The sequence below is a fragment of the Leopardus geoffroyi genome, chromosome A1 (genome assembly GCF_018350155.1).
Source record: "Leopardus geoffroyi isolate Oge1 chromosome A1, O.geoffroyi_Oge1_pat1.0, whole genome shotgun sequence".
NCBI lineage: Eukaryota > Metazoa > Chordata > Mammalia > Carnivora > Felidae > Leopardus > Leopardus geoffroyi.
This window is the reverse complement of record NC_059326.1, coordinates 104,159,933-104,304,111: the sequence shown is the minus strand read 5'-3', so window position 1 is coordinate 104,304,111 and position 144,179 is coordinate 104,159,933. Positions and strand designations below refer to the sequence as shown.

Genomic DNA, 144,179 nt, shown 5'->3' with positions numbered 1-144,179 from the left:
AGCTGGCAAAACAGCCTATACAGAAGTTATCCGCACCTACCCCAGCATGGATGCAATACAGCCCTAATGTCACCCCAATGACCTGGTGGCACCACACTGGCACTGCTCTTTTCTTTCTGGGATGTGATAAAGCAGGCCTTGGTCCATCCAAAAGTGCTATACAGGACAGAGAAAGGGACACAGCATCCCCCCATAGTTGTCTCCCAGCTATGTCAATGAGCCCTTCCACATCCACACCTGCTGTAGCCCAAGTGTTTCTAGGTCTTTATATCGTCTTCTCAGATTCACCACCCATCCTCTTACTTCTTCAGCACTTCCAGGGTGGAGTGGGGGGAGGAGGGGAAAGAAGCCAACAGTCAGGGTAAGACTGCCCTACTTTCTACCATCAGCACTTCTGGAGGTGCTGTGGAGACAGGGCCTGGAAGGAGCCCCCCAGCCTTGGCTCTGGTGCCTCAACTCCAGTCAACTACTTGATGTCTGCTCTGTATAGTGGGGATCTGGGCTAGATTTCACTGGAAAGAAGAACGACAATGTTGAAATTAGGTCCTTTCTTGTTCTAAAACTCTGGGCAACCTCATCTGGCTCCCTGGCTCCTGGGGACCCTGAGTTTGCAAAGGGCAGTAAAGGATGGGGCCAAGTGGGCCTGTCCTGTATGAAGATGACTAACCATGCGCTACCCACTCCTCCTCCCTGTTCACAAGAGGAGGCAGCTGTGACTTTCAACCCAGCTGCAAATAAGAAACACTTAGCAGACATAAGAAGTGTGTTTTATTCTCAGACAAGGCTTAAAGGCTGCTGACGTTAGGATTTTTTTTTTAAGTCAATCTTGAGATTTGTGGGAGAAAATGTCTGGGAGATGCTGTGAGGGCACCTCTGCAGGGCACCCCTCACAGCCCAGGTGGTGCCATGGAGGCATGGGGATGCCCCGGTGATGGGCAAGGGGCACTACTTTTACAGTGTAACAACTAGAACTATGTTTTCTTGCCCTTTAAACAGAATGGAACAGTCTAGAAGTTCAGACTGGCTTTTGGGCAATTTGCAATTAACTTTGCTATCATATGAAAATCCATTTGGAGTTGAAAAATGTCACTGGGTTTTCTCCATCACTTACCTTCCTTTCACTCCCCTTGCCTAACAAATGCAGAGCCGGCTCTATTTGATGCCTCTGGTTCAGTAGCTGAGGGTGCCAGGCAGCTTGGTGAGGTTCACAAGACATCACTCAGAGCTCACCCTCTTCAGGGCCTCTCAGCAGCTAAGGGATCCTGGTGAGCTTGGCCCCAGACCATGGAGACAGATTAAGCAGAGTCCATGGTAAGCGGTCTCAGACTCTGTCATAAGGATCAACCTATTCTCCATCTATTCTGCAGTCCATCTGAAGGCATAGGACTCTTTGTAGGCAACATCTTATGACAAAATTAGTGGCCCTGAGTTAGGGGTCTGTGCATGAGACCCTCCCCCACCCCCAAGGCATGCACCATTCTGGAAGCAGTGGGGGGGGGGGGGGTCCTACCAGAGCAACCTCAGGAATCCTGCAGAACCCTCTCCAAGTCCTCAGCCTGAAACTCCACTTTCAGAAGCCTGTGCCAGCTACTAGGGCAAAGGGAAGATTTCCTCCACACTGGTGATAAGTCTCCTTCATGCCAGATAGGAAGGATGAGGAATGAGACTCAGGCAAGATCAGCCAGGATCAAGGAACTCTCAAGCACACACTATTTGAGAGGAAAGAGATGGGATGTATTCTGTTTCATGCACCTGGTAAAAATGCTGTGGCAGGTGATCACATCCACGTGCAAGACATGAATCCCTCCATGTACACCTGCATCTCTTACAGGTTTGTCAACACTTACACAAGGTCTTCAAAAACTGGGCAGCCCTGTTTATGGTTTCTACATACCATTGTCCTACTAAAAGGAAGAAGATCTCCTTGGAGAAAGGTCTGACTCTAGGTCAGGAAAGAAAATGTGTTAGAAGAATCTGAAACACCTTGTCATACCAGAAAGCAAAGAAAACTACAGTGGTTGTATCCAGCGGACAAAGGATACAACTTAAACAGGATCCCACCAACCTAAGATGGAACTATATGGGCATCAAAAAGGAATGACTTGGGGCACCTGAGTGCCTCAGTGGGTTAAGTATCTAACTCTTGGTTTCAGCTCAGGTCATGATCTCACAGTTCATGGGATCGAGCCCCATGCTGAGAGGGCAGAGCCTGCTTGGAATTCTCTCTCTCCCTCTCTCTCTACCCCTTCCCTGCTTGTACTCTCTCTCAAAATAAATAAACAAACATTTCGTTTCAAAAGGAACAACTCATGAATTGTTACACATATTCTCTGGTAAAATTCATGAGTTTACAATGATACTTATAATAAAAAAGCTCCCAAGTCACCTCTGGAGCACGCTAAAGAACCAAATCATTGTGCTGATAAGTGCTTTTTAAAAACTACTTTGTATATTCTGTACCTTGGGGTATAATTGATGAAGTACAGTTCTTTAGAGAAGACTTTCACCAAACAAATGTAGAAATAATGACAGAATCTAAATGAAATAATCAATCTGTCTAATGATCATTAACAGATGCTGAAACCACTGGCCGATAGGAAACTTTATAATGAAAAGGATCAGAGCCTCCACAAAACCCACAAATCAATCTTAATATCACAGAAAAGCAAAAGGCTGACATGACATACCTCCTGACATGATGCAATGGGAAGTACAGAAACACCCACAAGATATTCTTGTGAAACAACAGAACTTATATATGATCAAGCACTGTTATCTAACTGCTGGTTTACAGGAACAAGAGGGGCAAAAACATTGTCAAATTGCACCAGTCGCAGGGTTTCTCAACAGCAGCACTACTGACACTGTGAGCTTTGGAAGACTTACAACATCTATCAAAAAATGTAACATGTGGACTGGGTTTGGATCCTGATTCAGAAAACCAAAGGCAAAGAAAACATCATGAGACAGGGAAGTTTGAACACTACATATTTGATCATATTAAGAAATAATTGGGGCGTCTGGATGGCTCAGTTGGTTGAGTCTGGCTTCAACTCAGGTCATGATCTCACGGTTTGTGAGTTCAAGCCCTGCATTGGTCTCTGTGCTGACAGCTCGGAGCCTGGAGCCTGCTTCACGTTCTGTGTCTCCTGCTCTCTCTCTCTCTCTCTGCCCCTCCCTGGCTCATACTCTGTCTGTCTGTCTCTAAAAGAAATAAACATTAAAAAATATTTTAAGAAATGAAAAGAAATAATTTGTGGGGAGGGGGCCAAGATGGCGGAGGAGCATGGAAGTGATTTTTGCCTCTCTCTTTTCTGAAATGCAGCCAGAACAACACTAAACCATCTCGCACACCTAGGAAACTGATTTGAGGATTAACACAACAATCTGCACAACTTGAACCACAGAATTTGGCAGTTATGTGGTGTGGAGAGTTGAACTGGGGGAGAGAAGCTGCAGAGGGCAGGGAGCTGTTTTTGCTTGTGGAGAGAGGATGGAGAAAAGCACACCCCCCTCCCCCCCCCAATGAAAGCAGCTGGAGAGAAAAGGCAAGAGTGGAAACAGCTGCATGGGACAGAAGATAAAAGGGAGAAAGGAGAAAGCAAAGGATTTAAATTCCATTAAGACTCTAAAAACAGGGGGAGCAAAGAGTCTGAAACTCCACAGCTCAATATCTGGCAGTGCTCTGGTGGGAAGGGTGAATCCCCAGGAACAGAGAGCGAGGTCTGAGGGGTCTTATGGCCACATGGGGAGTGGCAGTTCCCCTGCTGGGAGGACATATGATAGAGGCTGTGAGACCTCCTACAGGCAAGGGACCCAGCAGATCTTGGAGATCAGCCACATTTTCTGGTGTCAGAAGAGGGACACTGGGGTGCAGCCTGGTGCAAGATGTGTGTTGTGGTTTGCCGTAGCCCCTGAAACACGCTGCTACATGACCACATGAACTTTTTCTGGGGTGGGCTGGTGCCCAGGCACAGTATCTGGACATCGGCAGCAGCACAGTTGCTTGAAGGTTCCTGGGGGCGGGTCGGCACTCAGCCATTGCTCAGTGAGACCCTCCCCCAGAGGGTCTGAGCAGGTCAAAGCTGCAGTCCCTCAGAAGTGAGGGGTTGAGAAACACAGCTGCATCTGAGATAAAACTCAGGAGGGAGGTGCTATCTGGCAGCCTGAAGGCTTGGTCACAGACAGTGTAGAAGTGGGGAGTGGATGGAAGCCAGAGACAAAGGAGGAGTGCTTGACTGCCTGTCAGGAGAGCACAGAGTTCTGAAACCAGAGACTGGGTAGCTGAGTGACACCATTTTCACCTTTGCATGTGCGTACACGCCTACATGTGCCACAACAATCTACCCCAGTAAGCTAAGCAATGCCACCCAGTGGAGAATGGAGACGTTAAACTAAGCCAACTGTGCCAACCACGCTCTTGAGGAACACAACAAGTCTCTCCGCCTCCTTAGTTTACAGAGTAGATAGTACTTCATAATTTGACTTCTAGGGAAAACTGGATGTAATTTCAATCATATTTCATTCTGTTCGCTGGTTCATCTATTCTATTTTTTTTTTCTTTCCTTTTCTTATTCTTGAATACAGAAAGAGAAAAAATTATTTTTATCTTCTGTTTTTATATAAAAAAGATTTTTTCTTTAATTTTCTTCTGTATTGTTTACTTTTTTGTAAATTTGTTAAATTCTAGGTTACTTTCATCATTTCATTTTACTGTATTCATTTTTTCAAATTTTCAAATGTTTTCCTTTTTTTTCTCCTTTTTTCTTTTCTCTATCCTATCAAACTTCTTTCAACAACCAGATCAAAACACACCAAGGATCTAACAACCTTTATTTGATTATTTTATGCTGTTTTTAATTTTTTAATTTCTATTTTTTTTACTTTATTAATTCCTTTTCTTCCTTCAAAATGACAAATTGAAGGAATTCACCCCAAAAGAAAGAAAAGGAAGAAATGACAACCATGGACTTAATCAACACAGATACAAGCAAGATGTCCAAACCAGAATTTAGAATCACAAAAATAAGAAAACTAGCTGGGGTTGAAAATAGATTAGAATCCCTTTCTGTGGAGATAAAAAGAAGTAAAACCTAGTTGGGATGAAATCTAAAATACTATAACTGAGCTGCAATCTCAAATGGATACCACGGCAGCAAAGATGGATGAAGCAGAGCAGTGAAGCAGAGATACAGAGGACAAACTTATAAAGAATAATGAAGTAGAAAAATAGAGACAGACTAAGGTAAAAGAGCACGATATAAGAATTGGAGAACTCAGTGACTCATTAAAAAGGAATAACATCAGAATCATAGAGGTCACAGAAGATGAAGAGAGAGAAAAAGGGGTAGAAGGTTTATGTGAGCAAATCACAGTGGAAAACTTTCCTAACCTGGGGAAAGACACAGACACCAAAATCCAGGAAGCACAAAGAACTCATATTAGATTCAACAAAAACTGACCATCAACAAGGCATATCAGGGGCACCTGGGTGGCTGAGTCAGTTGAGAGTCCAACTTTGACTCAGGTCATGATCTTGCGGTTCGTGAGTTCAAGCCCCACGTCGGTCTCTGTGCTGACAGCTCAGAGCCTGGAGCCTGCTTCAGATTCTGCGTCCCCCTCTCTCTCCACCATACCCCTGCTTGTGCTCTGTCTCTCTTTCAAAAATGAATAAATATTTTTTTAAAAATTTAACAAGGCATATCACAGTCAAATTCACAAAATACTCAAGCAAGGAAAGAATCATGAAAGCAGGAAAAGAAAAAACGTCTTTAGCCTACAAGAGAAGACAGATTGGGCTCGCCGAAGACCTATCCACAGAAACATGGCAGGCTAGAAAGGAGTGGCAGGATATATTCAATGTGCTGGATCAGAAAAATATGCCAAGAATTGTTCATCCAGGAAGACTGTCATTCACAATAGAAGGAGACATAAATAAAAAGTTTCCCAGACAAACAAAAACTAAAGGTGTTTGTGACCACTAAACCAGCCCTGCAAGAAATGTTAAGGGTGACTCTCTGAGGGGAGAAAAGATGAAAAACAAAAACAAAAACAAAAAGACCAAAAGCAACAAAGACTAGAAAAGACCAGAAAACACCACCAGAAACTCCAACTCCACAGACAACATACTGGCAATAAATTCATATCTTTCAGGACTCACTCTAAACGTCAATGGACTAAACACTCCAATCAAAAGACATAGGGTAATAGAATGGATAAGAAAACAATCTATATGCTGTTTCCAAGAGACCCATTTCAGACCTAAAGACACCTTCAGATTGAAAGTAAGGTGATGGAGAACAATCTGTCATGATAATGGTCACCGAAAGAAAGCTGGAGTAGCCATACTTTTTTCAGACAATCTAGATTTTAAAATAAAGGCTGTAACAAGAGATGAAGAAGGGCATTATATCATAATTAAGAGGTCTATCCACCAAGCAAAAACATTTATGCTCCAAATGAGGAAGGGCCTAAATATATAAATCAATTAATCACAAACATACAAAAACTCAATGATAATAATACCATGATAGTAGGGGACTTCAACACCCCACTTACAACAATGGACAGATCATCTAAACAAAAAATCAACAAAGAAACAATGGCTTTGAATGACACACTGGACCAGATGGACTTAACAGATATATTCAGAACATTTCATCCTAAAGCAGCAGAATACACACTCTCCTTGAGGGCACATGGAACATTCTCCAGAATAGATCACATACTGGAACATAAATCAGCCCTCAACAAGTACAAAAAGATCATACCATGCATATTTTCAGACCACAACACTATGAAACTCAAAATCAGCCACAAGAAAAACTTCGGAAAAAAAAGTCTCCAAAGACTAAAGAACATCCTACTGAACAATAAATGGGCTAACCAAGAAGTTAAAGAGGACATTAAAAAGTACATGGAAGCCAATGAAAATGATATCACCACGGCCCAAAACCTCTGGAACAGTCATAAGAGGAAAGTATCCAGGACTTCCTAAACAAGGAAGAAAGATCTCAGATTCACAACCTAACCTTACACCTTAAAGACCTGGAAAAAGAACAGCAAATAAACTCAAAACCAGTAGAAGACAGGAAATAATAAAGATTAGAGCAGAAATCATTGATACTGAAACTAAACAAAACAGAAACAGTAGAACAGATCAATGAAACCAGGAGCTGGTTCTTTGAAAGAATTAACAAAATTGATAAACCCCTAGCCAGTTTGATCAAAAAGAAAAGGAAAGGACCCAAATAAATAAAATCAAGAATGAAAGAGGAGAGATCACAACCAACACAGCAGAAAAACCAACAATAATAAAAGAATATTGTGAGCGATTATACACCAATAAAATGGGGAATGGGGGTGGCTGGGTAGCTCAGTTCATTGAGCATCTGACTTCAGCTCAGGTCATGATCTCACAGCTTGTGGGTTCAAGCCCCGCATCGGGCTCTGTGTTGACAGCTCAGAGCCTGGAGCCTCCTTTGGATTCTGTGTCTCCCTCTTTCTCTCTGCTCTTCCCCTGCTCATGCTCTGTCTCTGTCTCTCAAAAATAAACAAACATTTAAAAAAAAAATTTTAATGGGCAATCCAGAAGAAAGGAACAAATTCCTAGAAACATATGAACTACCAAAAGTGAAATAAGAAATAGACAAGTTGAAAAGACCCATAACCAGTAAAGAAATTAAATCAGTAATCAAAAATCTCCCAAAAAACAAGAGTCCAGGGCTTCATGGCTTTCCAGGGGAATTCTACCAAACATTTAAAGAAGAGTTACCACCTATTCTTTTGAAGCTGTTCCAAAAAATAGAAATGAAGAAAAACTTCCAAACTCGTTCTATGAAGACAGCATTACCTTGATTCCAAAACCAGACAAAGACCCCACTAAAAAGGAGAACTAGAGACCAGTTTCCCTAATGAACAAGGATGCAAAAATCCTCAACAAGATACTAGCCAACCAGATCCAATAATACATTAAAAGAATTATTCACCACAACCAAGTTTATACTTGGGATGCAGGGCACTGGTTCAATTTCCACAAAACAATCAATGTTATACATCACATAAATAAAAGAAAGGACAAGAACACCATGATCCTCTCAATAGATGCAGAGAAAGCATTTGACAAAATACAGCATCCTTTCTTGAAAAAAAAAACCCAAGAAAGTAGGGGTAGAAGGATCATACCTCGAGATCATAAAAGCCGTATATGAAAGACTCAGTGTTAATATCATCCTCAATGGGGAAAAACTAAGAGCTTTTCCCCTAAGGAACACAACAAGGATGTCCACTCTCACCACTATGATTCCACACAGTATTGGAAGACTTAGCCTCAGCAGTCAGACAACACAAAGGAGTAAAAGGCATCCAAATCAGCAAGAAGAAAGTCAAACTTTCAGTCTTTGAAAATGACATGATACTCTATATGGAAAGCCCAAAAGATTCCACCAAAAACCCGCTAGAGCTGATCCATGAATTCAGCAAAGTGGGAGGATATAAAATCAACGCACAGAAATTGGTTGCATTCCTATACACAAATAAAGAAGCGACAGAAAGAGAAATCAAGGAATCGATCCCATTTACAAGTGCACCAAAAACTATAAAATACCTAAGAATAAACCTAACCAAAGAGGTGAAAAATCTATACACGAAACTATAGAAAGCTTTATCAAAGAAATTGAGTAAGACACAAAAAAAAATGTAAAAGTATTCCATGCTCCTGGATTGAAGAACAAATATTGTTAAAATGTCAAAGCAATCTACATATTCAGTGCAATCCCTATCAAAATAACACCACCAATCTTCACAGAGCTAGAACAAACAATCCTAAAATTTGTATGGAACCAAAAAAGACCCCGAATAGCCAAAGCAATCCTGAAAAAGAAAAACAAAACTGGAGGCATCACACTCCCGGACTTGAAGCTGTATTACAAAGCTGTAATCACCAAGACAGTATGGTACTGGCACAAAAATAGACACATGGATCAATGGAACAGAATAGAGAATCCAGAAATGGACCCACAAACGTATGGCTAACTAATCTCTGACAAAGCGGGAAAGAATATCCAATGGAATAAGGGCAGTCTCTTCAGCAAATGGTGTTGGGAAAACTGGACAGCGACATGCAGAAGAATGAACCTGGACCACTTTCTTACACCATACACAAAACATAAACTCAAAACGGATGAAAGACCGAAACGTAAGACAGGAAGCCATCAAAATCCTCGAGGAGAAAGCAGGCAAAAACCTCTTTGACCTTGGCGGCAGCAACTTCTTACTCAACATGTCTCTGGAGGCAAAGGAAACAAAAGCAAAAATGAACTATTGGGACTTCATCAAAATAAAAAGCACAGTGAAGGAAACAAATCAGCAAAACTCAAAGGGAACTGACGGAATAGGAGAAGATATTTGAAAATGACATATCAGATAAAGGGTTAGTATCCAAAATCTATAAAGAACTTACCAAACTCAATACCCAAAAAACAAATAATCCAGTGAAGAAATGGGCAGAAGACACTAATAGGCACTTCTCCAAAGAAGACATCCAGATGGCCAACCGACACATGAAAAAATGCTCAACATCACTCATCATCAGGGAAATACAAATCAAATCCACAATGAGATACCATCTCACACCTGTCAGAATGGCTCACATCAACAACTTAAGCAACAGCAGATGTTGATGAGGATGCGGAGAAAGAGGATGTCTTCGGCACTGCTGGTGGGAATGCAAACTGGTATAGTCATTCTGGAAAACAGTATGGAGGTTCCTCAAAAAATTAAAAATAGAACTACCCTGCGACCCAGCAATTGCACTACTAGGTATTTATCCAAGGGATACAGGTGTGCTGTTTCGAAGGGACACAGGCACCCCCATGTTTATAGCAGCGCTATCAACAATAGCCAAAGTATGGAAAGAGCCCAAATTTCCATCGATGGATGACTGGATAAAGAAGATGTGGTATATATACATAATAGAGTATTACTCAGCAATCAAAAAAATGAAATCTTGTCATTTGCAACTACGTGGATGGAACTGGAGTGTATTATGCTAAGTGAAATTAGTCAGTCAGAGAAAGACAAAAATCATATGACTTCACTCGTATGAGGACTTTAAGACACAGAACAGATGAACACAAGGGAAGGGAAGCAAAAATAATATACAAACAGGGAGGGGGACAAAACAGAAGAGACCCTTAAATATAGAGAACAAACAGAGGTTTGCTGGAGGGTTTGTGGGATGGGAGTGGGCTAATGCGTAAGGGGCGTTATGGATGAGCACTGACCTCTACTCCTGAAATCATTGTTGCACTATATGCTAACTTGCATGTAAGTTAAAAAAATAAATAGGAAAAAGGAAAGGAGGAAAAACAATTTTTTTAAAGGGAATTATTTGTTTTAGGTATGATAATAGAACTATGGTTCTGTTTAGAAAAAGTCCCGGTCTCTTGGAGATACATTTTGAAGGAATATCTGCAGTTATGTAATATGTGGGATTTGCTTTAAAATAATCCAGTGGGGGGCACCTGACTTCAGCTGTGGTCATGATCTCACGGTTCTGCGTTGGAGCCCCACATCCAGCTGGCTGGTGTCAACACAGAGCCCACTTAGGATCTTCTCTCCCCCCCCGCCCCGTGCCTCTCCCCCATTCGTGCTGTCTCTCAAAAATAAATAAACATTAAAAAAAATAAAATAATCCACCAGATGGCAGAGCAGAGGGAGGGAGTAGGGAAGAAACCAGATTGACCACATATGGGCAACTGTTGAAGCTGGCTGATGGGCACACAGGGTTGACTCTTCTCTCCACATATACATATGCTTAAATTTTGCATTGTAAAAAGTAATTTAAAAAAACAGAACAAGTTGGTGGGACACCTGGGTGGCTCAGTCAGTTAAACTGACTCCTGATTTCAGCTCAGGCCATGATCTCACAGTTCATGGGATCGAGCCCCTGTGTCCAGCTCTGTGGTGACAGCTCGGAGCCTGCTTGGGATTCTGTCTCTCCTTTCCCTCCTTCTCTCTCACTGTCTCTGTCTCTCTTTCAAAATAAATAAATAAACTTAAATAAAATAAACAAATAAAAAATTAAAATAAAATAAAATAAAATAAATAAAATAAAATAAAATATAAAATAATAAAATATAATATAAAATAATAAAATAAAATAAAATATAAAATAAAATAAAATAAAATAAATTAAAATAAAATAAAATAAACAAAATAAAATAAATAAAAATAAAATAAGATAAGATAAAATATAAAATAAAGTAAAATAAAATAAATAAAATAAAATAAGATAAAATAAGATAAAATATAAAATAAAATAATAAAATAAAATAAAATAAAATAAAATAGAGCAAGTTGGGCCCAGCCTGACACCAGCGCTGTCCGAAAGCTGAGACCAGGAAGCTAAGGACAGCGTGGGCTGCAGCTAGCACAATCAGAGTCAGAGGCTTGCATGAACAGCATGCAACGGTGAGAAAGCAGCAGTGCATTTTAACTAGAGGCTATAGGCTCAAAGTTGGTGACTGTCCTTAGAGATGCTATACGTGGCCAAGGCTATTTTGGTGTTTGCCCTGCTGAAGAGAAACTACATCAGGTTCGACAGCACGGACGTGAACAGCCTGTGCACTGCCAGGAAGAAGGTCAGAGAAGGGGCCTCCAGGTCTGTGCCAGAATGATGCTTTTCTTCCCATCGTGGATAGAAGCCAACCAGCCTCAGAGCTCTTGACCTAAAAACCACATGACCTGGGCCACCCAGGCAACTCAGTCAGTTAAGAGGCCAGCTCTTGATTTCAGCTCAGCTCGTGATCTCACAGTTCGTGAGTTTGAGCCCCACACTGGGCTCTGTGCTAACAGCTCAGAATCTGCTTGGCATTTTCTCTCTCTCTCTCTCTCTCTCTCTCTCTCTGCCCCTTCCCTGCTTGTACTCTCTCTTTCAAATAAACTTAAAAAAAAAAAAAAAAACACCCCAAAGACACGTCCTGCTGAGATTGCACAGTGCTGGTGAGGCTGTCACTGACCAGACCAGTCCTGCTGAACTGAAGCCACCCACCACACTCTGGAAACAGAAATCGCCACAGGTTCCCCTGAAGCCCTGATTCTCCTCTAATAAAGCATGTGGGTGTGGGCGGAGGTTGGGGAACACTGAATTGTGAAATTTAAAGCAAGGCAACGGGGTGCTCTTGCCCGTTGCCTTGCTTTAAATCTGGGGATAGGCCACCTCCTTTCATTTATCAAAATCAAGGTGAAGTCTTCTGAAACCCCATCATCTCCTCTCCTCCCGTCCCACACTCCTAACGACAGCTCCATGTGGCCACAATGAGCATCACTCAAGGAAAAAGTGCCTGGAATCAGGTTGCGTGAGGAGGAAAAAGAATGAGGCAGCAAGTGTGAGAATCAACAGTGAATCCAGAGAGGATTCGGGGGAAGAAGGGGCCACAGGCACCTCGGGGGTCAGGGGATCGGAGATAAGGAGAGGATACATCTGTCTCCACAACCTCCTGGTGGCTCCTGTGAACATAACAGGGGTCACGCACCCCCTGATGGGGACAATCTGCCATATGAACAAGTCATTTAACGAGTAGCACGTATGTCCACATTTCCTGCTCCGCCCGTTGTTTCTTGGAAGTGAGCAAGCCCCTCACACAAAGCCTCCTGGAATCCTGTCGGCCTCCTGGCTTCCCCCACAGACACAGCATCAGTGAACTCATGTCTCTCCACTGAAACCATCCCAAGTCATTCAGCATTGGCTACCGAGCCTGTCGAAGGTAGCACGCTGACCAACAGATGGGTTCAGAATAGCCCGGCACCCTTTGGCCGCCCATTAAATGAGGTGTGCTCTCGTTCCTGTCACTTAGGATGCACGTGCCAAAGATGACAAGAGCACCCCGTCGCCTTGCCTTAAATTTCACAATTCAGTGTTTCCCAACCTCCACCAAGCATTTTGGCAAAGAGCTGCCAAAGAGCCACAGTTTCTTCTGGCCACCTGGGGGGTGTGGGGGTGTGGAGGGGAGAGGGCTATGCTGGTGGATCACCTGCTGCATTAGAACCCCCGAGGCTTCGCCCACGGACACATTGACCCCCTCTCCCAGCTGAAGGCTTAAACTATTCTTTACTTAAATGAAAACCTGAAATCCACCCACAGCCAACATCAAGCGAGACCCTGTCATCTCAGCCCCGTGGATCACGCACAGCAGGTTGGCAGGCAGCTTTTGTGCAGAGCGCAGACACGACTTTCCAGCAGCGCGCAGGCCCTGTGCGTCGGGAAAGCGCTGAGAGGGAAGGATGGCCAATTGGCACGAGCGAAAAGATTTTCTCAGCGTTTGGGTCTCAACGGAAAACTCAGAAGTGACTGCCAAACATGCTCCAGAAATCCTCTCCGTGGTCCCATTTGAGCCCTGAGCACAGGGGGCACCTGGACCGTCACTGTCCTCTTTGGTTTTAAGCAACAAAGGTGCCAGTGTGGCCAACCTGTCACAAGTGTTGACAGAGCTCCCAATGTCTTCTTCCGTAGAAATGGAGACGGATCTGACAGGGACGCCGCACCTCTGCACGGGGGAGGCGAGCCACAGGACTACATGTTTAAATGATTTGGAACAAATCGGTACAGTGGGGACCACGGCAGGGGAGAGCCGACATTTGTCTAAAACGGGAAACTCGGAGAGCACTTTCCAAAGCTTCTAACTGGGAAGTAGTCATCTAATATTCGCTTTTCAAAGAAAAAAGAAAAGCCCATGTTGCTATGCTATCCCTGATTTGATGTTGCTTTTACACACCTGTCTGCACCTGGCTGGGGGGGTGGCCATGTTGGGGGGTGGGGAACGATCCCCTTTCAGGTATGGGTTTCTCTACGTGAGTGACTCACAAAGCCCATCTTCGGGCAGCCTTCGATCCCCAAAACTCCCAATTTCCAGGTGCTTCGAGGTTCCAGCCCAAACCCCATCAGCGACAGAGGGCAGAGTCTAGTCTCGGAGAGCCCCAGGACGGTTCTGAACTCCTCTCAGGGGCTGGGTGAAGGACCTGACAGACGTGGGCACGTTCACCTCCCATGGTAACCATGATTGACCTACACCCTTGAATCGGTGCCTGTCAATTTCAGGTCCAAGAGCACCAGGGAGACGGGCGGAGACGCAGGCCGCGGCTGGTGCGGATACCCCCCTGGGGATCTGACCCCTCTTCACTGTTCCGCCTCCATCTGCACAAGGGAGCCCTGACTGGCAGTTGGACTGACCCAGGCTAGAGCGAAACGGCCCTTCGGGACCACCCGATGTCCCTTTAGCTAATGCTCTGCGAGGCGGCGGCCACCATTTCCAACAGGCTCCATTAACCCTACTACGCACGAAGCCAAAGAACTTGAACACAGTGAAAATCACGCCTGTCGTGGCTGTGAAGGTGTGCGCAGGGGAGCTCTTCCCAGGTGGCGAGAACCCGTGTTTGAAACCCGGCTTCCAACCGGACGCGTTCTCCCAATGGCCATCTCCCATGAGAGACCAGGTGACTCGAAGCCAGCTGTGTGGTGCCGTCCCACGGCTGTGCGGAGACGAATCTGTGCGATTGTTCCGCTGATGCCCTCCTGGAGCTGCAGCCCCATCGGCGTCAGGGCAAGATTTCTCTGCGCGCAACACTGCCTTCCCGGGGCCTAGGGCGCAGCTTGGCACTCTTCGAGCGCTCAGAGTCGTCTGTGGGGTTAACATCTATTCACCAAATGAGCGAAGGGTGGGATGCTTCCGGCATTCTCAGAGGCATTCCTTGCCTGAGCACTCAGCTGACCTGCACTGTTCTCACACAGAGACTTCCAGACACGAACAGCCGCGCGATGAGAACCTCACCCTACTTGCGGACACCCCTTGTCAAAAATTCTGAAGTAACCATTCGCTTTAAATGACTACCTATCAGGGGCACCTGGGGGGCTCATTCGGTTAAGTCTCCGACTCTCGGTTTCGGCTCAGGTCATGATCCCCTGGCTCGTTTGTTCGGGCCCAGCATTGGGCTCTGCCTAACGGTGTGGAGCCTGCTTGGAATTCTCTCTCCCTCTCTCTCTCTCTCTCTGCCCCGTTCATGCTCGCTCTCTCTCTCCAAATAAATAAATACACTTAAACAAATCACTATTTATTTATTTAGACCTACTGTCTTGGCGTGATCTTTCCTCGGGATCTAATACGCCCATCAACACTCTTTTTTGCGACAGGGCTTTTGGTCTCGGTTTGCGGATAAGCAAATTGAGAAGCAGGAATGTCAGCTTTCTCCAGACCACACTTTCTGGGACGGCGACTTCTTGTCACTAAGTGCTGCAGTCTCCAGGGGTTTCCATTCCCAAAGCTGGTTCAAAGGTGAAAAAATGCTGCCTTTTCTATTTACAGCCCGTCTGAGGAGAAGGCCCACCCATGTGGGGAAGTACAAACTTGGAACATAACCCAGGACCGCAGGGGCACGGTTTACACAATGGTTAATTCTCTATCATGTAACAAAAAAACAACACCACTATTTTTTTTTTTTCACCTCCTTACTAATCAGAGCTGAATCACCACCAGTTGCAATCATTCCCGTTACTCACAGGCCGTCCACCACCCGCTAGGAGGACTGGGGGTGCTTGTTCCCGCCCCGGGACACGTCCCACAGTTCCCAGATACATTAGTAACACGTTGCCTCACCGAGGCCCGGCCTGCTCTGCAGGACTTGTTGCGTCTCTACCACCTCTGTTTAGCTTACCTAATGGTGACTATCCCCCAGAGGTGACTTTTACATCACAACACTTCATTACCTCCCTGACGGCAGGAAAAATGCATCCTGCAGGGGAGGCAGCCCGCTCCGGCTCCCGGAAGGGCGGCGCGCGGGGAGCGCGCGCCCGCTGTGGCTCCGACCCCGGAGAACAGAACGAGGCGGAGGCCGGGGGGAGGAGCCAGGAAGGCACGGCAGGGGGAGGGGCGCGTCGTAGTGGGGGAGGGCCGGGGGGGAGGGGCGAGCGGGGGCGAGCCTCCTGGAGAGCAGTCAGCCCGCCTGTCCCGACCAAGCCACGGCTTTACAGGCTGAGAGGCACAATGAGGTCGAAATACATGCGTGAAAGCGCTTGCTAAACTGCACCACGCCAGTAACATTTATTACATTCGCCATTAATTTGAGCAACATTCGCAACAGAGATTTGAACTAGGGATGTGGGGATTATCTGACAGCTGGAATTGTTCCCGTTCATTCTGGACAACGAATAGCACGGTTTTCATTTGTAAACCGGCTGTGTAAATTATTTTCTGACAGCTGCCGGGGATAAAGTAGGCAGAGCTGTCGGATACAGGCCTGTGTGAACAGAACGAGTTTTTCAGAAAACCACTGGATCTCTCACCTCCGTATTCCAGAAGCCTTGTCTGGCAGTGGCCGCCAGGCAAACGCAAATTCCGCGGGGTATGGTTGCTGAAGGAATGAATGAGTGAATAAATGACTTCACCTCTAGGCAAGACAGCCAGTCCGCAAAGCAAGGATACCCCTTACCCAATGTGGTACAGCAAACTTTAAGTTAGGAAACCTTTAGGGGTGCCTGGATGGGTCAGTCGGTTAAGCGTTTGACTTCAGCTCAGGTCATGACTTCCAGGTCCAGGAGGTGGACCCCCACGGTGAGCCTCGCGCTGGGATCTGCACTGACAGCTCTGGGTCTGGAGCCTGCTTTGGATTCTGTGGCTCCCTCTCTCCGCCCCTCCCCTGCTTCTGCTCTCTCTCTCTCAAAAGTAACCGTCAAAAGGGGCACCTGGGTGGCTCAGTCGTTTAAGCATCCGATTTCAGCTCAGGTCATGATCTCACGGTTTGTGGGTTCGAGCCCCAAGTCGGGCTCTGTGCTGACAGAACACAGCCTGGAGCCTGCTTGGGATTTTGTGTCTCCCTCTCGCTCTCTCTCTCTCTGCCCCTCCCCCATTCGCAAAAATAAACAATAAAAATTTTTAATTAAAAAAAATAGGGGCCCCTGGGTGACTCAGGCGGTTGAGCATCCGCCTTCGGCTCAGGTCATGATCTCTCAGTCTGTGAGTTGGAGCCCCACGTCGGGCTCTGTGCTGACAGCTCGGAGCCTGGAGCCTGCTTCCGATTCTGTGTCTCCCTCTCTCTCTGCCCCTCCCCGCTCATGCTCTGTATCTCTGTCAAAAATAAGTATTTTTTTTTAATTAAAAAAAAACAAAAACATATATATATATTTTTTAAGTAAGGAAATCTTTGATGTGCCACACTGCATTTCCAGAACCCTGTCCCTGCTGTTTTCTCTTAGTTGCGTCCCTAGTCTCCCAGGTGCATGACACAGCCAGGGGCCCTGCTTCAGGCTCCTGTAGGAACTTCTGGCAGGAGGTCACCCTGAGGCTCCCAAACATGCCTCTCTGTGCCCAAACCTTTCCTTCCCCACCCAAGGACCCCTCCCATATTATAAACCTAAGCACTGTTCCTGGTGGCCCGCAGCTGCAGCTGAGTCCGGGCCAGACCCACCATCCCCTCTGTGCCAGTAGAGGGATGATTACACAACAGGCACTTAATCAAGACTTTTCAGCTCCTTTTTTCTAAGGTTCAAATTTCCAGTTTTTCTCTCAGCAGGACAAAGCCTTAAAAGAAAAGAGCAACTGAGAAAATGAATCATAGGAAAATTTTGGCTCCACATTTAGCCTGGGTTCAGTCCCCTCTTGACACTGGCTGGAAGGTAACAAAGGAGTGGGGGGGAGCTAGCAGCAAAGAGGAAGGAAGGCTGGGTGGTTTCACAATCCCAGGCTTGGGAAGACAATGTTCCAGTGGCTAACAGCTGGGCCACAAAGTAGCCTTTGGTGAAGGGTGGTGTGAGCTGGGACTCTCCCTGGCTCAAATGGAGAGCCTGGAGAAAAAGAAGGGAAAAGAAAAGAAGGGTTCTGGGATTCAGACTTCGGGGAAGTGAGACAATGAACAAGTCCTCTGAAGACCACGCTCAGCCACTAAACTAGAAAGCCAGGCTCTGCCAGATGAGACCAACTCAGCACAGGACACCCGTGTCCTTCTGGTGACACTGTGGACACTCTAGCTAACACTGGGAGCTTAAGGTAAGTCCTGGCACACAGGCCTATATGGAAACACTCCGATGGGGGCATCTGGGTGGCTCAGCTGGTTAATCGTCCGGCTTCAGCTCAAGTCATGAGCTTACAGTTCATGGGTTCGAGCCCTGTGTCGGGCTCTGTGCTGACAATTCAGAGCCTGGAGCCTGCTTTAGTTTCTCTGTCTCCCTCTCTCTGCCCCTCCCCTGCTCACATGCTTGGTCTCTCAATAAATAAATAAATAATAAACATTAAAATAAATTAAAAAAAAAAAAAGACTCTGGTGTATTCAACAAACTAGACCCTTTGAAAATAATTACACAGAGTGTATTACAAACAGTGAGGAAAAAGAAATACTAGTGTAGGTACCTCCACTCTATTACAGTTCCATGGGGAGATCTGCCCCCAATGCTGGATGTGTGGGGAAAGTGAAGCCTGGTGGATGTGACAGGGCCAAGAGGATTAGGACACCCACTCTGAGGGCTGAGTGCATCATGAAAGGAGGCTTAAAAGGCAAGTCGGGGCACATGGGTGGCTCAGTCAGTTGAACATCTGACTTTGATTTAGATCATGTTCTCATGGTTCGGGAGTTCAAGCCCCACATACATCAGGATGGCTGCTGTCAGCACGGAGGCTGCTTTGGATCTTCTGTCCCCCTCTCTCTGTCCCTCCCCTGCTTGCATTCTCTCTCTCAAAGATAGTAAACATTTTTAAGAAGGCAAGTGAGGATTTTCTTATTCTAAATCAAATAAACCAACAGCAATGTTTAAGAAAATGGTGTAAGAAATTTTCAGAGAAACCATTAGGCTTCTCTGGGCCTAATTTGAAGCACTACACCAGGGCCCATTTGAAGCACTACAAAGCCAAAGGAGGTATAAAAACTCCTGAAATGGAACAAGAGCTATGTTTCTCTGAGAGCAAACTTGGCTGACACTTAAACTGAGAATTCCAGTTCAGATTGGTGGAGGAAGCACTCACATAATAAATCTGGGTGGATATGTGCTTTATCGTTGTAACACTACTTAAGCTACTGAACCGGCTGTCTCCTTGAACTGAGAGGTGCATTTTAGCCTCTGGTGAAAAGTCAGCAAAAGACAGGACTTAGTGTGCTGTTAAAAGTGAAGGCAAATATGTAAGAGAAATGAGAGAAGGGGTGCGGGTTCGCACTCTAGGTCCGGTGCCGGTCTCCAGGGCCAGCTGGTGACTGGTCAGCCTCCACGATGATCCTCTGCCCTTCTCTTTGCATGACCCTCCAGATCAGCCAAGCTGCATCCATTCCCCACTGATTAACTATTCTTCCCGTTCAGCGTGCTCACATGAAGCTCCCTCCACAACACCTTGAAAACAACCTCTGTGAGCTTTACTTGTGTTTTGCCTAAATATTTTCCTCGCTGCCATCAGTTTAGTACTGAAAGTCTCCCTAGTAAGACAGACAAATGGCAGAAACACAGAATACTAAATATTACGTCCTTCTGTGCCTTTTTTTTCTTCTGGCAAGGGAGGGAAGGAGTGTTCCCAGTTTCAGAATTCTGGGCTTTCCTAGGTCACTACGTGGAAATACCAGAACATTGCTTCAAGGGGCCCAAGTCATTCTGTTCTCCATGTGATTTGGCCGGGAAAAGGGCAAATAAGTTTCTTCGTAATTTAAGATTCCATGAAAAGGATGGTGGGTGAGAAACTGAAACCAAAGGGAACATGATTTAGAATCAGCACCTCTCTTAAAATACGTACACATACACACAGGCAAATCAATGTGCACATGCTTGTATTGGTGTGTGATGAGGAAATAACTGACAAGGAGGGGCTCCTTCTATCACTATAAAATTGATAACCTGTAATTAAATCTTTGTTTTAATAGAGCCAAGCTTAAAATGAGAACCAAAAATGCCCAGGTGCCATAAAGGAACAAGAATTCAGAGTGTGAAATGGAAACTTTCAGGATGGAGGCTGGGGGGTGGGGGTAGGAAACAGGGCACGACTCTGTGCAAGGGCAGGACCTACCCAAAAGGGAGCTGGTTGCAAAAGGTTCAGAACCATAAAGTGCTCCCACACCTCCCATTACAGCAAGCCCAAAAACCCAGAGCAAAGGCAAACTTTTTTTTTTTTTGCTAGAGCGAAAACGTGTGCACGCATCGGTGAGGGGTGGCGGGGTGGGGAGAAAGAATCCCAAGCAGGCTTCACACTCTGCGCAGAGCAGACAAGGGTCTTAATCCCATGACCCTGGGATGGTGATCTGAGCCAAAATCAAGAGTCGCACACTCAACTGACTGAGCCACCCAGGCACCCCAATGGCAAACTTCTGATGCAGACCGAGGGGGAGCATGTGGAAGTTACCTGTGAGAAATAAAGAATACCCATGCACCAGCATCCAAGTGCATTTTTTTTCACTACCACCAGATGAGAAAACAGCAACAAAGGTCCAATCCACTATCATCATTGGGGAGCTGGAACAGAAAAGCACCAAACTACCCTGTATGTTAGGCACACAAACCACTCACAGAATAAACACCTGCTGAAGGGAAGTTCACAATCTAAAAACCCCATGAGGAAGCAAACCATTTTTGGCTCTCAAACCATTTTGGCAAACCAAATTAGGCTCTCCATAAGAACTCAGGAAAATATGTTAGAAACCATACAACAAGTATGCCTAAAATGACCTTTAAAAGAAGAAAAGAACTATAGTGAAGAGCTGCATTTGAAAAAAAATCAAATTCCAGAAATGAAAAGTATAGAAATTACAAACTCAATGAGCAGGATAAAAAATACAGAGATAAATAGAAAGAAATTACTGAGAATACAACAACACAGAGAAATCTACAAGATATGAAAGAGAATGGGTTTGATAAAAAAATCTAAAAGAAACCCCAGAAGGGAAGAACAGCAAACAGGAAAGAGATCATATTCAACAAAATAGGAGCATCCAGAATTTTCTTAGTGAAGAACAGAGAAGAGACCTACCCACAAGAGAAATTTAAAAAAAAAAAAAAAAGAATAAAGAAAAAAAAATCCCTGTCCAAACACAGGGGTGAGACCAGAAAACCAAAGAGAAAGCGGAAGGGAAACCTCATGCTGGGTGTAAAACAGGTCAGTAATCCAGAAATGTATCCCAAAGCTCTGTGGATGTGGAGACACAGAGCATACACAGGAGGCAGGTGCTCGGGCCCTCTGCCTCTCCTGCTCAGTGGGAACAGATACACGTGCAGCTCGTTTTCAGAGAACCTGTAGTTTCACCTTTGTCAGACTAAGTGAACGCCACCAGCTTCTGCTTGCAACACACCCAGGGCACCAAACCGCGTGGGTACAGGGTCCCGGATTTTCCCCCTACCTCACCAGACATGCATCTACGTCGCCAGAGTACCTACTACTCTTCCGTGTCACGGCCGTCGATTCTTAGTGCCCACCTACTAAAAAGGGTTGATTTCTAGAACCTGACTTACCCAGCAGGAAAGTACCCTGAGTGCATTTTGATGACAAGAACCCCATCTTGTGGCAAAATCTGTCAAAGCCGAGTCTGACTGCACACTGCAGTGCCACGCTCATTGTGAAGACAAATCTGTGCTGAGAAGTTATCATTTTATCTGCTTCACCTGACACCGTATCTTGCCCAGCATTTATCTTGTGTCTGTGATGGCACCAGCGTATGCAGTAAATCTGCAGAGCACAGTAATTCTGAGACTTTGTGAGTTATTTTCCAGTGAAAGCCGGGAGTCTTTGCGCAGTTTACTGCAGGAATATTTTAAGGGAAAACCAAACACTGACTCCGGGCTGGCTTCCGAAATTTATCATCTGTTCGTTCGATGGATGGTGCAGGCATTCCACTTCCCACAAGATGAACACACTTGGAGAAAGAATCGCAAGACAAAACCGGCCCAAACCCCTAACGAACGACACCCTAGATTACCACTATACATGACAAAGCCACCCCGTAAGCACATGGCCTCCCTGTCACATCGCTCATACCTTAATCCTCTAACAGGTACGGTTACGGATATCTTTTCTCTATTTTATACGTCGGTAAAACTAGATTCTAGAAGAGTATTCTCTCCCTCTTCTCCCTTTAAAAGGAGTATCTTCCTCAGTGTCTTCTGCCACTGTCCCTGTTCCCATTTGACTTTCCTATTAAAGGAGATTTTGAAAGGTCTAATTGTTAATAAGCTAAAAAATATAAAGCACTGAGCACGGTATCTGACCCCAAAACATAAGCTACTATTATTTTTTTTAATGTTTATTCATTTCTGAGAGAGAGAGAGTGAGCGCGAGAGAGCGCGTGCGAGAGAGCACGAGCGCACAGTGGGGGAGGGGCAGAGACAGAGAGGGAGACACAGAATCCCAAGCAGACTCTGAGCGGTCAGCATAGAGCCCGAAACGGGGCTCAAACTCAAGAACCATGAGATCACGACCTGAGTCGAAGTCGGAAGCTTAACCAACTGAGCCACCCAGGCGCCCCTATTATTACTTTTATTATTGTTATTACTGCTATTGATGAAGACAGAGTACTGAAAGGGGGAGGAGGGGTAAAGACATCAGAGTGGTTTGTGGTTTCCTCATTATCAAAGCTTAAAGAAACACCTAGTTTAATTAATTTTTATTTTAATTTTTTTTTTTTTGAGAGCGAGCGAGTGCGAGTGGAGGAGAGGCAGAGAGAGAGAGAGAAAGAGAGAGAACGCTCAGGATGGAGCCCAATTCGAGGCTCAGTCCCACGACCCTGGGATCATGACCTGAGCCGATATCAAGAGTCAGATGCTCAACCGACTGAGCCATCCAGGCACCCCAAGAAACATCTACGTTAAACAAGAAGCCAAATTATTTTTATGAAAAGCACAAGTAAAACAATACTTTTCTTCCCCCCAAATCAGGTTTTTAAAGTTAAAAGAGACCAATTAATATTAAAACAGCTTTTATTTGTTAATGTATCATAGGAAATTAAAGCAAGTTACACTATCTTTAAAAACACAGCTAATGCATTTTAAGAGAAACCCGTCCCTCCCACCCGCTATCCCCGCATGAATTAAGAATCTAAGAGAAGTAACCATAAAACAAAGTTTTGTGGAATCCTTCATCCAAGAGTGCTTACATGATGATTAGGTTAATATTGCCTTCTTACAAAATTTCTCTTTTCTATTAAAAAAATTTTTTGTAGCCTTGATTGTTTATTACAAAAAAATTCAGTACAAAAGTTTGATATCTTGAAAAATGCCCCCCCCCCCTCACAGCACCGTTATATATAGCAGAGAGTAATCAAGAGCAGATTGCTAATCTAGATGGAGCAATCTTCAAATTATACCCAGACACACAGTGGTTTATTTACCCTCCCGTCCCCTTCTTGTAAGAACTTAAAAAAACACACATACAAAAAAATGTCAAAAAATTTGAGGAACCCTTTCCAAACAGTACACAGTTAGTTCAGTGTCAATAATTCACATCTTGCAACAAAGTGTATGGATATGGTTTCTTTTACAAAACTTTTTCAGTGTCAAAAAAGGAAATTAAGGCCATCAGATTCGCAGCTTAAAAATTCACATAAAGGAAATATAAAAATATTCTGTGCTTCTGAGAAGGCTCTGCACTGCATGTTGGTAAGGATTACCGTATTTCTTTGTGTTGAGGAAGACCGTTGACTTGAGAAGTTTACATAATTGCACAGCTTCTATTGGATGCTCTTGGGGTTCCCTGACGAGGAAAAGCAGAAAAAAAATCATTGCTAAGAAAATGGAGGACAGCACTTTAAAATAAGGCAGAGATGGGACAAAACCGTATTACCTAACGTCAAATGAAACTTTATCATTTTCTCATTTTTAACCTCCTCTTATAAACTTCTTCCAACAAATTCCACAACAGTGACACTAAACTCCAGCTGCACATTCAGATCCTGAAGAGCTTCAAAAAAAAAAATTCTGATCTGGGTCTCTAGATAAGAATTTCTCATTTAAGTGGGGAAGTATATCTATTTATATATAATTTTAAAACTCCCTAAGTAATTAATGATATGCAGCTAAGGCTGAAAGTCACTATTCAATAAAGAACCTTCTTTTCTAACCGGAAACAGGAGGTCAGCAGGCTCCATTGTGAACAACCACATCAGGGAGCCCAGCCGGCTGGGTCCTCTGCTTGCACATCCCAAAGCACAGGCTCCGGCATCGTCCTCAGACGTGAAGTCAACATGGCTCTCTCTGTTCTTGTCTTTCACCACGCACTAATTCCTTAAAACCACACAGTCGGACCTGTCACTCACCACCAGACTGGGCTGAAATTGGTTTCTTGAAGGCCACCAAAAAAACCTTACCAATTCGAAAGGCCACTGGACCCATTCTCTAATGAAAATTCAAAATATCTACCCTTCCATCTTCCCTCTTTTAAAACTTGACATCATTATCTACTCTGATCACCAAAGCTAAACGCCTCACACATCTGCCTTCTTCTCCTTCTCTCCCCTCTCAAGTTCAGTCACTAGGTCTTAATGAACCTCCATTCACAGTCCCTCAGTGTCTCTCTAATCTCCCTTCTGGAGTCAACTGCAGATTAGTATTAGCATCTCCTTGGCTCCAACGTGTGCAGAAGCTCTCTGCCCAGGCAGCCCAGACTGCACACTTACCACCAAAGCTTCCCATTTCATCTATGTATGACGTGTATCCTACGATACAACTGGACAGATACACCTAACACTGACATCCTGACACGTCCTTTGTGGTGAACAGAAGATCACCGCAGGTTCTCTGCCTCACTCCTCCCCATCAGAGCTGAGGACTATTTGCCCTTGCCTACGGCTGAAGATGGCCTACAGACTCACTTTGTCTAAGAGAATATGGGCCTAGCCTTTAAGAGATCTGGTGCTCTCTTTCTCCCCCTTATGGAAGCCAGCTGCCATGTTATAAACAAGATTTCAGCTAAACTACCAAAAGATAAAACAACGTGGGGGCGCCTGGGTGGCTCAGTTGGTTAAGTGTCCGACTCTTGGTTTCAGCTCAGGTCATGCATGATCTCACGGTTTCGTGGGTTTAAGCCCCGCATCGGGCTCTGTGCTGACAATGTGGAGTCTGCTTGGGATTCTGTCTCCCGCTCTCTCTGCCCCTCCCCAACACACACTATCTCAGTCTCTCCCAAAATAAATAAATAAACTTAAAAAAAAAAAAAAAAGATAAAGCAACATGGAGAGAAACAAGGAGAACATTCCAGCCCCAGCCAAGATCCCAGCTGAATACAACTGTGTCATTAACTTTCTCTACATCACATGGAGCAAAAGACTTGCCCAGCTGAGCCCAGTCAAACCACAGAATCAAGGCAAGTAAGAAACACTTGTTCTAAGTCACTTATGTTTTGGGGTGTACGTTAATGCAGCCAACAGGTAATGCAAACACCACTGTGGGTCTTCTGATACCCAAATAACTGCCCAACTTTCATATTACTGGACAAGCATACTTCCCAGGGATCTTCTCAACAATTCTGGTGGCCTAGACAGTCTTCTCCAGCATGTGACCTGCTACAAATCATACTCTGAGCCACTTCTCTGCCACCTTGAGAGATCTCTTACATTGTTATTTTACTTCCACTCATTATAATGCTTCCCACTGGGGGCAGGAAATGGATCTTGTCCTGGTTTCTTGTGAAAGTTAAGGCTAAAGTAGCTGTTCTTGAACAGTCCTCCAAAATGTATTAGGAAGTAGCCCAAAGTTCTTTCTACCTCATACAACCCCCATCAAGGGGTTCTCAACCCTGGGGGTTAACCACCTAAGAGAATGTTTATTCGGAGTAGGACTGGGGCCAATGAAGCAAAATGAACTGACTTATAAAGCTGGAAACATAGAAACAAAGTCGTATAAGGATAAGGGTAGGAATTTTGATTAATCACCAGACTCAAGCAGCTTGAGACTATAAACTGAAGGCTTATTACTTATTAATAATTCCAATTTAATTAATTAAAATCAAATTTGGAGTTTATTTCAAGGGCTCTCAAAAGCCCAAGCATCAGCTAAAATCTATCTTATAATTAGATGATTTGGAATTTAATATAGTTTAACCGACTGAGCCATCCAGGCGCCCCTTGGAATTTAATATAGCAAGAATTTTTGTTTCCCACTGCAGTAGAATATTACTCTGGCTTTTTTAAGTTTATATGCAGATACTCTAATTAGTGATCTAAAATAAACCTCTATCACAGAACTCTCCAGTAAATAATTTTGAGCATACATTCCAACCCATATATACTTATTTATAAGTGATACACAACATGTCCTGCATATTATGTACATTATGAAACATGATAAAAACTGAAATTGGATATAAGGAGAAAAAAATGGTTTTAAAGAAGTGCTATCATTTTCTTCTAACACTCTCTAATGTACTATCTTGAATGTCCCCTCGGGAAAAACAAACCCCAGGTGGCAAATCACTCATCTGGTTCAAGTAATAGGGAAAAAGACCAAATCCACGGCTGATTTTGGTTTCTGTGTAATTCTTTCAATAAAATTTTAAATAAATATATTAAAGTGATACCTGCTGGTGGAAAATCTCTTCCTCAACAACCACTTCAGGTGCCGCTTCCTCCTCCTCCTCTTCTTCAGGTATGGTTGTTTTAAAGACTGTACTTCTTTGAGCAACCTCCTGAAAACAAGAGTAACTTTTAAGTCAACGTCATAACTATCGCAAAGGCAGTTGGGGAGAGGGAACTTATCTTTGCTTAACTTTTAGAAACAGCACCTTTCCTGCATCAGGGATTATTTCCTAAAAAAGAAGAAAGTGCTTCATCAATAGCTTTAGCTAGTGAACAGGATATTTTACACGACTAGTAGCAGTTGTTAGATTTTCAATATTCCCCACAGAGGAGCTACCGGTATCCAATTTGAAATACCGGCTGCAAAGATTCCAATGCTTCTGATCCCATTCGCTTACTAAGAACTCTGTGAACAATCTGGCACACGAGACTCTTTGTAACACTCAACATGAATGCAGCTTCAAGGTCCTGGCTCCTCGCAAAAAGAAGGCACTGAAGAAACTCTGAATTAAATGAAGCTGAAGGCCAAATGCTGTGATCGCAGGCAACATGGTGGCAACAGTCCACCTTCAACAACTTTCCTCTCAGGAAATGGAACCAAGACAGATGAGCACCATTTACTAATAACACACCAGTGAAGCTCCGATGTATTCTGCACAGAAAATAGTTTCATCATTCACCGCTTCCATTTTCTCCTGAAAGGCACAAGTACAGATGCCTCTCCTGTGGAGAACGCTGACTTGCACAGCACAGCAGTATTTGTGTGTAAGCAAGAGGCTGACCTGATGATCTGGCAGCAAGTAAATGAGTGTCCTACAGCCTGCTGCAGAGCATCTCATTTTATTCTGTACCAAGTCCTAAGGTCACTCAAGACGGATAACTCCACAGACAAAGATGCTAAAATTCCATCAGTAAAAGCTTATCTGGAATTTAACACACAACCAGCTCGTTTAAAACAGCAGAGAAAGAAAACCAAAGAAGGCTGTCTTACAAATCAGAGTTCAACTTTAAATTTATGTCCAGGGATATATCTCATAAATGAAGCAAGGTAGTACACTAGTGTTTTGTGGGGAATTTTGATTATGTTACATGGCCAAAGAAGACAGAGAGTGAGTCTCAGCTGGAAACTTCAACTCTGTGAGATCAGTCAGTGCTCAGGTACACGAACAGCCACTTCACAAACATCAGCGTGCTCTGACCAAATCAGCACTAACAAAAAAGCATGTGAGCCTTACATCAATTATAATTCTTTGAAGTCAGATATCAATTGGGGGATGGCGGCATACAAAATAGAAGAATTTTCAAAAAGTGCTCACAGTACCCAGCCTTCCACAATTCATCCTAAAACGAGGCAAGAAAAGTCAAAGAAACTCTGCTACAGAATTCTCACATTCCAGCTCAGGCAGCACATGACAAACATATACACCTCATCTTGCAAACATTCTTAAAGCATGTGACGTTATTTTCCTCAAATGTGAAACTCCATAAGCAGGAACTTGCCCAACTAAGTTAAGTTAATTCACCTGAACTACTTTTTATTTTTATTTTTTTTATTAAAAAAAATTTTTTTTAACATTTACTGATTTTTGAGACAGAGAGAGACAGAGCATGAACAGGGGTGGGTCAGAGACAGAGAGGGAGACACAGAATATGAAACAGGCTCCAGGCTCTGAGCTGTCAGCACAGAGCCTGATGCAGGGCTCGAACCCACAAACTGTGAGATCATGACATGAGCCGAAGTTGGACGCTTAACCGACTGAGCCACCCAGGCGCCCCTGAACTACTTTTTAAAAATGTTTATTTTTAGGGAGAGAATGAGAGAGGATGGGCATGAGCACATGTGGGAGAGGGGCCGAGAGAGAGGGAGAGACAGAATCCTAACCAGGCTCTGCACTCTCGGCACAGAGCTCAATGCGGGGCTCAATCTCACGAACCCATGAGATCATGACCTGAGCGGAAATCAAGAGCTGGACACTTAACTAACTGAGCCACCCAGGTGCCCCTCACATTAACTACTTTTTTTTTTTTTTTAATGTTTTATTATTTATTTTTGAGAGAGAGACAGAGCATGAGCAGGGGAGGGACAGAGAGAGGGAGACACAGAATCCAAAGCAGGCTCCAAGGCTCTGAGCTGTCACTGACACACGGCTCGACCCCACGAATTGTGAGATCATGACCTGAGTTGAAGTTGGACGCTTAACCAACTGAGACACCCAGGTGCCCCTTTAGTTATTTTTAATATAAGCCTGCTGTTAAGCACCTTTCACGTGATGACATTTAAAAACCAAATAATCCAATGCAGAAGGCCTGTATAGAAAATCAGTGTACTAAATAATGTCTAAAAATTGATAGAAAAATCATAAAACACATTTAGAACCAAAAATCGTTGGAAGGTTTGGGCCCAGGAAATTATTAGTCAAGGCGCTAATAAGTGTCTTTATCCAAAAAGTTCCTCTCATCCAACCCTATCAAGTGCCCTGAAAGACACATATAAATGGCCTCTCTATAAAATGTATTAGGAGTCTGTCCCTGTTAAGCCTTGCACACACAAAGGTACACTATTCAGGCATGCACTGAAGCCAGCCAGTACCAGCTGATGCGTTCACCTCTGCCAACTGTGCTCAGTCATGACATGCGGATATCCTGGAAACACTACAGTGACAGTATGGGATATCCACAGCACAGAAATCAGCAAATGTTACAGGGCTGTTTTTCGATGGAGGAGCTACTGAACTATGGTATCTCTGTACAGACAAGCAATCATTCACATATATAAAAGCTTCAGTTATGACTATATTCCAGAAGGTAGAGACTTTTTTATTTCTTATTTCCCTCACAGAAGAACATTTTAGCATGTCAACACTTGGTGTTTTTAATCATCTAGCACCTCCTTCCTCATTTCTCAGTGAGAGTCCCCAATTTCACCTGGGTACCCATCTCTCCCGTGGAGATGGGACAAATGAGTCACAAGGAGCAGAGGGGATCAAGCTGCTAGAGAGAGAATACTTAAGCTCTGTCCTCCTGACTCCAGGAACCGGGTGAGAAGGGAGCCTGTGAGCCATGCTGGTACGAGGAGAGTAAAGCCCAGGATGGGAATGTCACAGGGGAAGAGGCTCCTTCCCACAAAAAGCCAACCTGGAATGATGCCCTTCCAGGAACCCCAGGACCCATCCCACATCAACCACAGAGACACTCAGCAAACAGACAAAGAAGATCCTTGGTGACAGTGAGTGAACTCCTGGATCAAATCCACTACTGCTGGATTTCTGGGTGTGTGAGCCCAGATATTCCCAGGAGGGTTGGTTTAAGTGGGTTTTCTGACATTTCCAATGCCTCAGGCAAGAAGAAAATATATGTAAAAAAATAAACTGACTTATGCCAATTACCTACAAACTTACAGAAAAATGGTCTTTATGGTAGTGATTATGGATTGTTGCAAATATGGTCTGGAATTTACTAATAAACACGGTTTCAGAATTAACAAATAAATACCAAATTTACTTGGCTGGCAACCGCAAAAATAGAAACTGTATTCATCCTATTTTCCTCATTTGACAAAAGTCACTTTAAATAGAGCCTAGCAAGCAGAAGACAGAAGTTTGTTAAAAGAACAAAACCGACCAAGCAAATAATCTAATATTCAATGGTTTAAGTTCTGCAGAGAAACCAAAGCTTCAGTCAGCTTTATCGAAACGTCACTGTAATACCACCTTCAAGCCTGACCCCAGTCACGGGATCTGCTTTGTTCACATGTCACTCTATCTTGTGGGCTTTAAACTGCTACATTCCAAATACCTTCCCATAAGACCACGTCTAACTAGATAGGCTTTCACAGAGAAAAGAATGGTACACAGGTGGTGACTGGACTTCCATGGTTCACAAAAGCCCATCTCATCTGCCAGGGTCCCTTCTAACGGTGCTTTTCAACCTGAGCAAATCGCCACTTTCGGCAACACTGTGAGAGTGTCACGTGCGCTGCCCACGTCAGGTGTCGGGGAAATGCAGCACTTGGGTGGTGGCCCCAGCGACCCTGGGAAAGTTTCCAAAGTGCTGACGGCAAGAAGCCTCTTCTTTCTCCTGCGGAGAAGATCCAACACCTTGAAGACGGAGTGAGCAACAGCAAGTGTCAACTACGCCCCCACCGGAGAGGCTAGCCAAGGACCTGGAGGGGAATTCTTCACGCGTGCCCTGAAATCTCACACGACCATACTGAGGTCTACGGTGAATCAGAACCACTCTCAGTCTGAGATCAAGGGCACTCTTCATCCAGCAGACCGTGAATTCATGTGAAGAGCGGTCCCAACACCAGCGCATGTGTGCAGTGAGAGACAGACAGGAAGGTGGCACGGCACGTGGCTCCTGATGCAAACACCCCACACTGGCATCGCAAACGTGTTACTTTATTTCTCTGAACTCAAGGGAAGGCCCACGTTTAATTAAAATTTTTTTATCCAGTAAATTCTTACTGAAATATGTGCCAAGAAAATTCACCGTAGGTCCTCACCCTCAATGTGCTGTGCTGATTACTGTAATGAGACAGGCCAACCGGACAAGCCCCGTACAGGTGAGAGGTCTGCACTCAGCATTACAGCGGCGGAGAAGGAAGCCCTAAGGGGCTGCTGCGAGTTGGCCTGCAACCACTCCTTCATGCACGTGCACATATGGTAGGGGTGTCTTTACCTGACAGCACGGGTAGGTAAGGTTCTTTGATAAGAATCTAGGACATGTTAAAAATAGAAATATCAAGCAGATGTACACTCCACGGTCTTCAAACTCACAGTTTCACAAACACTCTGAGCTAGCAACAAGGTGAAAACATAAGCAGTCACCAGAGGCCAGATGCTGTTGCAAGCATTTCCCAACGATTATCTCATTTATATTGTATTCCTCCCATTAATACCATCACAATTATATTACTTGTCTTTATCATCTCCACTGTAAAATGAGAAGACTAAAGTAAAGGAACTTGCCGAAAGTCACAAAGCCAGTGGCAGTGGAGACAGAACTACTGTCCTGTATGTTCAGTGTCCACAATACATTCCTACTTCACTCCTAAAATCTGAAGTCAGCTTCACTTGGATTTACTGAGCGGCCTTGGTCTGGTGTAAGCAATCAACTACTTCCCATTTCAATGTGATTTCTGAAGAGAAATCATCTTGCACAATGAACTTTCAAGGGGAACATACACTGTGGTAGTGCTGACAAAATGGCCTTACCTCTCCCTGAGAATTTTTCAATATCACCTTCACATCTTCACCAGTGCCCCAAGAGTTCTGGTTCTTCCAGATGAGGTCAGTGGGAGGACTGGCTGTGACGCCAGCATTTGCAGCCCAAATCTAGAAAAGAGAAAGGACATCAGTCGATCCAGATCCCAGCTCTCCCACATCCCAACGACAGCAAAGTAACCAAGAGACTTGGATACTTTATAAGAGAACGGATTCTAACTCTCAGAAATGAGTCCCAGGTTCAGAGACCTGCTGTATGACTAGCTGTGCATCCAGGAGAACCTTTCTAGGCCTCGGCTTCCCCAACCGATAAATGTGAATGGTGATGCACAGGGATCTGAGGGGACGTTGTCCATATTCACCTCCTACCCCTCAACATGTCAGCTGAATGTGTGCAAGTGACCTTACTCTCATTAGGCATGAAACGACAGAAGTGAAACCTATAACGCATGGGATTACTCTACCCGCACAGAGGGGCTGGCTCACTCGGCAAGGCTCAGCTCTCACTGTCGCTACTGTTACTCTATGGGTTTTATGGGCCATTCTTCCGGGGTGGAGCCCTCTGACCAGCTCCAATAGTAGCCTCCAGCTGCCTAGAGCAGCAAGTGAAGAGATACCGCTAACTTTTCTCAAAACTTCTGCAGCAGACAGCCCACCTAGAATATTCTAATATAAACTAGTAGGTCTCCAACTAGGGGCTCTGTCACAATACGTCAGGAGTGTCTGATACTGAACTCCGAAAAGAAAACAGGAAAGGAACAAATCACCCATTACTCACTGATAAAAAGGAACGCTACTGAAATAGGCAAAACCAAAAAAATTACATTTCTCTCCTAATAAGCATGGAAATTCTGCCATATTTTTAATGTATTTTATACGCAAAAAAGTATTGGTAGAGTGGAGAAAATGTGAGTCAGAAACTCTGGCTCTGAGCCAGGGACAAATCACTCCAGCTCCACAACCTCCATCTGTAGGGACACCACCACCAATCTTGATGCTTCTGAGTGTATGAAAATAGAAAGGAAAGTCTTACACCCCATAAATTATTTTACAATATAAATGGCTACATGATGGCAAAATGAAGACTGGAGATCATACAGGCAGACATCTTTTTAAATGGGGAGGAAAATCTATGAATTACTAACTAGGAGGGAGCCCATCCTCTGTAGATGCTCACCTGAAGCTTCAAGATCTTTCGTCAGCATTATAGCTGGAAACGGACAAGGAGCATTTACTGGGGTAAAACAAAAAATGAACTGGAACTGGGCTGTCAGGTTTGTGGAATGTTAATGTTTTCCTCGTTTCAAGCAAGACATTTTCACTAGTCCATATGGAATCATATAGTTGGTTTAGTGTTGTTAATAATCACAAAATGCCAGTAACCTTACTGGGTAATTTAATCTAAATCTAAAATGTCCCAGAGTCTGGGGTGCCTGGGTGGCTCAGTCAGTCAGGTGTCCGACTTCAGCTCAGGTCATGATCTCATGGCTTGTGAGTTCGAGCCCCGTGTCGGGCTCTGTGCTGAAGGGCTCAGAACCTGGATCCTGCTTCAGATTCTGTGTCTCTCCCGTTCTCTGTCCCCCCCATGCTTATGTTCTGTCTCTGTCTCTCAATAATAAATAAAAGTTAAAAAAAAAAAAAATTAAACATCCCAGAGTCATCCTGTTCCATGTGCTAGCCATATGTGGTGTGTGAGCATTTGAAATGTGGCTGGTCAAAATGGAGATGTACTGTGAGGACAGCTGTAAGTCTGAACACATAGTTTAAAAAAAAAAAAAAAGGTAGGGGCGCCTGGGTGGCTCAGTCAGTTGAGCGTCCGACTTCAGCTCAGGTCATGATCTCGCGGTCCGTGAGTTCGAGCCCTGCGTCGGACCTCTGTGCTGACAGCTCAGAGCCTGGAGCCTATTTCAGGTTCTGTGTCTCCCTCTCTCTCTGCCCCTCCCCTGTTCATGCTCTCTCTCTGTCTCAACAATAAATAAACGTTAAAAAAAATAAAAAATAAAAAAATAAATTCTAAAAAAAAAAGGTAAAATATCTGACTTAATAATTTTTTATATTGATCACATGTTGAAAGAATAGTATTCTGGATATAGTGGATTAAATAAAATATAACACTGAAGTTAATTTCACATCTTTTTTACTTTAATGTGGCTGCAAGAAAATTTTAAATTAAGTACTTCTTTTTTTGTGTTCTAGAGCTTTAATCTTTGCTATTGTCCAGTACAATTTTACAGGAAGATTACTTATCACTACCATGTTCCAAAGAGCTTCTTATCATATTTAAGGCTAGCTACTTAAAAAAAAAAAAAAAAAAAAAAAAAAAAATCACATTATTTTATATGATAATTGAGCTCCACTAGACCTATAGTATATTTATCTATTTGGTCCCTGAGGAACTATATCTAATGGAAAAAGCCTATGATTGGCATAATGGTTTCACATTACTTTACAGAGACAGAGAGCACACTCAATTCTGAAATCTTCTGAATTAAAATGTCAGATTCTCTCCACCACATTATGCAACCTCCAAAAGACATGTAAGAGGACTGAACAATTTTCTCTCACTATAGTAATGACTAATGAGAAGAAAAGATAGTGTGGTTAGAATATTTGTTTCCATTTTTTACCCATTATTACAAAATTAGCATCTCATATTTTCCCAATGTGGTATCAAGCTCTAGGACACTTTTTAAAAGAAAAGTCCTAACTAGTTTGAGCCTCTGATCTTAAACACTAAATGTGTATCAATCATAAATTTAAAAATATGTGTTTAGTATTTTTTAAAAGAAATTGATAAAAGTTACTTCTATATCCTTCAAGAATGAAAATATGAACCATTTTCACATCTTTATCAAAGTTAACAATTTACAAAATCTACTAAGAAAAATAAAGAAATTTTGTGTTTGCTCAATGATGCTACTTCTATAGAAAGTATGCTAATGACATTTAGTAACTATTAAAGATGTGATGTTTCAGAGCACAGCCAACGGTCAGTGAACCACTTAGAACTCAAAATACAGAGTGACACAAAAAGCCCATCTCTCTGCAAATCTAGAAATCTAAACACTATGTATGTAAAAACCACGTTACCCTTGCTAAAATATTATGTTTAAAAAAGTGATTCTGGGGGCACCTAGGTGGCTCAGTCAGTTAAGCGTCTGACTCTTGGTTTCAGCTCAGGTCACGACCTCATAGTTTGCGAGCTCGAGCCCATGCTGGGCTCCGTGCTGACAGCGCAGAGCCTGTTTGGGATTCTCTGTCTCCCTCTGCCACTCACATGCATACACGCTCTTTTTCTCTCCCTCTCTCTAAGTAAATAAACTTCAAAAAAAAAAAGTGATTCTTTCTAGGATCTATCACTTAATGACTATTGTTCAAACCACAGGTCCCTAATCCAACACCAGAGATGGTGACTAAGGGTGAGGTGGGGCCTGGACACCAAAGCACTACCCAAATGATGCTGAAGGTCAGTTACCCAAGGCAGACAACTGTCATTTTAAGGCATACCTTAGCATTAAAAGATTATCCTAATAGTTCTTTATGCTAAGCAGTATCTCCTGAATCAGACTGGCTACAATAATGTCAAGAGACAGCTGTTTTATATCTACTGGAGTAGACAAAATAAAGATTATTCACAGGTCAATACTTTCACTTTTAATAGTCAATTACCACTCTCAATAAAATAGGATTTTAAAAATCTTTAATAGTACTTGTAATTCCCTAATAATGTCAAAGATGTTTTAATGCCCACTTTTAAAATGCTTCCCTTGAAGCCAAAAATTTTCTTGAATTACTTTAACTGTTAGTTAAGACACTGAAGTTAAATTAAATGATGATTAAATTCACTTACTGTAACAGTCTGGCCTGCCTTCAGCACATATCTTGAGGTATATTTATAACTGACTGATGTGTCTCCAATTTTTCTGATCATTTCCCAGCCTCCCATTGGCTGATCCTATTCACAAAAAGAGTAAAACAAGGTCACATGAAATATACAGAAAGCGATAGATAACCATATAAATGAACTTACACAGGCAGTTAAACTAAGAAGGCTCTAAGGGAGTCTTCCTAGGAATCTATTTTCCTACTATAAAAAGAAAACATGGTTTTGTCATTTAGCAGAGCAGTAACTTCAATAGTGCTACAGTTTTAATATTAAGGTACTTTATTTTAAAGAAGACAAAACTGGAATAAAAGGAATGTGAACGAAACTAAATGGTTCATAGTCACTGCTAGATCAGGTGGGTCTTTGAAATTTACAACACAATCTAGCGGTCATAATCACGATTATAAACATCTAATATTTGATTAATTTAAGCTTTAAAAAAATACAGACACATAAACTTAAAAACAGATGGAAGAAAATGTGTCCTTTATCTTTTGCACCTATACCACTTCTGCCCACATTTAACTCCCTTACCTCAAAGCATGAGGGGCTGAAAAAGGGTCAGTGATGCAATGAGCCAGTCCCAAGTGAGGTCTATCACCGCGGGCCCCCAAGCTACCCAGGGCTGCCTGACACCCGAGAAAAGGTATAGGGTATTAAAATCAATTAGCTGGACTGATCTATATCCATCTCTAACTCAAAGCCAGGAATAAACCAGGCTGAAAGCCAGCTGTAGAATAACTCAACACAGGGCTATTAGGCCTTTTGAAAAACAGCCAAACTACAATAATGGAGCAGCAGAGGCTACTCTTTTTCTTCAGGTTTTAAAGTCGTGACTAAGAGGGCATAGAGCCTGTTCTCTTTTAGTATGTGAACTACTAGCTTTCCTTTGCCCATCCAAATTATGTATTCATACACACACACACACACACACGGCAACTTCAATAGCTCTGGTGAGAAAAGGAGTGGTTTTCACAAACAACATTTGACAAATCCTGAACAATGCTTCAGGAAGTGACATTCATCCCACTGCACCCCCCCATGGAACCCCCAGGCCTGCCATCCAGCATCATCGCACACACCCCTGCATGGCCTCCAGCTCCATGATGCCTAGCCAGGAAGGAACTTCACTTCTGAGCTCTCAAAAACCCCAGCTCAAAACCTCACAATTCCCTGCTATGAATATTTTGTCTAACTTTTAAACAAATAATTTCAAGATAGGGCTCCATACAATTCTTCATATAAATTATATCATGAGATTTTATTCATTTATTCATTTAAAGAGCAAAATACCCCCTGCACATATCTGACTCTAGCCTCACATTTCCTTCCTTTTCTGATGTTAACGGCTGTGAAAAAATATCTCCCATTTTCACACTCCCACTCCAACTTTTCCACCAATCTGGCTAGGGAAGGGTGTAACAACAACTCATCCTTAGGAAGGCCACTGTGAGAGAATGGCCAAGTGTGAGAAAAAGCTGTGGCTCTGTACAGAAAGGCTAAGGAAGGACATCTTTAAATCACTAAGTGTACCCTCTCCTCTTCCTCCTCCTATTTCAATGTGTATTTTACTTTGTGAATTTAAGTCAAAAATAGAGGAGGGCAACTCTTATTCTGTGAAGACTATTGAATCCAAATAAAGGCTGAGGAATTATTAGCAATGCAAAATAGTCTACCAATCAGCAAAGCCTTCCTAGAAAAAAGGGGGAATCTGTTTTTCACCTGTTCAGAAGTGTTCTTCAAGCGGATAAATTTCCCATCAACATCGATCTCTTCAATGCAGACATTGCCAGTGGCCGAGGCGGAATGAGAGATGCTGACGCTACTGCTCGCCTCAGACTCTTCTACGTCGACTCTCTTCCGCTTCCCTCTGGTCGTGCGCACGCTCCTACTTGAGGATGCTCGGGACACTGTCACACGAGAAGAAGGGCTTGGAGAGAGCTTCAATCTACAGGGGAAAAGTAATCCATTTATGAGACAATTATGCACTTCCAACTTTAGTAAAAACAGTATTAATATCCTGCACATGCATTTCTAAAGCAAAATATCACTGAAGATCTGCTGAACAATGCTGATATACATCTTAACTAAGACAAAAGTCTTTGTGCTAGAGCGCCCACCATAATGTTCTTTAAAAAATAATATCGGAATGTTTTTCCCTAGGAACAGAATGTAATTGTTATGCAGGAAGTCTGGAAAACATGGGGAGAGGAACCAACCCACCTACTACAACGTATGTAACACTGAAACTAAATGGCTTCTCATTCCAAATTTTTTTTTTAACATTTATTTATTTTTGAGAGACAAAGCATGAGCAGGAGACGGGCAGAGAAAGATGGACACACAGAATCCAAAGCAGGCTCCAGGCTCTGAGCTGTCAGCGCAGAGCCCGACGCGGGGCCAGAAGTCACAATCTGTGAGACCATGACCTGGGCTGAAGTCGGATGTTTAACAGACTGAGCCACCCAGGCGCCCTGGCTTTTCATTCTAAATCAGACACTTATGCTTTGAAACTTTTTTCTAAGAACAGGTATCAAAGGATTTATACACTAGCCATATTTGAAAAATAAGCATAAAGGTCTCTTTCAGCAAATGTAGTATTTTACAACATATTAATCAAAATATTTAAAATCTCAAGAAAAAGACTCTGCATCTTGACACAGTCCAGCATTTAAAATAATAGTAACAGGGACATCTGGGTGGCTCAGTTGGTAAGCGTATCCAACTCCTGAGTTCAATTCAGGTCATGATCTCACAGTCACGAGATCCAGCCACATGTCAAGCTCCACACTGGGCATGGAGCCTGCTTAAGATTCTCTCTCCTTAACTGACATATTAATTAACTCTGGGGTGGGAATCTTTTCACAATGTATACATATACCAAATCATCATGCTGTACACTTTCAATATATTGCAATTCTACTTGTCAATTATATCTCAATAAAGCTAAAAAAAATTCCAAAAACAAAAAATCTATCCCCCTTCCTCTGGCCTCTCCCCCACTCGTGCTCGGTTTCTCAAACAACAAAATAAAATAGAATACGAAAGAATACAATAAAAAAGACTGCTTGAATATTTTTGTTGTTGAGAGATAGATGATCCATTTCTACTTATATCTATACTCCAGTGTTAAAATATGATAGAGAAAATATTTAAGGTTGCCTTAAATGTTAAAATAAAATTTTTGCAAAAGCTCAATCCTATTTACTACTCTTAAATAAAAAGGGGAAAGACAAAAAGTATGGGGCAGAGTGACACCAAAGTTACTTACCTCTCCTCTTCGCCCTCTAAGAGCTTCCTATAAGCACTGATTTCCATGTCCAGGGCTAACTTTACATCAAGAAGTTGTTCATAATCATTGAGCTGTTGCTGCATCTGATCCCTTATTTCCGCCATCTCTCGCTCTTTGTCAGACAGCATGCGTCTAGAGTTGTCTCTTTCTTTAGCGAGCAAGTCCTCCAACTCTTGAATCCTCTCCAAACATGCTCTAGACTTCAGAGTCAAGGGAACACAATTACTTTCTAGGAATGTTTCAACATTAGCACAAAGCACCTATCTTAAACCATTTCCTGGATGGGAAAACAAATAAAGCTAAAAATTTTCAAAAATAAATAAATAAATAAAAGATTCTCTCTATCCCTCTTCCTCTGCCCCTCCCCCACTCAGGCTGGCTCTCTCAACACATAAAATAAGAAGACTGCTTGAATATTTTTTGTTAAGATCGATAGATATATGATCTCCCTCTTTCTCAGTCCCTTCCCACTTACATTCTCTATCTCTCAAAATAAGTAAACTTAAAAAAAAATTAAAAACCAAAATCTCTCAAATACAATATACAGCCCTTGGTAAGTTTTGACTTGTAAAAGATTTTAAAAAGAGGTAAATTCTTCAAATGCAGTATGTCATAAACGTACATATAATTTTTCTGTATTTGGCCAAAATTTTAAAAGTTGTGGTTTTAGTAAAAGTCAAGTCTGGCTCCCCTACAAACCTTTTCACTCAAAAGTATAAATTAACAAAAGTAAAGAACAAAAAAGATAGGAAACTCAGTGGTAAAGAACGAAAAAAGTAGGAAACTGACAAAAGAAACCTAAGGGTGAAAGTATGCTTTGGAGAACTGCTGGAATTATGCAGAAACCACAGAAAGGGATTCTGGTAACTCCCAGGGACCGTGTCCCTTTAGGACTGCTGCGCTCTCATGATCAGGCAGCATACAAAGACTATACAATATAGTGTGGTTTGTAAGATACTATTTTAAGCATAAAACTTTGCATTTGGTATTTAAAAAAATGAGAAATCACACAGCCTAAGCCAGAAAGTTCATCTGAGAACCTTGTGGCTCACTAGGTTATTATTCTTCTGCATTTCTCCAAGACAATTCATCTCAGTAACCTCAAAAAATGACAAAGGTGATCAACTCAAAAAGCCTGATAGATAGTTCACACCCTTAGAATCACAAGTAGCTGCATCAGAGCAGAATCCAAAGGGCATGTATCGTGCAAAAATTAAACCTAGAAGGCTAAAAATCAAAAGAGGATCTACACTGTACAGAAACACTACCCTTTAATCGGTTTATGTGTTTCTCACAGGGGTATGGGTTAAAATTTTTGAAAGTGCTTTACATCTATACTTGGGTTGAACAAATAAGTAAACAGGATGGGAGAAACTAGGTTTTTTACTCTCAAAGAGAAAAGTTATAGACAAGCAAACAAGAAAGCCTAAAATGAACCCTGTGGGATGGGGTTAGTCAGAAACATCTATATTAACTTGGGTTTTGTTTAATATAAATACAAGTGGACAGAAATACATTATAGAAAGTGTGTAAACTCGGCTTAGCATAATACCTATGTCAGCTAGCTCCATCCACAAGAGGGCCTAGAAACAATGACACCCCCAGACCAGTGAGACACTCAGTGTCCAGATCATCATTTCTATATACTATTCTCTAATAAAAAGAACCAAGGCTCCATGGAGAAATGTCTGATTCTAGGGCTAGTGCAGGGAAAATACAAGATGAACCTGGAGTGTCTTACAGTACTAGAAAGTAAAAAAGTGCTTAAAAAGGGGGGGACATGATAGGCAATCTGACAGAACTCCTAATAGCCAAAGCTGGGACCATCTAAGCCAATAAAGGAATGCAGAATTGGATTAACCCAAAAGATAAAATAAATATCCATGAGTCCATACTAATATAAACAAACAAAATGAATGAGTAAAATATAAATAAACTTTAAAAAGAAGAGACACATCTTTACTAGGGAATTCCACTCAATAAATGTAGATACCCCTTCAGGATGGAGAGCTTATTTCCCATCCCTTAATCCTCAAGAGTGGGCTGGACTTAGTGGGTTGCTTTCTAAGAATAGAGTATAAAAAGAAAGAAATGGTAATGACAGTGGAGAAACCTGGCAAACACTACCTTAACCAGTGATGAAGGTTAATAGCACCAATGATGTCATGTGACCCCTGACATGATGAGACAAGAAACGCACTTAAAACCCAGAACCCCAGTCTAATAATGAGAAAAACACCACACAAACCCAGATTGGGAGACAGTATACACGGTAAGTGGCCAGTTCTTCTCAACACTCTCAAGGTCATAAAAAACAAGGAAAGCCTAAGAAACTGTCACAGGCCTGATGAGACTAGGGAGACAGGTGGTACCCCGGAGAAGGAAAACAAGTGCAATAGAAAATGTGATAAAATCCAAATAGTCTGCGGTCTAGTTAGTAGTACTGTACCAACAGCAGCGCTTTCATTTTGACAAATATACCATGATAATATAAGATGCTTACAATGGGGGAAAACTGGTTGAGGGAGACAGGGGAACTGCCTGTACTACCTTTCTAACTTTTCTGTAAATCCAGAATTATGCCAAAATAAAAAGGTTATTTAAAAAATAATTAATTAGGGGCGCCTGGGTGGCGCAGTTGGTTAAGCGTCCGACTTCAGCTCAGGTCACGATCTCACGGTCCGTGAGTTCGAGCCCCACGTCGGGCTCTGGGCTGATGGCTCAGAGTCTGGAGCCTGCTTCCGATTCTGTGTGTCTCTCTCTCTCTGCCCCTCCCCCATTCATGCTCTGTCTCTCTCTGTCTCAAAAATAAAAAAAAATAAAAAAAAGTTTAAAAAAAAATAAAATTAATTAAAATCCAGAGCAGCATCTGACAGTCCATATCAGAAGCAGGCATTCATCTTAAGAGTGATACTAAACATAATCTCTACCTCAAAAACTTGCATTTAAACTGCATTTGCAGGGGCGCCTGGGTGGCTCAACTGGTTAAGCATCCAATTCTTTGTTTTGGGTCTGGTCATGATCTCACGGTTTCTGGGTTTGAGCCCCGGGTTTGAGCCCCGTGTCAGGCTCTGTACTAACAGTGAGGAGCCTGCTTGGAACTCTATCTCTTTCCCTCCCCTGCCCAGGCTCTCTCTCATTCTCTTGCAAAATAAACAAACATTAAAGGAGTTGATGAAAGGCATGAAGTACCCAAGATTCAGAGGTAACCTCTGAGCCCAGATTTGTAAACCTAAAAATGTCTCTACTTTTCTGCCTCTGATATTACAGAGCTATATAAGTGGGGAAAAAACAAAATCAAGGTATAAAAAAGTTTTAAAGTTACTCTGAATCATTTAGAAATAAATTGTATATATTTTTTTTAATTTTAGAGAGAGAGAGAGAGCACAAGTGGAGTTGAGGGACAGAGGGAGAGAGACAGAGATAGAGAGTGAGAGAAACAAGAGAATCTCAAGGAAGTTCCAAGCTCAGCATGAAACATGATGCAGGGCTCGATCCCACAATCCCAGGATCATGATGTGAGCCAAAATCAAGAGTTGGATACTCAACCAAGCCACCCAGGCACCCCTAGAAATAAATGATATTTTAAATAGCTACACAACATCTGTCGTGTAGGCAAACACAAAGAATACAACATGAGAGACAGACCTAGATTCTTCTTGCAAGTCTGCCATTAAGTACCTTCGAAACTCTGGGCAAGCTGTAACTAACCTCACTAAACCAGTATCCACATTTGAAAAATGAAGAAGTCAAACTAGATTATCTACATGTATGATCCTACCCCTCACTCTAAAATACTTTATAGCTGACTTCTGCTGGTCTTTTGTTTGTTTGTTTTAATAGTATGTATGTAACATAATTGTACTAGTTTATTAGGGTCTAGCTACAATAGAAGCTTCCAGAGTCTGAATGTTAGAAAGGAAAAAAAAAAAAAAAACTTAGAGGTGCTTTCAAAGTGCTAATGGAGAGTCTTCTGCAAGCCAGACAGACTGTGATCAACCAATTAATTTGGCCATTAAAAAACTACAAAGAAATAAAAGAAATGCTGTAAGCAATATACAAAATTCCTAATTTCAAAACAGACTACTACTATCGTATCTATGTTATTTAAAATTTTTTTAAGTCAGCATTTTAAAGGCTATGTCAATTTTATTTTTTTAGTATTATTATTTTTTTATGTTTAAGCAATCTCTACACCCAACGTGGGCTCAAATTTCCAACCCTGAGATCAAAAGTCTCATGCTCTACCGCCTAAGCCAGCCAGGTGCCCCAAGGCTATGTCAATTTTAAATCAAGTTTAAGAAGTACCTCACTAGCGTAAGTCAAATAACCAAAAGGAAACTGTATGGCCTAAGAGGCAGCATGAGGAAACAGTTATGGCCCAACAACAAATGCAGTTAAAATACACAATGGGAAATACTGGGAGGGGTGGCTTTTTGCTTCTCTTTCTAAGAGGCTAAAGTTTATGAACTAATGAAGACACTCCTCAAGATATATTACTTACCATAAAATCTGATACCAGTAATGAATAGAGGAAGGACACCCAGCCCCCTGCAGCTCCCCAAAGTCAAAGAAATTTAAAACTATTCTGGCTGAAGGAGGTGCATCTCTCCTATTTCGTAAGGCGTTAGCTCCTGGAAACCCCCAGGGCCCCGCCTAACACTGTTTAAAGACCATTAACCAGAAGTTAACAAAAAACTGTCAAGGACAGGAGTATAACTAAGAAGCCAAGAGGGAAACAGCCCTGAGCCTGAGTCAGGAAACGTGGCTACCAAGTTTCACAACCTATCACTATTTAACAGGCAAGTCTGTGCCTCTGTCTGTAAAACATCTCATACCTAGCATAACTAAGTGGAATATGCAGCTGCCAAGAAAAAAAAGTGTAGGGGCCTTGTGAAATTCAGAGAAAGGGGATGACTAGAGTATGATTTATTAAATGGAGAAAAATAGTAAATGTCAACACATAGTAGGAACACAGAAGCCTATTTTTTTTGGAAAGGTAGCTCTTAAGATGGTGCAAAGGAAAAAAAGATTATCTTTAAAGAGTATAAGGGGTAAAAGGAAAAGCAAGGAACTAGGAGAAAAACCCATCTATCAGCCTGCAGCCTCTTGGGCAAGTATTTAAACTCACCTAGATCTGTGTCAGACTGAGTGAACTCAATCACTTCTCTGCCTTTGGCCTAAGATTATGTGCGGACTGAGTGAACTCAAAGATCCTTCTAGTCCTATTGCTACATGAAAACTTCAAAATACTGTCAGTACAAAATAGGTCTAAAATAATTTTTTAAATTATGTCATGAATAATAAAGTACACAAAATAGGCAATGTACAAGTTTCTTTCTTTCGTTTAATTTTTTTTTTTAACATGTATTCATTTTTGAGAGCCAGAGAGATAAAGCATGAGCGGGGGAGGGGCAGAGAGAGAGGCAGACACAGAATCCGAAGCAGGCTCCAGGCTCTGAGCTGTCAGCACAGGGCCCGATGAAGGGCTCGAACTCACGGACCGCGAGATCATGACCTGAGCCAAAGTCAGATGCTCTACCCAATGAGCCACCCAGACGCCCCCCCCCTTTTTTTTTTTTTACATTACCCCATTTTATGTAACTCACTGTTTACCTTGTTTTCTAAATTCTTGCAAAAAAAAGTCTTCAGTTTTATAATCAGAAAAACATTTTACTAAAAATAATAAAATAAAAATAAAAATAAAAATAAAATAAAATGAAATAAAATGGAAGGAAAACTTGATCAAGAATAGAGTTTATTCTATGGGGAAAATTTAAAACAAAAATTTCCTCCCTGACGGGAAACGGAGGCTGAAATTACTTCCCAAGTAATTAAGGTGAGCGGCAGATTATCAAAGCATTCTGCATACTTAAGTGGTCGCTTGTGTACTTTGTGTCCACATCAACACCACCCGTACACTGAGACCGGTTTCGAGCGGCGTCCCCACCGCCTGGAGATGCACCTTCAGGGCCCCATCACAACTGGGAGGCACTTCATCAGCACAACCAGCAATGTCATCATTTGCAATTTACGTGTACTGATGAATGAATCAGTTGCTAAATTCTTAATAGAAAACTAATGCTACATCTGATGACCCTAATTATTACGTAGTTCAAACATTGAGAGAATCTGTCCAAAATCACAAAGCATTTACCACTCACAACAAATTTTTGCATGTTTTTCTTATTATGGCTTCCAAATGTGAAGAAAAAGGATGAGGCTGCTAGATGGTTCAGAAAATCTGGGTCCAAGGGGTAAGCCCTAGAAATAAATCAGCATGTCACTTCCTAAGAGAAACCTCTTTAGTTCTGGGTAATCTATTAATTTAGGAATAACAGTCCTACCCAGGGGACGTTTATGTAGTGCAAAATGAACAAACCAGGAAAGCCCTGCGACACAAGAGTGTAGAAAACTACGATGCTCTCTGCACAATGACATCAGGCTGAGCCAAGCAGGCGGACGACAGTGGTCAAGGTGGCCTTCAAGAGCAGCTTACATTATTCTTGGAAGAAGACACTTACTAACCTCTTTCTGTAGATTGGAAAGCTGAGACGAAAGGCTCTCAATTCTCATACGACTTTCCATCAGCTCTTCCCTGGCACTGTTGACAGTAGAAGTATTCATCTCTGATGACAGTCTGGCATTCTCCAGCTAAAAGAAGAATAAACAAGAGTCAGCCTTATCTAGTGACTTAGAGCAAACAAATGAGGAAGTATGATTCATCTCAAGGCATTTCGGTTCAAACCTAAGCCCTACTAGTAACTGGCTGATGAAACAGGAAAAGCATCATGAAGTTTGCTGACGTGGTATGAATTATCTTACACGTCTTTCTGACTTTAGGTTCAATTCCCAACATATGAGCTTAATAATGGTAATACATGAGGTTCTCTCCCCAAAGTTTATTACTTAAATATTTCACCTGAGTATTTCTAATGTGTTAGGTAATACTGCTAATGAGGAGACTGGGTACTAGCAACTTAATTGTGGGTGATGTCTGTAAAAAAATAAACATCACATATCTCTAACCCACCAAATCTAATTAGAGAAGATAAAGCCAGGGGCGCCTGGGAGGCCCAGTCGGTTAACTGTCCGACTCTTGATCTCTCGGCTCAGGTCATGATCTCACCGTTCGTGAGTTCCAGCCCCATATGTGGCTCCAAGTTGACAGTGTGGAGCCTGCTTGGGATTCTCTCAAAATAAATAAACTTTAAAAAAAAAAAAAAAAAAAAAAGATAAAGCCAAAAGCAGAGAGTACTAACTTATAGATTATTTCCCACCAAGTAGAACACTTCCTTTCAGAAGCAAAATATAGCCCCTTAGAAACATCCTATTTCTCCAAATGCCCATAACATTCAGCTCTGCGTGTGCGTCAGACACATTTTTCTGGACGTTGTTAGTCTGTTGGCTCCCTCTGGGGACACAGTCTATGTGACGGACGAAACCTACGTTATACTTTGGCTCCTTCACTGCCCAGCACAATGCCTAGTATGGAGTATCAGACAATTCAATGTAAGGTTTCAAAGATCCCTCCCTTTCACTAGCCAATGACTACTTCAGAAATGAATTCAAAGCAACATCAACAGTTTGAGGCCATTCAACAGAAATTATATTCAACATTTCGATGACCTTAATTTTTCTAAGTCTTCCACTAACTCTTTTTAATCAAATCATTTACATTTCACACACTGGGATAAAATCATTTATGAGGAAAGCCTACACTCATTGGTGTTAAAGATTTTTGCGGGGCGCCTGGGTGGCGCAGTCGGTTAAGCGTCCGACTTCAGCCAGGTCACGATCTCACGGTCCGTGAGTTCGAGCCCCGCGTCGGGCTCTGGGCTGATGGCTCAGAGCCTGGAGCCTGTTTCCGATTCTGTGTCTCCCTCTCTCTCTGCCCCTCCCCCGTTCATGCTCTGTCTCTCTCTGTCCCAAAAATAAATAAACGTTGAAAAAAAAAAATTAAAAAAAAAAAAAAAAAGATTTTTGCATGATCTGCTAACACAAGTGGAAAGTTTCTATAGTATTTTTAGATGAATAATGGCGGCAGAGGAAGAAATATCACACTTTCCATTTAGCCTCTGTTCAAAAAAGCTTGAGTTGTGGTGGTCGCAACCAATGCACAATGATGCCATGCAAGTCAGAACGAGGTGCCGTCTGACATTCATTCGCTGTTAAATGCACATGTAGGACAGCATGAATAGTACTGGCCACGGGGAGGGAAGTATTTTCAGAATGCTTGGGTTTAACTATTAAGACACAACTTACCTCTACTAAGAAACCCTTACCCCTGATATGGGTGAAATAACCCTACTTTCTTTCAATAATTTCTAGTATCATTTACGTTATAGAAAACTTTTTTAAAAAGTCCATTTTCGGGGCGCCTGGGTGGCGCAGTCGGTTAAGCGTCCGACTTCAGCCAGGTCACGATCTCGCGGTCCGTGAGTTCGAGCCCCGCGTCAGGCTCTGGGCTGATGGCTCGGAGCCTGGAGCCTGTTTCTGATTCTGTGTCTCCCTCTCTCTCTGCCCCTCCCCCGTTCATGCTCTGTCTCTCTCTGTCCCAAAAATAAATAAACGTTGAAAAAAAAAAATTTAATAAAAAAAAGTCCATTTTCGAGGCGCCTCAGTGGCTCAGTCGGTTAAGTGGCCGACTTTGGCTCGGGTCATGATCTCGTGGTCCATGAGTTCAAACCCTGCATCGGGCTCTGGGCTGACAGCTCAGAGCCCAGAGCCTGCTTCGGATCTGTGTCTCCCTCTATCTGGCCCTTCCCCGCTCACGCACTGTCTGTGTCTCTCAAAAATGGATACACGTTAAAAAAAACTTTTTTTAAGTCCATTTTCTATTTTCATAGAGACTAGGGGAACTCATTTAGGAAAACTAGAACAAGGCAACCATCAAGTCATGTTCTTCAGGGTGCCTGATGCAAGGGTTCTCAGGACTCAAGCCCGTGCTCACAGGAGACCGCTCACTTTGGCATGGTAAGTCTGCTCCAGCTCCTCCTTGTACAGCTTCACTTGGGCATCGTGTTGCTCTCGCATCTCGTGAAGGGCCTGAGCAAGCTTGTACTCATACTCAATCTGACGTCCAGAATCCACCTCCACCAAGCGAGTTTCATGCTTCCTCCTGGTCTCGTTAATCTCCTGGGGGAAAAATTACACGAAAACAAGTTACCTCCCGCGGCTGCACTAGTACCAGTCCAAGCAACATCGGGGCCACTTGAAGTGTTACACGCTAACCCCCTTTGTCTCTCCTACAGCGGGCAGGTGAAAAGACCTCGCTTTTGCCTTTGCTTGCAAAGGAGATTTGTGAGATGGAACTAATGACAGAAACGATAGCCCTAAGAATTTTGTGTTTCTTTTCAGTGGCACAGCTATATACTTCTCTCAAGACGAGGAACGGCATGAAGACTTACAAAAGTACCATGCAACCATGGATTAACTATGTGCACTGATTACCATCTGTTTTTCTACACTGGTGTAATGATGATCCTCAGGACATCTCTAGAAAAAATCCACGTGAAAAGTTAAACTTGCCAATCGGGGCAACTTTAACTACAAGATTTATGTACAATAAAACTATCTACTTAAACATACTAAGATGCAAGCTAATTTATGTGACTTATTTTAACAGCTGGTGCTAAGGCATGAATATCAACTGATATGAAACTGTACTAACAATGGGGCACCTTGGTGGCTCGGTCAGTTAAGCGTCCAACTCAGGTCACAATCTCATGGTCTGTGAGTTCCAGACCCACATGAGGCTCTGTGCTCACAGTGCAGGGCCTGCTTGGGATTCTCACTCTCTCTCTCTCTCTCTCCCCTCCCTGCTCACATGCTTGCTCGCTCTCTCTCTCTCTCCCCTCCCTGCTCACATGCTTGCTCGCTCTCTCTCTCTCTCTCTACCAAAAAGAAATAAACGTTAAAAAAAAAAAAAACATTAACAATATTACTTTCCTCTCTCAAGTACATATGATCATTCACTATTTAAGATCAGAAATAGTAGGCATAATCCTTCACTTTATGTTATAAAGAAGTATCCAAAACTAGGATGCCTAGAATGACAAGTCCCAGAATAAAACTTCCATTCCAGCTTCCAGCGCTGGCAATACAAAAGAGCTGTCTTTAATGGCAATAATTCAAGAGGCCACAAGAGGGGGATATAACCCACCGACATTTGTTTTTGTGTCCTCTTCCTGCACGTGGTTCCCTATGCATTTCCTCATCTTCCTTTTAAATGTTCATTGCAGAGGAAAATGCGCTTGACAGAATCTGAAAACCAGGGTTCAAATTCCAGTTCTGTCTCCCAGGGCTGACATAAACTTGATGAAGCAAATGACACTTAAATCATGAAAACACGCAAATGAAAGGTTTTTAGTTCAACAAATACTAAACACCTACTGATTTTGCCCTTTGTCTACCTCCTTTCCTCCTCTTCCTGTTTTTCATCTTCCTCTTTCTCGCCTCCTAATCCTTAACTGTTCATAGTAAGGAACTTAAGTATATTTATTGAAAAGTATTATATCCTCTGTTAAAAACATGAATACTTTACATTCATTCTCTCATAAAAGGCAAAACCCAAAATATTCAAAGATGCTATGCAACCCCCAAAATACTACTTTTTGTTGGTGCCATTTTTCATTTATTATTTTATGTAGAATCCGTGACTTGCAAAGGAAAAAAAAAATACCCTATTCTTGGTTTAAAGATGCAGGAGTCCACACACAGCATAAAAACTAAGTAATGATACTCCATGGGCAATTTTATCAAAACAATAATGTAAGTCAACTTAATATAAAAATATCTCCATTTATAAAGCAAAGCTGTAGTTAACAATTAAATGACAGCATTCACTATAATCTTTACAAGGAACTACACAAAATATTCCACTTTGATGGTCACCAGTCTTCTAAGAAAAAAATAGCAAGTATTGGTATTTCACTTTTAAATAAATGACTCAAGAGTTGTCCAAAGTCTGTTTGCCCAGTAAGTGCACTGTGCCCCCCATACCTGTATGTTTTAATAGCATGTAGTTACAAAAATAGTCAAATTTCTATTTTATTATTTTTTTTCGCCAATTAACAAAAAATTTTAAGTTCCACACTAATTCCCCATTTTTTACATCACTGTTAACAGTTTTCAAAAATTATATTACCTCTAAAATCATGAAGTATTTAATTGCAGGTTCCATATACCCTGGGTTCATTCCAATCCTCTTCAATTTTGAGGAAATATACATACATTCCCCATTCTCTTCAATTTTATTACTTGTTTTTTGGCAACAGCTGCTACCTTCCCCAACCAAGGCTTGACCACAGAAGCCAAGGCTTGTAAACGATATTTTAAAATATACATATATAACTGTAAATGCTGTGGGCAGCCTGCCTTCAAGATGATCCCCAATCTTGATTGCTGCCTCCTGACAGTCACACCCTTGTAGAATCTCACAGTGCATCATGGTTGGTCTGTGTGGTAAGAGAGTGATGGTACATCACTCTGTGAGATTAGAAAGGTTATAGCAGATAATGAGGCTTCTGTCTTGCATTCTCTCTTTCTCTCTCATCATGAGAAGCCCCATGGAAAAGCCCAAGATGAAGTGACTCTTCATGCCAGCAACCTGTGCATGAGTTCAGAAGCGGTTCCTCCGTCCAGGATGAAAGCCTGACGGCAGCCTCATGAGAGACTCTAATAACAAGGCAGTTAGTTAAGCAGCTCTCAGATTCCTGACCTTCAGAAACTGTGACATAACAGAGATCTGTGGTTTGAAGTTGGTAAATTTTAGAGTAACTTATTAACGAAGCAACAGATAACTAATACAAATGCTTAAACAGGTTGATATTAACTGCTATGACCAAGCCTCTATGAATCAGATAAAGTGAAATCCTATCTGTTTATCTTAAGAGTTTGAGTTCTTACATACAACATTTCAGCAGCAGTACCTTGAATAATTCATCTATAAAACCCCTCCAACTTTGTATATATATATATGGTTAGAACAAATCTTTTAGGATCCCCCCATTTCTTACAAAAATAAAACTATACAGTTACCTCCTCATACATGTTTTTACGAAACTCCAGGTCCTCAGTAAGGCTCTGACAGCGATTCTCTAAATCCACTTTAAGTAAAGTTTCATCTGCTAACTGTTTCTTGGCAGCAGCTAAGGAGGCTTCCAACTAATATAAGGGAAAAAAATTGATGAAAATCACACAGCGATTATTTAGTAATGAATTTAATAGACACCTATGGACTGAATCTAATCAAGTCTTAAAACTTCCGTATCTCTCATCTTTACCTTCTCTTTTACCAATATATGAGAGTCTCTTATTACAACCTTTATCACAGAACTGTGTAGTCAACTGCTGGTCCCACCCAGAATGCCACACCAAAACCTCTCAGATCTGGTAACTGCCAACGAGTAACAGACACATAGTGATGATTTTCGCCACTACTTTCATTTGTTTCCTGCGTGTGGAGCAGTGGTATGAGTTTTTCTTTTCCGATCTTACGGTTTGATGCAATAACGAAAGAGGTTTTGAGAGCAAAGATAAGCATAAGCACAACAAAAACGAAGAAGAGCACCAGTAAGATCTGCATGACCCACAAGTGCAATGACTGAGAAGCGAAGATACTTTGTATGTCAGCTGCGTTAAGACTATCTTTCAGGTAGGGGCGCCTGGGTGGCGCAGTCGGTTAAGCGTCCGACTTCAGCCAGGTCACGATCTCACGGTCCGTGAGTTCGAGCCCCGCGTCAGACTCTGGGCTGATGGCTCATGATGGCTCAGAGCCTGGAGCCTGTTTCCGATTCTGTGCCTCCCTCTCTCTCTCTCTGACCCTCCCCCGTTCATGCTCTGTCTCTCTCTGTCCCAAAAAAATAAATAAACGTTGAAAAAAAAAAAAAAAAAAAAAGACTATCTTTCAGGTAAGCCACAAAAAAAAATCATGATAAATTTTAAAAACAAAAAATATTTTCAAATTTAATTCAAAACTCAATCAATCAACTGAGTCGGATGGGGCAACTAAACTCCCAATACGGTTCAAAGGCAGAGTTTGCCTTACCTGGGCAATCTGATCCTTCAGATCCTCCAAATCTGCCTCTAAACTTTTTTTGTCACCAAGTGCAGTGGCCAGAGCTGCATCTTTAGAATTCAATGCTGCTTCATATTCTCGAAGCTTGATCTGGGCTCCATTAAGATCCGATTCCTTCTTAGCATAACTGTAAGACATTTAAAGGTACAAGATACCAAATTATACCCCTGACTTGAAGCCTTCCCCCTCCTTGCTGAAGGGCAAACAAAAGAAGATGCAGTTTAAATAAAGGCTGCCATAATCTACTAAAATTAGATGAGCAATTCAGGAGCACTGCATCTACAACTCTGGTGGATAACAACATTCTCTTTCAATGCCTTTCCTTCCATGATTACTAATGATTCTAGGTCAAAAAAGAAGTCCATAAGGCCATTGTTCCAGAATCTTGGCTGTCACTAAGAACATATGCCCTTCTTGTTCTATAAGGAGACACTACATATTTCAATAAGAGAAGATGTTTTTGAAGAAATAGAACAGTATTATTTTAAAATACAATTAATATGGGGCGCCTGGGTGGTTCAGTCGGTTAAGCGGCCGACTACGGCTCAGGTCATAATCTCAGAGTCCGTGGGTTTGAGCCCCGCACTGGGCTCTGTGCTGACAGCTCAGAGCCTGGAGCCTGCTTTGGATTCTGCGCCTCCCTCTCTCTGCCCCTCCCCCACTTGCACTCTGCCTCTGTCTCTCAAAAATGAATAAAACGCTAAAATAAATAAATAAAATAAAATTAGCATTAAATCCAAGACCCACAGGACACATAAATCAAGATATACAATGAGATTAAATAAATGAAAATGAAGTTATTTTAAAAAGCAGTTTTATGACCTGAAAATACATCATATAGAAATCTTTTAATTTACTTTTATTTGAAGTATAGTTGATACACAATGTATTAGTTTCTGGTGCTCAACACAATGATTTTGACATTTATATTCATTTACAAAATACTTATTACCATGATACGTGCAGTTATCATCTGTCACCATAGAAAGTTGTTACATTATTATAGAGCACATTCCCTATACTGTACCGTACATATCCCCATGGCTTACTTATAACTCAAGTTTGTACCTCTTAATCCCCCTCACCTATTTTACCCAACCCCCATCCCCCTGGTAACCATATTAGTTCTCTATATCTGAGTCTGTTTCTGTTTTATTTTATGCAGACACTCCCTCAATATTACATAAGAACTAACTGATCCCAGGCTTGCAAACACTTTCCATTTCTTAGAGAGGTGATTTTAAGATTTCCCTAACTTAGAAATAACGGCTTCCCTAATATCTCGAGGAAATACTATTTCAGTTTATACTATTAACCCTCCAAAATGAGATTTGAAGTTTCTCTGTCTTCTAAATTACATCACTTTTCATTAAATGAAGTTCTATATTATAAAATTAAGGCTCCTTTGGATATATTTTGTCAAATAATTATATTTTAAAGGAAAGTATTTTTTTCATTCCAAACAATAATTATTAGGCACCAGGAAAGCCTCAAGACCAAAATTCTCCGTAACAATTCTTAATTAAACTGCTATTGTCGAAGAATATTTCTACAACTGATGTTTGAGAATGGTCTAGAAGAGGAATCCTTAGTTAACAGGAATTTTTAAATTAATCTTATACTACTCAAATAAAATGGAAAAAAAAAAAACCTGTCCAAAGTATTCATCTCTTACTCGTTTGGTATCCTAGAACAACTATATATATAAAATCTCAGCAGTCCTTTCCCAGTAACTTTTTCCCTAAATTCTGTATTTTTAACAAACCACAAGATGGCATCCTTTCACTGATGTCTTGTTCAGGAGAGGGGAAAAATTAGTTGTTAAAAAGCAATCCCATACAGTCATTAATTTAAAACAAAAATGCTTAGTTCATACAACGGCCGGGTTCTAAAGCAGAGAATTCATTAGAACAGAATCAGTGTTCGTGAGGAGTTCTGTCCCACATAAATGAGCAGAGCTGGGCAGAAACACATGTCATAAAACATGATTTAAAACAAACTCATATTTTACAGATTATACAATATTCACAAAAAATACTGGCTTGCTTAACAATCACAAAAAATTCTACTACACTATCTTTGTGTGTGTGTGTGTGTGTGTGTGTGTGTGTGTGTGTGCATAACAAGTGGCTTATTTATTGCTGAGTGAGTGAATAAATTAAGGGGCTACAGACTGAGCCCACATTTGGGGCCTGGGGTTGGGTGGGGGCAGAGAGGGCCTTGGTAAGATTCAGGCTGGGCGTGGGGGCAATGGGCAGAAATTGGCCACAGGTTCTGAAAGACTGAGTCTTGAGAAGGGCGGGGTCTGCCCCTGCCTGGGCAGGGAAGGGGTCTTACCCGGTAACTGACCAGGTCTGTAGTCTGGGGTCACAGCCTGTGAGGCCAGCCCTCCTTGCCATGTGCCTTATCCTGTGGGGCCTGTGTGGTGGGGGACTGCCTTGTCCCAAGGGGCAAGGGGCTCCAAGGACAACCAGGGAGAAGGGGTGGGGCGTTGCAAGCTGATGTTTAGAAGCCTGGCCAAGTAGGAGCCTGTGAGGTCTGGCTAGAGGCAGGCCCAAGTATCTCCCCACTCCCCAGTATCCAGTGTGTGTGTGTGTGGGGTGGGGGGGGGGGGGGGGGGGGGTACTTTGGATTGGGAGAAGGAAAGCCTGTCTTTCACAGGCACGTGGCCCAGGCCAGGTTGCTAGAAGGACCAGAACTGAGTGTGGGTTGTATACTCACAGTATCTATATTAGGTACTATTAGGTACCAGTATCTAATATTTAAATCTCAGATCATTATGTAGTGCTTCCAAATGTGGTACCTCTTGGCAGGAAAGAGAACCTGTGCTTCCCAGAAACCAAACGGTCTACCAGAAAGGATACTGAATTTTTTTTTAATATGAAATTTATTGTCAAATTGGTTTCCATACAACACCCAATGCTCATCCCAACAGGTGCCCTTCTCAATACCCATCACCTACCCCCCCTCCCACCCATCAACCCTCAGATTGTTCTCAGTTTTTAAGAGTCTCTTATGGTTTGGCTCCCTCCCTCTCTAACTTCTTTTTTTCCTTCCCCTCCCCCATGGTCTTCTGTTAAGTTTCTCAGGATCCACATAAGAGTGAAAACATATGGTATCTGTCTTTCTCTGTATGGCTTATTTCACTTAGCATAACACTCTCCAGTTCCATCCATGTTGCTACAAAAGGCCATAGTTCATTCTTGCCAAGTAGTATTCCATTGTGTATATAAACCACAATTTCTTTATCCATTCATCAGTTGATGGACATTTCGGCTCTTTCCATAATTTGGCTATTGTTGAGAGTGCTGCTATAAACATTGGGGTACAAGGGCCCCTATGCATCAGCACTCCTGTATCCCTTGGGTAAATTCCTAGCAGTGCTATTGCTGGGTCATAGGGTAGGTCTATTTTTAATGTTTTGAGGAACCTCCACACTGTTTTCCAGAGCGGCGGCACCAGTTTGCATTCCCACCAACAGTGCAAGAGGGTTCCCGTTTCTCCACATCCTCGCCAGCATCTATAGTCTCCTGATTTGTTCATTTTAGCCACTCTGACTGGCATGAGGTGGTATCTGAGTGTGGTTTTGATTTGTATTTTCCTGATGAGGAGCGACGTTGAGCATCTTTTCATGTGCCTCTTGGCCATCCGGATGGCTTCTTTAGAGAAGTGTCTATTCATGTCTTCAGCCCATTTCTTCACTGGATCATTTGTTTTTCGGGTGTGGAGTTTGGTGACCTCTTTATAGATTTTGGGTACTAGCTCTTTGTCTGCTATGTCATTTGCAAGTATCTTTTCCCATTCTGTCGGTTGCGTTTTAGTTTTGTTGGTTGTTTCCTTTGCTGTGCAGAAGCTTTTTATCTTCATGAGGTCCCAATAGTTCATTTTTCCTTTTAATTCCCTTGCCTTTGGAGATGTGTCAAGTAAGAAATTGCTGCTGCTGAGGTGAAAGAGATTTTTTCCTGCTTTCTCCTCTAGGGTTTTGATGGTTTCCTGTCTCACATTGAGGTCCTTTATCCATTTTGAGTTTATTTTTGTGAATGGTGTGAGAAAGTGGTCTAGTTTCATTCTTCTGCATGTTGCTGTCCAGTTCTCCCAGCACCATTTGTTAAAGAGACTGTCTGTTTTCCATTGGATATTCTTTCCTGCTTTGTCAAAGATGAGTTGGCCATACTTTTGTGGGTCCAATTCTGGAGTCTCTATTCTATTCCACTGGTCTGTGTGTCTGTTTTTGTGCCAGAAAGGATACTGAATTTTAAAAATCACACCCATTTTATAGGCTATGGCATGTTCTATTTGATTTCACTGATTTAATGGATAATGAAACATGCACATTTCCAAATTCAGAATGTTACAGTGTAAATGATAGAAACCGTGCGACATCTTGAAAAGTACAGGAAATCCAAGAAGTCAAAAGTAAGATGGTGCACTAGTACAGGACTAGAATTTGGTGAATTCTTCAACAACAATCAAGACCAAATAAGACCAAAGAGTGGTGGAGTAAAGCGGATGGATGAGAGGAGGATATACTGATGTGTGGTACCTTGAGCCACCCAATGGTACCAGGCGAAACTTGGTGTCAAGTTCTTAGCTGCTTATACCATTGCCAATCTGTAAAAATATAAATTATTCCATTACAAATTCTTTCTTAAAGCTCTGTCACATTAGTAATTAGGCAGAAAAGAAGTCAGAAGTTGAAAGTGTGCTTAAAATTACAAATAAAAGCTTTATGTGCCCGGGTACAAGATGGAAAAGGAAGAGAGTTAAATAACTGCACCTTGCACCTGTTTTATATTACCCTTTCCATACAAACCCATATTTGTGGATGTACTTGGCTACTTCAACAGACTGAAACTCTTTCAGGCAAGGGCCATGACTTACTACCCTCTAGCTTCTATACAATCTGTAGAGAATGACTGTTTTGGTAATTCTTAAAAGAAATTCCCCCATACAGTCCCCAGAAAAACTCACTCTGCTTTTTCCCACTATAAAAAAATACCATGTTTTTTCCTAGAAGGAAAAAATAACTGTGATACTTCTATCATCTCTACAATTCACATTACCAGAGGCCCTCCCTATCCCCTTGCCAATTTCCTAGGCAGGATGTATCATAAGAAAATCATTAGGATCACATGCAATTTTCCATCTAATAAGCTAGGCATCAATGAGTTTTACCTGGCACATGAGCTGCCAATACCAAGGACACATGGGAGCTGTGCAGAAAGCACATAATCTTGTGACAGTTTTCTAACTGCATTATTATTTTTCACTCATTACAAACAACACAGGAAGTCTTGATCTAATTATCAGTGCTTGGTCAAATTACAAAAACCCGTGGAACTGACATCCTAAAACATAACACATTAATTGACTATAGCCACCACCTAAGCATAGAGTAGCATCTGACGCTACCCCGGAACAAACAGCAACTGAGACAGGAGACCAAAGTTACCAGAAGCTATCGCTTAAGGGCATGGTGGGCATTTTTCTTTGACAATATTTTACTGTTGTTTATTTTTGAGAGAGAAAGACAGAGTGTGGGTGGGGGAGGGGCAGAGAGATAGGGAGACACAGAATCCAAAGGAGGTTCCAGGCTCTGAGCTGTCAGCGCAGAACTCAACATGGGGCTCGAACCCATGAACCATTGAGATCATGACCTGAGCTCAGGTTGGACACTTAATCAATGAGCCACCCAGACGCCCCTCTTTGACAGTATTTCCTAACTGGATCGCTTCATAGTTGCTGACCTACCCTAAGTTATTCCCCACCTCCAGATAAGGAGACTTTCCTGTGTTTTCCTTTACATTCATTCAGCATGTGAATCTACCACTAGAAATATACACACTGCTAAATATTAAGTCAGAAAACATACTCGTTTACAGCAGATGCTTACAGATGAACCGAAACTCCAAATGCAGCCCAGAAAACCTTTATAAAATGTAGTTGACACTCCATCGTAATTAAGTACTGCTTCCCTCAGGGGCGCCTGGGTGGCTCAGTCAGGTAAGCGTCCGATTCTTGATTTCAGCTCAGGTCATGATCTCATGGTTCCTAAGATCGAGCTCCGTGCTGGGCTGTGCTGGGCTGTGCACGGACGGCACAGAGCCTGCTTGGAATTCTCTCTGCCCCTACCCTGCCAGTTCACTCTCTCTCAAAATAAATAAAATAAACTTAAAAAAAAAACTGCTTCCCTTAATAAAAATAATATGAATAAAACGAAAGCTTTCATTTCAAGAAAACTTGAATTTCACCAGGCATAACAAGTAACCAGGTCCAATCAAATATATGACCATTAAATAATCAGCTTGACAGGAGACACCTACATTCCTGTTAATATCCTATAGCAATGGCTCAAGAGTAGCAGACATAGTTTCAATGATACAGCACGGATATACTTTCCCAAGAGAACCTAGTACCATTAACTTTTGGGAACCAGCCCTACAATCTCCTGGGGTCTATCTGACTAACCTGAATGCAATTGCTTACTTGCCACTTTCGGAATTACTCCTGATCACCTTCTACTTACCAGCAACACCACTGTACTTCACTGCTTTCACCATATTGGTTTTTCATCCTACCACCTCTTTGACCTTGACTTGTCTTAGGATCATAATTTCAAACCTAGCTTCTGCACTGAATTACTGGCTCTGGAACTCAGTGCTTGAACTTGCTTCGATGTCTGCACTACCCTTTCCATTTGGAAGATTCAAGTCTCCTACTGAAGTATCCTTCATTTTGTCTAAGTGAACCCAACTCCAACAACCTCCACCAATAAAGAAATGGGAGATTCAAAAATGCACTTGAGGTGTGCCTGGGTGGCTCAGTTGGTTAAGCATTCAACTCTTGATTTTGGCTCAGGTCATGATCTCATGATTCATGAGCTTGAGCCCCACATCGGGCTCTGTGCAAACACGGAACCTGCTTAGGATTCTTTCTCTCCCCTTCTTTGGTTCAAGCTCACACTCTCTCTCTCTCAAAACAAATACATAAACTTAAAAAAAAGTTTTTTATTTAAAAAATAAAATGCACTCAATTACAGAATCACTAGAAAATGAATGTTCAAGGTAGCTCTTAGGGGAAATACATCATTACTAGGTAATAAATGTAGAGCACTTTTTAAATAAAGTCATACTACATACACAGAACACACAGAAAGTGACTAAAGACCTAATAAGCATATGACAGTAACTATTTGAAAATGAATTAATATAATTAACCACTTAAACAGGAACAAAGAACTAGTGTAAAACAGAAACCAAGAAGTAAACTTAGAGGGATACACACTTAGAACATAATCTGAAACTCATTACACAACAGTTTAATTAGATAATGGCAAATTATTGCCCTCTGTTAACATTTTGTTGGTCACACAGGTCAGTTTGTACCACAAATGCTAAGCTAAATGAATTGTCTAGTTTGGCCAGTAGCACAACTACAAAAAAAATCTTGGAGCTCAACTTTTTTTTTTTTTTTTAATTTTAAGTAAGCTCCACATGAGGTTTGAACTCAAGACCCTGAGATTAAGTCACATGCTCTACTGACCCAGCCGGCCAAGCACCCACCCTGGAGCTCAGTTTCTCTGTATCACCTACAATGTATCTGTGAACAAAGAATCTGTGTTAGTTTTCAGGATAGGAACTATACACATGCTTTGCTTCGGTTTGGTTTCCTTCTGTCACAAGTGCCGTAATTTTCAATGTATTTTCTCAAAAAAGCCCTTTTGCCCTTGTTCTTTGATTTTCATATATAGAGTATATATGGGTACAAAGAGTTCCATTAAGCAATTCAAAATAAGAGACCCAAATTATAGATGGTCTCTCAGTTGTTCTAATAATTACATACCTAGAAAGGTATGTAGTTTCTGTATGTATATAAGAAAGTAAGTAAATAAATCAAGTTTCTGGATATTAAATGTCATTTCCATGAAATTCACCAAAGATTATTATGCTGCATATAACCAAGCATGGACAAGGGCAAAAATTTGTGTTCAATAAATACTGAGAGACTTAAGAATATAGAATTGTAAAAGCTCTAAATTTGACAAACAAAACAAAAACAAAACAAAAAACCAGACCAGGAATATTCATGCTTCTAAATAAAAAATAGAAATACAAGTATGTGGGGTTTTTTATTACTACTTTAACAGGTCAGGCAAAAGAATAGTGTAAGGAAACCAAAAATAGACCACTCTCAAGTCAGTTTTAAAATCCACTCATAATATTCTAAAGCAAAATACTATGCAACTCTGGTTTCTTAGATCACTTCTTAGCAATTGGGAGAAGCCCTTAAAGATTGTCAGGTTCAGGGAGCCTGGGTGGCGCAGTCGGTTAAGCGTCCGACTTCAGCCAGGTCACGATCTCGCGGTCCATGAGTTCGAGCCCCGCGTCGGGCTCTGGGCTGATGGCTCAGAGCCTGGAGCCCGTTTCCGATTCTGTGTCTCCCTCTCTCTCTGCCCCTCCCCTGTTCATGCTCCGTCTCCCTCTGTCCCAAAAATATATAAACGTTGATAAATAAATAAATAAATAAATAAATAAATAAATAAATAAATAAAAATAAAGAAAAAAAAAAGATTGTCACGTTCATCTTATAGAAAAATAGACGCTCGAGGCACCTGGGTGGCTCAGTCGGTTAAGTGTCTGACTTCGGCTCAGGTCATGACCTCAGGGTTCATGGGTTCAAGCCCCACAGTAAGCTCTGTGTTAACAGCCTGGAGCCTGCTTTAGAGTCTCTATCTCTCTCTCTCTCTCTCTCTCTCCCTCTGCCCCTGTCTGCTTGCACTCTGTCTCTCTCTCAAAAATAAAAACGTTAAAATATTTTTTTTGAAGAACAGACACAACAGATTGAAAATTCTCCCTAATGCACGTATCGTGATACCCTAGATAGAAATGAGATGATAAAAAAAAATGAAAAATGAACACAAGAAATCCATGCCAATGACACCCCTTCTCTGTCCAGCTGCCTTTCTTAACTCAGCACTCAGCACTAACATTTCACTTCAGGACCATTCTTATTTAGAAAAAACAAATAAATGACAGAGGGTGAAATGGAAAAGCTATTTCGTTTTTCACCTACAGCCAGATAACCTAACAGAAACTATTCTATATAAACCGTTATTTCTAACATAACCACAAAGCAAGGATTTTAAATCCCCCAGAAGAGACCTACTCTACATGGACAGCCAGGCCAAGTATGGCCAGCTGTTTGAGCCCTGTGCTGGGATACACCGTAAGCTTCTTCTGACAGTTGTCTGATGGCAGCTGGACACCACTCCACACGACAGCAATTATTCAAGTGACTATCAGTGCAATTTCTGAGGCTCTCTTCACACCTGGAGTTCAAAATGAACATGGCCTTTACCATCTATCTAACCATGGTCTAGGCTTTTTAAGAAAAAATAAACTTCCCTTTGAATTTAAGATAAGGATTATTAATATACCCAAACACAAACCTTGTCTTTAGTTAAACTAATCTATTTCAAATAACAATGTACTCAAAACGCTGTTAAATAAGCATTTGCTCCAATACTCATTCACCAGCTTCAATCCTGTCCCCAAAGTATCTTCCTTTCCAAAGGAAAAAGGAATGTGATCAACAGTAGTTTTACTGAGGAAAATAAATGAATTCCTCCGCAATTAAGCTCAATGTAATACACAAAATCTCTAGAAAGTCATATGATCACAATTTCTATTAACGAGGGTCTCCTCTGGCACAAGTAAAAGGACTAAGATGCTTCTATACAAGCCCAAAGGTTGAAATTAATATTTTTTTGTGGGAGTAAAATTCTGCTAGTTATTCAATAAGCTGAGCAGTCAACAAATTAGCAGCAATCCAATCACAATCAGGCAAAACCTAATTGAAATTAGATTATAATTAGGAAAAATACCAAATAAGACTCAAACTGGACCTCACATCTATTTCTTCGAACGGAAGAGATTCACATAGTTACTTCTGTGCTTGCTTATAGCACAGACTTAGACCTTAAATCCTAACAAAAAATGACTTAGTAAGGAAAAAAAAAAAAAAAAAAACAAAAAACAGTAACCGCCACTGTGTGCCTGACCATTTATCAGAGGGCTTGGAAACCAGCAGTGAACAAAATATAACAAGTCCCTGCTCTTATGGAAGGTATTTTCCGGTAGGTAGAGGCACACAGTAAACACATTTATATATGGCAGAGGTTATCAATACTTTGAAGGAAATTAAATCAGAAAAACAAGTTAGAAATTACTAGTATGACTAGTTACTTTACTGCTCCTCTATGGGTTTCACACAACCCAATCTTGTAGGAAAATAGCCTCCTGAAAAAATGGTAATCATTAAGTCAATAATTATCTTAGGAGAGCCTAGAGGGTACTGGAAAAGATGTACTGATACAACAGGAAACAAAGTCAGACACTAATCCTGTCCACAAAGAGACTCCACTCTCATGAGGGAATCAATCAATCATATAGAATTGTCTTAATCAACACATCAAATTTGTCGGCAGCCTTCCTGATACACAGCGCTCCAAGAGTACATGATACAACTTCAGGGTAAAAATGTCACATTAAACAGGATTCCCGAAACTTCTGGGTTAAAACATCACATTACACATGACTCCAGAAACCCAACTAAAACAAGCAAAGGCACAAATTCACAATGACAAAGGCAAAGGGAAAATGACAAAATCTTGGAAGCTTAACATGGATGGGCAAGTGAAAACGAGCTTAGCCAACACAAGAGTGCTGAATCCTAAGCCAGGCACAGGGATATCTGAGAAGTAACCTACTTTATACTGCAGATGTTGTTGATAACAAGAGATACCTTGGTAACTCCGAAGTACAACTAGCTGACAATCTATTACAAAGCAAAGCAAATAACCACTCCATACCACACTCCTGGGTCAATGGACCCGCACCCACCGTGGCAAAGATGAAAGATCTCCTCTCTGAGGAGAGTGGGGCAGATTCCTAGACCTGGTAGTTACACAACACACCTGCAGGCAGCAGTACCACACAGAGGGTAGGGGAGCTCAGTGGACTCTCCAGACACCGAACCCGCTCTCAGCCTCTCTCAGCTTACAGCAGGCTGGGCAGCAAAGCCCAAGGAAGACTTGAAAACATGACAGTGGGTATTCCCAGTGACGTGATCTTGCCCTATCACCCCCGGGAAGCTTGGTCAAGAAGCCCCACTTATGCACACAGCTTTCTATCAGCTTCTGAGAAACACTTCTAAATATAAAGGGACATACAACAGTCATCAGACAACTGAGAAAAACTCTCACGTGGATTAACTCACCCAACGTCTGTTCCATCCTCCTAGTTGTGCTTTCCTCAACTGGAAAGGTAAAAATTACATTTTCCAGAATGCCTAGAAGCTAGGATATGGGAGGAAAAGGAGGAACGCTAATGCACCTATAAGGAGTATGGAAGAAGGAAGTACCACAGGACCACCTTCTTGGTCCTTGTGGCAATTTTCCTGCTGAAAACCAATCATTAAAACCTGAAGTTTTCCTGTCCTTATGTCAATAACACACACGTTAATGGAGCTTTGGAGTGAAATTTAAAATCAGAAACTGAATCCTCCAATTTTGTTTTTTGTCAAGATTGTTTTGGCTACTCTGGGTACCACAAATTTCTGTATGAATTTTAGGCTTAACTTGTCAACGTCTGCAAAAAGGCAGCTGTGACTTTGATAGAGATTGCACTGAATCTGCAGGTCAATTTGAGGAGAAATGCCACCTTAACATCTTCCAATCCATAAACATGGGGTATCTTTCCATTTATGTAGGTCTTCTTTCATTTATAGTTTTCAATGTACAGGTCTTATACTTCTGTTCAATTTATTCCTATGTAATTCATTCCCTCTGATGCTGCTAAAAATGGAGTTTTCTTACCTTCATTTTTAGACTGTTCATTCTTCATGGCTAATGTACAGAAATATACTTGAGTTCTGTATATTGCTCCCATGTCGTAAACTTTGTTGAACTTACTAGCTCTCAAGAGTTTTGCTTTTGTTTTTTATATTAAATTCCTTAGGATCTCCTATGAAAGCATGGCACCTGCAAATAGAAACAGTTTTACCACTTCTTTCCTAATGTGGATGCCTTTTACTTCTTTTTCTTGCCTAATCGCCCTGGCTAGAATGCCCGGTACACTGATAATGTTAACAAGTAGTGACAGTGGGCGACCTTGTCCTGTTCCTGGTCTTAGGAAGAAAGCAGCCAGTCTTGACCATCCAGTATATTAGCCGTAAATTTTTCATAGATACTCTTCATCAGGTTAAGAAGCTCCCTTTTATTCCTCATTCGAATATTTTTACAATGAAAGAGCAGTGTACTTTGTCAAATATTTCTTATGCATCTAGTGAGAGGGTTTTTGCCCTTCATTCTATTAATATGGTTTATTACATTATAGACTTTCACAGACTGAACCAACTTTGCATTCCCAATATAAAACCCACGTGATCGGGGGACCCGGGTGGGGTCAGGGTACCTAAGCACCAGCTCAGGTCTTGATCTCAGGGTTGGGAGTTCAAGCCCTGCATTGGGGCCCACGCTGGGCATGGAGCCTACTTTAAAAAACAAAACAAAACAAAAAAGTAAAAAAATCCACATGGAGATAGTATATAGTCCTTTTACATGTTGGTAGGTTTGGTTTGCTAGTATTTGGTCAGGAATTTTTGCACCTATATTCGTAAGAGACATTGGTATGTGACGTTTTTCTGGTCTGAAGTTTTTCCAAAACAGTGTCCCAATGTCCATCTCCAGTTTGCTAGGTGTCATGGGGCAGGTGTTTGCAGCAACAGCAGTGGCAGCTTCCTGGTCCTGAACTGTAGCTATAAACTGTTTTGTTTTGTTTTGTTTTAATTCAGTGGTTTCAATGGTGCCTGAGACATAAAAGCTCCCAGAATCTACAGTGTTCTAGCCATCATTCCAGCTCTCTAACGTTTTTAAGAATTTTTTTCTAACCACCTGCATCCCATATCGTTTTCTTTTCTGCTTAAAATATCTAGTGGATTCCATTTCCTGCAGTGAGACACAAAGACCTAAATAAACAGAAAAAGAAATTAACTTGGAGCAAACAAAAACGGTGAAGGAAAAAGAGACTTCTTAAAAGGTAAGAGGAAGTACTGCACCTACGCAACGTAAACAAGACCAAGATACTATAAGGAAACATCGAGACAGTAAAAAGAAGCTATTAGAAATTGAAAACAGGACAGCAAAAACTGGAAGGTAAAATGAAGAATATCTACCAGAGAAAAAAAAGTTTTAAATGAGAAAACTAAGAATTTAAGAAGTCCAACATCTGAATCACATGAGTCTCAGAAAGTATAAAATAGGAGAAAACCATGAATAAAAGAATGTGTTGTTTATATATTTATTTTGAGAGAGAGAGAGAGAGAGAGAGAGAGAGAATCCCAAGCAGGCTCCGCACTGTTAGTGCCAGAGGCCCATGTGGGGCTCAATCTTACAAACCATGAGATCATGACCTGAGCCGAGATCAAGGGTCAGATGTCAACCAACAGAGCCACTCATCACCTCAAATAATTTTTTACAGTTGCCAAGGACTGAAGGACATGAATTTCCAGACTGAAAAACTATCACCACATGACCAGCACAATGGAAGGAAAAGAGATCCACACCAAGGGACATTCTTAAGAAACTTCAGAACTGGACCAAAAAAAGGATACTATAGGTTTTTAAATTTTTGACTCATAGTGCTTCTTAGCAACAACAAAAGCTAGAAAACTATAAAGCATGACTTCAAAATCCTAGGAAATATGCTTTACAACTTAGAATTCTATAGCCAAACTATCAATGCTGATGTGACATAACTAGCCATAGAGAAGAGCATAAGCCTCCAAATGTTATTTCTTGGATAACATAAAGCTAATTTAAAAAAAAAAAAAAAAACTCATGATTCCAAATGACTTGATGTTTTAAGAGTTAGTATCAAGTCTTTCTATATAATTAGATAAAACTAAGTGGGAAAAAATGCCATTTCCGTAAGTAAACAAAAGATGGTATAGGGAAGAAAAACTAATGACTACTCAGTTCTGTGGGAGATTATGTCCATAGTACGTCCAGGCATTTCTGCCATAACACAACATATGTGTTCCTGAAAACCCTTCCACTAACAGATCAAATGGAAACAAAGTTGGAACAATCCTCTCAAAACCTATGCAGTTTTTTAAAAAGAGCACTAGCAATAATAATATAAAACTAGTACCTCAGGAAATGACTTGGACAACCCAGGCAGAGAGTTGTGTGGCTATAACTACCTCAAGAGATACTTATAAATGCACGAGTGGTTATGCAGGCTTGCGGGAATTGAGACGAGACAGAAATTAGTAGAGCTCTGAATATACCAAAGGGAATGTACCTGTTTGGGAGAGGGAATCCTGGGAGCAGCACTCATGTTTAATCTTCTTCAGAAAAAGGTGTAAAGCAGAAACAGACTCATAAATGCAGAGAACAAACAGATGGTTGCCAGAGGGGAGGGGCGTGGGCAAAATAGTTGAAGGGGAGAGGAAAATACAGGCTTCCAGTTACCTAATGAATAAGTCACAAGGATAAAGGCACAGTACAGGGAATACAGACAGTGGTGTTGTAACAGAGTTGTACAACGGTATTCAAGTAGAGTCATACCTTAACAGACAGCAGCTACACTTGTGGTGAGCACAGGGTAAGTATACAAGTATGGAATCACTATGTTGTATACCTGAAACTAATGTAACAGTGTGTCAACTACACTTCGATTAAAAAATAATAAAACTAAAATAACACAGAGCTGAAAGTGCAACTGAAGGCTTTCTCTACCTCTAAATTCTACTCTTGACCTTCTGGTTCCTTTACTAGGAAAAGTCACATATAAAGCAATACAACCTCCAATTACAGTAATATCATTTCTCGATTTAAAAGCCAAATGTGAGCTAATTGGTGTTAAAGAAGCATCTGTAGCACCACACTAAATTAATACTTTAAATACCAAAACACTGATCTAAACCGGTGCAAAAGAAAATGTGTTATGGAGAACACAATGAAGAACTCAATTCCCCATCTTTCAAAGCACAAAGTCAACAATGTCATTTAGGTAAAAATTCCAAATGAGCAGTGAAAATAGTTGAAGGTAATTTCTTTTTATGAGTAGCCTTGGGAGAATCCTTGGAGTCCTTAAATTATGTACACACATACACACTGCTGTATAGTCCTGGGTTGTTTTTTGCTTTGTTTTGTTTTCTTCTTTTTTCCCAAGACTCAAATTGAAAACATCTGATAGTCAGGAAGGACTTCCCTAAAAAACGGATGCAGTGGACATCAGAGAGATGAGACACTAACCCAAGTACAAGAGAAGTCCAGACGAGGAAATCACTTTTGCAAAGGACCTATTAACAGGGAGCGTAGTAAACAAGGTTGAATAAAGGACTTCAGAGTGAGGAGAGAGAACAAGACCAAGTATGGTGGGAGATACAGCTGGAGTCAGAAAGCAGCCAGCTCATGCAGAGAAGAAGTCTGAGGTAGGATGACCATCTTGTCCCAGTTTGCAAAGGGCAAGTTCCATTCATGCCAGTTGTCCCAGCATAATTTATACCTCCCTCTTTCACACACAAAAGTATCCCTGTTTGGATGCTAAATTATATGGTCACCCTGCAATTAGGCAATACTGAGGGTCTTAGTCTTTATCCTAGAAGTTACTAAAGTGTTTTAGGCAAAGTGGGTTAAGTGCATTCTTAGAGGGTAAGTGTTCTGGTCTCCTATCCAATGTTTTGTGATAAAAAGTTGAAATGAGAATTTATTTTTTTCTTTTTTTGATGTTTTTATTACTTTATTTCTGACAGCGCGTGCAAGCAAGAGAGGGGCAGACACAAGAATATGAAGCAGGCTCAGGGCTCTGAGCTGTCAGCACAGAGCCCGACGCGGGACTTGAACTCACAAACCATGAGATCATGACCTGAGCCAAAGGTGGACACTTAACCAACTGAGCCACCCAGGTGCCCTGAGAATATACTTTTTTTTTTTTTTTTAGTGTTTAAAAGCAGTTTTATTTATTTATTTATTTATTTATTTATTTATTTGTTTGTTTGTTTTTAATATATGAAATTTATTGTCAAATTGGTTTCCATACAACACCCAGTGCTCATCCCAAAAGGTGCCCTCCTCAATACCCATCACCCACCCTCCCCTCCCTCCCACCCCCCATCAACCCTCAGTTTGTTCACAGTTTTTAACAGTCTCTTATGTTTTGGCTTTGAGAATCTACTTTAAATAAAACTTTAAAAATGTCTTCTCTTCACAACCAACATTCTTACACAAGTAATCTCACAATCTTTCTTCCCACTCCTTCCTTCATTATAGTCCATGGCTTTGATCCCACTGCCAAAGTTACTAGCATTACGCACTCCTCACAATCAACAATAATCTGCCAGCCACCAAATTTAATAAATAACTTTTAGGACTTATCTAACCAAAACTGTCCTAGCATTGCTTTATAAATCTCTGTCCCATGACTCAACTCTTGTCCTGCTTCTCTGGCTATTGCTTACCATCTCCACTTTTCCTTTTTCTACCCCGTCCTCATATGAAGATGTTTTCCACGTCTTTGCCCCTCCTCTCTTTTGTCTTTATCCCCAAATATCAGCCCTGCTCCTGCAACTGTATCTCCATTCAAAGTCTCTCCATAGAGCTCCAGGCAAGTACCCTAGAATGCCATGTGACATCTCCAGCTAGAAGTCCAATACCACTAATTCACACTAACCTGAGTAGGTTCTCTAAACCAGTCCCCTATCCATCAAGGTCTAAAAGCAACACTGCCCCCAGGCACCCATGCATGGAAGCAGGGTCACCCTCAACTCTTCTCCTGACTCTCCCATGCTTAGTATCTCTTAAATCCACTTTCTATCCTTTCCCACTGCCTACCTGAGCTCAGGGCCCGCCTCAAGTGTTCTTACCTGGGTTTTATCTGTACTCTTTGTTTCCTCCACAGAATGGCCAGACCATTCTTCTGTTCATGTCACTTTTCTACCTGAAATTCTTGAGGCTCATGTCCTAAAATCCAACCGCCCTCTACCACATACGTGCATGCGTAGGTATGTACACACACACACACACGCACGCGTGCAGGTCTAGTTAGAGGAAACTAACTGCCATTTGGGTAACCACCCTCTCCTAATGCTTTCCAGCCAACTCCTAGTTACTTACCTCCCAACACTCAGCCCAGTTCCCTGGCGGTGTCTTTCAAAACTTCAGAAGGCTCCTGTCTGCCTTAGTCTTTTCTTCCACAGCACCATGTAGATACTGCTATCATAACACTTATTACACTGTATTAATGTACCACATTAACAGTTCACAATAGCATAGTGTTTGTTTTCTGCTTTGCCCATGAGACTGTCAACAACTTGGTAACAAGAACTGAGCGTCCCATCTATTCGCGGCATCTGGTTCAAGGCCTGGCATATAGTATTATTTCCACAAATGTGTGCGGAATAAAAAATGAAAAGAACATTTCTCAAAAAAATAATTCAAAAAAACAGTATTTCTCTCATGAGTATTAAACACTTACAAGATTTTAATTCCTCTTAAAATTATTATTAAGGCATAGAGTAAAGTAGGAAAGTAGCTTTCTAAGAAGGAAGATAAAAGAAGTCTTTTTCAGTAATTCATCTTCACCCTTTCCTCATGAGCGAACGAAGCCCTCAGTATTTCCAACAGCTGCTTCCATTACTGCACCCTCCTGACAAATCCACAATCACCTCCAGGGAGCTATGAACTATCATTGTGAAACTATCACTATCACACATCCAGGACCATCTGCAAAAGTAACAACCAAATGGACCTGAAAATCAGCTGTCCTATGTAAGATTTCAAGTCCCAACCCAATGATAGTGCATGGTGAGCCTGCTTCAGGCAGAGAAACCAAAATCACACCTGCAAAACAGCAATGATGTAAGGATTACAAGAAATGACACGGGGGGGCGGGGGGGGGGCGGGAGGCTGGCTGGCTCAGACGGTAGAGCGTGCAACTCTATCTTGGAGTTGAGTTCAAGCCCAACCTTGGCCATAGAGCTTACTTAAAAATGAATAAATGATCCATGTAAAAACTCTCTGACAATGCTGTAACACAGAGCTCAGACCTAGTCTAGCTCTACCACTAATCTGCTAAATTCTCTTAGCCTGAAGTTTCCTCACTCATCAAACAGGGTTATCACATGGCTTAAAAGACAGTGCATCTAGCAGAGTGCGTGGCAAACATGTTAAGCGCGAAATGAATCTTAGCACCTTCTGTCCTGTATCTTTGATAAGTACTTTAATCTAGCTCTGTTTCTGCATCCACAAATCAAGTTGGTTAGACTGCATGATCCAAGACCCCTTCCAGCACCAAAAGGGCTCTGATTTGATCTGTGATTAATAAATGTAGATGCAGTGAAGGCAAAAAATTTTATTTAAAAAGGACCAACTAAACAGATTAGCTAAGGAAAACGTCATTTATCATCCAGTCATACACCAAAAATATCAGCAGAAACCTAAGATTATAACCTAAGTTTCAATCATTTTATGCCTTTATACCAGCAATATGACCCTAACAATATAAAAATGATCAAGAACTAGAAAGATTCCAAAATTAAAATAAATTCCTCAGACACTCATCTGTTGCTGGTAGCATCAAAAATTGGCAAAATTGTCATTTCTTCATCCAGTGGTTAACATTTAACCAGTCAATTAGTTAACATTTAACCATTAAGTTAACCAGAGGAAAAAACCTGTTAACTGTCAGCAAGAGAAGATAAACACGGCCCTCTAACCATCTCAGAGAAACGGGGGACATACAGTCACTGAGAAGTACACATGCTTGGTCACAGCAAGCTAAGTGACCAATAAAAGTTATCAGTGTAGCTTTAAAATGTGTTAAATGATAGTATAGTACATTAGCTGATGTGAAAAGATAATCACAAAACAGTCCTGCATGAAAAAAGGTTACATATCAGTATTTAACAGGAATCATTTTTTGTTAACAATATGCTTATTAATAGGAAAACTTCAGAGTTCTTTTTTACGGAACTAAGGATGATTTTAACTTTCTTCTTGGTGTTTACCTGTATTTTTTAATTTCCCATAACAAACATAATTTTGTGTAATAAGAAAGCTTTTTTTTTTTAATTCCCGAAATATAACAGCCAACACACAATCCCTTATCACAGAAGTACAGTGAAAAAAAGAGGTTAAAAACCCTGATTAGGAAACTTCCTTAGACCCCAATAATAATTGGGAACTTCAGTTACGCTCCCATCACTCAAGTAATGCCTCAGCCTCAATCTCACTATTTGTGCTTGGAACAGACCTACACTGAAGATATAAAATTCTCAAGATCTCTAACTCAGACATACCAGAGGTGATGTCATCTGAACAAATTAAAGGACAAACGGGGGGGGGGGTGGGAAGAATCGGGGCACCTGGGTGGCTCAGTCGGTTGGGCAACCAACTTCACCCATGTCATGATCTCACAGATCGTGGGTTCGAGCCCGCGATCGGGCTCTGTGTTGACAGCTCAGAGCCTGGAGCCTTTTCAGATTCTATGTCTCCCTCCCTCTCTCTCTGCCCCTCCCCCACTCACGTTCTGTCTGTCTTCAAAAATAAACATTAAAATTAAAAAAAAAAAAAAATCAACAGCGTATTTTTTTACTGCTTTATCTTTCATCCTGTGTTTACTTTCTTGAATCTGGGTACACTAAAAGATTACCTAGTTTATAGGATTAAACCTAAGGATTAAATTCCAACAACTCTAAAAGATATCCTGCTCTACCAGACATCCTTTGAAAGCATAGGAAGGAAGTGTTATGACAGTTTAATTACCTAGGATCTGCTTCCTAGATTTTGACACCAATTCTAGGGGTTTCATCCTTCCAAGTATTTCCCTGAAAATTAAGTTTAGCATGCAGTTTTATAGCTCTTATATTAAGGCCGGGGTGTTGCTGTCAACTTGCTTCTACCAGAGCAAAATTAGGACATAACCGAAAGACGAGGCAATACACGTGATGAAGGTTTTTGTTTTTAAACTAATCACCCTATGTCCAAAGAAAATTCCCTAAAGCAGGTTAGCATTTATTATTTTAGGTTTGAAAACTGAATACGAATGTTAGAAAAACCCTGCTGATGTTGTTTAGTCTGTGCACCTTCCCTAAATGTCATTCTGTGACTAAAATAGGTAGAAAGCCAACAAAGGAAGTATATATATGCACTAAGTCCAAATTTATAGTAAATCCCAACCCCTTTCACCACTAGGAAAGTGACAGGAAAAATTATTTTATCATATTTACATTTCAGTACTCTTTAAAAGTGCTAAAAGTTTAGCAACTTTCCTTGGTAAATTATCAGCAATATTTTATCCAACTATTACTGGATAAAAATTCATCCATTATTATGACACAAGTAAATAAGAGGCTAAAAAATGATGTAAGTGTCTTAATTCTTGCTGAGATTCACAACACTACTACTTACTCCTTATCCCAATTATACAGATGAGGAAACACAGGCTCAAAGAATTCAAGTACCCAAGCCACAAAAAACTAAGAAGTTGCAACTTTGCGAAGTACCCTTGCTCGATACTATCCAACCTCATGCTATTGTGGGTGACAGTGTCCCAACATACTTGTTAGTAGCACATAAGTACCTGTATGCATTTTTTAATTACAACACACGCAAATCCAAATTTCCCATTAGAAGTTTCCTTACTAGGGGCGCCTGGGTGGCTCAGTCGGTTGAGCCTCCGACTTCGGCTCAGGTCATGATCTCACAGTCCGTGAGTTCGAGCCCCGCGTCAGGCTCTGTGCTGACAGCTCAGAGCCTGGATCCTGCTTCAGATTCTGTGTCTCCCTCTCTCTCTGCCCCTCCCCTGCTCATGCTCTGTCTCAAAAATAAATAATAAAATAAGACATTAAAAAAATAAACAAAAAAAATAAAATTAAATTAAAAAAAAGTTTCCTTACTAAAGCAAAATCAAAAGAAAGTTATTTCCCCCAAAGGAATACAAAAATAGGCTTGATCCCTCAGTCTCAAACCCATTTTCCTCAAAGTAATGATGCTTGGGAATGGTGACAGGAAGAAGTCTACAAATCTTACAGTGCATATATGCCATGAAGAAATGCAACACTATACTGTTGGAGAAAAAAAATTTTCCTAAAATTATATTTAAAAAGCACCACTTGTTTTGAAAAGGCATGAATTTATGCTTTAAGTAATTAAATTCTGTACAGTATCTCAAAAATTAACTTGAAAACACGGGCTTTAAGGCCTAACACCTATAAAACATTAAACTATGTTTCGTGGGACATCCTTTGTAACTCCTTTTAAATGCCAAGACAGTATGGGGCTCCCGGGTGGCTCAGTCGGTTGAGCATCCAGCTTCGGCTCAGGACACGATCTCACATTCCATGAGTTTGAGCCCCGTGTCAGGCTCTGTGCTGGCAGCTCGGAGCTTGGAGCCTGCTTCACATTTTGTGTCTCCCTCTCTCTCTGCCCGTCCCCTGCTCACGCTCGGTCTCTCTTGCTCTCAAAAATAAATAAACATAAAACAAAAATTTCTGAATGAAAGGACAGTAAAATTGGCTTGCTCAAACAATCCTACAGCATCCATTATATTTGTTATATACCAGTGAGCACGCATCACCACTTTCCTAATTAATTCCTAACCCTCAAAAACAGAAACTTAAGAGCTCATTTTGCAGCTTTTCAAGCTTTAATATTACCATAAGCCAAATGGGGAATAAAAGACAACTTTTAGAACCTGATGAATCAGGTGAATTTAATAAAAGTAGTTAATTTAGGGGCGTCTGGATGGCTCAGTCAGTTAAGCGTCCGACTTCAGCTCAGGTGATGATCTCACGGTTCACAGGTTCAAGACCATAGTCGGGCTATGTGCTGACAGCTCAGAGCCTGGAGCCTGCTTCCGATTCTGTGTCTCCCTCTCTCTCTGCCCCTCCCCCACTCGCACTCTATCTCTCTCTCTCAAAAATAAATAAACATTAAAAAAAAACTGGGGGTGCCTGGGTAGCTCAGTTGGTTAAGCGTCCAACTTCAGCTCAGGTCAGGATCTCACGGTTTGTGGGTTCGAGCCCCGCATCAGGCTCTGTGCTGACAGCTCAGAGCTTGGAGCCTGCTTCGGATTCTGCGTCCCCCCCTCTCTGTTCCTCCCCCACTCATGGTCTGTCTCCCTCTCTCCTTCAAAAATAAAGAAAAACATTAAAAAAATTTTTTTTTATTTTTTTGAAGCGGTTAGTTTAAAAACACAAATCCATACTCTCTTACCTGCACTTCCAGAGTTTCTAAAACCTAAAATTTTCATTAATTCATTTGGTGGCAAAACCTGACCTAAATGGATATGAGGCTATTTTTAGTTGTCTTTCTCCACTGACTATAACTATTAATATCTTTCCTTGCAGAAACATGTTTCACAATGGACTGCCACCCCAGACCCCACTGGGGGTATTCTATATGGTACATGCATATTACCTTAAAATTGAAATTGTTTTTACTTCTATAACACACCTGGCCTTAAGGATTTTACATAAAAAAACTGTGGACCTGTATCAGCAAACGAAAAAAAAAAAAAGTATGCATCCATAAAATTAGTTATTGAACAAGTGACCAACAAACTTACTTTTCTCTTACATCTATCTACCTTTCCTGTATAATGAGTTAACACTGAAATTCTGAAATGTCAATCTTCCTTTACTTTTTTGTTTCAAGTGTTGACTGATGGCACTCATCATCATTCTTGGAAACTATTCACCAAAACAGCTTCCAATGACATATAATTAGGTTTGGACTGAATCAGAGTAGCTGTATCTTAAATCTGAGACGTGTTCCTGTGAGACCACATGGATGGAAGCGGATGTCAAATTCTCTCCAGCAGGACCAAGCATCTCCAAGAATTATTCTGTCTTTAGGTACATTGTGTACTGAGGAAGCAAAAAGGGACTAAGTAATTTCGGAATCTATGATTTTTAAAATCCACTTACATGATATACTAACTTACAAAGACTCTTAACTCTGAATAAAAAATTAAAAACAGAAAATTATTCTTAAATAAAAGAGCTAAATGGACCCAAATAGACAAAAACAACTTCTTGCTTTACATCTTACAAATTATACTGCAACTATTGCTCAAAATTAAATTATTCCCAAGATTTCCAAGAATTACTACATACAGGCAGCATTAGTCTACCCACTAGACCCTAATAAAAAGGCAGTTAAATATGCCACATAAAATAAACTTGTATCGGGGTGCCTGGGTGGCTCAGTCAGTTAAGCATATGACTCCGGTTCGGGTCATGATCTCACAGCTTGTGAGTTCGAGCCCCGCATTGGGCTCTGCGCTGACAGCTCGGAGCCTGGAACCTGCTTAGATTCTGTGTCTCCTTGTCTCTCTCTGCCCCTCCCCTGCTCACACTCTGTCTCTCTCTCTCAAAAAATAAATGTTAAAAAAAAAATTAAAAAATAAATAAAATAGAAACTAATTGAATAAAAGAGAAATATCTGTACAAAAAAATTTCTTGGAATTAAAAGCATGACTTCAGGGGCGCCTGGGTGGCGCAGTCGGTTAAGTGTCCGACTTCAGCCAGGTCACGATCTCGCGGTCCGTGAGTTCGAGCCCCGCGTCGGGCTCTGGGCTGATGGCTCAGAGCCTGGAGCCTGCTTCCGATTCTGTGTCTCCCTCTCTCTCTGCCCCTCCCCCGTTCATGCTCTGTCTCTCTCTGTCCCAAAAATAAATAAACGTTGAAAAAAAAAAAAATTAAAAAAAAAAAAAAAAAAAGCATGACTTCAGTCTTTAAAATGTCACTACTGAAAAATAAATTAAGTAATTAAATAAAAAGTCACTACTCAACTAGAGAAGAATCAAAGTAATTTCCCAGAATGGAAAAAGAAAAAAAAGAGACAAAAGTGGTTAACATCCCAACCAGAAAAAAGAAAGAAAACAAGGAACAGAAAGATTTGGAATAAAATAAATTTCCCAGAGCTAAATAAAGTTCAAGACTTTAAATAGAAAGAAACCACTTATAACAGGTGGGATGCATAACAGAAATATCCTTTCCTAGACTCATTGCCATCCAATTTCAGAAAATCAGGATAAAAGAAAATTCCAAAGCTTCCAAAGAAGAAAACCAAAAGCAATCACCAAAAGAAAATAACTGTGACTGACATCAGACAGATACTACAACACAGGCCACTAGAAGACAAGGGAGCAATATCATAATTCCCAAGTTCTGAGGAAAAAGGTTAGAACCAGTATTCTATACCTAACCCAACTACTAACCAAGCATGACAAAACAAAGTTATTTTCAGACACATGGGACTCAGAAAGTTTAAATCCTGGGGAACCTGCGGGGGCTCGGTGATTGAGCGACCAACTCTTGATTCAGGCTCAAGTCATGATGTCACAGTTCCTGAGATAGAGTCCCACTCAGGGTGCTGACAGCAAAGAGTCTGCTTGGGATTCTCCTTCTCACTCTGCCCCGTCCCTGTTTGTACTCTTTCTACCAATAAACTTTAAAAAAAAAAAAGGAAGTTTACATCCTGCCATCTTTTCTGAGTCAGTTGCTTAAGGATGTTCTCCAACAAAACGAGGGAAGAAACCAAGGAAAGGAAAGTATGTGATCTAGGACAGTGGGTCGAAATCAGGTCAATTCCTAGGATGTCAGCTACACACAGCACATTTTTTTAAATTTTTTCTTAATGTTTTTTTATTTTTGACAGAGCATGAGCGGGGGAGGGGCAGAGAGAGAAGAAGACACAGAATCCGAAGCAGGCTCTGGGCTCTGAGCTGTCAGCACAGAGCGTGACTCGGGGCTCGAACTCACAGACCTCAGGTCATGACCTGAGCCAAGTCGCCAAGTGGGTCGCTCAACCGACTGAACCACCCAGGCGCCCCTACACACAGCACATCTTAAGCCCAGAAAGCTTCAGGGAAAAAATAATACTCATGTAATAGATATTATGATTACATATTTTCAGAAAGACTTCTTTAGTCAACAAGAAAAATGAAAGCCCATTTAGGAGCAAAATTCCTTAACCACACCATCCCTTCACCCTATTTTATCTTTATTACCCTGGCACCTGTTATTACGTAAAATTATATCACATACGTTATTTTATTGATTCTAATACATGTATATTTTACTTTTTAATCTTGCTAAAACTAGTATGCATCTTACAATCCACACACGGCATTTTTTTCCACTTTTTTTAATGTTTATTTATTTTTGAGAGACAGAACACAAGTGGGGGAGGGGCAGAGATAGGGAGACAGAACCTGAACCAGGCTCCAGGCTCTCAGCTGTCAGCACAGAGCCCAACATGGGGCTCAAACCCATGAACCATGAGAGCACGACCTGAGCCAAAGTTGGACGCTTAACCAACTGAGCCACCCAGGTGCCCCCGCATGTTTTTACACTTTAATTGACAAATAACTGACACACATCACTGTGTAAGCTCATGGTGTACAGCAAATTGTTTGATTTACATATACTGAGAAATGATTAACACAATAGGTTCAGTTAACATACATCTTCTCACATAGATACAAAAAGAAAAAAGGAAAAAAATTTATCCTTGTGATGAGAACTGTGAGGATTTTACCTCTTAACTTTCCTATATATCACATGATGACCTATAGACATCCTGGTATACATGACATTCCTACTACTTTATCTTGTAACTGTATGTATCTTTTGACTGGCTTCCTCTATTTCCCCCTCCCCCTCCATAGGCAGCATTTTAAAACTACAGTCAGCCAGGTGGCAGTCTTGTTACTGTATTAAAAACCTTCCGTAGTTAACTTCTGAAAAGATTACAAAAGCATCAACATCGAAATGCCTCAGATTAGATGAAATAGGACCTTTATGTGCTTCTTAGGTATCTCCCCTACAGTACTCAACTCAGCAACACAAGGGCAATAATTTATTACTTTAAAACAATTTCTGTAGTCTCTCAACATACAACAGTGACTGGCACATAACAGATGCTTAATCTGTCACATTTGAACATCTCTGAAACAAATATGGGCCCAACAGAATGGATCCTACATAGCTGGTCCTGACATTTTTTTCTTAGTGGTGCATTTTATAGCAAGTTGGCATCTAGGATTTGAAGAAACTCAGTAACAAAAATTGGACAGTAATGTGAGTGCAATGACCCATTTCAAAAGAAGCCTCCAAAGGTTGGTAAATCCAAGAAACAGAAAAATAAGCTTATTATTGAGTTTCGAAACTAAACACCCAAATAAACACAAAAAGAGCTAAACACGACTGCCTCCTGGAAACAGACAATAGATTGTCAACAGTCTTTCACCAGAAGTCTGCGTATTTTTTTATCAAGTGCACACACTTTTTATGAACCATTTTTCAATTATTAATAAGGGGGAGGGGTAGATTCATGTATACAAAATCAGAGAGAGACAGAAGCATTCACACAGACAGAAAGACATTCACGGGCAAACAGTCAAAGTCGGAGTCAAGCATCTCCAGAAATTTCAATGAACAATGGAGGATGGAGACCGAGTTCTGGAAGCAAATTTAGCAAATATCTAAAGCATGACATCAACCCTAGTTGCCTACTGATTGATTACAAGTATGCCCTTTTGCTCACCAGAAAGTCAAGGTAGGCTCAGCAAAGGCTTGCTAGTTTATCCTAGTGCCCTGGTCTGAAAACTCAGACCTCCTTAGGTGGAATAACTACAAACTCGCCACAGTACTTCACGTTTACCCAACAACCCTTACACCTGCCCTGGCCTGTCATTAATTACAATGACAGACGCGGGCGCTGAAAAGGTCTCTCCATTACCAGAAAGACCAACTGACTACATTAAGGGGGTGCAAAAGCTCGGGGAAGGAGACTGCTGCCGGGGGGGGGGGGGGGGGGGGGGCGGTGAGTAATGTGGTCCACGAATCAGAGAACGGTGGCCACGCCATCCAAAACCCCAGCTTTCAGCACCCAAGAGGACCCGCGACTATCTTCTTAGAAACGGCACCTTTCCCTAGAGAAAGCTAAAGAGCTTAAAACCCCAACTCGGCCTGGGCCGGCAGAGGCGCTCAGTTCAGACCCCGCCCAAGACAGGCGTAGAAGGATTGCAAAATGTCACAGGGCCCAGATTGAGCGCGCCAAAGCGGGACCCACCCCCGGGAGACGGGGACGCTGGAGGCAGGTCCCTCCCCTTCCTCTCTCCGCCCGCGCACAGCTCATTCATTCTTGAGGCGGGCAGCCCATCTTCCCGGCCGGCCATCCCTGCGCCGCAAACCCACCAGCCGCTTTGTCTCTGGCCCGGCCGGAAACAGGAACGCGCATTGGAGCGCGCGCCCAGACGCCACCTCCCCACACCTGGGGCCCGCCGGGCATTCCCGGCAGGAGAACCCTTCTGGATCTCGGGGTTCGAGGTCCGAAGCTGGCCAATCCACCTTGGCGGCCTCAGGTGCGCGCTCCACCCGGCCCTGCTAAAGAGCGGGCAGTCGGAAATGTGCATCTCTTGGTCACACCGTCGCTACAACTCTAACCCTCGTCCGCGACCCCTCTCCCAGCTAAGAAACACTGTATTCTTTCGCCTTCCAAAGGGCGTGGGCACTCGGCCCCGGTCCTCCCGCCCTGGGGCTGCGCCCCCCACCCCTCGCGTGAGCTAATGCGGCCCCCAGACGAGCACTCACTTGAGGAGCAGCTGGTCGTGCTCGGCTTTGAACTTGCCCAGCTCGATCTGCAGCTTGGCGCGCTCGCGGGCCGTGTCGTCGAGCGCGCGTCGCGCGTCCGCCAGCTCGGTCTCGTAGAGCGCCTTGAGGCCGGTGAGCTCGCGTCCGCGCACCTCCTCACGCTCCGTCACCTGCAGCTGCAGCGCGCTGTTCTCTGTCTCCAGGCTGCGCACCTTGTCGATGTACACGGCCAGGCGGTCGTTGAGCTCGCGCAGCTCCTCCTTCTCCTGCAGCCGCGACAGCCGCGTGGGGCTCAGCGGCGTAGCGGGGCCGCCGGTGCGGCTACCCGACCGCGGCGGCACGGGGGTCGCGGTCGCCATGGCGGGCGGCGGGGCGGCTGGCGGGCAGAGCAGAGCGGGGAAGCCGCGGGCAGCACGGGACGCGTAGGGAGCTGCAGAGGGCGAAGCGATGATCCGAAGGCACAAACCGACGACCCGCGCCCGCGGAGAAGCCGGCGTGGGAAGGGAAAAGCACCTGGGTTGGCAGGAGCCGGGTTACGGCACAAAGGGCAAAGGGGGAAGACTGCCAATCAATCAATCGTAAAATGCCCTTTTAAGAAAACACGCACACACACTCACACACACACTCCGGAAGATTTGGGGCGAGGGTGACCGGGAGGGGCCGAGCTGGGTCCGCGCGCCGCCGCCGCCACCACCGAGTCTCCCGCCCGCAGCACTTTGTTTCCTCTCAGGCGGCGCGGAGAGGCTGGCGGGGAGGGGGTGGGGAGGGAGGAGGGCGGCGGGGGGCGGAGGTGGCGCTGGCAGTGGCGCCGCACTCTCCAACATGGCCGGCGCGCGCCGGCACCTCCACGTGACCGTCGCCGGCCAATGGGGAGCCGGCGGCGCGCTCCGGGGTTCGGGGGCTGGGCCTGTAAATTCAAAATCGGGGCCTCGGGCAACCGTCAGCTTGGCGCGCGGGGCTGGGCGTGGCTGGGGACGGTCTGAGGGCGGTGGAGCGGGGCGCCGAGGACTGCTCGCCGGGCGGCCCTGGGCCCAGCGCCGGCCGGGCCTTCCCACCACCCCGCGGGGACCCCCGGAGGGGCTGGGCCTGCGGGTGGCGGGAAGGCGCCCGGAGGTTTTCCGGGGCGGGCCAGCGCCGCAGCCCATACCCAGTGGTTCAGGGAAATTCAAACATAAACGGCCGTAACAGCCGCTCGCACAACTCGTGGAGGCCGGGACAGTCGCAGATGTTGTAACTTTATCCCCGGCAGCCGTGGAGTTACGTAATGGGCTCTGCTGTCTGAGGTTCAAAGCCCGCTACGTGCCGGTTCCAAATGCAAGCCTTTATTTTTCTCTGGGACGGAAAATGGTATATCCAAACACCTCCTCCCAGTCAAGTCGACGTACGCGTGTCTTGAAGCAACAGAGACCGCACAAAAGCCAGAAACACTGACCTTGGAGTCATTTGCTACCAGTGCTGATCTGATGGTCCGTCCCTGATCGGTTGGTTTCTGAGCAATTAAAGGGTTTATAAAATCAAAACCACCTCGCAAGAAGTAAATAGCACAAGCTGTGAATTATCTTGCTTCACTAAAGTCCGATGCAGCAAAATCGAAGCTTGTGCAAATTTAGGTAGAAACGACTTTTTGCTTGAAAAGGGGATCCCTCTAAAATGTAATTGTCAGCTAGTTCTAATCAAATGTCCCGTTAATCCCTTTGAAAAGCCTTTACCTTGAGGCGAACGTTCATTGGCTTTTACTGTGCCCTGCACTGATCCGTCCACGCAGACGCTCTGTGGTATGGGGATTGTTTTCGTTTGAAAATTCACGTTTAACAGCCGAAATTCCTCAAGGCTGCCCAGCAAGTGACAGGACAACGTTTGAACCCAGGCAGTTTCGGCTGACCCCAGAGCCTAGCCCTTAACTATAACCTAGGCCACCTCACGATGTATTAGTAAAGTACACCTCACATCTGTAATTACAGCTTAGCTGCCTTAATAATGGTAGAAATGAAGACCAGGATGTTCTTTAAATATTAAGTTACGTACATAACAAGTAGTGAAGGGCACCAGGCTGCATCATCACCCTGGGGGGATTTCTGGGCACCCTGAGTGATGATACTGTCCTTACCGATGGTTCTGTTTCCTGCCCTGTTACCTAAAATGCCTTTCCTTAACCTCGCTGAGAAAGAATTGAAAAGCTTCTATTTTAGGGGCGCCTGGGTAGCTCAGTAGGCTAAGCCTCCCACGACAGCTCAGGTCATGATCTCATGGTGGGTGAGTTTGCGGAGTCCGAGGCCCGCCTTGGGCTCTGTGCTGACAGCTCAGAGCCTGGAGCCTGCTTCGGATTCTGTGTCTCCCTCTCTCTCTGCCCCTCCCCCACTCGTGCTCTGTCTCCCCGTGTCTCAAAAATAAATAAGCATTAAGTTTTTAAATAAATAAATAACAAAAGAAAAGCTTCTGTTTAAGAGGGTCTAAAAAATCCAGATTATTGGAGAAGACATGAGACCTAAGGAAGATGAGTGCTGATCCCACGTGGTGGAATCAGCACTGGAATGTAAATCCCCTCCACCCATGGTTTGGGTTTTGCTCCATATTCCTCCACCCCCCAAAAATATATATATTTTGAAATCTTTTATTAAAGTATTTTCTTTCCACTTTGAAAATTTTAAAACTGTATGTGAAGTGTCATCAGGCCTAACCTCTGTTACTCTCAAACCCATAAAGCCTTTTTTTTTTTTAAGTTTATTTTTTGAGGGGAGGGGGGCAGAGAGCCTAATGGAGGGCTCAAACTCATGAACAGGGAGATCATGACCTGAGTTGAAACTAAGAGTCAGACCCTTAACTGACTGAGCCACCCAGGCACGCTCATGAAGCTTTCTCCTAATAGAATCTTTCAATTTTAGATTCTTTTTAGGAGACTCAGATTGTGTCCTTTTGTCTGAACGACAAATACATTGGAGTCAATTAAGGATTTGCCATTGATTGCTGTGTAACAATGGAAGTTATTCCTTGGTTTCCTCATAGAAAAATTGGAATGATTTCTACATTCCAGGAGGTTCATAAAGATTAAATGTTAAACATATAATATGAAATGACTAGTAATTCTTCCTGGTAGTAATTCTATGTCTCCAACCAAAAGCAATTTTTAAAAAATGGAAAATCTCTTAGCCATAAAATGAACCAATTCTGCAAACATTTGGTCAAGAACTTTACTAAATGTACATTTGCCTTACTCTCTTGACAACTCCCATGCCTAACCCTGTACCTGGAGTGCCTTACGCCTGCTCTTTCATAACAAGAGGCTGTTCAGCCCTCTTAAATAATTCCTGTAATCCCATCACTGCCGATGTGTTTCCCAATTAATTAGAACAGAAGTAACAAATACTATGTTTTTGGTGACAGTGTTTTCACATTTACCAGGATAATCGTATTTTCAAATATTCTGCCTTGTTTTTATAAATCTTTACTTTCTTGTCAAGGCACATGTTCTCGTTGCTGGTTAGGGCATACATATCCCCACCAAGCCTCAAGTTGCCGTGACATTGTTTCCCTCTTCCATACTCCTTCCACTGCACAGACCTACTTGACATTTGCCCTACTTTATTTGACATTACCCCACTTATGTCCCAGGGGAGAGGAGTGACAGCTGGCAGTTAGCTGAGCATACAGTGCAAACAAATGGACTAGCTAGGACTGCAGGGCGCAATGAAGAAACATATTGCTGGGTGGCATCCCCTCAATATATGTTTGCTGAAAAAATGCAAGAAGAAATAAATACATGGTGTTCCTCCAGGCCACATTGTTTCTGTTTAATACACTTTGCAAAGTTAATATTTTTTCCAGTTACCATAAAAGCATAACAATAAGTCAGGTTTCAGAAGGTTGAATGACTATCCAGAATCCCTTCAAACTCTGATTTTGATTTTTGTGTTTTAAAAAGAGACTAAGGGGCACCTGGGTGGCTCAGTCCCTTAAGCAACCAGCTGTTGATTTTAACTCAGGTCATGACCTCACAGTCCTGACCTTGAACCCCATGTTGGACTCCCTGCTGGGGTGAGAGGCTGCTTGGGATTCTTGATCTCCCTCTGCCCCTCCCCTGCTCGAGTTCTCTCTGTCTCTCTCAAAATAAATAAATAAACAAAAATAACAATATTAATAAAAACAACCTAAATAGTTATAAAGGTGTCTTTATCATCTTCAATAGCATTCTTCTCTTAGCAAAGCTGCATGACATTTACATATGACTCAAAACTGTTTTCCAAATTGTTAAGATCTGGATAATTTGGCAATAGTAGAAATGGCACAGTTGTTTTAACTCTGTGGTTCCATTTTCCTGAAAACACATGAGTTGATCAAAAAGAGAAACCAATGGCCCCTGGGTGGCTCAGTCTGTTAAGCATCCGACTTCTACTCAGGTAATGATCTCACAGTTCATGAGTTTGAGCCCCACATCAGTATATGTGCTGACAGCTCCGAGCCTGGAGCCTGCTTGAGATTCTGTGTCTCCCTCTCTCTCTCTACCTCTCCCCTACTCGTGCTCTGTCTGTCTGTCTCTCTCTCTCTAAATAAATATTTATTTTAAAAAAAGAGAGAAACCAATCTTCACGCTTGCATTTCAGTTTTACTTTATGCCAAAATATGGTCATAACACTACTTTATTTAAAAAGAATATCTTTAAAGCCATTTAATAAGCTAGTATTTATGTATCTGATTTTTTTTTTTAATTTTTAAAAGCCTATCAAGATATGCTCCCTCACACTATATTCTGCATCTTTACCATTAGAGTAAAAAATAATAATAGTAACAATAAAGACTGGAGTCAAAGTGTAGAGTTTATACATAGTTCAGCTGTTTGTGGTCTGATTGGAACCGACACTACTCAAAAGTTAAGGGCTTTCCTTTTTCATGATCCATCTCCAGTCAGCCAGTATATTTATCTTTATAGATGGTTTTATCCCTACACAATAACATTTAAACATATTCATAACGTGAGACGTTTCTCACCTAAAACATCTTTGTTTCCAGACCCCATGGTTGAGTTCAAGAAAGCAGAGGAAAAATGAAAATACAATATTTGCATAGTTGATATTCTAAAATAAAAGAATGAATTTTCAACCAGATGTTAGTTCATTACCACAGTTCTGGGGTACCATTCTTCTCAAGATGGCATTGTAAAACCAGGACGAAAGACAATCACACCATTTTCAGCTTTTAAGTTTAGTAATTTTGATATAGGTATAGGAAAAGATTTGAAAAGTAAGGTAGTCTTGGGGCGCCTGGGTGCCTCAGTCGGTTGAGCGTCCGACTTCAGCTCAGGTCATGATCCCGCCGTCCGTGAGTTTGAGCCCCGCGTTGGGCTCTGTGCTGACAGCTCAGAGCCTGGAGCCTGTTTCGGATTCTGTGTCTCCCTCTCTCTCTGACCCTCCCCCATTCATGCTCTATCTCTCTCTGTCTCAAAAATAAATAAATGTTTAAAAATTAAAAAAAAAAAAAAAAAAAGAAAAGAAAAGTAAGGTAGTCTGGCTGAGCCAGTCCCGTCCATTCCATCTTCCCATCCCAACCTTCTCAGCCCCAGTAGCTTTTTCCTGGCTCTCCTGGCTTGCCAACATACCCTACAGGTTTTGGACTTGGTTAACCTCCCTATTCACATGAGCCAATTCCTTAAAATAAATTTGTCTATATATACATATCCTGTTAAATCTATTTCTTTGGAATCGGTTGCATCCCTATTCGCCAACAATGAAGCAACAGAAAGAGAAATCAAGGAATCGATCCCATTTACAATTGCACCAAAAACCATAAAATACCTAGGAATAGATCTAACCAAAGAGGTGAAAAATCTATACGCTGAAAACTATAGAAATCTTATGAAAGAAATTGAAGGAGACACAAAAAAATGGAAAAATTCCATGCTCCTGGATAGAAAGAACAAATATTGTTAACATGTCAATACTACCCAAAGCAATCTACATATTCAGTGCAATCCCTATCAAAATAACACCAGCATTCTTCACAGAGCTAGAACAAACAATCCTAAAATTTGAATGGAACCAGAAAGACCCCGAATAGCCAAAGCGATCTTGAAAAGAAAACCAAAGCAGGAGGCATCACAATCCCAGACTTCAAGCTATACTACAGAGCTGTAATCATCAAGACACTGTGGTACTGGCACAAGAACAGACACTCAGAACAATGGAGCAGAATAGATATCCCAGAAGTGGACCCACAAACATATGGCCAACTAATCTTTGACAAAGCAGGAAAGAATATCCAATGGAATAAAGACAGTCTCGTCAGCAAGTGGTGTTGGGAAAACTGGACAGCGACATGCAGAACAATGAACCTGGACCACTTTTTTACACCATACACAAAAATAAACTCAAAATGGATGAAAGACCTAAATGTAAGGCAGGAAGCCATCAAAATCCTCGAGGAGAAAGCAGGCAAAAACCTCTTTAATCTTGGCCGCAGCAACTTCTTACTCAACACATCTCCGGAGGGAAGGGAAACAAAAGCAAAAATGAACTGCTGGGACCTCATCAAAATAAAAACCTTCTGCACAGCGAAGGAAACAATCTGCAAAACTAAAAGGCAACCAACAGAATGGGAGAAGATATTTGCAAACAATATATCAGATAAAGGGTTAGTATCCAAAATCTATAAAGAACTTATCAAACTTAACACCCAAAAAAGAAATAATCCAGGGAAGAAATGGGCAAAAGATATGAATAGACACTTCTCCAAAGAAGACTTCCAGATGGCCAACAGACACATGAAAGCCAAAGTATGGAAAGAGTCCAAATGTCCATCGATGGGTGAATGGATAAAGAAGATGCAGTATATATATATATATATATAATGGAGTATTACTCTACAATCAAAAAGAATGAAATCTTGCCATTTGCAATTACATGGATGGAACTGGAGGGTATTATGCTAAGCGAAATTTGTCAGTCAGGGAAAGACAAATATCATACGACTTCACTCATATGAGGATTTTAAGAGACAAAACAGATGAACATAAGGGAAGGGAAACAAAAATAATATAAAAACAGGGAGGGGGACAAAGCAGAAGAGACTCATAAATATGGAGAACAAACAGAGAGTTACTGGAGGGGTCGTGGGAGGGGGGATGGGCTAAATGGAGAAGGGGCATTAAGGAATCTGCTCCTGAAATCATTGTTGCACTATATGCTAACTAATTTGGATGTAAATTTAAAAAAATTAAATTAAAAACATAAATAATAAAAATAAAATAAAATTGCCCTCAGAAAAGAACAAAAACTCTATTTCTTTGGAGAATCCTAACACACCTTCCCTTTTTCCATAAAAGAAGGATGTAGAGGAGCTAAGAGAGGCCAACAGATTGAAATGAGAGAATGAGAGAGGAAAGCTGCAGACTGACCCGGATGAATGGGCCGCTAGAAGCATGGTGGAACTGTGCACAACTCAGCAGAAGCCTTGAAGACAGAGGTGACAGAGGACAACATACTCAGGAGCCACAAGAAATCACAAGAAATTTCCACAAGAAATCTGGAAAAGGCCAGCACAGCGTGGAAACTGAGTAAATCCAGAAAGTAGATGGCTTTCCCAACAGCTGTAAAGAATCTCCTTAGATTTGGAATCAATCTCAGGGAAGACAGGAAAAATGAAAAATCTGAGAGATATTAAACTTGAATGTGATTGAAATATAAATATAAACTGGTCCACACCACTAGAAGATTGTAATCCTGGTCATCAGAATGGTCCTCCACATCTCTTTACACTGCTTTTCTCCACCTGTAGGTTTTATTCCAACACAAGCTCTCTCTACAAGGTGGAAAATCTGGCTTCTGGGCCACTCCACACCTAAGTTCTCCTAGTATGTCCCAATATAGCTAATCTCAGGAAAACAGATTTGCTTGTTTGGGTCCCTTGCTCAGCCCTGAAACAATTACTATATCCTTTGATTGGTGAGGCCTAGGCCAAAACCCACCACGATGATAGGCAGGGGTCAGGGAGAGTCTGGAGTCAAGGCTACCCTCACCAAACCACGTGGGATGGGATTCCAAGAAGAATGAGGAGTATGTCCCAAAAAGTGATGAAGGGATGCTGGGCAAGGGATGCTGGACGAGCAAAAACAATATGTATCAGGGCACCTGGGCTCAGTCGGTTGAGCGCCTGAGTTCAGCTCAGGTCATGATCTCACAGTCTGTGAGTTCGAGCCCCGTGTCAGGCTCTGTGTTGACAACTCAGAGCATGGAGCCTGCTTCGGATTCTGTGTCTCCCTCTCTCTCTGCCCCTCCCCTGCCCATGCTCTGTCTCTCTCTGTCTCAAAAATAAATAAAAACATTAAAAAAAAATATATGTGTCTACCTCACTAAGGGAGAGTAAGAGAATTAACCTAAATAGTCCTTTTCTGGATAAAATTCTTTAAAGGTCTGCATATTTTAAAAAACGTTAAAATACAGGGGTGCCTGGCTGGCTCAGTCAGCAGAGTTTGTCTGTCTTAAGGCTATGAGTTCAAGCCCCACAGTGGGCGAACAGCTTATGTACATACGTGCATACATACAATAGAAACTCTTAAAGGTTTAGGATACCTAAAAAGCCATTTTCATCTACCCATTAATCCATGCATTTCTTCATCAAACATTCGTGGAGGACTTACTACATGCAGAGCACAGGCCACTCAGGTACATGATTCCTGCTCTGAGGAGCTCCACAGGCCAGTCGTGGACAGGCAAACAGAAATAAATTCTGCCTCAACGTGTCAGATACTGACAAAGAGGCATGGACAAAGGAGTGCAGGCACACCGAGAGCCAGACAGTCCTCTGTGCTGGGGAGGAAGTCACTATGAGCAAACAGACGATCTCTGAGCTGGGCTTGGAAGCATGTCAGCCTCCAGGGACTGGAAGATGAATCCGGTACTTTGTGGAGACCTGTAAATGGCAAACCACAGGCCCCAGGGCGAATTAGAGGGAAACCCCAGACTGACTCCCTAATCTCCTACGGTGTGCTTTTTATTTCAAACCACAATATGCAAAGGGTGCTTTAAACTAGGAATTAGTAAGGTGGTAAAGGAACCAGATTTTAGTCAACAATTATCTTTAGGCCTGGCTTCCAGTAGTCAACAAAAATGGAAAATTGGGGAAATTGCCATATAATTAAAACAAGTAAATTACTTAAACTGCATCGACACCTTGCCTAAGGCAAAACTAAGATAGAAAGGCAATTAAGCAGGAAATTTTATCGAGCAACTCTTGTGTGCAAGGCACTATGCTGCATCCTATGAAAGAAAAAAAAATTTTTTACATTTATTTTTGAGAGACAGAGTGAGATAGAGTGCAAGCAGAGAAGAGGCAGAGAGAGAAGGAGACACAGAATCTGGAGCAGGCTCCAGGCTCTGAGCTGTCAGCCCAGAGCCCCAGGTGGGGCTCGAACCCACAAACCACGATATCATGACCTGAGCTGAGGTCCGACACTCAACCGACTGAGCCACCCAAGCAACCGAAAGAAATTTTTTTAAGTGTGAAATGTGATTCGATCCCTCAATAAAGATATCGTGTGTGTAGAAATGAAATATATACATGGATTAAATAGGTCAATCAATCAAGCTGTGAAAGACAGAGGTCCAAGGGAGAGGTGTTGATAATAAGTGTCATATCACTGGGAATGCTAAAATCTGGGGAATGAATAAATCGCTGCAGGCCAGGACAGCATGAGAGGACATTGTAGAAAAAGAGAATTTGAGCTAGACATTAAAGTAGGGGAAGACTTTTTTCAGTAAGTGATTTGATTTACAAAAAAATTAGCTTTATGCACCAATTTTTCAGGAATTTTTCCATAAAGTTAGATGATGCTAGAGGCAGCTGGGTGGCTCAGTCAATTAAGCATCTGACTCTTAATTTCAGCTCAGGTCATGACCTCATGGTTCTTGAGTTCCAGCCCCATGTTGGGCTCTGTACTGGCAGTGTGGAGCCTGCCTGTGATTCCCTCTCTCCCTTTCTCTGCCCCTCCCCTCTCTCTCTCTCAAATAAATAAACTTAAAAAAAAAATGTACCTCCCCTGCAGGCCAGCAATTCTAAAGACAAATGAAAGCACATTTCTCCTGAAAGACTTGTGGAAGAAGTTTATGCTAGTGTTATTTATAGCAGACCAAACTGGAAACCATCCAAATGCCCATCAAGAGAATAGACACGTGAATCATGGTATAAGTACTATTCAGCAATGAGAAAGAATGAGCCACAGATACGTTCAACCATGCAGATGAATCTCACGAACATTATAGTGAGCAAAGGAAAAGTACATTTTATGTGATTCATTTATATGAAATCCAAGAACAAATAATTGGAATCTTTGTAAAAAGAAATCAGGACAGTGGATGTCCAAAGTGGCGAGAATTGATTGGAAGGGAGCATTAAGGAACTTTCTGGAATGATACATTCACGGGTGCATGGACACAGTTGTCAAAGCTCACTAAATCACTAAATTGTACACTTAAGATGTTCATTTCACTGTATGTAAATTTTACCAAAACTTAAAAAAACCATATTCTGGTCTCTTTTAGTTTAGATTTTAAAACTCCTGAGATGCACTTTCTACCTTTTTCTGTAAGTAGACAAGTTTCCACCTTATTTGTTGCTTGAATTTCAAATTTTCTGTGAATTCTTCATTTTGCACACCCATGCTATACAATCTGTGTGATTTCTTCAGGAATTAGAAAGTGAACACAGCCATTTTTTGGTTTATTTATTTATTTTGGGTTATTTAATTTTTTTAAAACAATGACTTGATGAGATTACAAAGGTGCATTTGAACGAATATAATTGCTAATTATACTTCAATTAAACATTTTTAAATAATAAAACAAAAAATGTATTTGAGTAATGAAGGCAGAGGTGTTCGGGCTGAAAGCTGTGACTTGAAAAGAACGGCTGTTGGGGCGCCTGGGTGGCGCAGTCGGTTAAGCGTCCGACTTCAGCCAGGTCACGATCTCGCGGTCCGTGAGTTCGAGCCCCGCGTCAGGCTCTGGGCTGATGGCTCAGAGCCTGGAGCCTGTTTCCGATTCTGTGTCTCCCTCTCTCTCTGCCCCTCCCACGTTCATGCTCTGTCTCTCTCTGTCCCAAAAATAAATAAAAACGTTGGAAAAAAAACATTAAAAAAAAAAAAAGAAAAGAACGGCTGCTGAAGTGCTGAGCACAGAGCCTGCTTGGGACTCGCTCTCTCTTGTTCTCCACCCTGCCCCCACTCTGTCTCTCTCTCAAAATAAATAAACTAAAAAGTAAAAAAAAAAAAGAAAGAAAGAAAAGAATTGCTGCCGTTTTTGTCTTAGATCGGAATATGTTGGAACATGAATACTACAAAACTGAGAATTTCGTGAAGAAAAAAGAAAGAAATCTGAAAAAATAGTTTCTACTTTTCACTACTATATTCTTTTTACTTTGTAAGATTATATATTTTGTCACTGATCATTCTATTGATCACATACAAATACTAATCTCTAGTAATCCAGGGACCAAAATCCTTTTTGTTTTTTTAAGTTTATTTATTTTGAGAGAGAGTGGGAGTGGGAGAGGGGCAGAGAGGGAGAGAGAGAGGAAGAGAGAGAGAATCCCAAGCAGGCTCTGCACTGTCAGCGCAAAGCCGACATAGGGGGTTCAATCAAACCCACAAACCATGAGATCATGACCCAAGCTGAGTAGGATGCTTAATGGACCCAAGCTGAGTCGGATGCTTAATGAGTCACCCAGGTACCCCTAAATTCTTTTAATAATATAACACCTTTTTTTTTTTTTTTTTTAATGTTTCTTTATTTTTGAGACAGACAGAGACAGAGCATGAGCAGGGGAGGGGCAGAGAGAGAGGGAGACACAGAATCTGAAACAGGCTCCAGGCTCTGAGCTGTCAGCACAGAGCCCGATGCGGGGCTCGAACTCACGGACCATGAGATCATGACCTGGGCCAAAGTCGGACGCCTAACCGACTGAGCCACCCAGGCGCCCCAATATAACAACTTTCTAAACAACTGAAGGCACACCGTCAGTTTAATTCACTAAAAGTAGAGAAGCAATTTTTAAGAAGGAAGGGGATGAGAAGGGAGGAAAAAGGGAGTTATCAGAAACTGGGGTAGCTTTGTGACTTATAAAGGATATTTAATATTATAATATCATATTTTGTATTTCAAAAGCAAAAAAAAAATACCTACAGGTTTAATAATACATATTTTAAAATTTGACTCGACTTAAAATTTGTCTTAAATTTTCTCAGCCAAACAGGTTTTGTAAAACCTGTGATTCCCAAATGGCTGTGGTGGAGAAAGACAGAAAGCCTCTGTTTCTAAGGGGCTTTTTTAGATTGGAGGGAGCAGGAGAGCATTTTAGGTTTATTAAAAAAGAGTTCAAAGTTATGAGACACTGTTGTGGACAACAGAGAGAAAGTATAGCACACGGCTCTTGCCCTTAGTCTCGCTGGGGCTCTTGAGTTACACGCAGAACCATATAAGCAAGTACACGATTACCTACCCGAAGCTACTGGGTCAGACAACCCACCATGACAGCGATGACTGTAGACAAGTTCCGTTGTGACATTCACTTGGGAAAATTACCCTGTGGTGACTTGAATCAGCTCCCTCGCGAGGTTTTCAGAAACCTGTTGTCATTCAAAAGAAATTGGTTTCACTTCTCTAATCTTAACCTCTTCGTTTTTGTCTTTTACTCTACACTTCCTTTAAGGGATTTCATCTGCGTTGATCTCAAAGTGAGGAATGGAGAAAAGAGGTCTCAACTGTCACAGGGAAAAGGCAAGTCACAGGGGGTGAGCCCAGCAATTTTATTTTTAAAAGTAAAATGAATCCAAAATGTCTGCTTCACCCTAAAATATTGAAAATGTCATTCCTCCTATGAACTCCTGTGGCATTATCACCTACAGCAGTCATTTGGAACCTAGCGTATTGCTTTTTGGTTTGTCATTTCAACCAAATCGTAAGACTCTTTAAGGCAGAAGAATGTCCTTGGGGGACACTGCAGATGAGGAAATACTGTTACTTTCCTGTCCACGGGCATCCATAGTGGAGTAGAGCGACATACAATAAGGATGCTCTTAGGACCCTGGCCTTCACCACTGTCTTATATTTCATGAGTCCACCTTATCTAAGAGATACTTCTGTATACTTCCTTTGAGCAAAGGACTTGCATAGTCATGAGTCAAGAGATACTCATAAAACTTCTGAAAACAATTATTTGAAGAATTTATAAGAATTCCATTTGGAAAACTTAGTTTTTTATTATTCTTGTCTGAAAATAAGAATGTGATCCTAACATCTATTTAAATGACTATCCATTATTGGTAAAATAGTACTATGTGATAAATAATAACATATAATGGAAAGCTTTTTCTCTTTCAATACCAACGGCCTATTTCAGTTTCAGGTTTACTATGTCATCTCAAACGCTTCCTCCAAACTTGGTTACGATTGTTGATGAAGAAATTGCAGGAAATAAACTACTTGATCAAAAATGCATATTTTAAAAATTGAGAGTTGCATGCTAAGCATTGAGAAAGAGAACCATAGATACATAACCCACCCCAAGTGGACTCTGGTTAATATCAGACATGTTGCTACATCTAAAAGACGTTCAGCCAATAGGACAAAAATCAAATACAAGAATAAGATACATGTGTCATATATTAACAAGTACAAGTGAATGTGACAGTTTGGAAATTTGGTGGAAGGGAATCACAGCACTGTATGTCATAATCAGAATTAGTGCTCTGTTCTAGATCACCAGAAACACACCATTTCACTTCCCATTTGTCTCTTAATGCTCCCCAAATGATCTGAGTTAGGAGACTGACCAGTCAAAGACCTGAATGGCAAATCTCTTTCTTTCATTGGAACTGGAGGAGAGAAAGAACACGGAGAATGCTTCAGAGGCCGATTTGACCGATCACTGGACAAACAAAACTGAAAATATTTGGGGGACCAATGGAGATCTATTAGGGTTCAGGTAACATAAAGTCAGGACAGCACAGGCTTCAGAATCAGGAATACCCAAGTGTGAATCCTGCACAGTCATACACTATGTGACCTCTAGCGAGTTACTTAACATCTGTGAACCTCCATTTCCTCATTTGTAAAACCCAGAGAAAGAACTGCCTTACAGGGTTGCTGATAGAATTCAATACGTTGATATGCACACAGTGTATCTGGTACATATTCGGTGGTAAGGAAATATTTATTCCATTCCCTTCCTCTACAAAAACAGATCATTAGAATTTTTACTTCCCAATTTTAAAAGCTTCCCATCAACTTAGCATATAAAACATCATACCAGTACTGAGAAAAATGTGTGCCTGTAACAACACTGCATTTTCAAAATGTTAACTCTTTCACATTGTCATGCTTACTAATATTTATCTTGGCATAGAGTCAATAGCCGTACAAATATTGCATAGTACATGTAGCGACTGCCTTACTAGAATCTGATTTCGTTTCGTAAACTTTCGGTGAATACCAGTATGGCCAGCTCTAGAGACATTACAAAATAATCAGACACAGTTCCCACCCCACGGAAACTGACAGCATGTGTAAAGAAAGGCCAATGTACTTCTGATATGTGCTCTACTGAATATTTTTATAATTATCTGTAAGCCGACCTCTCTCTAAGGTTGAGTTGCGTTTAGATTTCATAGCCCATTTTTGTCATTTTATTGATTGTTTTTTAGATATCCAAGCACAGTTTGGTTCGCATTGATTTTTATAATATAAAGAATACATCGCTTCCAGTTAATATTATCAAAATAGGAATGGGCACGCAGTTAATGGGCATCTTGCAAAAGATGGAAAGAGACAAGATCTCTTATCCTGAGATCTTATAATACTTAAACCAAGATTTTCGCTTTGTATGTCTCTCCACCACTTCCACATTTTGAAGAGGGAAAAAAAAAAAGCACACTCTCTGCGTAACCACAGCAACAACCCCTGCTGCCTGCTGGCCAGAAAAAGGGTAGTATTAAGGGTGCAGTCATCTGCTTGCCACAGACTGCTGGCAAGGCAAGAAAAGCTAATTAGCACCCCAACCCTCACCCTTACTCTGACCCTCCTTTCCATGCCTCCACCATCTGGCTGGCCTTCCCTTCCCCTACTGCTCCGGCTTCTTTCTGCATCCTCTGGCTTGGGGAGGTCACAGACGTTTGCCTATCCTAGCAAGAGACAAGAAGTCTTCAGCAGCATCCTAGACCATGAATTTCTAAAAATTTTAAAGGAAATTGCACAAATCACCTCCTCCCCCTTCCCCCCAACAGTGTTCTCTTTCACTCTGCCTGTTATCTTACTGAAAACATCTACTCTGTCTAAGACAATCTTTAGGTCTGGAATCCAATCTGCTTTGTAATTGACAACTGTCTCGTGAAAGGTAAGCACCTAGTTCCTACACTGAGTCTCTCTCACCGATTTGATCGGGACTTGGGGGACAGCAATAGGATATGAAATCATTAAGTAAATATAGTACCTTTCAGCATAAAGCCACAGGAAATGGTGAGACGTACCTTTGGTATGAAGCAGCAATGACAGCTCAAAGGCCATTACTTATTAAAGATGCCAGAAAAATAGGGTATCAGTGAAGTCAACTAACATTTTGAGAATTCGCAGAATAAAAAGAGTGAAACTTCCGACTAGTAATCAGATATAGACTAGCTATTAACAGACAAGAATTATGATTTTCCTATTTACCTGAGACATAAAACAATCTAAACACACTGAGGTTTCACTAACAAAACTCCTTGTTACTAGGTTACTAGGATTTGGTTACAAAAACAACAGTATATTTTTTTTCTGTATTTTGTTCTTGCGATGACTTATTTTTTCTCTTTTTCTACCTTATAGTAATATAAGCTATACACTTTTTAAAAGAAAATCTAGGAGTGCCTGGGTGACTCAGTCGGTTAAACATCTGACTCTTGATTTCAGCCCAGGTTGTGATTTCACAGTTCATGGGATTGAGCCTCCTCATTGACAGCTCAGAGCTGCTTGGGATCCTCTCTCTCTGCCCCTTCCCTGTTTGTGCTCCCTCTCTCTCAAAATAAATAAATAAACTTAAAAAAAAAATGTAACAGTGCCAGCTTAAAAAACAAAAGGTGATAGAAAACAAACTTTGAAAATTACAAAGGTGGGGCACCCGGGTGGCTCAGTTAGTTAAGGGTCCAACTCTTGATGACAGCTCAGGTCATGACCTCGTGGTCCGTGAGTTCGAACCCCACACTGTTGGTGCAGAGCCTGCTTGGGATTCTCTCTCTCTTTCTCTCCCTCGCTCTCTGCCCCTCCCCCACTTGCCCATGCACACGCGTTCCCTCTCTCTCTCTCAAAATAAGTAAAAAAAAAAAAAAAAAAAAAAAAAGAATTACAAAGCTGTAAATATTAGCTCAGAATAAAAAGATGATTAGAATCTTGGAGAGAAGCTTCAGTTAAGCTTACTATGAAAAACACTTGCACCTATGAAATACATAGATATATTCCAACCACAACAGTGTAAATTTAAAAAAAAAAAAATACTGTGAAGTTTTGCAGTGAGAATTTCTGCCTCAATAAACAAACTTTCTAAAAGAAAGTGCCCGAGGATATCTTTTCATTTTCAGAACAGGAGGAAAGGGAAACCGACAAACTCCAGTCTACATTATTCTTCGAAATTGTGTAAAATTAAGCTGTGACTCAGACCCGTACAGAACGCCAGAGGTTTCCTGCCGGTAGGGAACACCTGTAACTTTTTTCCCACTCATCTCTGAACTGTCTTCTTATGTTTGGAGAACTCCTCACCATTGGAGTCTCAGCAAGACACAGGGTCTGCCTCCCACTCGATAGATGCTAAAAAAGCCAGCCAGCCATTTCTTTTGCAGGCCTAGGTTTGGCCAAGCAGATGCGCTGGCCCAGAATTTGACCCAAAGCAATAGAAAAGTGGCAGATTTGTTCTAGTAGCTCTACCCAATTTCGGAAGGCAGCTGGGACAGAGCATCAGCTTATACACAGTGTTGGTGGGGGACGGCAGCTACATCAACTCTTTCTTGGCAGCAATAATGACCTTCCCAGACATGTTCCGGGGCCCTTGGCATGTAGCTTCTTTTGACCCCTAGCCGTCCCACGATTCTGTGAGTGATTGGTACGTCTTCAGTATCCTCATTTTATGCCGTCAGAATCAGCCTCTGTGCTTACAACCAGGAACCCTAAAGGGACACAGAACCTCTGGAATAGTGACTTAGAATTAAAAAGACAGGAACCAGGGAATACAGTTTCTCTTAGAAGCTACATATTGCGTGCCAAAGACCTCCAGTTGAAGGTCAGAGTATTAGTAAAGAGACACGTGTATATTTTTCCTTCACGTAAGTCAAGGAGGTGTGTCCGGGAGGATATGTGGGGAAAAGGCCAGTTTCAGTGATAATCTAGAAACCTTATCCCTTTATCTAGGTCCAGACTTAGATATCTAACTTACACAGCTAAAAATGCAGGAGTACAAAATAACTGTAGGCATTTTACAATTACATAAAACAAAAATACATAAAACAAAATAGAGTATACTAAACACGTGAAAATGGTTCCCCGGGGGAGGCGGACATAGGAGTGGGGAATGGAGTTGAAGGACATGGTTGCAGAAACATGTGCAAAATGCAAGGCTTATGTCTGAAGTCCTCTGGCCCACATGCCTGGTGACATTTCCTCAGTCCCTGCGATCTCCGAAAGAGAAAACATAACTCTCCAGCTGACCAACCTTCAGGCTTGGAGATGAGCAAAGCAGCGGGGAGCCTGAGGTAACAATGGGATTGAACCACCAAGCTGCCAGCTCCCCACCCAGGTGCAAACAGACAGCAGGGGGTGGTCAGGATACCTGCCACGGGGATCCACCAGCAGAGGATGATGATGTCCAACACCCTCTTTTACCAACAAAACTCTTTCCATCTATGCCTAACTATAGTACAGTGATATTCTATAGAGTCATGTTTGGGGGCGATGAAAGAGTTTGGAAATAGATTGAGGTGAGGATTGCAATAACATCACAAATGTAACTAATGGCCCTGAATTGTATCCTTAAAATGCCAAGGTTTGTAAGTATGGAAGTTCCTTAAAAAGTTAAAAACAAAACTACTCTCTGATCCAGCAATTGCAATAGTAAGTATTTACTCAAAGGATACAAAAGTACTAATTCGAAGGGGTACATGCACCTTGATGTTTACAGCAGCATTATTAACCATAGCCAAACACTGGAAAGAGCCCAAGTGTCCATCGACTGACGAATGGGTAAAGAAGTTGTGGTATACACATACAATAGAATACGACTCAGCCATCAAAACGTATGAACTCTTGCCATTTACAATGACACGGATGGAGCTAGAGAATATTACGCTAAGCAAAGTAAGTCAGTCAGAGAGAGACAAACATCACTGATCTCGCTCAGATGTGAAATTAAAAAAACAAAACAAAACAAAACAAATGAGCAAAGGGAAAAGAAAGACAGAGAGGCAAACCAAGAAACAGGCTCTTAACTTTAAACAAACTGACGGTTACCAGAGGAGGGTGGGGGGATAGATGAAAAAGAGGATGGGAATTAAGGAGGGTACTTGTCATGAGCACTGGGGATTATATTTAAGTGATGAACCACTAAATTCCACACCCGAAACTAACAGTACACTGTATGTTTTTAACTGGAATTTTAATAAAAAATAGAAAAGAATGCCAAGGTTTGTCATATATATTTTTACCACAATTTAAAAATATTAAAAATGACATACACTAAAAACCATTGGAATTACACACTTTAGATGAGTGAATTGTATGGTACGTGAGTTATATCTCAACAAAACTGATGAAAATTATTCAAAGTATTTAGGATTTTTATTTAAACTATTGGCATTTGGTGCTATCCATCGCAATCTTTTGGGAACTGAGAAATTGCTCCTCCTGTCTGACAACTAGTCACTTCCTTTCACAGTACATTAGATGGGTATATTAGAGACCACAGAAACACAAACGTCCCCAGGTTTGAAACACACCAGAGGGGGCACCTGGGTGGCTCAGTCGGTTGAGCGGCCGACTTGGGCTCAGGTCACGGATCTTGGCACTTCATGAGTTCGAGCCCCGTGTGGGACTCTGTGCTGACAGCTCAGAGCCTGGAGCCTGCTTCACATTCTGTGTGTCTTTCTCTTTCTGCCCCTCCCCTGCTCATGCTCTGTGTCTCTCTCTATCAAAAATAAATAAAGTTAAAAAAAATTTTGAAACACATCAGAGATTCATTATTGAAAAGAAATGGAAGGGAACAGGGGCGCCTAGCTGGCTGGCTCAGTCGGTAGAGTGTGCAACTTTTGATCTCGGGGTTGTGACATCGAACCCCACACTGGGTGTGGAAATTACTTAAAAATAAAACCTTAGAAAGAAAGAAAGAACCAGAAGGGAACAAATAAGTAGAACCTGGCAGAGACAGACTCTCACCTAGAGATGGGCAGCACAGCCAGAGGGAAGTTAAGAAGTATCCAGTGGAAATGAAAACCACGCTTGGCAGTGATGGGCTTTTTATTTTATTTTATTTTATTTTTTTCAATTTTTTTTTTCAACGTTTATTTATTTTTGGAACAGAGAGAGACAGAGCATGAACGGGGGAGGGGCAGAGAGAGAGGGAGACACAGAATCGGAAACAGGCTCCAGGCTCTGAGCCATCAGCCCAGAGCCCGACGCGGGGCTCGAACTCACGGACGGCGAGATTGTGACCTGGCTGAAGTCGGACGCTTAACCGACTGCGCCACCCAGGCGCCCCAGGCTTTTTATTTTAATCTATGAGATTTCAGTGAGCAGCTACTGGCTCCAGGCCCACCCAGCACAAGACAGCTCCTCTCATGGGATCACCTGTAGCTGTCGGGTCTGAGCTGCAATGGGAGGCCTGGGCCTGGCGAACCTCGCAGTTGTGCAGGGATCAGGGCACAGTTTCTCCATGTCTAGACAAGCTCCTGTGTTGGTCCTCCCCATTCCTACCTCCATGCCCTCAATCATGCTGCTCCCTACACCTGCAAAGTCCTTCCCACTTATCAGCGTTTCTCTGAATCCTACCCAACCCCTCCTTCCCTAGCGCCCAGGTGAAGAGCCACCTTCAAGACAAACCAAACTGGTTTCAAAATCATTGTAGACACAATTCCCAGATACTTTTGACCAGGCAGGGAACGGGGTGGGGTGGGGGGGGGGGGAGTGGAAATCAGAAGGGTTTAACAGGCTCTCATTTTTGGCAGGGGTAAGGCAAGCAGAATAGGGCTAAGGGAAAATACTATTTTCCCCCTACTATTCCCTACTATTTTCCCCTACTATTCCCTACAATTCTCAGGAAGTGGTGTGAATCCTCCAAGTTTACACCCCCTAGGTTACCTAATGATCTTCTTTCAACACCATTTGCATTTCTTTAAAACAATTCATATAATATATTTAGTGACTTTACGTGTTAATTCAGTGTAATGGCCTGTCTTTACAAATCATCCTTCTGTCATTATAATGGGAAAAACAGGTTAGGTGCACATTTTTTCTCTCCAAGTTTCACATCTAGCTTTTGTTAAATTCCTATTAATTGCTACTTTTGGGGGCTTCTAAGGAAATGTTTGCACTGCCCAGAACAGTTGCCTCCCAGGTTTTCAAAAGTTACACACGTAGAAAATGATAGGGGTGCCTGGGTGGCTTAGTCAGTTAAGCATCTGACTTCGGCTGAGGTCATCATCTGGCCATTCATGAGTTTGAGCCCCGTGTAGGGGTCTGTGCTGACAGCTCAGAGCTTGGAGCCTGCCTCGGATTCTGTGCCTGCCTCTTTCTCTGCTCCTTCCCCACTCATGTTCTGTCTCTGTCTCTCTCTCAAAAAAAAAAGTAAACATTAAAAAAAAAAAAAAAGTCACACACATAGAAAATGATAATTATTTTTTATTTAGGAATACAAAAGCAAAGGGCTAAGGCAATCATATCCCCAATTCCTCTGCGCAGGGCCCCAACTCATTCATTCATTCATTCATTCATTCATCCATCTATCTATCTCCTTCATTCATTCATCCATCTACCAGTCTATCTCCCTATCCATCCATCCATTCATCATCCCTTCCTTTTTCCTTCATTCTCCCCTCCTATTCCCACTTCCCACAGACAACAGTTCTGAGTGTTTAATGTGTATTATTTTGTCTCCTGTGTTATTATAAAATGTATAGTTATTTCATACTCCCGAATGTTCAGTTTGTGTAAGTGACATCATGTTGTAGATCTCATTTGCTTTCTTTCTTTATTCCCTGAGCACGGTCTTGCTGTGTCCACATCTAAGCTGTTACGTTGGATTTCACAGTGGACACCTCCCACGCCTAGCACCCACCCCCAGGGGTGGGCACCTGTATCGCACCTGCCATGGCGATTGCCCTCGTACGTGCCCCCTTATGGACCTGAGAAGGATTTGTTGAATCACAGGGGTTACAGATATTCGTCGTGAATAAGTACTGTCTACTGCTCTCCAGACTGCTGTCTACCCTAGTCTAAGAGCTGTGTGTAGCATTTCCTACAGGCCCACAACCACAGCCACACCTGGCATGGAAATGAGAATATTGATACGGACACCAGAGTGAAAAGATAAGAAAAATAGGCCCTGCCCTTGGGCAGCCTGAGGCCCTCCAGCCTCCCCGAGACAGAATACCCATTCACATCACAAGGCATTTCTCTGTGTCACAACACAGATGAGGAATGCTGGGGTAGGATGCCCTCCCCACTGCTACTATCTTCTGAAAAAACGACGCAAGTCTCAGGATTGTGTGGAATGAGGGAGAGTCACTGTTAAATTTCTCAGGATGTCACTTTGGCAATCTCTTTCCCACCAGAAACAGTCACAATTGCTGACCATTCTGCCACCATCCTGGGAGCTATATCCATCTAAGGAAGAAGCATATGCGGACAGAACTGGTCAAGGCCTCACGGGCAAGGTTCTGAGGAACAAGCGGAATCCAGGCCTGCTTGACTGCAAACCGCAATCTCTTCCTATGCCTTTGTGGGCATATTTCAAGAAGAAGGGGCAGAAATAGGGGCTGCTCAAGAAGTTAACTTTGCTCCTTGGGGAACGTGGAAGTGTTCCCTGCAGAGTCACGACCGGGCTCCCCCATGAACGCTGCAGATTCCAAAAGCACAGGTCCCTTTCTTTTGCTTTGCCACCTTGGGGTCTTAGGGATTTCAGTTTAGCAGTTGAGATACAAACCCGTAAACTTTATTTAGAAAAGTACGATGATCTGAGAAACATAGAGTTTGCTTTGTTAGGTTGTGTGTTTGTGTGTGTGTGTGTGCGTGTGTGTGTGTGTGTATGTGTTGCTTTCCTTTAGAAGTGTAAATTAATGGGGCGCCTGGGTGGCGCAGTCGGTTAAGCGTCCGACTTCAGCCAGGTCACGATCTCGCGGCCCGTGAGTTCGAGCCCCGCGTCAGGCTCTGGGCTGATGGCTCAGAGCCTGGAGCCTGTTTCCGATTCTGTGTCTCCCTCTCTCTCTGCCCCTTCCCCGTTCATGCTCTGTCTCTCTCTGTCCCAGAAATAAATAAACGTTGAAAAAAAAAATTTATAAAAAAAAAAAAAGAAGTGTAAATTAAGTGACTGATGTGTTTTCACAGTCTGTGGGTTGAGGCTGACAGAAAGAGTAAGATAGGTACCTTTTCCATTCCTAAATAATGGAAAGAAGGAAAAGATCTCCAAGAGTTTATTTTTTACAAAACCCTTTGGAAAAATCCTGGTTTATGGGGATGATAGGAGATAAATAGCTCAAGAGATGACATCTTCATTTATTCATATGAAATGTAAATGTTTGCTGCAGTCCGGAATGAGAATTTTCAGGCTATCCATATATATTAAGTTCCCGAAGAGGGAGACACATTTGCTTACATGCTTCTCTAGAAATGAAGATAATATATTAACCAGGCAGAAAGCTAATCTAGTATGCTTGGCTTACATTTCGTAGTTTCTGACAGAACCACAGGCTGAGGATAAGGAGGGACGGACATAATCCCCTTCCTAATAATGAAGTGTTTGTCTACTCAGGGGTCATCGCGGGCATACTGAGTGGTTCTCCGGATTTCCAGAACAGCATTTCCACCATCTTTCCACCTTGGTTCTTTCATTAGATGTATGATGTCCAATATATGTCATGGGGACTTAGGACATTAGTGTGAGAAAAAGAAATGGGACTTCAAAGAAAGAATACCAAAACAGTGACTCCAACAGTTATAATTACATGTACATAATTTAGACATGGTTAATTATGGTTTCCCATCTACATATTTAGAAAGACTGTAGATAGCATAATTTTTGGATGTGATAAGGTACGATGATATCAAAATACACATGCACGTGTCTACACAGATACACACATGCAAGACCAGAAGCCAGGGCGCCTGGGTGGCTCAGTCAGTTAAGTGTCCACCTCTTGATTTCAGCTCCGGTCATGATCCCAGGGTCGTGGGATTGAACTCTGTGTAGATCTCCCTCTCTTTCTGCCCCTCCCCTCTCCTCTTTCTCTCTCTCATTCTCAAAAAAAAAAAAAAAAAAAAAAAAAAGGAAAGAAAACACTCACATCTAACTTAACCAACACTGCCCCCACTTTTAGGCCATTTCTTTAGGGGCACGAAAGGGATCAGACAAATCTGAATGGAGATTTTCAGGTACAGCGAGATATTGCTTTTTCCAAAAGAAAGGGAAGGACAGAACCGTTCAGTTTGTTTTCATGAGAGAAATCATGGAGAAGAAACCAGAGGTGCTTACTAAGATTTTAGTTTAATGGGAAACACCCTGAGCGTTAGACCAAACCGAGGTTGTCACTTTCATCTGTACTTGAGACGTTGTAGAGTCCCTGGGGATAATTACGTTGCCCTCCTCCATACTAAACAATTTGCACCTATTAAGTTCTTCCAGAGACAAGTGGGTCTGTGAGACAATATCATCCAGCCCAACAAAAGTGGCAGAACAGGATACCACATACTTTGTGGCTGCTACTGTAGTCTGCATGTGTTGGTGAGAGTTCTGCTCTATTTCCTGCTGTTCAAATGTTTTTAAAACCTCACTGCCATCTAATGACTTAGGACTTTTACATCCTGAGTGGGTCAGCATAACATCCATATCTGGTGCTTAATCAAAAAGAAGGCTCTTGTTTCCGATTCTGTGTCTCCCTCTCTCTCTGCCCCTCCCCCGTTCATGCTCTGTCTTTCTCTGTCCCAAAAATAAATAAACGTTGAAAAAAAAATTAAAAAAAAAAAAAAAAAAAAAGAAGGCTCTTATTGGGTCAGAAGAAACTGAATGGTAACTTGTAGGGACGGTTCAAAATAGTCTCCCGTGTGATGCTGGGCTTCTAAAAGGAAGGAAGTCTAACAGACAGACAGACATTCTTTACCAAAAAAAAAAAAAAAAGTTTAGTATTTAACAGGTCCCACATTTTCTTACAAATTCCTTAAATCATTTTCTAACACACTGCTTCAACTTCACCTTCGAGTAATTCTAAACACTTTGGTTGTAGCTATTTAGAGTTTTTGTACTCCAGAAAGGACAGAATTAGGCAGAACATGACTCTGTGATCTTCCTTTTACCATAAACCATAAATTCCACGTTAGCACTAAACTAACATTGCATTAGACGTGTGTTGTTTTATGTTAAATTGAGTTTCCTCTGGTTGCAAGTGACCAAAAAAAAAAAAGGCGGGGGGGGGGGTTGGGGGGGGGGGAGAAGACAGAGAGAGTTTAAGCAAAAAAACCAAAGGGTGGAGGCACTTGTGGGAGAACCCAGGAGCATCTGCTAAATGTAGGGAAAGAGGGACACCAGGCTTTGAGAGGGCAGAGACAGAGCATCTCTGGGAACCTCGCTGAGCACAAACACAGGCAGAGATTTTCTGCATAAAGTGCTTGCTGCCTCAAATGGTTCTAGATCAAAGAGAAACTGACTGTCCCTTCTTCCCTCAGGATTCAGCTCTGGACCAGTCAGCCTTGATGATAGGGTAGCACCAAAAAACAGAAACAAGACTTAGAAGAATCAAGAATCCACCCTTGTGGGCTCAGTGGGAAGTTCTTGGAGAGAAGGGGGCAGCCCAGTGCCGCCCACACTTTGACTTTAATACTATAACCACATATTACGGTTAAAGGCAAGCCTTGCTAATATTCCATAGTAGAGTGATGAACACATTAAATGATGTGTTCTTTCCTAATATTTGATTTTCATGACTTCTTCTTGATCTCACAACCCTAAGATCATGACCTGAGCTGAAATCAACAGTCAGACACTTAAGTAACTGAGCCATCCAGGTGCCCCTAGATGTGTTCATTTGGATTAGAGTTCCAATCTGTATGTAACTAAAACATCCTTTTATTGACTCCTACCCCCTTCCACCAATTAATTAGTGTTGTTTTTTTTTTATCCTTCAAGGAATTGTTCATAAGAGAAGACATTAAAATAATTCTTAGGTTTACCTTTTCCTGAGGATGTCCTATAAGACCACACTTCCCCTGATCTAAATGAGAATTTCAAACATCTCCTAGGGATCGCTCAGTTAAGTTCAGTGAATGAGCGCTGCTGTGAGCCCAAAGTAACAATTCTCACCACACTGTAAGTCCCTGAGTGCCAAAAGCTTGTCTAATTCGCCTTTGGATCCCTGCACGCACCCTCAGGCAAGCTCAAAAAAACATTTGTCAAGTAAACGTATCTTATTTATCTTTCCTATTCAGATTTACTCCTCAGAGGGAGGAAGAGCCATGTGGATTTAAACTTCAGGTGCCACACGGGACTGACAAATGGCATGCATGGGGAAGGAACTTCAGATGTATCTTAACACGTATTTCTCAAATTAAAGAAAAGCAGTAAATACAAAGAGATGTCAAATTTTTTAACGTTTATTTTTGAAAGAGAGACAGAGGGCGAGTGGGGGAGGGGCAGAGAGCCAGAGGGAGACACCGAATCTGAAGCCGGCTCCAGGCTCCGAGCTGTCAGCACGGAGCCCCACACGGGGCTCAAAATCTCGGGATCATGACCTGAGCCAAAGTCGGACAGACCGACTGAGCCACCCAGGCACGATACATAGAGATTTTAGATATAAAGGGTCTTCAGTCAGATTGAAGAGATCGAACAAGGTTTATAAAAAGACCACTCAAGAAACTCAGGGCTTTGCCTCGAAGCCAGATGAGTTGCCCCGCAAAGCAAGCTCCAGAATAGAGGACGCACAGTGGGCTGGAAATGTGGGGAAAGACCCATGTGTGAGGTGGAGCCACTCAGGCTGCAAAGGTTGGGTGAGAGTCAGACCCGTGACAAGCCCACCACCCCAACCTCTGCAGGGGTTCCTAAATAGTCATGACCCTGCTCTTTTCAGTGGGATGATGAGTCAAACCAAAATTGGCATCAAAGCTGCTGGACTTTTTCGCCCCATTTTATGATTTTTGATTTTTGTTTGTTTGTTTTGTACCCAAAGCATAACAGGGAAAATAAAAAGACAGCAAAAACTTTGGCAATCACATAGGACACTTGAAGGAGTGATTTATTTGTTGCCTTTGGCAGGTTTCCACTAAAAGGTTCACTAAGCCTCTCCCTCGCTGGAGTTTTTGGGTGGGGGGGGGGACAGGAAGTGAAGTCGGGAAGGACTGATTTTATCCTTCTCTGCACAAACTTTCACCCACCCTGCCTGTGAAAATAACTCTGTCTGGAGTTTAAGAAGAGGGGTCTCACAGAATATCGCATGTGAGATTAAAACTTTTTAAATGTGACAAAATCTAATGCGACAAAAGCTGTTGAATTGTATACTTTATTTTTTTTTTAATTTTTTTTTTAATGTTTATTTATTTTTGAGACAGAGAGAGACAGAGCATGAATGGGGGAGGGGCAGAGAGAGAGGGAGACACAGAATCAGAAGCAGGCTCCAGGCTCTGAGCCATCAGCCCAGAGCCTGACGCGGGGCTCGAACCCACGGACTGCGAGATGGTGACCTGAGTTGAAGTCGGAAGCTTAACCGACTGAGCCACCCAGGTGCCCCGAATTGTATACTTTAAAATGGTTAATAGTGGGGCACCTAAGTGGCTCAAGTCGGTTGACTGCAACCCTCTGACTTGATTTCAGCTCAGGTCATGATCTCAGGGACTTGGAGGGAGCCCTGTGTCAGCCTCGGCACTGAGTGTAGAGCCTGCTTGAGATTCTCTCTCTTTCTCCCTCTGTCCCTCTCCCTCGCTCTCTATCTCTCTCAAAATAAATAAATAAATAAATAAATAAATAGATTAATAGTTAATTTTATGTTATCTGAATTTTACCTCAATAAAAAGAAATGAATGGAGCACACTTAATTTGCCAAGGTCAGGAAATTTGTTCACTCTACTTTGTGTGTGTAAGCACTAGACCAAGCAAGACTAAAAGTAATTTAGCCCTCTGAAGGAGTCCTGGGCAGGGATCTGAGTTTTGGTCCCAGCTCACCTTCATCTTGGGGAATCTTTAAAAAATATTTTTAAGTTTATTTATTTTGAAAGAGAGAGAGAGAGAGAGAGCTGGGAAAGGGCACAGAGAGAGTGACAGAGAGAGAGAGAATCCCAAGCAGATTCCACATCCCTAGCACAGAACCCGACTCAGAGCTCGCGCTCACAAACCATGAGATCAGGACCTGAGCTGAAGTCAAGAGTCAGAAGCTTAACTAAGCTGTGCAGGAGCCCTCAAATTTCTCTTATAAATTACCAGGATTGGAATATCTGGTTACCTAGGTCTCTCCCAGAAGTAAATTGTTTGATTTTGAAGCAAGACGGATTTACATCTTTATTTTTATCTTTCAAAAGGGCTTCTTTTTACATGTTTAGACTTAACTCCAGTTAAGTCTAAAGGCCAGTGAAGTGACAAAACCATTAAAACCTAAGCAAATCATTTTCACTGGATCTCTTCTCACTTAGGAGCTCCTTCATTGAAAAAAACCCCACACTTTAACACATTCCAAGACACAAATGTGTATAAAACCCAATCCTGCCCCCAAGAAGTATGCAGCCTGCTGACCATTGTGTAAGCATTTAGAAAAGGACCAATCACAACACAGCCCAGGAAGTGACCTTAGTGATCAGGGCTGGGAAGCAGCTGGATCCTGAGGATGACCCACCCACAGGGCAGAGAGCTCAGGCAAAGGCTGGGACGGTGCAGAGGAGAAGGAAGCTGGCGAGAGCAGAAACGGCCCCTCAGCACCCTCACCCTCACCTGGAAGATGAGGTGGCTTGTGATATGTAGCTCCTCACAATGTTCTTCACCACCAAGGGAAAAGTAGTTACCCTACCGTCGAGGAAACTGGCAGACCTCTCTAGCCAGGGATCAATGCTAAAGTCACCACATAGGTAACGAATTGATATAAAGTGCTTCCTGATATAATACGCTGAGACTTCTGCGCCACAGGTGCCTAATCTCAATTTAATCGCGAAGGAAACACGAGAAAGACAGAGGAACTGTGTCCCCACTGATGGAGACTAAGAAGATGGAACCAAAGGCAGTACATGTTCTAGGATCTTCTCTCACTGTAAAGGACATTATGCAGATAATCAGAAAGATCTGAATAACCTCTGTTGATTAGACAGTAATATTGTATCAATGATAATTTCCTGACTTTGTAGTTATCTAAAAGTGGGGTGCCTGGGTGGCTCAGTTGGTTGAGTGTCCAACTTCAACTCAGGTTATGATCTCACAATTCATGTTCAAGCCCCACATCGGGCCCTGTGCTGACAGCTCAGAGCCTGGAGCCTGCTTCAGATTCTGTGTCTCCCTCTCTCTCTGCCCCTTCCCTGCTCATGCTCTGTCTCTCTCTCGAAAATAAATAAACATTAAAAATAAAAAAAAAAAAAAAGAATGCTCTTATATTGAGGAAATTATACACTGAAGTAGTTAGGAATAAAGGGGCATCATATCTACAACTTATTCTCAAACAATTTAGAAAAAGAGTGTGTGTGTGTGTGTGTGTGTAATATTATTTACAGTATGTTATATATGTTATATTTTTGTTTATATTAGCTATCATTATATTATACTACTATATATATAAATGCAAAGAAAAAAGAATAAAACAAATACAGTACAATGTTAACATTTGTGAAATCTGGGTGAAAGATGTTTGTGGGGAATCTGTTGGCTATTGTTGAAATTTATTTGTAATTCTGATTTTACGCCACAATAAAAAGGGAAAAAAAAAAGAAGTTGAGCTTCCCGTTGCTAAAATACAAACCCTATATTTGTCTGACCATGTTTTTGAACTTTGCCTATTTACCTCCTTTCTGTGTGACATATTGGATGAATAATAAATAGTATTTATAATAAATTTATAATAAGATGAGACATTTTGGATTTTTTACTGCAATACAACTCACATACCATAAAATTATCTTTTTGAATGTAAAACTCAGTGGGTTTTAGTGATGCAACCATCACTGCTAATTCCAAACCGTGTTCAACACCCCTAAAAGAATTCATCAGCTGTCACTTTTCATTTCTTCCTATTTCCAATCTCTGACAATGGCCTTCTGTTACTATAGTTGTGCCTTTTTTGGACATTGCATTTACATGGAATCATGCTATATGCAGCTTTTCGCGTCTTGTTTCTTTCATTTAGCATACTGTTTTTAAGATTCATCCATGTTGTAACACTTACCGGTATTACCTTCTTTTTAATTACTGAATAATATTTCCTTGTATATAGATGGCACATTTTATCTATTCATCACGTGATGGATATTTGGGATTTGGTCTGTTATGAATAATGCTGCTGTGAACATTTATGTACACATTTTTTGTGCGGTTATATACTTTCAATTCTCGTGTTTACATACATAGGAGTCCAATTATTGGTATACATACTGTATTAGCTTGCCAGAGCTGACATAATAAAACACCACAGATCGAGTGGCTTCAACAACAGACACTCATTTTCTCATAGTTTGGAGACTAGGAAGCTGAAATTAAGGTATTGGCAAGTTTAATGTCTTCTCAGGTCTCTCTCCTTGGCTTGCAGACACATCCACGAGCAGAAAATGCATTTTCTCTTACTAAGAAGGTTTGCTTTGGATGACATAACTTCTAAGGCCTTATCATATTAAAAAACTGGGGGAGAGGAATAATGAGGGTGTGCGTGCACAGGACAAAGTCCCTCTTGCCATTTGGTGCTTTATAAGAGAGTGGCGATTCAAAAATTATAAAGAAATTCAGTGATTAAACAATTTTTAAGTGAGTTTCATCAACCTATACTAAATGCCAGTTGGAATAGTGTTTAGCTCTTTCTGACACATTAAGAATATTTTAAAGATATTTCTATTTATTTTGTTTTTTATTGTTGTTAAATACGGAGATTTCTTTGGCCTTCCATTCACAAGGGAGGGTCTGAATCTATCCCTCAAGGAGAGCCTGAAAGGGCTCATTCAGAAACCACTAAGAGCAGAGGTGGAATGCCCAAAAGAGCCAGGCAGGACTGGCCTGCTGACCACTAGTGGCTGACCTTCTGGTCCTGCTGGTCCTCGGGGTCAGGCTGGGGACCAGAACATCTCTCACCTTCAGACACTGTGCACAGCTCCAACCTATCCTAGGGAGCACCAGCCAGGGAGGCGTGTGTAAAATGAATTGTCCGGAGTGAGCCAGTGGCCCGAGGCAGGTCAGGGAAGGTAAGAATAAGGAATGTCCAAAAGGGCAGAGGATCCGAAATTTCAGAGGCTTTAGTTACTGCCTAAGGTGGAGCTTTACATTCTACTAATAGAGCGTTGCTTGGTCAGACTGGATGGTTTGGATTTTTCCAGAATGGAACACACGGAAGGAACAAGAAAGTTTAAAAGAGGGTTTGGGTCAATGACACAAAACACAGAATACGCTGAGCAGAGGGAGGCAGAGGGCTTTGACAATCCCCCATGCCCCAGATTTGATTCAGTTATTTGGGAGAGCTGATTGAGTCAGCAACTTCTAACAGGTTTTGAAAAATATTTTTTATATAGTTTTATTTATTAAAAAAATGTTAAGGTAAGTGCTATTCTTTTTTTTTTTTTTTAATCTTTAAATGTTTATATTTGAGAGAGAGAGACAGTACATGAGTCAAGGAGGGGCAGAGAGACAAGGAGACAGAATCCAAAGCAGGCTCCAGACTCAGCACAGAGTCCAATGCAGGGCTCAAACTCACTAGCTGTGAAATCATGTTGTGGGTGAAGTCAGACGCTTAACCGACTGACCCACCCGGGTGCCCCTAAGGGTTTTTGGGTTTGTTTGTTTTTTTTTGCTCTTAAACACTTTGAACTTTTTTTCATCATCATCCTTGGTATTATGTGACTTCAGGTTTTAAAAAGGAACTGACTTCTATCTTGTAATAGTCATATCAATATAAAATACTACTTTTGTTTTTTTAGTTTACATTCCCAGAGCTTTCCATGCCCAAATGGGAGTGCCCGTTGCATTATTCAAAACTCACAATCATTTGGTAAATGTATAATGACAGAAGGCAAACAGCGTCTTTAGGGCATGCCAAAAACTCCCAGGTATGTGTCATAGACACTTTATTTTGGCAAATTGGAACTTGTGTATTTCCATAATAAGCATTGTGATTCTGTTTATTTCTCAACTGCTTAAAAGGAGGTGAAATTGTGTTCTTCCAAAACTCACACAAAAATCCAGTGTGCAGAAACAGATCTGCAGGATTATCTTTTGTTATAAATGTCAGCAGAGAGCTACGTGAGTTTGGTTGTGTTGGTGTGGTATTTACAGAAAATCCCTCTAACATGGCCACTTGTCTAATCTGCTTGAGTAAAGAACTAGGACTAACTACAGATATTGAGGGTTTACTATATGAATCATTACACCTATGTTACTCAATAAAAACTCCAAAAGAGTATACGATACGTTTCACGTTTCTAGACATTGAGAGCCTTTTAGTTACTTCATCAAGTCTGCTGAGCATCAGAACCTTAGGATATTTAAAGGAATTACCCAAAGGAAACAGAACAACAATAAAAGCAGACTATTTAAGGTGTTGTGACCTTCTTACAGTATCAATTCACCAAAATTCCTCAAAAATAGATTATTGATTCAAAGCATGAGACATACTTTTCAGTTCTATGAATGCCCAGAATGACCAGAAAGGATTCGCAAGCTATAGCTGGAATATACAAAATTTGCAATTTTATGGATTTTTTTCCCCAAAGGGTTCATTCTTGAAAGTGTGTACTTTTTAGACTCAGGTAGCCGAAGGACACTTGTATTTGCAGGTTAAATAAGTTTGCTTGTGGCGGGGGGGGGGGGGGGGGGGGGGGGGGGAGGGAAGATGAATCTACCAGGAGACTAATTATTTCCTTCTTAACAAGGCCAATTTAAAAAAAAAAAGCCAGAAACACAAAGAAAACCACAATGTATGAAGGGATTCTTCTAGTATTCCTACTGGAATGAACAGGTCTCCCTGAGCTTATTTTTCATGGGAATTCATATTCCATTAGGGATATCTCAGCAAAATAACGTGCTTAGCACCACTCAGGCAGGAATCTCGCTGGCCATAAACATTTCAGAAATACACATCTAAGCCAGCTTCGGCTAGGAGCCAAGACAATACACTAATCCACTTGGACAGCTGAGGAGGTAAAGTTGGGTCAGAGATAAGTAGCCCTGGCTGAACGTTCATAGCTCACCTACCACCTGACAAAGCCCACGGGCGGGGGTGTGTGCAACTCAGGTGTCCCGGCTGTGCCTGCCTAAGGCTTAAACATTCCGGGATCTGACCTCTGTTACTGTAACCACACACTTCACCCACAGTACTTAAGATTTGCCAAACTGAATAAATTCCCTAAATTCATGGATGGATGCTGAATTTAGCTGCTGAAATAAAATCCTCATTGTTTTTTTTTTTTGTCTCCTGGGTTTCATCTCATTTATTCAATAAATAATTATTGAGTGCTTCCTGTGTGTTAGGGTTTTCCTACGGTTAAGCCAAACGCAGGAAAGAGAGCTGCCAAGGTTTGCCCTGTTGAGTTTCTTTCCAAGTGAGCAAACTCCCAAAGGAGGCGGCAGTTTAGAATTGATATTTTCTGTGGCAGCTGCCAGCTGCGAGGAAACAAAAGTGTCATGGATTACTGGTGACAAATGGAAATAATGGCTTGGGCTCAAAAAAAAAAAAAAAATGCAAGTTTATGGACCAACATCATAAAAAGGCCAAATTACTTTAACTAGTTACACAATGTTTAAGGTATGACGTAGTACGAAAATGTAATTTTAGATAAGCCCTTTGGTATTACCAAAATAGTAGTAGATTTGAAAATTGAAATATTTCCAATATGGAACAGGTTAACACTGTGTCTATACTCCCTGACTCTAGTGTATTAGCCAGCACACTTCCTGTGGCTAGTGACAGAAACCAACTCAAAGTAGTCCGAGCATACGAGAGTTTATTGGCTTGTGTAACTGGTAAATTCAGGGTAGGGCTGGTTTCAGGATGACACATCCAGGGTCTCAGATGAGCTTGTCAGGTTTCTCTCTCAACTTTGTTTTTTTTTTTTTTTTTTTTTTTTCACTGTTCTGATCTATTCTCTTCTATGCAGGTGGGCAAATCATCAGACAATATCCCTCAGTCATCTGCCCTCCTCTTCAAAATGCAAAAAGCAAAACACATTCCCATCTACCTCTAAATGTAAAGCCCAGAAGGGATTTTCCTTGGCCTGACTTGGGTTGCGTGCCTTTGCTTACTAAAGCCAGATAAATGGGATATTAGGAATGTCTGGAATGTTCTGTGCCCACGGAGCAGGGTCCCAGTTTAGCAGCCCCACCAAAAATCACACGATTGTACTGCTGTGGGGGAGAACCAATTCCCCAAAGGAAGAGGAGCTATGCAAGCAACGTCAAAAGACATTCCGGAAGATTCCAAACCTACACTTTGAATCTGCACTTACCTCTTGGTTCAGCCATGTTCCACTGAATGTTTGACTAATATGGTTAATATTTCTGGCTTCGTGGTTCTTCAACTGTAACTTGTACCAGAAACATCTGGAGGGCTTGTGAAAACACAGATCGTTCGGAGGTACCCCACAGTTTCTGTTTCAGAAACTTTCAGTATCTAAGTGATGCTGCTGGTCAGATAACCATACTTTGAGACACTGTACTGGGATTTTGTTATTTAAATTGTTGAAGAGCTTCTTATTCGTATTAATATCATTCCTGGACATACTTCACAGGTAAAAGCTTTCTAGGGTTCAGGAACACATCATTCTGATGCTGATTAACATTGTGGTCTTGGGCAAGTTACTTAACCACTCTGCCAATTTTTTTCTTGTGTAAAATGGGAATAATGGTACTTACCTCATATGGTTGTTGCAGAGATTAAATGAATTAATACATAATATTAATATACATAATACACACTACATACATACCCTACATTACACTTAGAAGTACATAAAATGTGGGATGCCTGGGTGACTCAGTTGGTTAAGCATCCAACTCTTGATTTTGGCTCCAGTCATGATATCTCACAGTTTGTGGGATCCAGCCTTGGGGCATTTTCTTGCTTATAGCATGGAGCCTGCTTGGGATTTTCTCCCTCCCTCTCTCTCTGCCCCTCCCCCACTTGTGCTCTCTTTCTGTCTCAAAATTAATAAATAAATTAAAAAAAAAAAGAAGTAAATGGTATATAATATAGAAACATTTGCAAGTATTTAAACTGCTCCAAAAAATAGAGAGGGAAGGGGCACTTGGGTGGCTCATTTGGTAGTGTGTTTGACTTCAGCTCAGCTCATGATCTCACTGTTCGTGAGTATGAGCCCCGGGTTGGGCTCTGTGCTGACAGCTCAGAGCCTGGAGCCTACTTTGAATTCTGTGTCTCCCTCTCTCTCTGCCTCTCTCTCTCTCTCTTTCTCTCTCAAATAAAAATAAAACATTAGAAAAATAGAAAAATTGTCCAAAGTATTTTATAATGAATCAAAATATCAATACCAAATCCTAAAAAGGATTATGTACACCTATGTCCCCGACCATGAAAATCCTAAATAAAATAGCGGCCAATGGAATCCAACCATATGTTCAGATGTTCAAAAAATACAATATCACAACCAAGAGGCTTTTATCCCAACAACAGGAAGATGGTTCAACGCAATCTACAAATTTAGTTCCTATAGCAATAGGTCTGAAGCATAAAATCATACGGTAGTTTAAAATGCTGAAAGGGTAAACATTATCGACTCCTGGGGAAATATTTTAGTAAAGTCAGAATAGATGGGTAGTAGACTTCGTCATTTCTATTTTTGACTATCCAGCAGCAGCATCTGATTATGGGATACGGAGTTGTGTTCGTCTGGGTGGGATATGGGGAACCACTCGAAGAGACCCTGGGAGCCGCAGTGCAAGCACCAGCCAAATCTTATCACCCAGGACTCTGCCTCGGGAGTGGTAATGCAGAGAAGTAAGGGTGAATTAGAACTGAGTCTGGTGACAGCAGAGGTGGCACAATCTCCAAGGGCGGCAGAGACATCTCAACCTAACTTGTTTTAGGGAACAACTTTGGCTACAGTCTGGATTCCCAGCTTTTTATTTTTTATGAGGTAAAGTTCAAGGGGCACCTGGGTGGCTCAGTGGGTTGAGCGTCAGACCTCAGCTCAGGTCGTGATCTCACAGTTCGTGAGTTGGAACCCCGCATCGGGCTCTCAGTTGTCACTGCCGACCCCACCTGAGATCCTCTGTCCCCCTCCCTTTGCCCCTCCCCAACTGGTGCTCTCTGAAAAATAAAATACACATTTTTTTTAAAAAGGGAAAAAGAAAGACGGGGCTCCTGGGTGGCTCAGTCGGTTGAGTGGCTGACTTCGGCTCAGGTCATGATCTCTCAGTCTGTGAGTTCAAGCCCCACGTCGGGCTCTGTGCTGACAGCTCGGAGCCTGGAGCCTGTTTCAGATTCTGTGTCTCCCTCTCTCTGACCCTCCCCTGTTCGTGCTCTGTCTCTCCCTGTCTCATAAATAAATAAAACATAAAAAAAAAATAATAAAAAAAATTTAAAAAAAGGGAAAAAGAGAGAAATTTTGAATTTATTTTTAAATTGTTTTAATGTTGGGGCGCCTGGGTGGCGCAGTCGGTTAAGCATCCGACTTCAGCCAGGTCACGATCTCGCGGTCCGTGAGTTCGAGCCCCGCATCAGGCTCTGGGCTGATGGCTTGGAGCCTGGAGCCTGTTTCCGATTCTGTGTGTCCCTCTCTCTCTGCCCCTCCCCCGTTCATGCTCTGTCTCTCTCTGTCCCAAAAATAAATAAACGTTGAAAAAAAAAAATTAAAAAAAATTGTTTTAATGTTTATTTATTTTTTGGGAGACACAGAGTGTGAGCAGGGGAGGGGCAGAGACAGAGAGGGAGACACAGAATCCGAAGCAGGCTCCAGGCTCCGAGCTGTCAGCACAGAGCCCTATTGGGGGCTTGAAATCACAAGCTGTGAGATCGTGATGTGAGCCAAAGTCAGCCGCTTAACTGACTGAGCTACCCAGGTGCCCCTGAATTTATTTTTAAAAGATCAGTCTGATTGTGTATTATGAAAAATGGTAAAAAAGCAAGGTAGGCAGAGAAAAAAAATGCATTAGGTTTGTTCTGATGACCTAAGGGATAAAAAGAGAAACATTGGGTAAATGCTACAGGAAGTCAAAGAAAATTAGCAAGACCTTTACTGGCATTTACACATATCTGATGGGTCACCGCTTGGTAGGAACCTTGTAGCAAAGACTCAATTATCAGAAGAGGTAGTTGAACCAGATGATTTCAGATTTGCAAGCCTGAGATTACTGGCTGCTTCCCATGAGATATTCAAGGCATACGCAATAATCCAAAACTTCAAGGGAATTCCCAGTTTCATGATTACCAGTCTTTCTTGTTTTTATACATTACATTTAGATCTTCAGCCTTCCCAGAGATTCCATGAGTGATCAAACAGCCTTCCAAAATGTCCTTCTGGGACGTTACCCTGATTCTGTTTCTGATGGGAAAGAACCTCAAAACCAAGAATTTTCACTAGAGCAAAATGAATATCGCCTTGACCTGATTTTAAGAGTGTACATCTTGGGGCGTCTGGGTGGCGCAGTCGGTTGGGCGTCCGACTTCAGCCAGGTCACGATCTCGCGGTCCGTGAGTTCCAGCCCCGCGTCGGGCTCTGGGCTGATGGCTCAGAGCCTGGAGCCTGTTTCAGATTCTGTGTCTCCCTCTCTCTCTGCCCCTCCCCCGTTCATGCTCTGTCTCTCTCTGTCCCAAAAATAAACAAAAAAAAAAAGTTGAAAAAAAAAAAAAAAAAAAAGAGTGTACATCTTAAACCAAACACCAACATTATATTTAGTGGTGAAACACCAGAAACCCATTAATGCCAGCAATAAAACAAGTGTAATCTCTATGATCATCCACCATAGAAGTCTCTAGTTGTGTCTGTCTGTCTGTTTGTTTGTTTGTTTGTTTGTTTTAAGTAGAGGATGGTAGGGAACAACTTTTCTATCACCCAAACCGTGCAAACAAGTGTGGGCAACATAAGCTGAGTGGCCAGTAGAATGCCGGAATCCAGTCAAGGAGAGATTTCCAGAAACCAGGCAAAAGGAGCTGTAGCAGGGGAACTTGATAATATGTCCAAAAATGTTTAACAAATATTCACTCCCTCTCTCAGCAGTTTACTTCTGGGGATTCAGCCTAAGAAAACAATCAGGGCTGAGAACAAAGACTTGTGTGTAAAGGGCAGAAAATTTGCACCTGGCCACAAGAGATGACAGTCTCTTTTAAGGAGGAAACCAATTTCTTTTTCTTCTCCTTGTCCCTCCTCACTTTCCTTCCCCTTCTTTCTACTTTCTTCTTGTCCACCCCCCCTTTCCCTCCAGTTCTTGGACCTCTTCCTCGTCATCCTCCTCTTCTTCCGCCTCCTTTCTGTCTCTGTCTCTTTAACTTTCTACCTTAATTTGCCTTTTCATCATAAGAGAGAAGGTCCTGGGCTAGTCTAAAGGGTTAAGTTGGAAGAAAAAGTAAGGTCAGTGCTTCTGAGGACAGATACACTGAGGTATGAGGAAAAACTATAATCCTAATGACATTTCTAAAGAAAAAGGAGATGACTAGACACTATAGAAGACTAGTCCCTAAATTACTGTGTTTATACTATCCTACATGAACTCATTCTATAATTTTAGCATAAAGCATTCTGTGTGGGTATTTTCCTCACTTGTACTTGGGAATCTTAGGATTTCCAGCTCCTGGACCTTCTTGAGAGGCATGTGGTTTATACCCACAATTTATTGAAGGCTCATTATTTTCTAAAAATCTTCTTCTTATGTGGATCACTTCATTTAATTTGCACAAGTGCCCAGTGAGGTAAATGCTATTATGATCCGTAATGGAAGGATGAGGAAGCAGAGGCTTCAAGAAGTAATGACTGAATCCAGGCAGATGGGCACCTCCCACTCCTTTTTTTTTTTTTTCCCCATTAAGTTGTAAGAATTTATTTAAAAAAAAAAAAAAACTTAAAAAAAAGTAAAAAAATAAAAAAAATAAAGTTTTTAATGTTTATTTATTTTTGAGAGAGACAGAGTGTGAGTGGAGGAGGGGCAGAGAGAGAGGGAGACACAGAATACGAGGCAGGCTCCAGGCTCTGAGCTGTCAGCACAGAGCCTGACGTGGGGCTCGAACTCAGGAACCACAAGATCATGACCTGAGCTAGAGTCGGACGCTTAATTGACTGAGCCACCCAGGCTCCTTGTAGGAATGTATATTAAATAACCTATGGTTGATTGAAAGGGAATTCATGACAAAAATAGAAGATACTTGAGGAAAGATGTGAGAAGTGGACTCTGCACACAGGCTAAATTGACACTGCCTCGAAAACTAATGATTATGGCAAAGAAAGTCTTCACATTAAAATTCTGCTTTTTATGGCTTTTTTTTTCTTCATTTCTTCACACAATTACAAAAGAAAGAATAAAAGTCCTAAATTCTTGACTATTTTTCCTTTCTTGGACCAAATACTCATATTCCTCTAAATTATTGACCTGTGGAACTTTTTACACAATAAAATCTTTCAAGGGAAGGACTGGGTTTCAAACGAAAAAGATGGATATCTGAAGGGTACAAAGAATGCTCAGAACAAAGGATGATGAGAAAATGGCTTCAGTCACTGATTATTTCATTATCCTTAGACTCAAATCACCATTCATCCCTCCCCAGCCACAATATACACAATCTTTAAGATCAAGAAAAAGGTGTAAACAGTTTAAAATAACTAAAAAGAAATAAAAATTCACATTTAAAAAGCAACACTCCAGTCAGGAAATATTTTCCCATCAAGCTTTTCTGTGACCAGGTCAGAACCCCCACTCCTAATCGTTAAGCTACAATACCCACGTTAGGTAGTAAATCCAGAATAAACTTGAAAACTAGGCGTTTGGGTCAAAGTGGCTCCCATTCTCCAAAGCTGGTTTGGTAAAATGACATGGGAATCCTTGTCCTTTTCAGTAGCCAAACTTCATGGGAATGCATCAAGTCTTTCCACATTTCTCGACTATGTCTCTCTCCCGGCTGCCCACTATAGCGTACAGAGGTTAAGCTTTGGAGGCATACAGACCAAACCAGCTTGCACCCTGGGGGCTCGCTACAATGACTGGGTCTAAAAGGTTGTCTGGGTGGGAGTCCAGGCCCTGTGACGGACAAGAGCAGGTACCTTGCAGAGCAGCCAAGAGGGTGAGACAGATCTGTGTTAGCGAGACCGTTTCAGCCATGTTTCCTTGAACAGGGCAAGCAATGCCATGTGACAGACAGATGTAAGTAGAGAATTTCTTTGATTATACAGGTTTCAGATGGATACCCGACTTCCTCCTTCTGGAGGAAGCAACAGCAGGATAGAGGCTCCTTCTGATCTACAGCAACTTCTGGGTGTCTAGGTGGCTCAGTCGGTTAAGCATCCAACTTTGGCTCAGGTCATGATCTCATGGTTCATGGGTCTGAGGCCTGCAAGGACTCTGCACTGACAGCTCAGAGCCTGGAGCCTGCTTCAGATTCTGTGTCTGCCTCGCTCTCTGCCCCTCCCCGCTCACGCTCTCTCTCTCTCTCTCTCTCTCTCTCTGTCTGTCTCAAAAACAAAATAAACGTTTAGAGCAACTTCTTTAGATGTAGATGGTCCGTGAGGCAGGAGTGAGAAGGGTAGAGGTGTCCTAAATACATTGGGTGTGGGGATGGGGGAAACGGGATAGAAACTAAACTTGCAGATCATCTGAGGATGTGCACGTAAGAGGCATCCCTTGCACTGAAAAATTATGTGGGATGGGCACCTGGGGGGCTCAGTCGGTTAAGCACCAGACTTTGGCTTAGGTCATGATCCTTTGGCTTAGGTCATGATCTCTCGGCTCATGAGTTCAAGCCCTGCATCCGGCTCAGAGCCTGGAGTCTGCTTTGGATTCTGTGTCTCCCTCTCTCTCTGCCCCTCCCTTGCTCATCATGCCCGCTTGCTCGCTCTCTCTCCTATCCCTTAAAAATAAAATACTAAAAAAAATTTTTTTTTCTTTATCGTGCAGGATACCTCAGTTACATTTTGAAGAGAACAGAACATTTATACTGTTGCTGTGAAGTTCTGAAATCTTCATATTGGGTGCTGGAGATGACTTTAAAGATTGTCTCATTAACAGCCCACCCAATATTTACATCTCCTTGCCAAGAATTGTCCAGCCTATTTCGACAGATCTCGAGACTGAGGTCCACTTTTTTTTTTTCCCAAGCCCCTCATCCTGTGTTTGGAAAACATTAATAAAATGGTATTTTGGAAATTTTGCCACAATGTATCTCCCTGCAAGGTTCAAACTTTGGTCAAGATTCCACATCCAGAGGCAATATGCGTTAGGTTTAATCAAACAGTCTTCCACAAATCACCTTTCATAACTGTAAAAGCAGGGGCTTTGATGTAAATTAAACCTCTTATAAATGTAAAAGCCTAAGTGGCTCAATCGGTTGGGTGTCTGACTTCAGCTCAGGTCATGATCTCATGGTTTGTAAGTTCAAGCCCCATGTTGGGCTCTGGGTGGAAAGCTCAGAGGCTGGAGCCAGCTTTGGATTCTGTGTCTCCCTCCCTCTCTCTGTCCCTCACCACTTGGGCTCTGTTTCTCTCTCTCTGTCAAAAAATGAATAAATGTCAAAAATTTTTTTAATAAAAAAAAAAAGTAAAGGCAGTCAGAGTGGGAGAGACAACTCTCTCCAAAGCTACACACGCTCAAGTTAGTTTGCGCAACTCTTCCCCGTGTGACATGATTCAAGGCCCTTCACACTCCTGATTTCTCTCCATGAGAACTTGACAGCGGTCTCTTTTGCTTACAAGATACGACATCCAGAATTAAATGTCACACTTCTGAAGTAGGGAGCAACTGTCAACTATGCTTTCCTATTGATGCAGACCAAGAGCACACTGGCTTTTTTTTTTTTTTTTTTTTTTCGTAAAAACCTCAAAATGGGTGGAAATTGCTACAACGGCTGGCTACATTCCTTAAATCATTTTCACATGAGTTGTTTCTAAACCCTGCTTTTGCTTTGCTCAAGGCAGCTGCTGTACTCTTGTGAGACTCAAACGCCCTCAGGGGTAAGTTCCGGCAACAAAAGCAATAGTCCATCCAATATTATTAAATCCGTGTTTCCAGGTTCAAGACAGTCTCATGTTTTCAGTCACACATTGTATCTTTTCATAAAAGAATGATTTAGTATCTCTTAAAATGCCAGAGAGGGTGCCTGATTCCCTAATGTTTTAGCCAGCATGCTTTGCGATGCAGATGTGGAAACAGCCTGAGGATTTATAGGTACTTTTGGGTGTTCTGATAAAATTTAGCTTTCGTTTAGAAATATCTTTTCTATTCCACTTCTAAAACGGTGGATTCTTAGGAAAATGCACCAGTATGGGCATGCAGCTTAAGGACTCCTCTTTCAGACTGTCAGGGAAACCCCTACTTTTACCATCACAAAGCGCAACTCTTAAAATAGTTTTTAAGAGTTGCTTAAAAACTCGCTTTTCAGTCTCCAAGGGTTCGAAAAAAGATTAAAACTAAAGTAAGTGTTAGCGATTGTTAGGTACCCTTATAGGATTTTTCAAGCACTAGATCGTTGCCCTTTTATCTAAGTTTAGTTTAGATAAGTACTTAAAGCCTCAGAAATCAATGTTACGCAAGCAGAGTGTCCGTGCAAGATTACTGTGCTTGGGACTGCCGGCTCGCTTCCTATCTGCCTAGCATAGCAAGTGGGATTGGTCAAGTTCTGACAAGTGTGTGAGTTTCTAGGTTTTTCCAAAACAATATTTGGGTCATTAAAGAAAAAAACTCTTACAGATAATTCAGCTGAAACTAGTTTATTATTTCAAAACAAATGACTTCATAATTCGTCATTCTTTGGAATTGTATGTATTTTAAATCACATTTGGCGGGGGCACCTGGGTGGCTCAGTTGGTTAAGTGTCCAGCTCTTGGTTTCGATCTCACGGCTCGTGGATGCAGGCCCTGCATTGAGCTCTGCTGACAGTGTGGAGCCTGCTTGGGATTCTCTGTCTCCTCTCTCTCTGCCCCTTCCCTGCTCACTCTCTTTCTAATTAAATAAATAAACATTTAAAATAAATTAATAAATCGCATTTGGCCTCCAGCGGTTCATGGCCTTATTCAATATGTAATGCTATATAAAGGGAAAAGTATGGAATATATTTGACCAACTTTGGTATTAATAATCTTGAAATATTTAATTTTTTTTTTTAATGTTTACGTATTTTGAGGAGAGAGAGACAGAGTTCGAGCAGGGAAGTGGCAGAAAGAGACAGAGAGACACAGAATCCCAAGCAGGCTCCAGGCTCTGAGCTGTCAGCACAGAGCCTGATGCGGGACTTGAACTCACAAACCATGAGATCATGACCTGAGCTGACTGAGTCTGAGTCAGACGCTTAACCAACTGAGCTACCCAGGTACTCCGAAATATTTAATGCTTCCAGAAGTAAAGAAAGGCAACGTGTTTCATTTGAAAACTTACTGAAAAAAATACCGAATAAAAGAATAAAACTATTGATGTTAATGTAGTCACCCTGCAAAAAGACAACTGTTCTACTCCCTGGTGTGCAGATGGCCAAAGTTACAGACAGGATTGGCTCTCCTTCTTCACTTTTCCCAGAGTCCAGGGTTCTGGATGGAATTCCCGGAGGCGGGGGTGGTGTTCCGGGAACAACACAGCAGAACCAACCTCACCTGACTGAAGACTAGATGGCCTCTAAGAAGCAGACCCACCACAGACACTGGCTCTCCTGGCCTTTCTCCACCCCCTTCTCCCTGTGTGGTCTCTCTCCTCTTTCTATCCTTTCCTATGGAATCTTAACTTGGTTGGAGGAGAGGAGGGTGAAGAGCTGAAAATGTGAATCTGAATTTTTCAGTCTTCACCTAGACTTCACCAGTGGCTTTATAACCTCAAGACGCCAAGAATGGAACCCATCTCTTAAAACAAAGAATGACTCATATCTAGTTCACCCGGGAAAAGCCCTCGGGTGCAAGGGAAGAATTACAGTGAGAGCAGGGTGGGTGGGAAGCTGTCAAGATTACACACTATTTATCTTTTGAAGTTTTCTACCTCCAAATGACTTTAGAGAGAATGGCAGTGGATAACCTGCAATTAACGACCAACTAAAAATATTTACACGAGGAGTTCTTCTAGGTTCAGCATATACGCAAGATGAGAGAAAAACCATAAAAATAAAAATACATCTTGAATGAAAATATGTGCAATTCTTGGGAAAAGTAGTGTTGGCCGAGTGTTTATAATATTTACCATTATATTTTTTTTAAGATTTTATTTTTAAGAACTCTCTACACCTGGGAATGGGAACTGGTACAGCCACTCTGGAAAACGGTATTGAGGTTCCTCAAAAACTTAAAAATAGAACTACCCTACAGCCCAGCAATTGCACTACTAGGTATTTATCCAAGGGATACAGGTGTGCTGTTTCGAAGGGGCGCATGCACCCCAATGTTTATAGCAGCACTATCGACAATAGCCAAAGTATGGAAAGAGCCCAAATGTCCATCGATGGGTGAATGGATAAAGAAGATGTGGTACAGGAACGCCTGAGTGACTCGGTTAAGCGTCTGACCTCAGCTCAGGTCATGATCTCGCAGCTCGTGGGTTCAAGCCCTGCATTGGGCTCTGTGCTGACAGCTCAGAGCCTGGAGCTTCCTTCCAATTCTGTGTCTCCCTCTCTCTTTGCCCCTCTCCAGGTTGTGCTCTCTTTCTCTCAAAAATCAATAAATGTTAAAAAAAAAATATGCGGTACACACACACACACACACACACACACACACACACACACAATGGAGTATTACTTGGCAATCAAAAAGAATGAAATCTTGCCATTTGCAACTATGTGGATGAAACTAGAGGGTATTATGCTAAGCAAAATTAGTCAGAGAAAGACAAATATGACTTCACTCATATGAGGACTTCAAGACACAGAACAGATGAACATAAGGGAAGGGAAGCAAAAATAATACAAGAACAGGGAGGGGGACAAACCATGAGAGACTCTTCAATATGGAGAACAAACAGAGGGTTACTGGAGGGGTTGTGGGAGGGGGGATGGGCTAAATGGGTAAGAGGCATTAAGGAATCAACTCCTGAAATCACTGTTGCAGTATATGCTAAATGACTTGGATGTAAACTTTAAAAAAATAATAAATTAAAGGGCAAGATGTTATATTTACTAACAAAGTAATAAAAATAGTTTGAATTGATTAAAAAAAAAAAAAGATATTTCCCAGGTCTTTTGCCATGAGAGTTTCACTCAGCAGATTGTACTTCGCACGTCGCAGCTTCACACGGGAAACCAAATCTCCTGGAATCTATAGTGGTGGAGCTATCTGGTTACCTGGGGTAGCTTTAAGGCAGGTTCTACCCTGCCCTTGGATGTGCCAGGCAGCAGATGGCGTCGGCAGTGGATTTCACCGAGAGCAGTCCATGTGTGGCGCAGAGCTTCTCTTTATATTTCATTCTTGGCCGTGGGGCATGCAAGCCTCAGTCCCTGACCTTCCCCAAGAGTCGGCATGAAACTAAATATTTTTAAATAAATTGTTTGCTGTTGTCATCATAAATCCTGACCAATAAAATACTTGTCTACATTAAAAAAAAAAAAATTCTCTACACCAAACATGGGGCTCGAACTCAGAGCCCTGAGATCAAGAGCCACATAATCTACGGACTGAGCCAGCCAGGTATCTGGATCTATTCTTAATTTCTGTTGTAGAAGGAAATTGCTCTTCTCCAGGGTCATCAAAGAGCCCATGTTGCCAAATAATCACTTTTTATCCTATTTTGTGTGTGTGTGTGTGGGGGGGTGGGTGGTGGTGGTGGTCATTCAACGCAATTGACCACACTTTTGAAAAAGAATTTTTTTTTTTACATTTATTTATTTTTGAGAAACAGAGTGAGACAAAGCATGAGTGGGGGAGGGGCAGAGAGAGAAGGAGACACAGACCCCAAAGCAGGCTCCAGGCCCCGAGCTGTCAGCACCGAGCCTGATGCGGGGCTCAAACCCACAAACTGTGAGATCATGACCTGAGCTAAAGTCGGACACTCAACCAACTGAGCCATCCAGGCGCCCCCACACTTTTTTTTTTTTTTTTTACCAAAAATTATATATACACGGTATAAAGAGTCAAATGATTCCATAAGGCTTATTAAAAAACAAAAAAAAAAAAAGAAATTTAAAAAATGTTTTAATCTCAGCTGTTTTACCCTCCAACCTTTCACCCTACTCACATCTTGTCGCCATTTCCCATTTCCCAGAGCTTTGAACTATTTTTTGTCATTATTTCAATACTTACCTCCAAGTCTCTAAATAATGTGCTTATACTACCACTTCTTTAATACTATGGGTGGTGAGGAATTAATATGGGTTTGGTTGGTCTGTCAGTCTGTCTCTGTCTGTCCTCTCTCTTACACACCGTCCCCCCCCCCCCCCACACACACACCACATACACTGCCTTTGGCAACAAGCATACTTTTCATCCTCTTGACTCCAAATAGAGTTACATTACAAAAGTGTTTATTTTTTTGATGTTTATTTGTTTATTTTGAGAGAGAGCAAGAAAGGGGAGGGGGCAGAGAGAGCGGAGAGAGAGAGTCCCAAGCAGGCTCCCTGCGAACAGCTGGATCCCATGAACCGTGAGATCATGACCTGAGCAGAAATCAAGAGCCGGATGTTTAACTGACTGAGCCACCCAGGTGCCCCTCATTATCGAAGTATTTAGATAAATGTCCAGTATTTCGTTGTTATGACTATGTAAATGCTAGCCAAGTGGTATACCTGAATATCCCCTTTTCTGTATGTCATATCTCCCTGCCTCAACTTTAGTTTTCAACCCTAGATTTAATCATTACTTCCCTCCCATTTACTCAATCTTCTCCCTATAGAGCTTCTTACTGGGTCACCCCTGTCTTAGTGCATTCGCGCTGCTAGAACAAAATCCCACAGACTGGGTAGCTTATAAACAGCAGAAAGTTCTCACAGTTCTGAAGGCTGGAGGTCTAAGATCAGAGTGCCAGCACGGTCCAGTCAGGTCCTCTTTCAGACTGTAGACTTCTCATTGTACCCTCACGTGGCTGAAGGGGCTGGGAAGCTCTGTGGGGTCTGTCCTTATAAAGGTACTAATCCCATCCATGAAGGCCTCGTGACCTAATCACCCCAAAGGCCCCACCTACTGATACCATCACCGTTGGGAGTTAGGATTTTAACATATAAATTTGGGAGGGGACACAAACATTCAGACCATAGCCAACCCTAAACTTTCCCTCGGTTTTGAAATTCTTTTCTCAGTAAGATCAGATACGTTAGGTATTTAGTCAGTTCCCTGTGCAGTCCCTGTGCAACTTCCCAGGGGGTTCCAGTAGGAATCAATGGCCCTCCAGGCCTGGTGAACAGCTCTTGCTCTGGGACCTCTCTCCTTCATTGTTCTGGAGAATCCTTTCATCTTTCCATTGCATTGGAATCTTGTTTTCTCAGAACCTATGTCTTTATTTTGGTTTAGTCCCTTAATTAAAGCCACATTGTCTGGTAGTGTCCTGAGAAAAAATACATGAGTGATTCATCCTTTTTCATTGCTGTATGGTTGTCCACGGTGCAAACATACCACAGTTTGCTTTTTCCATTTTGCTGTTGATAGACTTTTGGATTGCTTCCTTTTGAGGACTATCACAAATAGTGCCACCATAAAAATTCTAGTGCATGTTTTTTGGTGATTTACGTAAGAATTTTTGTTGCATATATACTTAGGAGTGAAATTTTTGGTATAGGAGATACACTATGTTCAGACTGAATAGATATTGCCAAACATTTCCCAGAGTTGTTGGACTGACTTACACTCTTCACAGGAATGTCTGAGAATCCCATTTCCTCTACAGCCTTGCCAACACTTGATATTTTCTGCCTTGTTAATATTACCCTTTTGGAGGGGGTTCCTGGGTGGCTCAGTCAGTTGAGCATCCAACTCTTGGTTTCACCTCAGGTCATGGGATCAAGCCCCCATATTGGGCTTTGTGCTGGGCGTGGAGATTGCTTAGGATTCTCTTTCTTTCTCTCTCTCTCTCTGCCCCTCTTCCCCATTCATTCTCTCTCTCTCTCTCTCTCTCTCTCTCTCTCTCAAAAAAAAAAAAAAAAAAAAGATAGCCTTTTTTGTGAGTTTTAATGGTATCTTACTGTGGTTTGAATTTGCATTTTCCTGACTACTAATAAAATTGAATGGCTTTTCACATGCTTGTTGTCTATTCAGACATCCACCTATTTGGTGTCACTGTTTAAATCATGTCCCTATTTTCTTTGGGGATTATTTGTCCTTTTTCCTATCGATCTGTAGAAGTTATTATATATTCTAGATATAAGTCTTTATTACATACATGTTTACCGACTATCTTCTGTCACTCTGTGAATTGCTTTTATAATCTCTTAATGGTATCTTTTGATGAACTAAAAATTCAAATATTAATAGAGTCCATTTTATAATTTTTCCTTTTATGGTTAGTGTATTTTACATCCTGTTTAAGAATTCTTTCCCTCTTCTAAGATCAAGAAGATATTCTCATATTTTTTCTTCTAAAAGCTTTATTGTTTTACCTTTCATCTGGAATTGCATCTGGAAAAAATTTTCTGCACATGTTGAAATGTTTCAATATGGTGAAGTACTCTAACACATTGTCCCCTGTTGGCTCAATCTTGCAAACCCAGACTCAACCCAAATGGACTGCGAGATATTATCTTTGTTATATACTCCTGAATTCATTTGCAAATACTTTGCTTGGCATTTTTATTATCTTTATGTTAATGAGTGAGGTTAAATTGTATCCTTCTCTTATATGTCTTTTGGTATCAAGTTATGCTAGCTTATTAAAATGATTTGGGAAGGGTTTATTCTTTATCTATGGTTGATAATAAGATTGCCATTAGCTCACACTTGAATTTTTGGTAAAACTTGCTTGTAAAATTATTCAGACCAAAATGTTTGGTTTATTTTGCAGGGAAAGCTTTTAAACCTATTAATTCAATTTATTTGTATGTTGTTTCTGTATTTCATCTTGATCTACTACATAAATTTATTTCATGAAATCTCTGAAACAGGTTCCTAATTTTTTCCTTTCTTATTAATCTGTCCTGCCCATGTACACAGAGAGAGAGAGAGAGAGAGAGAGAGACAGAGAGAGAGAGATCCCCCTGTTCTCCCCCCCTGCCCCCGCTCTCACTACCCCCTCTCTCACTACCCCCCCCCTCGAATGAGAGGGAGAGGGAGAGAGAGAGGGGAGAGAGATCCCACCCCCCAACTCTTCCCCCCTCTCCCCCCCCTCCCCCCACCCCCCTTCGCTCTTGCTCTCTCCTCAAGTGGTGCTCACAGCCTAAAACTCCTGAACTGTGAGATCATGGAGAAAGAGAGAGAGAGAGGAAGAGAGAGAGAGGGGGGAGAGCGAGAGCGAGAGAGCGAGCGCCCACCCCCGCAGTACTGATTGGCGGGCAGTGGGCACCTGCGCAGGTCGTGATCTCACAGATCAGGAGTTTTAGCCTGCGGGCACGGTTTTAGCCTCTCGCTCTCCCTCTCCCTCCTCTCTCTCCCCCTCCCTCTCTCTCAGGACCTAGAAATTTATTAGTTTTTAAAATATTTCAGTGAAATTTATAGTGTTACAGACACTGTGATCCTTTTTTTGGATGGTTCTGTGCTATATTTTGTGGCCTACCACATAAATAAATCTTAAAAATGTTCCATATGTGTTTGACAGGAATGTATCTGATTATGTCCATTAGATCTGGCTTGTTAATCATGTTGTCTAAATCTTTTTTTTTTTTTTTTTAATGTTTACTGATTTTTAAGAGAGAGACAGAGACAGAGCATGAGTGGGGGAGGGGCAGAGAGCAAGGGAGACACAGAATCTGAAGCAGGCTCCAGGCTCTGAGTTGTCAGCACAGAGCCCTACATGGGGCTTGAACTCATGAATCCTGAGATCATGACCTGAGCTGAAGTCGGTCGCTCAACCAATCAAGCCACCCAGGTGCCCCTTGTTTAAATCTTTAATACCCCTGCTGATTTTTTTTTTTCTTCTGCTTAAGGATCATTTACTGAGAGAGATACATCAAAATCTCCTTCTTGGATAAGGAATTATCCCATTTCCTCTCAAAGTGCTAATAAATTTTGCTTTCTAGATTTGGTGATATGTTGGTAAATTCATAAAAGTTTACAACATGTATATATCTTCTACCTAACTGAGCCTCATATTAATATGTAGTGATTCTTTTTAACTCAAATAATGCTTTTTTTCCCTTATAGCCTATTATTATAGCCTGATATGATGATAGTCTTCTCTGTTTTACACATTATTTGTATATATCTTTTCATGTTTGAAATGCGGGGAACTTTAAATCATGTCTTACTAGGAAAAAACTTTTGGGGTGCCTGGCTGGCTCTGTCTGTGAGAGCATTTCACTCTTGATTTCAGGGTCATGAGTTTGAGCCCCATGTTGGGGGTAGAGGTTATTTTAAAAAAATCATATGTATACACACACACACACACACACACACACACACAAACACACGTATATAATTTTCTTTTTGGTTTTTAGCAGTGTCATTGAGATATAATTTATATACCATGAATGTGATGCACTTAAAGTATACAATTCATTGGTTTTCACAGAGTTGTGCTATCAACACTATATAATATTGGAACACTTTTGTCACTCCAAAAAGACCATACCCATTAGCAGTCACTCCCCATTTTCCACCTCTCCCCTCGTTCTCCTGCGGCCCCTCGTAATCACCAATCTACTTTCTCTCTCTATGAATTTGACTGTTCTAGCTATCTCATATAAATGGAATCTTATAGTATTTGTCCTTTTGGGTCTGGCTTATTTCACTTAACATATTTTCAAGGTTCATCCAAGTTAGAGCACGTACTTCATTCCTTTTCACTGATGAATATTTTATTGTCCACACATACCACATTTGTTTATGGATTCATCAGGTGATGGACATTTGAGTTATTCCTGTTTTTTTAACTATCATGAATAATGCTGTTATGAGTGTTCATGAACAAGTTTCATAAGTACATATGCTTTCCACACGTATGTTTCTTTTGGGGACATGCCTAGGAGGGAAATTACTGAGTCTTCAAGGAAGTGTATACTTAACATTTTGAGGAATGGGCAGACTGTTTTCTAAGCAGCTTACATCATTTTACAGTCCCACCAGCAATGTATGAGGATTTTAATTTCTCTATGTCTTCAACAATACGTGTAATGATTCATCTTTCCAATTAGAGCTATTCAAGGGTGTATTAGGTCGGGTGACCATAACGCAATCCCACAGACCAAATGGCTTAAATAATGGAAAGATTTCTCATGGTTCTAGAGGGTGGGAAGCCAAGATCATGGTGCCAGCCACTTTGGTTCCTGGTGAGACTCTATTCCTGGCTTGTAGGGAGACACCATCTTGCTGTGTGCTAACATCGTGACTTCTTCTTTGTATGTGTGAAGAAAGAGAGACCTATGTTCTCTCTTCTTCTTATAAGAACACTAATCCTATTGGATTAGGGTCCTGCCCTTATGACTTCAATTAACTTAGTTACCTCCATAAAGGTCCTGACTCCAAATACAGTCATATAGGAAGTTAGGGCTTCAACATACAAATTTTGGAAGGTTACAAACATTCAGGCCAGGACTTAGAAAATACAAAGTACTGTCTCATTGTGGGTTTGATTTGCATGTGCCTAATACTAACCACTTGAGCATCTTTTCATATGTTTTATTATCCATTCACGTATCTCCTTCGGGGAAGTGTTTATTCAAATCTTCTGTCCATTTTTAAATTGAGTTTTTGTCTTTAGTATTGAATTGTGAGAATTTTTAAACAAATTCTGGATACAATCCCTTTATCAGATATATGATTTGCAAAAGCATATATTTCCTAAAGTAAACATTTTAAATTATGAAAGTCAACAAAAATGGGGGTGCCTGCTGGCTCAGTCAGTAGAACATGCAACTCTTGATCTCGGGGTGGTGAGTCTGAGCCCCATGTGGGGTGTAGAGCTTACTTAAAAATAACATCTTTAAAAAAGAAGTCACCTGGGGCGCCTGGGTGGCGCAGTCGGTTAAGCGTCCGACTTCAGCCAGGTCACGATCTCGCGGTCCGTGAGTTCGAGCCCCGCGTCAGGCTCTGGGTTGATGGCTCAGAGCCTGGAGCCTGTTTCCGATTCTGTGTCTCCCTCTCTCTCTGACCCTCCCCTGTTCATGCTCTGTCTCTCTCTGTCCCAAAAATAAATAAACATTGAAAAAAAAATTAAAAAAAAAAAAGTCACCAAAAATGCAAAAAAAAAAAAAATCAGAATTATCAAAAGAACAAAAACAAATTATATCACAAAAGAATTTTAGAATTATCAAAACAAAGTATCTTTTAAAATGACATAAAAAAAGATCAAATATGGGTGGCTCTGTTGGTTGAGCATCTTAGTCTTGACTTCAGCTCAGATCATGATCCCAGGATCTCAGGATCCAGCCCCATGTCAGGCTTTGCACTGAGCGTGAAAACTGCTTAGGATTCTCTCTCTGTCTCCCATTGCCCCTCTCCCTCCTTGTGCACTCCCCCCACCTCTAAAATAAATAAGTGAGGGGCGCCTGGGTGGTTCAGTCGGTTAAGCGTCCGACTTCAGCTCAGGTCATGATCTCGTGGTCCGTGAGTTCCAGCCCCGTGTCGGGCTCTGTGCTGACCGCTCAGAGCCTGGAGCCTGTTTCGGATTCTGTGTCTCCCTCTCTCTCTGCCCCTCCCCCATTCATGCTCTGTCTCTCTTTGTCTCAAAAATAAATAAACGTTAAAACAAATTTAATAAAAAAAGAAAAATAAAATAAATAAGTGAGCAGATAAGTAAACAAATAAATAATGTTTTAAAAATCAAATATCCCTGTCACATCAAAAAAAAAAAAAATGAAAATGTGCTTATGCACCTTTTAGAAATAAACAGATTTTCAGATTAGATCACAAAGCAGAAACCAAACTTTATAGTATGTAAAAGAACTACACCTAAACCAAAATGATTCACAAAGGTTCAAAATAAAAGAATGGGCAAAAGTAAACTGGGCAAATGCAGATTAAAAGAAAGCAGGAATTGGGATCTTAATATCAGGCAATAGGAATTCATGCCAAACACACATAAAATGAGACCAAGTGGTGCTACTTACAATATTAATTGATATGATTTACAACAGTCAGGGATAGACAGGCTCTGAAAGCACAGTGGCAATAGTCAAAGAGCAGATACTACAAAAGATACAACAGAATTAGATACACTTACCTTAGGAGACTTTAATTGCATCTCAGCGTCCAGAGCAGATCACATAGACTTTTTATTTTTTTTTTTTTAATTTTTTTTTTTCAACGTTTATTTATTTTGGGGACAGAGAGAGACACAGCATGAACGGGGGAGGGGCAGAGAGAGAGGGAGACACAGAATCGGAAACAGGCTCCAGGCTCTGAGCCATCAGCCCAGAGCCCGACGCGGGGCTCGAACTCACGGACCGCGAGATCGTGACCTGGCTGAAGTCGGACGCTTAACCGACTGCACCACCCAGGCGCCCCTCACATAGACTTTTTAAAAAGGATGTGAGGATATGGACAACATAAACAACATGATAAGGTAGAACTGGTCAATGTTACCACATTTCTTCGAATGTAAGATGTCATCAGCTGTAAAACCTATCACTTTTTTGGTAGCCTTGAGAGAATGAATGTTATCATTCACAAGTGTGACACAAGGGGGCGCCTGGGTGACTCGGTTCGGTTAAGCATCCTACTCTTGACTTCTGCTCAGGTCATGATCGAAAGTGAGATCAAGCCCTGCAAGGAGCTCTGCAATGATAGTGCGGGAGCCTGCTTGAGATTCTCTCTCTCCCTCTCTCTCTGCCCCTCCCCTACTCGTTCTCTCGTTCTCTCTCTCTCTCTCCCTCTCAAAATAAATAAATTAGTGAATTGGAAAAAATAATAAAGTGTGACACAATGCCTTAATTGTAGCCTGCAAAATGCACGAAAAAGAACATCAACTGTGTGTTGTGAAATTTATTTCAGCTCTTTTGAGGGGCTTGGCAATTTCTCCTAAATTCGTTTGCTCTCTCTGGTGTGCAACAAGTATACCCCTGTACATATCTCAGGAACAAAATGTCACACAGATCCATCCACTCATACCTCACTGTCATTTATTACTTGAAGGTTCTACCAAGTCTTTGGTTATTTTTGCAAGAAAATGTGGAATTATAGCAATTCTTCCATCAACAATATTTGCTCTACTAATATCAAGTTTATACCTTTCAGCTTTATTTCCAAGCTTTGCTCTGTGCCCAGTAACTTTTAGTTTCAGGGCCAAAACATATACTATAATCTTTTCGCCCATATTTAAAATGGTAATTAAACCCAACATGTATAGAGCCAGCAATGCAAACATAACTCAGCTGAAGTGTAATGATATAAACAGCTGTGACCACGTTTGTCCATGTGCCAGCAATAACAACCACATTACAAGTGCCATCTGGCCAAAAGGAATTATAAGATGCCAAAAATTGAAAGATGAATCCCAATCAGGGATCTTAAAATATAAAAGAAAGACATTGTGACTCAGATGCAATAAAACCCGGTATACCGTGTTCCCTTAAAGTCGATAATATATCTGCATTTCAAGGGCCCTTTGAACCCTAACCATATCTGGGTCCCCAAAAAAGCCTGAACAGAGTTCAAACAGTGGATGCAATTCAAGCCACACTCTGCAATCACGATTCAAGAAAGCTAGACTTACACACATTATCAGAAAAGAAAGGCCCTTCCATCCAAACATGTAAAGAAAACACATTCTCTTATATCTTGAATCAAGAGGGATGTACTGGGGCCACCTGGGTGGCTCAGTCGGTTAAGCGTCCAACTTCGGCTCAGGTCATGAACTCACAGTCCGTGGCTTCGAGCCCCGCATCGGGCTCTGTGCCGACAGCTCAGAGCCTGGAGCCTGCTTCAGATTCCGTGCCTCTCTCTTTCTCTGCTCCTCTCTCGCTCTCTCTCTCTCTCTCTTAAAAATAAACAAACATTAAAAAATGTTAAAAAAAAAAAAAGAGAGAGATGTACTGAAATACTCGGCAGCCACAGGTGTTCTCGAATCGTGCTGAGTCACAATCATAGATTCTTGACTTCGTCAAATAATAAATGAATATTTAAATTTTAGGGGTTACCGGTGAGAGACATAAATGGCACGGACACTTTCTAACACAGTACAAGGAAAGGAGCAGTAAGGACCAATGTCAAAGAGCTCACCCCCTGGGTTTTCTTCTAGGAGTTTTACGGTCTCACATCTTGGGTTTGAGTCTTCAATCCAGTTTGAGTTTATTTTTGTGTATGGTGTAGGATAGGGGGTCCACTTTCATTCTTCTTCTTCTTTTTTAAGTTTATCTTATTTATTTTGAGAGAGAGAAAGAGAGCACACAGGAGGGGCAGAGAAAGAGAGGGGGAGAGAGAGAGAGAGAGAGAGAGAGAGAGAATCCCAAGCAGGCTCTGCACTGCCAGCACAGAGCCCAATGAGGGCTTGAACTCATGAACCACGAGATCATGACCTGAACCAAAATCAAGAGTCAGACACATAACCGACTGAGTCACCCAGGCGCCCCTCCAGTTTCATTCTTCTATATGTGGCTGTCGAGTTTTCCCAACACTATCTATTGAACAGATAGTCCTTTCCCCACTGTATATTCTTGGCTCCTTTCTCCTAGGTTAATTGGCCATGTAAGCTTTTGCAGGTTTATTTTGTTCCACTGATAAGATGTGTCTGTTGTGGGTTTTTTTGCCAAAACCACTGTTTTGATCCCAGATTGGATTAAGCCCCACCCGAAAGGCCTCCTTTTAGCTTAATTACCTCTGTAAAGGTTCTGTCTCCAAATACAGTCACATTCTGGGGTCCTGGGGGTCAGGGCTTCAATATATGAGTTCTGAGGGGCACAACTCAGCCTGTAACAAAATTCGTAATAAAATATTATGTAATTGTACTGTATTTCAATATATCAACCATAGCGTATGGCTCCATTATCTCAGTGCCTCTCAAAAGTTAGATGCACTTAAGAATGCCCTGGCAATCTTGTCAAAAGTGCAGACTGTGATTCATTAGTTCTGGGAGGGATGTGGATTCTGCAATTCCATCCAGCTTCTAGTGAGACTGATGCTCTCACTGATATCCACACTTTGGACCACAAAATGGACCACGCTTTGGATAGTAGTAAAACACTGCAAGACAGGAAGCAGCCAGATCCTTGTACGCATTGTAATCAAAAGGATTGGATTTGAGGGGCATGTGGGTGGCTCAGTCACTTAAGCATCTGACTTTGGCGCAGGTCATTATCTCCCAGTTTGTGGGTTTGAGTCCAGCATCCGGTTGTGTGCTGACAGATCAGAACCTGGAGCCTGTTTCAGATTTGGTGTCTCCCTCTCTCTCTCTGCCCCTCCCTCACACACACTCTCTCTCTCTCTCTCTCAAAAATAAATAAAAACATTAAAAAAAAAAAAAAAGGATTGGATTTGAGATATAACAGGACCAGAAGATATTCCATGCGAAAAAAACAGAAAAATTAAACAGCAGAGGAACAAAGGTGATTCATATTTGAAGATGACAAGAGAAAGCGATTCAAATAAATTAATAATAACATGCCAAGACAACATACTGTCTTCGTGGAGAAAATGAGAAGGTACCATATCCCTGCCAAATGAAGACGTGAATAGGGTTAACGCACCCCACAGGGCTGTCCGATTTCTAAAACTGCGAATTCGCAAAACGCTTTTTCACGCCACTGCATAATTTCAACAATACTACAAGTGATACAACGGGAGGCTTACCGTGTATCATCAGTGACAACAGATACATTTTTAAAATGGGAAATTATTCAATCAGTACTAACAGCTCCCTTTCCAATTTATTTACTGCCGATTTTTTTTTTTTTAGTATTTATAATCATGCATCACATACAGAGGAATCTCAGACTTAGTAAATTATTCAGAGACTATGTCTTTAATTCATTTGGGTTTCCTTGTCCATACCACCTTCTCCAAAATTACAGGGATTTTTTTGTAACTTTTCTTAAAACAACAACAACAATAAACTCTTCATTATTGGGGCGCCTGGGTGGCTCAGTCAGTTAAGTGTCCAACTTTGACTCAGGTCAGGATTTCGCAGTTCACAAGTTTGAGCCCCGTGTCAACCTCTGTGCTGACAGCTCAGAGCCTGGAACCTGCTTCGAACTCTGTGTCTCCCTCTCTCTCTTTGTCCCCCTCGCACACCCCCACCATGCTCTGTTTCTCTCTCTCTCTCAAAAAAAAAAAAAAAACAACAAACAAACAAACAAAAAACCAAAAAAAAAACAAAAAAAACAAAATATAAACTCTTCACTATTAAAACATATCAAATTACCATCGATTTATATTTGTAGTGCGTTAACGCTGGTGGAAGACAGGCAAATCATACAAACTGAAGGTAACTTTCTTGTGTGAGACATTCCCACACCCTACAGGAGGTTTAGCATTCCTGGTTCCCGCTCACCATAAATACTGGTGTTGAATCTTCCAATCCTTGTGAGGGATACAAAGATCTCAACAGATGGCCAAAACTTATGAGGATGTTGACCGTCACCGCATAGATCATCAACTAGACTACACTTTACATCTTGAAGATTTAGTGCAATTGCCAAATGCCTGACTTAAAAACCAAAACATCAAATATACCAAAGCAGTGAATGCTTCACAGCTATCTTGTAATCCAAAAGTTTCATGCAGAAAGGCCAAGCCCCAGAAAAGTCTGACATATTCACTCAGGGTTTATGAGTGCAAACCTCAAGTAGTTGGCTAGCCAGTGAGCTCTGAAAGCTCTTCCCTTATAACCAGAAATACAAGAACAACAGCTTCCACTCTTTTTGTAACCTGTTTTACCGGGCTATGAGCCTCTTTCACTCAGCTGAAAACAACATACCTGGAGACCCTTTGTTTAAATTCACCGGCCTGCCAGACTTTGTAGCATATCTTATGGAAAGATAGACCCGTATTTCATAACATAATTTCCATGCTTACTTACCCTGCCCTGAATGAGGTAACTTCAGGGGACCATCTGTTCAGAAAATAACTGGATGAACACTTCAGAGAAAATATGTGAAAGGGTAATTAATGTGGCAAGCTAAACAACAATAAGACATACAAAAACATATTTGGTTCATTTGGAAGATCTCATCTGACACTCCTTTTACCATAGCATCTGTATAAGATCATGTGATGTCTGTATCAGGCCCTCTAATTTGCAAAGCTGTGGTCTTGCCAACAAATTAGTAAACTCTGGCTTATTTGTCCACGTGGATATTTGACCCTGAGATCAAAAGCTGGATTGATTAGTAGCATCAATAAGTTAACTCTTCATAGCCTGAGTAAATTATGAAAAAAATATTCTAGCAGTGACTTCCTAGATTCACAAGATGCCCTTGTTTTTTAAGTTCATTTATCTATTTTGAGAGACAGAGAGAGGGTTGGGGAGGGGCAGATAGAGAGGGAGAGAGAGAGAGAGAGAGAGAGAGGAGAGAGAGAGAGAATTTCAAGCCGGCTGTGCACTGTCAGCACAGAGTCCGATCTGGAGTTCAATCTCATGAAACCCTGAGATCATGACTTGAGCCAAAATCAAGAGTCAGACGCTTAACCGACGGAGTCACCCGGGTGCCTCACAAGATGCTCTTTTTTAATATAAGTTAAAGCCGCGTATTTTTACAATGACTGTGACCAACAGACTTAAGTTTACTCCAGACATTAAAGTAAAAGGGTCACATTTTAATTGTTTGCTACGTCTGATTGTAAGATATCCACCTGTGCCCTGTATATGTAGAATAAAATCTGTAGGACTAAGCCACAATATACTGACAGTACTTGTCTCTAGAAGCTGGAATTACATGTAGTCTTTATTTTGTTCTTTCTATTTTGCTGGTTTTTTTCTAAAATATTTTCAATACACACATTTTACTTTTATAATCAGAAATACATGAGGGGCGCCTGAGTAGCTCGGTCAGTTGAGCATCCGACTTCAGTTCAGGTGGTGGTCTCACGGTTAGTGGGTTTGAGCCCCACGTCGGGTTCACTGCTGTCACTGCAGAGCCTGCTTTGGATCCTCTGTCCCCCTCTGTCTCTGCCCCTCCCCCACTCACACACACACTCTCTCCCTTTCTCTCCCCCCAAAATAAACATTAAAATAAAAAAAAAAAAAAAGAAATACATGAAGAACAGTTACTTTAAAAAAATATAATGCATTACCAGCAGAATGTTGACCAAGCTGGTTGTTTAAACATGTTTTACTGAATGGAAATAAATGCACCCTGTAACAGGAAGTGCTGAGAACATAATGCATTGGAAAGATTAAAACCACAGACAATGCCAAGCATTACCTGGGAAAATGAAGGGCTTAGATATCGGGCAGATAAAATATCTGGCGTGGCGCCTAGGTGGCTCAGTCGGTTAAGCACCTGACTTCGGCTCAGGTCATGATCTCACAGTTTGTGAGTCAGAGCCCTGTCTCAGGCTCTGTGCTGACAGCTCGAAGCCTAGAGCCTGCTTCGGATTCTGTGTGTCCCTCTCTCTGTCGCTCCCTGACTTGCGCTCTGTTTCTCTCTCTCTCAAAAAAAAAAAAAAAATAATAATAATAATAAACATAAAAAATATATATCTGGCAATAAAAGTCATAATGCAGCATTTAAACAAAACCTTTACTATTACGAAATAAGTTTAGGAGTGCCTGGCTAGCTCAGTTGGTTAAGCATGCGATGCTTGATATCAAGGTTGTGACTTCAAGCCCCATGTTGGGTACAGAGATTATTAAAAATAAAAGTCTTAGGGGCACCTGGGTGGCTCAGTCGGTTAAGCGGCCGACTTTGGCTCAGGTCATGATCTTGCGGTCCGTGAGTTCGAGCCCCGCATCGGGCTCTGTGCTGACAGCTCAGAGCCTGGAGCCTGTTTCCGATTCTGTGTCTCCCTCTCTCTCTGACCCTCCCCCGTTCATGCTCTGTCTCTCTCTGTCTCAAAAATAAATAAACGTTAAATAAACGTTAAAAAAAATTTTTTAATAACAAAATAAAAATCTTAAAAAAAAATGAATTAAGCTGAAAACTGAAGGGGAATGGGGGTGCTGAAGGAACCCAAGGACCCTCTGCGATGAGACAGAAGCTCCAATGTCAGATTCATCTCCTTAGAATGACCTTCAAAGGTCAAAGAATGACCTTCAAATGACCTTCAACGAGGCTTTTGGTCCCAGCCTCCTGTACTTTCAGAGTAGGGTACTGGCATCTTGCTTACCCCACCCACGTTATCCTATTTAGTTATTTTGGAACAAATTCAAAGGTTTTCTTCCCCGATTCCCCCTTCAGGGCTCAGGAACCCATAGCCCTGCTGTTGGAAACATTGACAACAATTGGCATCAGCTGCTGGGAGCTGCCTCTCCCAAGATTACGTCCCTCCCAGATGGTAGCCCCGGGCCAAGGACTGGATACTGAGGTTTCCTTGCCTCAGCTGGGGACAATGCCGAAGAATTAAACCAGTTCTGGAGTCCCCCACACAACTGCAGGACAGGGCAAGGCTTCGGCTGCAACTTACGAGGTGGGTCATCTCCCTCTACTCGACTCCGCCTTCTCTGCTCCCCGGCAGGTGTATCTCCTGAGAGCACTCCCTAGTAAACCTTCTGCACTCATTTTTGTCTCAGTGTCTATTTCCAGAAAACCGCATCCAAAATTGTTGGCAAACGGCCACCTGGGTGGCTGGGTTGGTTGAGCGTCTGACTCTTGATTTCGGCTCCGGTCATGATCCCAGGGTTGTGGGATGGCACCCCAAGTTGGGCTCTGTGCTAAGCATGCAGACTGCTTGGGATTCTCTCTCTCTCCCCCTCTCTCTCTCTCTCCCTCCCTCCCTCCCTCCCTCTCTCTCTCCCTCCCTCTCTCTCTCTCTCTCTCTCCCAATGCCCCTTTCCCCACCACTTATGTGCTTTGGGTCTCTTTCTCTCATAAATGAGTAAATAAATAAATAAAATTGTTGCTTAAAAAGCTCCTTCCCACAATTATTCTCCAGCCACCCACTTGCTTTCCAAAGGCAATCATATTTATCAGTTTGCCATACGTACTTGCAGAGATATTTCATGTAGCTATAAATATACATGCATAGGATAGCTTAAAAAACAAACCATTCTTCACTTTGCTTTTTTCTTTTAATGATATATTTATCTCTTAATAGTATGTTTTGCAAGGCTGCCTTATTATTTTTAATGGATGCTTCCTATGGAGTTACCACAATTTATTTAACCATTACTCTATTATTATTGCATATAGAAATTGTGTCCAATTTTTTTTAATACGTGCCACACTGTAACATACAACTCCGTGTGTGTGTGTGTGTGTGTGTGTGTGTGTGTGTATCTTTTTATAAATATGTGATTACATGTCTAACATACAGAGCCAGAAGTCAAATTGCTTGGTCAGAGATACGCATTTAAAATATTGATTGATATTGCTAAATTTGCCCTTCATAGAAGTTGATTCTGAGAAGGTTTATTCTCTGAGTTATTTACGTTCTTGATCTTTATCAATCTGGTAAGGAGGAAATCATCTAATGATAGCTTTAACTTGCTATTATGAGTCATAAGGAGTGTCTTACGTTTAAAAAGCATTTAGAGGGAGCTCTTTTTTCAGGAACTGTCTGTTCTTATCCATTGTCAATTTTTCTTTTGGGTTTTTATCATTGTTTCTCATCTTTTTGTAGGAGCTCTTTGACTATTAGGAAACAGTATTATAGTATGAGCTACAAATACGATTTCATGGTTTGTCACTTGCATTTGACTTTGCTTTTGGTGGTTTCTGTCATGCTAATTTTTAAAATGTAGTTTAATATCACTTGTGTATGGTTTCTGAGAAAGCCTCTGAGATAAAATCCAGGGTGTGCTAACAAGGAACATTCTCATTAAAACTGTGGATGAGACCAAAACTATTTGCAATTATCACCAAAATTTCTCCAAAGAAGACAGGCAGATGGCCAACAGACACATGAAAAAATGCTCATCATCACTTACCACCAGGGAAATGAGAATCAAAACTGGAATGAGGGGCACCTGGGTGGCTCAGTCAGTTAAGCATCTAACTTAGGCTCAGGTCACGCTCTCACCATTCATGAGTTCGAGTCCTACACCGGGTGAGCTTAAGCCCTGCTTCAGTTTCTCTCTCTCTCTCTCTCTCTCTCTCCCCCTCTCTCTCTCTCTGCCCCTCACTCACTTGCACCCTCTCCCTCTCTAAAAAAAAAACAAAAACAAAAACAAAAAACACTGCAATAAACTATCACCTCACATCTGTCAGAATGGCTAAAATTAACGACTCAGGAAACAACAGATGTTGGCCAGATGTGGAGAAAAGGGAACCTTTGTACCTTTGTGCCCTGTTGGCGGGAATGCAAGCCAGTGCAGCCAATCTCAGTATGGAGATTCCACAAAAAAGTGAAAAATAGAACTGCCCTACAACCTAGTAGTTGTGCTACTAGGTATTTACCCGAACCAAAAACACTAATTCAAAGGGATATATACACCCCTATGTTTTTTTGTAGCATTATTTACTATAGCCACACTACAGAAGCAGCCCAAGTGTCCATCGACAGATGAATGGATAAAGAAGATGTGGTGTATATATACAATGAAATATTGTTCAGACATAAAAAAGAACGAAATCTTGTCGTTTGCAATGACGTGGATGGGGCTAGATAGTATGGTGCTGAGAAATAAGCCAGAGTAAGACAAATACCACATATTTCATTCATATGTGGAATATAAGAAACAAAACAAATGAACAAAGAAAAAACCAGAGAGAGAGATAAACACATCCCACATTCAACCCGTCAGCAGTTCTTATTCTTATTTAGTTATTTATGTTTATTTATTTTTGAGAGAGAGAGACACTCAGTGCGAGTGGGGGAGGCACACAGAGAGGGAGACACATAATCCGAAGCAGGTTCCAGGCTCTGAGCAATCAGCACAGAGCCTGATGCGGGGCTCAAACCCACAAACCGTGAGATCAAGACCTGATCTAAAGTTGGGCACTTAATCAACTGAGCCACCCAGGCACCCCAGGAGCTCTATTTTTAAAAAATCTCTAGAATCTGACCTCTTTTCAAAACCTTCACCATTATGCTGGTCCAAGTCACCATCATAGTTTATCACAAAGGCTCCTAAATGGTTTCCCTGCTTCTACCCTGGCCTGCGCAGTTTACTTTCAAGTAGTTAGATCTTTTAAAACTATAGCAGAGATCACTGACCCCCTGTACTCAGTGCCCTGCATTGTCTCCAGCTATTTGGTTTAGGGTAAAAGCCAAAGTCTTTCCAACGGCTTTTAGTCTACTAAGACCCTCCAACCTTGTCTCCTCCCACACAGTGCCTGACTCACTCTGTAATCTTTGCTATTTATTACTAGAACACTATAAGTTCCTGCCTCAGGGCCTTTGCAGGCCTTGTGACTATCTTTAGAATGCTCAGTAGCCACAAGTTCATTTTCACCCCTTTCAGTATTTTGCTCAAATGTCACTTTCTCAGTGGGACCTTCTGTGAGGTCTGTTTCAACTCCCCCCCCCCGCCTTCCAACCACTACTGATATTCCTCTGATATTCCCCTTCCTACTCCATACTTCACATCTCATATGACACTCTAAATATGTTGCTTATTTATTTATGTATTTATTTAATATCTTTATACTCTAGCACTGCCACCTCCCATTTAAGCTCCATGAGGACAGTAACCTATTCCTGTTGGGTTCAATTTTACATCCTTTACCCTAGAACAGTGCCTGTCAGATATGTATGATGGGACGGGTCTTGAATTGTACCTGAGGGATTCCATTTCCTAATTTGGTTCCACAACAGTGTACTGCAAAGTAGCTATGTGGATGATGGCTCTGCATTTGGGGCAGCAGGAAAAAACAAAAAACAAAAAGCAAACACAAAACAAACCCAGACCCTACTCATAGGGAAAAAGTTTCAAAGAAGAATCAAGGCAGAGTATTAAAAAAGGCACATATGTAAGAAAGCTTAAGTTTTCTCAGGTAGTTAGTTATATTTGAGTTGGATGTGTGAAATAGATACTAGGAAATTAAAGCTGGAAAATGCAAATTTGAGCTTCGTGTTAAGAGATTCTGGGGTTGGGTTGTGCGGATTTAGACGTGCAAATGCAATAGGAAACCATGGTCAAGAATTGAGCAGAACTTGATATGATGGGAAATGGGCTTTAAATGCTTCATCCGCCAGTATGTCTAAGATGGGGCTGAAAGACTGTAGTCTCAGGCTACCGTGTCAGTGACAGGGCCTGAGGTCAGTGATGGTGGCCTTAGAATGGAATGACATGAGAAAACCTGTGAATGTTGAATAATCGTAAACTTGCACATGATTGGCTATAGAAGGTAAAAGGGGGTGGGGGGTCAGATGGTGCTGAGATTTTAAGCCCAGGTGATGCTTAAAGCATGTTCTAGAAGCTTTATGGAACCAGGTCTTGGATCCTTCAACACGTCCTTTAGTGGTGTGGTGTATTTGTATGTACTGAAACTTGTGATTACTCCATAGGCCCTCAATGGAGAAAGCCAGCAATGCCTTGCCTCCAGGTGCTTAAGGAAATAGCTGTGCCCTTTATATTAGTAACAGGAGTATAAGGAATAAACAGCCCAACACAGGGAAGCCAGGTCTGTAGAGGGTTGAGCAATGCCAAACCCTTGGTAAAGAGGCTGAGAAGATCGTCTGCCTTTTCTTTTCCTTTAAGTGTTTTCATGGAATGTCATTGCTCAAGCCGTAGCAAACCCCTAGAATGGGACACAATTTACCTCTTGGGGAAAGTGTAATCCCAAGCATGAATTGAATCCAGCCTCCAACCTCTGAGGATTGGTCCTCATCCTCACCCGTGGGAAAATCAGCCGCATGAGAATCTGCATATTATGCAAAAGGTAAGACAAAGGCAGTCTAATAAAAGGTGAGAGAAAGCCCCAGATATTTT

General features: G+C 41.8%; 1 protein-coding gene and 1 long non-coding RNA gene across 3 annotated transcripts; one reads left to right on the top strand and one right to left on the bottom strand.

The window, feature by feature from the left end:
• Nucleotides 1-22,906: 22,906 nt before the first annotated feature.
• LMNB1 (lamin B1) lies at nt 22,907-80,500 on the bottom strand. Its single transcript, XM_045487314.1, has 11 exons — nt 79,665-80,500; nt 51,969-52,125; nt 50,960-51,085; nt 47,885-48,055; nt 45,446-45,571; nt 38,897-39,117; nt 37,348-37,573; nt 35,590-35,694; nt 31,731-31,850; nt 26,517-26,624; nt 22,907-23,696 (listed from the first exon to the last, which is right to left on the bottom strand). The coding sequence occupies exons 1-11, from the start codon at nt 80,021-80,023 to the stop codon at nt 23,655-23,657; spliced, it is 1,761 nt and encodes a 586-aa protein (XP_045343270.1). The 5' UTR covers nt 80,024-80,500; the 3' UTR covers nt 22,907-23,654.
• Nucleotides 80,501-97,486: 16,986 nt separating this feature from the next.
• LOC123602960 lies at nt 97,487-105,305 on the top strand. Of its 2 annotated transcripts, XR_006714650.1 has the most exons (3): nt 97,487-97,777; nt 100,917-101,792; nt 104,591-105,305. It is a non-coding gene; the product is annotated as an uncharacterized LOC123602960 (long non-coding RNA). The 2 variants fall into 2 exon arrangements; XR_006714647.1 differs by lacking the exon at nt 104,591-105,305 and having other exon boundaries at nt 100,917-101,897.
• The last annotated feature ends 38,874 nt before the right edge of the window (nt 105,306-144,179 follow it).

Coding starts and splice junctions, on each gene's coding strand:
- LMNB1 (XM_045487314.1), bottom strand. CDS start 80,023: ATGGCGACCGCGACCCCCGTGCCGCCGCGGTCGGGTAGCCGCACCGGC. Junction 45,572..47,884: donor AGCAGACTTACCATGCCAAA/GTGAGCGGTCTC, acceptor TTCTTCTTTTAG/CTGGAGAATGCCAGACTGTC. Junction 37,574..38,896: donor TTAGAGGGCGAAGAGGAGAG/GTAAGTAACTTT, acceptor TTTCCCCTGTAG/ATTGAAGCTCTCTCCAAGCC.